General features: G+C 36.1%; 2 protein-coding genes across 4 annotated transcripts; both read right to left on the reverse strand.

Annotated features, from left to right (window-relative positions):
- Window positions 1-42482: 42482 nt before the first annotated feature.
- LOC150100003 (fibroblast growth factor 1-like) lies at window positions 42483-87470 on the reverse strand. Of its 3 annotated transcripts, none has more exons than XM_090402855.1 (4): window positions 87316-87470; window positions 66267-66507; window positions 52513-52616; window positions 42483-44213 (listed from the first exon to the last, which is right to left on the reverse strand). In XM_090402855.1, exons 2-4 carry the CDS (start codon window positions 66499-66501, stop codon window positions 44016-44018), a joined length of 537 nt encoding a protein of 178 aa, XP_090258981.1. In that variant the 5' UTR covers window positions 66502-66507; window positions 87316-87470; the 3' UTR covers window positions 42483-44015. The 3 variants fall into 3 exon arrangements, with proteins under 3 accessions (XP_090258981.1, XP_090258982.1, XP_090258980.1); XM_090402856.1 differs by lacking the exon at window positions 87316-87470 and adding an exon at window positions 83541-83656; XM_090402854.1 differs by lacking the exon at window positions 87316-87470 and adding an exon at window positions 76664-76814.
- Window positions 87471-92708: 5238 nt separating this feature from the next.
- Window positions 92709-116134, reverse strand: LOC150100004 (fibroblast growth factor 9-like). The gene is made up of 3 exons (XM_090403189.1): window positions 115987-116134; window positions 101919-102022; window positions 92709-93319 (listed from the first exon to the last, which is right to left on the reverse strand). The coding sequence occupies exons 1-3, from the start codon at window positions 116132-116134 to the stop codon at window positions 93059-93061; spliced, it is 513 nt and encodes a 170-aa protein (XP_090259315.1). The 3' UTR covers window positions 92709-93058.
- Window positions 116135-123184: the final 7050 nt, after the last annotated feature.

Consider the following 123184-nt stretch of genomic DNA (forward strand, 5'->3'; position numbering starts at 1 on the left):
ATGGATTTATTAATGAGAGATCCTGTTTGAATAATCTGATTGCATCTTATAACAGGGTGTCAAGTGTATTGAACAGAAGAAGATGCTTATAGAGTAATTTTTCTAGAATTTTCAAGTGCATTTGGTAAATACCACATTAAAAATTACTGTTGAAGTTCAGTAATAGAAATGTAAAGTCAGTCAGTAGCCTGGTTACGTTATGTTTGGTGTTGATAGGAACCAGCAAGTTGGGATTGTGATGTCACAAAGGAAAAAGTGATAAATGGGGTGCTACAGAGTTCTGTTTGGACAGCTGTTGTTTACTGAGTATGTCAATATATATGTGGAGGCCAAAAGTTACCCAACAGTGAAATTTATTATTATTATTATCATAAGACCCATGGAGTCAAAAACTCATTTGGGAGGTCTCTTTGTCATACACACAACTCATCATACCATGCCTTAAACACATTCAAATTCTCTGCAGACACAATGCTCTCAGGTAATGCATTCCAATCATTCACAGCTCTCCATGCAAAAATATCTTCTCATTCCCTTGCTCAAACCCTCCTTATATAGCTTCTAGGGATGACTTCTTGTTCTCCCCAATCTCCCACCATTTTATGAAAAATCTCTTCAACATTAATCCTATAACAACCTCTTATAGTTCGCCCACTGTTTGTAGGTCTCTGCTTCGCGTCTTTCCAAGAATAGTCGATTCATGATGAAGGGGAGAAAGAAATGAAGGACGTCCGAATTGGTCGCCAACACGTGAAATCACATGCTTTATAGGTAAAATTTTCCAAATGTTATACAAGCAACATAGTTAACTACAATAATCATAAAAGAGAAGTTAATTTTCCAACTGGTAATAATAAACAACTCATCCCACAATACGGACTGATTACCCTATTATCGGAATGGATTCTCCTTTTTCTGAGATGCACAGAAATGTCGAAGGATCTCTAATCAGTGGGCGAACTATACCAACTTGCACATCTCTATCATATCAGCCCTCCACCTCCTATCCACTAGACTGTAAAATGCATCTTCTTAACCTTTCTTCATATTCAACATTTCAGAGATCAGAAACTACCTTGTCAATCACTTTTGGACCCTTTCCAGCATCACTTCATCATTTTGAAAACCAGGTGACCAAATCTGTGCACAGTAGTCCATATGTGGCCTAATCATTGGGCTTATTTAGTGGATTTATTCATTAAATCTTGAAAATTACATCAAATCATCAAATTTATTATTATTATTATTATATGTGTCTTTATCAAACAAAAAATGTATTAATCATTTACTTCAAATTTATTGATAATTTATTGAACTGAAGCTTTAAATTAAAATTGAACTTAAAATTTGTTGATCATTTTATTGAATAAAAAAAAAATTTGAAATGGACTAGCTTATGGATGATGTAAACTTTCTACTTTAACATATTTTTTCCCATTTTCTTTATTGCATTCGAATGGTTTCTGTAACACAGCTCTTTGTTTGGATTGATACTGTCAAATTCAATCTGGGTTGCTCTTCTTAATTCTAAAAGTATATTTTCTCTTGTAAATTTCATTTTTTGATATTTTCCAGGCACAGAAATCCATGGATGTCAAGTCACAAAAATATCCAATTAACTCTCCAGTGGATCTCACAATCCAGGCAGTTACTCCTTGCTGATTAGGTATCGTTCTTGTGTGATATCAGGGTTGTCTAAGGATCTCATGTTGGAGACTTAATGGATTGTATACAGCACTCAGAAAGGATTAAAACAAAATTTAATACTTCCTATATTTTGTCTGTCACTGAGACATCTTCAGGGATTACAAAAAACTAATATAACATATACACAAATACCACGTAATACAAAGCCCAACCACGTGGGTGACTCTAAAGTCCTATCCAGGTGGAGTGCCCTCTAAGGGTGGTTGTAGGTGGCCTGGAATGTAAGGTGGGATCTCTGATGATAAGTGTTTCCCAAATCTCAGGAAGCTTAATGCAACCATATTTATTAAGATTTGGTTGATTTCTGAGAGCTGCTGCTGATTCTAAAAATAGGCTATTTTTTTGAATTTTCTGTGGTGGAGCATGGTGGTTTTTTTCCATGAGATCCTGTGGGTTGAATCCAAGACATGGTCAGCCAGACCTGACTGATCATAGTTGTGGTTGCAGATGTATGATTCGTGTTCCTCCAGGCAGATGGTTGCTGATCTGCCTGTCTGTCCAAAGTACCCCAGCTTACAGGAACAGGGCACTGAGAGAGGAGGGAGCTGATCTTTTGTAGAATGGATAAGTGTAGCAAGTTTGCGGTGGGGCTTAAATGCTGTGTGTAGGTTGTACTTTTTTAAAATCTTGGCTATTTTTTCTGATGTGCCACTGATGTAGGGTATGGTGATGGCATTTCCAAACTCTTTCTGAAGAGAAGACCGGACAATGGGGAAGGAACTGATTTTTTTTTAATACTGTGATTTCTGTAGCCATTGGAGAGGAAAGTGTTGTGTATATGGTCAAGCTCAGTTGTAAGGGCAGTTCCACTGGAACACTGTATCTGCCTGTGTGCATAGGTTTTCTACACTTTCCTTCACTGTATATAGAAAACCTATGCACACAGGCAGATACATTCGCAAACTCTCCCACCACCACCCTGCTCAACAATATAGCATTATTAAAACTCTGACCAAGAGAGCCCACAATCTTTGTTCCAGTGGAACCACCCTTACAACTGAGCTTGGCCATATACACAACACTTTACTCTCCAATGGCTACAGCGATCACAGTATTAAAAAAATAATCAGTTCCTCCCCCATTCTCTGGTCTTCTCTTCAGAAAGAGTTTGGAAATGCCATCGCCATACCCTACATCTGTGGCACATCAGAAAAGATAGCCAAGATTTTAAAAAAGTACAACCTACACACAGCATTTAAGCATTCAAACTTGCTACTCTTATCCGTTCTACAAAAGATCAGCTCTCTCCTCTCTCAGTGCCCTGTTCCTGTAAGCTGGTGTATTTTGGACAGACAGGCAGATCAGCAACCATCCACCTGGCTGACCATGTCTTTGATTCAGCCTACAGGATCTCATGGAAAAAAACCACCATGCTCCACCACAGCAAATTCAAAAAAAGAGAGACTATTTTTAGAATCAACAGCAGCTCTCAGAAATCAACCAAATCTTAATAAATACAGTTGCATTAAACTTTCCAAGATTTGGGAAACACTTATCATCAGAGATTCCACCTTACATTCCAGGCCACCTACAACCACCCTCAGAGGGCGCTCCACCTAGATAGGACTAGAGTCACCCATGTGGTTGGGCTTAGTATTGCGTGGTATTTGTGTATATGTTACATTAGTTTTTTTGTGATCCCTGAAGATGTCTCAGTGACTGAGATGAAATATAGGAAGTATTAAATTCTGTTTTAATCCTTTCTGAGCGCTGTATACAATCCATTAAGGCTCCAACATGATGTCCTCACAGCACTTAAGCCTCTACACATGGTTATCTGAGGAGTTATATGCATTTGCACTGGTTGACTTTGTCATTTAATTTAAAGGAGGTTTCATCATACTATATGATCCTGTTCATTAACTGTATCTTCTTCCTGCTGATTAATAACAAGCTCTCATATTTGGAGTCTTTGGTCTGCATCATCTTGAATCCAGATGACCATGGATAATGTGGAGCCAATAACATTTAATCTTATTGGCTCCTACAGTCATCTATTATTCTTCTTAAACAGCTCCTAGAGATGCCTACTGCTAGACTGAATTATTTTGGTGGTTGTTCCACTGTGTGACATGAGGACAATACGAGTATACACCAATACAAATCTTGCATATCTCGTAATTATGGAAGGGTGACAACAGTGGTAGTTATCATAGTAGAGTGACCGTTGCAGAGAATGTAGTGAAATTATTTAATTAACACTTTATAACAATATATCATGCATACTGGTGTAAATCATACTGTGCCATGCCTGAAAGGGAGGCAAGTGACAGAAGAATTAGCAGGTGAAACAGAGTTGTTTGGCATTTTGACTGGAGTAGAGGTGAATAAGATTGTGTGGATGAATTCACTATGTGGATGAATTTCACTATGTATTTTAAAAGAATGTGCAAATTAGTTAGCTGTGTCTTTACTCTGGTTGTTTAATGAGAGTCTTACAATGGGAAAGTACTATTTTGCTTTCTTTCCATTTCTTAGGGAGGCCTCCCTAAGGAATAAAACAAAAAGCAAAATAGTGCTGCTGCACAGAAGTGTTGCCAGGACTGATTTCCAGTTATAGGCCAGTCTTGCATATCTATAGTTGTAGTTAAGGATTTGGAGAGATTATTTAGCAATAGAATACAAAATTGGGTTTGATACAAATATTCTCTATGATGGTCAACATAGGTTTGCAAAGCTGTGTACTGTATTGGCAAAACAGTACTTCAGGCAGTGGATAAGATTTAAGATCTGAAAGTGGCCTTGCAGATGCCACATTTCAAATGTTGCAGAGACTGTGTGGCACATTGCTGCTATAATATGGAGTACATACACACACTGACAAATAGGGATAAGAAGGTGGTTTTGCCAAGCATAAATCATTGGTCAGACCACATATTCACTTTTTAACCACATATCAACCACAGTTCACTTTTAATTCCCAGATTATACTCTTCATGATTCATTTTGCCACAAAGGTGGCACCTTTGCCTTTATACCTTTATAATATAGCCTGCCAGAGAATGCCAAATTTAGAATTCCCCTACTTTTGAACTACTCTGGCTGAAGGTTTCCTTGCCCCACTTAGTAAATGGTCTCCAAACTCTGTAAACCACAAAGACCTCTTCACCTTTCTCTTCATGAAACTCAACTATCTATAATCCAGCTAGACAAACGGTGAGGTCATTGTCCTAGGTGACCTGAATGTCCACAACTCCAACTGGCTCTTCTCCAACACTACAGATCAAGCCGAACATGACATGAAAGTTTTGGCTATAAGCAACAATCTAATGCAAATCATGCAGCTACCTACCCAAATTCCATATAATCCTCTCCACTCTCCCAATACCTTTGATCTTTTTTTTTAAATAGCTCTCCTTCCAGACACACTGTAAAAGTTACTTCTCCTCTCAGCAACTCAGTCCACAATCTAGTGCAATTTTCCTGTCTCACAAAACACCCCTCCTCTGACCACACCCAACCTCATGTCCTCTGGCACTACAACAGTGCAAAGTGGGATGATCTCCAGAACTACTACTACCACTCTTCTTTCCCATAGCATGACTCAGACACCTACACTGAGCGAGTCACAGAAATCATCCTCAGTGGCATGAAGTCATTCATCCCCAGTTCCATCCAATTTCCAGGCACTGGTTCAACAGAAGATATATGAAAGAAAAGAAAAAAAAATCAGCTTACTTCAAGTGGCTTGCATCAAGAATCCAATCTTCATTCTCAGCCTATGCAGAACCATGCAATAAATGTAAATCAGCTATCAGCAAATTCAGATCCAACTTCATAAAAGTCACTAGCAGAAAACTTATCTCTTGTCCAAATGGCAGTTTTGCTTTCTGATCCCTTGCAAACGCCATAGGATGCAACTTCTGCTTACCTGCATTCCCACCTCTCTTCCATCCAGATGGCACCACTGTTATTACAGCATCAACAGAAAAAGCTGGTCTCCGAACTTACTCTAGTATTAAACTTTTCCTTTAATTCTTGCATAGATGACAGCAGCAAATCACCTCCTTCCATACTAGCAACTGAGCATTGTATGCCTCCTGTGGCCTTTCAGCAGAAAGACATAAGAAGAGTATTAAACATCCTGAACACTACAAAGTCATCCAGTCCCGATGGCATCTCTCCTATTATACTCAAACATTGCACTCCAGAACTAACACACCTGTCCTCTGTCATCTCTTCAGTCTTCTATACTCAGCTGGCACCTATCCTATCTCATGGAAACTAACATATATCCAACCCATTCCAAAAAAAGGGGAGACAAATGCCTACCACCCAATTACTAATCCATCACCTCAATCCTCTCCAAATAATGGAGAAAGTTATCAGTGGTCAACTTCTTCACTACCTAGATCACCAGTTAATCAGTGACCACCATATGGATTCTGCCAATCCAGATCCATGGCTGATATGCTTAGCCTACACCACTCACCACTGGACATGTGCCATGAAAAGGTTCAGAGAAATATGTGCTGTTGCCCTTTTATTTCCATAGCTTTTTATTGTGTTTGGCATCAAGGCCTGCTTTGCAAACTTCCTTCCTTCAGTCTGCTTGCCACCCTCTGTAACTGGATAGCCTGCTTTCTCTCTGGTTATTCACTGCGTGTCATGGTGGATAGCGCCCTCTCTTCTAGCTTTGCCATCTAATACAGGAGTACCTAGGGGCTAAGTTCTCTCAGCTATCCTCTTTCTCTTATACATAAATGATCTACTCTTAATCACTACAAATCCTATCCATAGCTTTGCCGACTATAGCACTCTCCACTCATCCTACTCCTTTAACAAACCATGTAGTTCCCATCCATCCTTTACATCAAGATCATCTGCAAGTGCCTTAAACACTGATCTCCATACCATCCTTCTGTGGGGCAAGGATAAGCTAGTTCACCTTCAATGCCACCAAAATGCAGTCCTGCCTTCTCTCGCAAAAGAGATCTCAGCTCATGTTCTCTCATCCTCAGTAATACACACACACACACACACACACACATGACATTTGCCTCCAATCTCTCTCACAAACAAATTATATCAATAGCTTCCTCTGCTTTTAAAAAAAAAACAAAAAAACAAAAACTAGGCATTCTTTTCCACTCAAGAAGCCATTTTACACACCCAGAAATAATAAATAAATAATTATATGTTATTTTAACAAAATAAAATAAGATATACAAAAAAATAGTTCACCACGAACATGTGCCAATAATAAATGTTTCATATCTCACAGAAATAACAAACTCAGGCATAAGATACACTGCCCAAGCGGCAGTGTATCTAATGACGTAACATACAACGACAGCAAACGAATATTGGCGTTAGATCGCAGTGCATTTGTTTCATGTAACGATATTTGAAAAAACATTATTCTTTTCATATTTTCAACAGTGACACTCATCATAATTCAGCCTTGTATCTATAATAAATAAATAATTATATGTTATTTTAACAAAATAAAATAAGATTTACAAAAAATAGTTCACCACGCACATGCACCAATAATAAATGTTTCATATCTCAAAAAAATAAGGCACGTAAGGATACTAAAAATACACTGCCATTTGAGCAGTTACAGTTGGGAATGACGTAACGTGAAATGACAATAGCAAACGAATATCGGTGTTAGATCGCAGTGCATTTGTTTCGTAATCTAAAGCATTAATTGAACAATTCTAATTATTAACTATTCAATCAATGTCAACATAAGCTGTAACCTTTAACATGTTGTACTGCATTTATATAATGTTGTAAGCATTATTATTATTTATAAACACAAACAAAATTTAATTTTTTCATTTTTTCCTTGGGGGTGCTGCAGTGTTGCAGTGGTTATGTACGGGCCACCACCACTGGTTTGCTGTTAGGCCTGTTGAAACAAGAGCACCTGTTGTCGAGCATCCCTTTACAATTCAACTGCAAATTCATCGCACCTGCTTCTCCTCTTCCTCATTTATTCCAGCAGCTTCATCCTACAGCTCTTTAAGAAGAATGTCAATAGGTTTATTCTTTCTCAACCCTCATCTACACCTTATGCATGGCACTGATGTGCTAGGATCTTGTACCTCTTGTGTGTGGGATAAATATATATATACAGGGTGTTCGGGATAAATTTGACATATTTATAATTAATTATATTTTTCCGTAAGTTACATGTATTAACACACACTTCTCTTCATTTAAAAGTTTGGACCCTTCTTCATTCATATACAAGATGTCAGAAAGGATGGATAGCTGGAACCCACCTGAATCATGGAAGAGAATAACTTGTATCATGATGATTCGTGCCCGCCATCAAAATAAGGATATTACGACTGCTGCCCAATGCTCCCTGAATACAGTAAAAACAATCAGGCATGAACTAGAGACTTGCAATGGTGACTACGAGGATGTAGCAAGAAGAAAGATCCCTAGCAGACGATCTGATTGCGTTCGTACAGCAGAATTCCTCGCAAATCTGCAGGAACAGGTGTTGAAGAACCCTGGCATTGGAATTCGGGCTTTGTTCGTGGAGTTGCTAACTGTAGTCAAGCCCTGGATAACAAGGGTAGCCAATGGTAGGCCGTATGTATGGCAGCAGGATTCGGCCCCTTGCCACACCTCTGGGAAAAGTCAAAAATGGTTGTCTGAAAATTTCTACGACTTCACCAGTCCAAATGTTTGGCCTCCAAACTCCCCAGACCTTAACCCCATGGATTATTTTGTATGGGGCGCAGTTGAAAAAGACACCAATCGCACTTCCAGTAATACAAAAGCCCAGTTAATGGATAAAATTAAAACAGTTTTTGCGGCCCTTCCCAGGGAGACTGTAGCATCAGCTTGTTCGAGGTTCCGAAGCAGAATTGAAGCTGTGATCGATGCTAATGGTGGTTATTTTGAGTAAATCTTGTTGATAGTATTGTAATTAACTCTGCCTGTAATGTTTTTTTGTCAATTCATTAAATTTAATAGATACAAAGAAGATTTTCTTTTTCCTTACGAAACTGTCAAATTTATCCCGAACACCCTGTATATATAAATAAATATGACAGTCATGCTCAAATTTGGGCACCTAGTTTCCATTGTGATGTGGAAAATTCTGGAGATGTGTAGAGACAAGTGACTTAAAGCAGTATCAGGACTCTGAAATTTGTTATAGGGAGAGATTGAGGAGATATAAATTATTATTATCGTACAGGCACTTCCATAGAGTCCAAAGATATTGCGGGAAACCCAATTTATCCACACAGTCTATCATACCTCTCCTTGAACCCATTAACAGACAAAGTGCTAGCAATTTGAGAACTCTGCAAGGGGAAAAATTTATTGTCCTCATGCCTCTACTAACCACACTTTTACTCAACTCCCAGGGATGGTCTCTTGTTCTGTCCCCTTTAGGTAAGTGCTGAAACATTTCCACTGCATCAGTCTTATAAAAACCTTTAAGTAACTTAAATTTTTCAATCACATCCCTCTTTTTTTGCTTATCAACCAACTTCTGTAGTCCACACACCCGCAATCTATCCTCATAGAGAATGTTCCACAGACCACTCACCATCTTGGTTGCTCATCTCTGAATTCCCTCCACCACTTCCTCATCCCCAAGAAACCCAGGAGACCAGACCTGAGCTCAGTATTAGTGGATGTATCAGTGGCTTATAAAGAAGAATAACAACTTCATTATCTCTACTTGTTAGTGTGTTCTTCAATAGCCAAATAATCTTATGAGCTACCTTAGCAATATATCCTTTAAACTTTAACTCTCTATCTACCACCAGCCCTAAATCCCTAGCTTCATCTATTTCCTGGAGTACAATTCCATCAATGTGGTATACACAACTTGTAATCTGTTTATCCCAAAATGCATAACGTTACACTTTTCCACTTCAAACTGATACTCGTTATTTTTTGCCCATACTGACAACCTATTTACTTCTAATTTTTTAGGAAATGAAAATGTAAGCTAAATTATTAATTATAAAAAATTTAATAACTACCTATATTTTGGCAATGTTTCATTGCCATCTTCAGGTATCACAAAACAATGATATGTGCATGCAGGCACTCAAACTAAGCAAAATGAGGCTGAAGAAAGGCAACTGATGTCTGTCCAAGAGTCCTAAAAGGTGCCCCCTAGTGGGCTAAATTGGGTTTTCGTAGCCATTGGGCTGACAATGTATGCTTCCCAAATTTGGACCTACCTGGAATACACCAGGTCCCTTGCAGTTGCAAACTGTCCTACTATGGTCAAACAAGCAAGAGAACCAATATCAGTCAGGATATCTAAAAACAAGGACTACATCCAGTTCCACCAATACAACCACTCAGGACTTGCTGAGCATGCACTGGGCACTCACGAAAGAATATGCTAGAAGAAGGCCACTTCATTACACTGCAGCAAGTACAAGTATAAATGATTATTCCTTGAATCAGCTTCAGCTCTGAAAAACTTCCCAAACCTCAACAAATTTGGGTGCATGAAACTGCCCCAAATTCCAGGAGACCATAAATGAGGTCTTATTAAATCCTTTTAAAGAGGCAAAATGACTTCCTTATCTTTACATGTTAAAGTTCATTTCAGCATTGCAATTATTCTCTGAGTTGTGTTTGCAATCTTTGCTATACGAGTATGCCCCCTTGAACTTCAACTTCCTATCTATTGATAACTCCGAAGAACCCTAGCCTGATCAGTTTTTACTAGCATAATTGTACAAGTATAATATGACATTGGATATCTAATCACACCAAACTGCATGAATTGATAGCCATTTACACAGGCCCACAATTCCAGCCTATTCAAATCATTCTGCAAATACCACATATCAGCTGCATTCCTGATTACTCTATCTATCTTAGCATCATCAGCAAATAATTGTATCACCTGTCAAATCCTTCCTAATGTCATTAATGCATAGATTGAATAACAGTGGATACGGGGATTGATCAACATTGTTTATCTTAAACCTTGCAGGCTCGCATCCTTCATATGTATTGATGATATAATAGCAAAGTTCCAAAGACTAAAACAACAAGAAAGCAATAGACGATCCAGATGCCATGTCCATAGGAGCAGCGAATCACAAACTGACCACAGCCAAGTTATCAATATGTCCAGCTACACCTTTAATGAAGGAGAATTCTCACTTCTGCAACAAGGCTTAAACCACACTATTGCACCAAGGTCAGTAAACAAACTAGACTTCATATACAACATTGAAAGAGATCTAAAATCCCTCCCCTCCAATATAGCTGATAAAATACAGAACATCCAACATACTAAATTCTAATAAACACATAAGTTGCAATTTAACCAAAGTAGAAAAAATAGCCCTTAAATCTCTAAGAAATAACCAAGACATCATTATTACCAAGGCAGATAAAGGCAGTGTGCTACCATCGTTCTTGATTAGAGAGCATACCTTGAAAAAATTAACCAATTGGTATCGACCCCAACATGTACCAATTGATTAACTACTATCCTACAAACCACATAAAAAATAATGTAATTAATTATATCAATGATCATGTCTAGGGAAACAATTAAAAAGCTATTACCACATTATGCCTGTACTCCCAGAATTTATGGCTTGCCTAAAATACACAAAACAATCACCACTATGACCAATAACTGAAAGAATTGACAGTCATAATTGTCACTTAGCCAAGAAACTTGCAGCTACACTCAAGGAGTTGGTAGGTCATTCCCTCTCCTACATAAACAAAATTACAAAAATATACACTACATAAACAAAATTACATCACACTCAATAATGAAGATTTGTTAGTCAGCTTTGACATAACTGCCTTTTCACTAATATCCTGATCAATGATACTGTTCTTCAAATAAAGAACATATTTTCATTTAATATCAACATATTTTCATTTAATATCACTGTCTTCTTCTTTGCCCAAGTACTTTGCTCCAGCTATTTTGTATGGCTAAATAATTTCTACCTGCAAAAAAAGAATGTATGACCATGGGCCCCACCATTCTCCCCTCCCCAACACACACACACACACACACACACACACATAGCCAACCTTTACACGGAAATCAAGCAATGAGTTCTAGATTCAGCACACCTAAAGCCGAAAGTCTGGTTCAGATATGTTGATGATATTTTCGCTATTTGGACCCACTGTTGCAAAACATTAAATACATTCCTAAGCCACCTGAACAAACAACAGAAATGTATCCAATTTACCATAGATAGAAAACAATAACTTTCTTCCTTTTTTAGACACACTTGTCATATGTCTTCCTTCAGGATGCCTTTCATTCATAGTCTCCCACAAACCTACACACACACACACACACACACACGCGCATACATACACACAGGCCAAATACATACATAAAAATTCACACCACCATCCAACACAAATGCTAGGGAGTCTTCAGCACCTTCAAATGTAGAGCCCTAACAATTTTCTCTAATGAGCAAATTGTTAGGACTTCCAAACTTCCAAAGATCCCCTTCCTTACCTTGCCCACCCAGGGGGTTTACAAAATTCAGTGTGCCTGCAACTTACCCTACATAGGGAAAACATGGCACACCAGCCCAATGAGAAAAGATGAACATAAATGCTACACTAACCGCCTCCACTATGGTAAAATAGGCCTGTGAGACCATGCACTTCAAAAATGTCACAGAATCAACTGGAAAGTCATCGAGTCACTACACCGCACCAAAACCTGGTTTGAAAGAAAGTTCAAGGAAGCTTATGAGATGCTGAAACATCATCTGAATCTAAACGATGGATTTAGATTCAGGAATCTAAAGAATGATGATTTAGTAATTCCAGAAATCTGGAGGCCATCTGCAACCTACATAGCATCCAGAATATGATGGCAGAATCCCAATAGATGAAAACTTTAATATAAGAGGACTATAGAGATGTATTTAATGTAGTTCTACTATAAAACTTTATATATTAGAGATTTTTTTTCTATCATCTGTATATTATTATATTGATATGAGCTTCCATAGCTCTGTCAGTATAGATGAAACCCTTTGGTCAGGAGGATCTGGGTTCAATTCCCGTCCATGACATGAGGAACCTTTATCTGGTCTCTTTCGACCGAAAGCGAGTTAGTCAGTCTCATATGGAGGTAGAGAGTTTTTTCACCTGGGTTTTTCATCCCTCAGAACAGACAAACGGCCCCCTGAACACACACGGATTTACAGCCATGAAATATAAATACCTAATTCCTTGTGAGGAGGGCTCAACCTGATCTCCAAAGGGACTGGGGAGAAAGGGAGGGGGGGGGGAATCCCATATGAATAAATAAATATACTGATATGTATAAAAATGTATTTTATTTTTGTATATATATTTTTTTTTATTTATTATTATTATTTTATTATTTATTAGTATTTTATATTTTATTTATTTTTATTTTTTTATGTGGGTGTTATTTTCTTAATTATAAGTAAAGTAATTGAAAGTTGAAATTTTATTTTTCACTTGGTTAGACTATAATAAATTTAGTTTAATCCTTTATCCAAGTATGAGCAAACAAAGTTTGCACCTGAATATATCTTCAGGACTGAATATGGTGTTGTACTATCTTACCCCATTAAGGTAGTACAACACCATATTCAGTCCTGAAGATATTTTCAGGCACAAACTTTGTTTGCTCACACTTGAATAAAGGATTAAACTAAATTTATTATAGTCTAACCAAGTGAAAAATAGACTTTCAACGTCTTTCTATAAATCCAGAGTAATTTAATAAAAAAGGTGGCACACCTTTTGGCAACTCCTATAGGTAAAGATGACCTCGCTATTGCTTCTGTCTGGTATCTCCACCTCTGGGCTTGGCTCCCACTGAAGAAACCTCTATAAAGGTCGAAACTAGTCTAGTGGCCAATTCCTTAATGCATAATATTATACATATCCTCAAGGAGATGTGTTTTGCATTATGGGAGATACTGGGATAGGAGTAATGTTAGCTTGGTCCACCTTTGCTACGAGTTGACCGGTGTTGTACTACCTTACCCCAGTCCTGAAGATTTTACATGGTCCCCTGCTCTAGAAACCAAACATGGAACTTTTTCAGTCACTTCAGCCTCTAATAAGTGGAGCAGTGGTCTCACACTGGGCAATGAAATTCATCTCCCACCTAAAGACAATCGCATGCATCCATGCCTATGGCAGGATTTGAACCCACGACCTGTTGGTTGGAGAGCAGGTACACTTACCACTCATCCTACCAGGCCAATTAATCTCTGCATCCTTTCTAATATCTCTTCGTTCTTTTGAAATCCAAGTGACTAAATTTGCTTGTAGTAGTAGTACATTTTGTGGACTAATCAAGGCCCTCTACAAGGGAACCATTATCTTCTTACTTCTACCAGTCTAGTCAGTGTCCTCTGCATCATTGCTAGAGTTCATTGTGCTATCTTCACAATTTTTTTTTTTTAAAGAAAAGCATTATAAACTTAAGGAGCTACACAAGCTGTCCAGAGCAGGCCTTTTATAAACACCTATGCCTGCAGTGGAACTGAAACCCACGACCTGTTCTTTGGAGAGATGATATGCTATTTACTCAGCCAACCAGTTAGCAATGTATACTCTAAGTTTTTAGTCCCTATCCACTATCACCCCCCTCCCCAGATCTCTTATTTTCTCTGCCTTCTCCAGTATATCCCCACTGAGTGTATACTCTACATCCTATCTGTGTTTTCTGAATTTTAAAACCTTATACTTTGCGACATTGAACTGGTAACTCCACTCCTATGTCCATTCACTCGGTCTGTTCAAGTCCTCTGGTAAGGCTACAATATCTGCTCTACTCCTTATAGCTCTTCCTAACTTTGGGAGCTTTATCCTGACACTTGGATAAATGGACCTTTATCCAAGTGTAAGCAAACAAAGTTTGCACCTGAAGTATCTTCAGGAGTGAGGCAACTCGTGGTAAAGGTGGACCAAGTTCTCATCACTCCTTGTCTCATCTGCAAACAACTGAATATCTATTCCCATTCAAACCTTCCCTGATATCATTAACATACAAGCTAACATAAACAGCAGTTTATGTTATGCCCAAATACAAACTCTTGAGGTACATCACTAGTGGCTTTCCTTGTCTAAGATATTGCTCCACCATATGAAAAACATTATACTTTTCGATCTCTATTCTATTTTCTATTTATTTTTACATGGTCCCCTGCTCCAGAAACCAAACATGGAATTTTTTCAGCTACCAATAAGTGGAGCAGTGGTCTCACACTCAGCATTGAAATTCATCTCCCATCTAAAGACAATCACATGCATTCATGTCTATGTCAGGATTTGAACCCATGACCTGTTGGTTGGAGAGTGGGTACACTAACCACTCGTAATACCAGGCCAGCTAATCTCTGCATCCTTTCTAATATTGCTTCATTCTTTTGAAAACATCCTCATCCAACCACATCTCACTTATTCCAACAATTTTGTTGTAATAAGTGAGATGTGGGTGAACAAACTCAATCAATCAATGAAAGAATTTAGTTTCCTTTATTTCCGATAACTTCTGCTATTTGTATACAACCATGTGATTGAGACCTAAGTTGGTGAGAGATTCCTGTCAGATCCAATGTGTGGGAAAGCTGTATAATAGCTTTATGATGAAAGCCTAGATGTTTTGCATGCAGTGTGCTTGGGACAGTGAGGAAGATGTGTTTGCCATAGTGGATAGTTAGTTTACTAATGCTGAATGTGTTAATGCAAGGTATGATTGGCATTACGGTCTGTAGAGAGTAAGGACCATCCACTGAGAGTCTATAACTTCAAGTAGGCCTGGAATGATACTAAACAGCAATGCCCAAAATTTCGTAGCAGAGGTTTATTTCTCATGAATCTACTCTATAATATAAAATGATAAGCCTTTTTTTTTTGTAACGTTTTTGTGTCACGTTTTTTGTCAAGTTATTTGAAACTTTTTGAAACTCAGGGGCTACTCAGAGTGTTGAGTCTTCAAAATTTGAGTCATCAGAATTCAAGGAGAACTGGGCCTACCAGTCCGGAACTTGGGGGGTCGGGTGCTGTAGGAGCGGGGGGGAACCCCTTTTGAAATTTCAAAATTCGAGTCACCAGAATTCAAGGAGAACCGGCTTACCAGTCCAGAACTCGTGGGATTGGGAGTATTGGCACCAGGGTGGTGGATCTCCCCTAGTTTATACATAACTTTAAGGTAAGTGACTTAATTTAAAAATTATGTAATCTCCACAATATTACAAAAGAAACAAAAATTTGGGTGTAATGTATTTTTTTATCATGCTTTATAATGATTTCAAAATTTCATTGGAACATTTGTCAGAAGTTATTTAGATTCTATATATCCTTTCACTATTTTAAAGTGATTTGCTATACATTTTTTTTTACTGTGTTGTATGTTTTCAGACTTTCACGATTTTTTGATGCTGGACTACCAGTGTACTGGGAGGAGGTGATAAAGAGAAAATATTCGGGTTGTGTTCCACCTGTAAAACAAAGACAGAATTCTTTCACTCTTAAAAATCTAGCAAGCATTTTCCTCATCTGGTTTGTGGGGATTATTATTTCTGTATGTGTTTTTATTTTGGAAATTATACTGATGAAAACTAATAAATAAATTTTAAATGTAACAGATACATTTATGTGCAAAGAATTACACATATGACCTGGATGTGAAATATGTCCCTTTTCCCATTGTTGCTACTGGCAAGGAATGCTGTGGTTTATGATACACCTGATTTTTAATTGTCTAGCTTCATACTCACCAAACCAACTTCTCTTCTTCTTTAATTCCATCTACCTCTTTTCTTTGGAGCAGCCTCCCTCACTTGGTTAGACTATAATAAATTTAGTTTAATCCTTTATTCAAGTGTAAGCAAACAAAGTTTGCGCCTGAAGTATCTTCAGGACTGAGGCAACTCATGGTAAAGGTGGATCAGAGTCTCCCTCAAAGACTACAACCTTTAGCACTTCAAGAAACACATCAACAAACTTCTTCTTACCATCTTGTTCATGCACAGTACTAATGTAATATAGATTTTACAATCTTTCAGTCTTTCATAGTAAATGGAATACTCATCACTTAAAATATCATTCTTAACAATTTGTTTAATATCATGTTTTCTATAAAACTTTGGGAATAGCAGTTTGCAGGTTTTTGCAGTATCTCTTTCAATATTAATGTATATACTAATCCTTAAATAATTCTGATTCAGTGAATATTGATTTACTAAATGAATGCTTTGCACCTGACATAGTAACAGTCAGTGTTAAAAATAACTTTATTGTATAAGGGAATATTTGTGAATAAGAGAATAAAATTTTTATATAATGTATAATGTAATAAATTTGCTGCTGAATATATCATCTTTTATTGTTTTAAGATATTCTTTTATCAAGTGCAAATTTTGTCAAGCAGATCAATATTAGTTCACTTGCAAACATTAATAAAATCCATTACTTGTTTTAAAGCATCTGTTTTTTGCATACTTTGCAACTCTGTACTGTATTTGAAAATTGGGAACATTTAAAATTTATCATATGAACAAACAGTATTGTATCTATCATTGTATTAAAAAATATTATATTTTAAATCATTTTCAGGATTATTGTTAAGATCAGTTTTTAAATGCTTGATAAAGTTTACTTTATATTTATATATATTTATACATGCTTTTCATTAAATTTTTCTGAAATCATTATTACTTTGCCTTTCCATAGAGCATTGAGTTTCAAGATTCATTAAAAGAAGCCATGACACACTAACCTATCAAATGTATTTTTAATAACTTTCACAGCTTACATATTAAAAACTCCAATATACTTCATCCAATATTACATGGAAATCATCAGCGAGACAGACCAGTAACTACATTTAATTCAAAACATGAACATAAGATTGAGTCATAAAGCATGCATATACTAGCTCGTGTCAGTCACAGCTGAAACATGATTACACTATTAAAGTTCAAAGGAACAATTACAAAAGTTGCGCAGATAAAAAATAATTTAAAATAATATTTAAAAAAAAGAAAAGAAAAACATGATGAACAATTAATAGTAATAAATTTCTAAAACTTAGAGATTGGTATATTATTATTATTATTATCATCACCGCAAGACCTGATGGAATCAAAGACTCATCTGGTCCTTTTATCACATACACACAGCTCATCATACCATGCCTTGAACACATTCAAACTTCTTGCAGACACCACACTCTCAGGCAAGGCATTCCAATCATTCACAACTCTGCATGAAAAAACCTACCCCCTTACTCACACCCTCTTTGTACAGTTTTCAGGGATGACCTCTGCTTCTCCCCCGATCTCCCACTATTTTCTGTAGAACTTCTCCAGCATTGATCCTATAACAACCCCCTTACCAACTTGTAGGTCTCTCCTGTCCACCTGACTCTGCAAATTACATCTTCTCAATCTTTCCTCATACTCGACATTCCAGAGGTCAGAAACTACCTTAGTCAATCGCCTTTGGACCCTTTCAAACATGTCTTCATCCTTCTGAAAACCAGGTAATCAAATCTGGGCACAGTAGTTCATGTGTGGCCTAATCAAAGCCTTATACAATGGAACAAGAATCTCCTTACTTCTACATGTCAGCGTCCTCCTTATCATTCCCAGAAGCCTGTGTTGTCTTCACAATTTTGGCTATGTGTCCCCTAAATTTCAGATCCTTATCCACTATCACCTCCAGATCTCTTATTTCTTCCACATCCAACAATATATCTTCACCAAGCATAACTTTTGCATCCCATCTTTGTTTTCCAAATTTTAAAACCTTACATTTTGCAACATTGAACTCACATCTCCATTTCTGTGCCCAATCACTCAATTTATTCAAGTCTTCTTGTAGGGCCACAACATCTTCATTACTCTTCATGGTTCATCCAAACTTTGCCTCATCTGCAAACAACTGAATATCTCCATCCAAATCTTTGCCAATATCGTTAATATACAAGTAAAACAATAATGGCCCCAAAACAAACTCCTTAGGCACTCCACTAGTGACTTTCCTTTTCCTGGATATCGCTCCCCCATACACAACTTGTTGATACCTAGCCAGTCTCCAATCCAATGCACTAATCTAATATCCAACCCCATTTGCTCTAGTTTGACTATCAATTTATCATGAGGTACTCTATCAAAAGCCTTTGCAAAATCTAAGTATATTACTGTGTATCCTTCTTCTCTCCCCAAGGAAGCAGTCACTTTATTGTAATAAGTAAGTAGATTACTAAAACATAACCTCCCTTTAGCAAATCCATGCTGTCCATCAAAGATAATACTGTTGTTGCCAACCCAACTCTGGATCCTAGTTCTCACAAGCTTCTCCAACAACTTAACCACAACACCTGACACACAGATAGACATATAGTTTGATGCTTGAGTTCAATCACCTCCTTTATGAAGTGGCACAATCTTGCCTTCCTTCCACTCCTTAGGGACTTGACCGAGTGCAAGACTCGTATTAAAAAAAAAAAAAAATAATATATATATATATATATATAGTCTGAGCAATTAAGCTTCAGATGTATTCGTAACATTTTTAAAAGAAAAGATTATCAAAATTGAACTTGCTGGAATGAAGAATCTCTGCCTGGTTTATAAGAACTCTGTGCCTAGTGTCAAGAGCATAAGAAGCAAGGCCAGACTTCTCAGATTCCAAAAATGTGATATGTTATATCAGGGATCTTGATAGATGTCTAGTTAGGAAAGATATGGTAATATATCCTTTGTAGATGGTAAGAAGGAAGACAGTTTGTGCGAGTTAGTGAAGGAAGTGCGTAGGAATTTGTGAAAAGTCTAAACTATTTGTTTGGAGATATCTTGAAGGTAGGGTATTGAAATTCTTTTCACATCAAATTGTAGTCTGGTTGAAGTATGATAATTATCAATAATTTTTGGATGGTAGTTTTGCTGTATCCATTGCATATCAGATTGCTTTTAATTTTATTCAGTTTATCTAACAAAAGGAGAATCAGATGAGCAAATTGTATGGCTTCTATGTACAACACTCTTGAAAATACCCATCTTCTGTGATGAATGATGATATGAGGATGAGTGAATGTATCTGCGAGTAAAGTACTATTATTATTATTATTATTATTATTATTATTACGGGCAACTCCAGGGAGTCATTAGACTCATCGAGGGAGGCCCCAAATCATTTTCATCACAACTATTCGACATTCATACAGTATCTATCATACCTCGCCTTAAACTCATTCACTGTCACAGCATCCACCACAGACTCAGAGAGCGCATTCCACTCATTCACTACTCTAAAAGTAAAGAACCCAGCTCTAACACCTTTACTAACCACACTTTTGCCCAGTTTCCATGGATGTCCCCTAGTCCTCCCACAACCAGCCCTGTTCTCAAAAATATCTTCTGAATTAATTTTATAGAAACCCTTCAGTAATTTGAATGTCTCAATCATATCTCCCCTCCTCCGCCTATCAACCAATTTTTGCAACTCACAAATCCTCAACCTGTTCTCATACGGTTCATTCCACAGACCTGCTATCATCTTGGTCACTCGCCTCTGGATCCTCTCCACCTCCTCCCCATCAAGAAGAAACCTAGGTGACCAAATCTGAGCACAGTAGTCGAGATGAGGTCTTATCAAGGCTCGATACAGAGGAACAATAACCTGCTTGTCTCTGCTTGTCAACGTATTCTTCAGCAACCAAGTGATTTGATGAGCTGATTTGGCCACTTTTGCAATGTGTCCCCTAAATTTCAATTCCTTATCCACCAACACTCCTAAATCTCGTGCCTCATCAATTTCCTGGAGCACGGTTCCACCAATGCAGTAAACTGCCTCCCATCTTTTCACCCCAAAATGCATAACCTTACATTTTGCCACATTAAATTGACATCCATTCTCCCTAGCCCAGACCTCCAATCTATCCAAATCATCCTGCAAAATTTTGACGTCATCTGCATTCACTATTGCCCTACCCAACTTCGCATCATCCGCAAACAAATGAACTGTTCCTCTCAGATCCTTTCCTATATCATTTATGAACAAATTAAACAGCAGTGGTCCAAGAACAGATCCTTGTGGTACACCACTAGTCACAGGCCGTCTAGTGGACTCTACTCCTGAGTAAACCACTCTCTGATATCTCTCCGTCAACCACCCTCCTATCCATCTCACCAACCCTATGTCCATTCCCATATGCTGCAATTTACTGATTAGAATTCCATGTGGTATCCTGTCAAAGGCCTTAGCAAGGTCCAGCAGAATCACTGTAAACCCATTACCCTTATCCAGTTCAGCCGTCACTGTGTTATAATACGTGAGCAAGTTACTGAGGCATGACCTACCCTTCACAAAACCATGCTGTCCCCGATACAGTATCCCATTTTCTTCTATCCAATCTTGTATTTTCCTCTTGACTATTTTCTCTAAGACCTTGATAATGATTCCTGTTATGCTGATTGGCCGGTAATTTTCAACAGCAGCCTTGGAACCACCTTTGTGCAGTGGAACTATTTTCCCCTCTTTCCACCCCCTTGGGACTGACCCAGTCCTGAGGCTCAAATTAAACATAATGGTCAAGGGCACTGACAATTCTTTGGCCGCTTCACGTACGACACGAGCTGGTATACCATCCAATCCCACAGATGTATTGACATTGAGGTTCTGTAATAGACTAGTTACCTCTACCTCATTCATCACAATTCCAGTATAAGCTGTTGGTTCCTCCATTTCCACAAAGCCACCACCTGGATGATATACTCTTGCAAAGTGCTCGCTCAGTAATTCCACAACATCGACTGATTCAGTTACCTCCCTACCCTCAGCATTTTTTAAGATCATTCTACCATGAGCATTTTTCCTTTTACTTGCAACATATTGAAAAAACTGTTTGGGATTCTCTTTAGCCTGCATGGCCAATTTCCTTTCGTAATCTGCTTTTGCTTTTCTTACCACCCTTGTTACCATCCTGGCCTGAGCTTTATACTGTTCATGCACCTGATGGTCACCCTTCTCCTTAAATTCCCTCCACAATTGTTTCTTTTTTTGCAGCTCAAGCTTAATAGTGTTATTCATCCATTTAACCCCTACCTGATTTATTATTCGGACTCTTGGTATACAGTCAACCATTGCCTCCTGCAAACAGTTCTTAACCACCTCCCATGCACCATCAACATCCAGCCCTTGCAGTTTTACATGACATGGCATTGAGCCAAGCACACACCTAAGCTTATCATACTTACCAGCCCGGTAATTCCACATATACCCTGTCTTAATTGTAAATTCGACTCCTTTAGCCACCTCCCAAGTCATGACCTTATGGTCACTCTCACCAATTGGTGGCAACATGGTCATGTTCGTTACAGCTACATTCTCAGTTGCAATTACTAGGTCCAGCACTCTCTGCCCCCTGGTATTTTCCAATACATGTTGCCGTAGATAGTTGTCCCTTAATAACTGCATAAAATCCAATTCCTTCCTCCCATGTGCCATCTCCTCTTTCCAGTCAATGTTACCATAATTGAAATCACCCATAATAATTACCCTCCTTCCATTCATTTCTTCTATTTGCTTATGCATACTATTCCCACCATCCACTCCATCACCCGGTCTATAGCAGCACCCAATTGTATATTTTGTTCTGCTAGATTGTATCTCACACCAAACAGCCTCAAATGTGCTTTTTTCCCCATCCTGCAGTTCAACTTCTATACTCCTTGGCTGAAGCTCATCAGCTATCATCAATAACACTCCTCCCCCCTTTTTATTCACCCTGTCACTCCTGAACACGCTATACCCATCGCATTCAATCCCACTAGCTTTATCATCTTCTGTCAGCCATGTTTCACTAATACCGACAACCTGTGGCCTGGAAGTGCCAACCATGGCCAAAAACTCTTCCTTCTTGTTCCTAATACTCCTGGCATTAGTGTACATGAATTGCAGAAGCCCATTTGTCCCATCCCTACTTTGATTCCTTATACTAATTATCCCATTCTGATTTGTTGTCCGTCGTACTCGCCCGGGCGTAATATACTCATTCATACACTTAACTGCCCCCCCTAAAGTCTGCATATCTACTCCCCCCCCTCTTAATAAATCTAGTTTCCCTGAGTCTGTACATCCACTTCCACATCATTCATCAACACTCTTTCAAGTCTCCGTACACCAACTCCATTCAAATGTAACCCATCCATCTTATATAAGTCCTTTCGCCCATCGAACTCATTCCACACATCCACAAATTCCACACCACTCTCCATGCATAACCCACGCATAAAGTCATTGGCAATTATGGCCCTCCTTCTAAACACTTCGCTGTCATACCGCGGTAAGATACTCACCATCCTAACTCTCTCACTCTTCTCTTTTGCTACCTCAAACAACTCCCTCACATCCTCTATCATTTCCATTTTGTCCTCTTTCAAATCATTCGTTCCTGCCACTATTATCATCTCTTTCACCCTCTGTTTTTGCAGTCGAATAGATTCGCTGACGTCCTTTATGTTCGCACCCGGCTGGTACGACTTCGTTAAACTCTCAATTATTACGCCTCTTAATAGCGAATCCCCATACAGCACTCGCTCCTTCATTTTATTGACGTTTACGTACATTCTATTTTTTGCCGTCACAGACTTCCGCCGGTTATTTGTCGGTACGTTCAACACACATTTTTGCATACGCTCCAGTTGTCGTTTGGCTCTGTGTATCGCGCCATGTAAACGGGCAATTTCGCTACTCGCATTTATCTCACCATTTTCATTATCGATCAAATCATCCATTCCTTCGGTGTTTCTACCTTCATTTACACTTTCAGCGACGCTCTCACACATATCTGGCACTACCACGCAATTCTCTAGTACACCGCCATTTTCTACATTCTGACTACCGTTAACGATATCAGTCTCGATACACGAAACACGCTTGAAGTCCTCATTCTCTTTACACTTTCTACACATATTAACTCCACTATCACTTTCTAACCAGACTCCTACCGCTCTTCGCAAGGCATACATCTCACAGACAGCACATTGCATAAATTCTTTTACATCAAAACTCTTAAGCAAGCATGGCGACCTGGCCGCCATTTTTTTCTTTATCGGTGCCATGTGTACGCTATCTTTTCTTAAAAATAATAATTAAAATAACAGAAAACACGCAAAAATTGCACAGACACACCAAGAATCAAAAAGCAAACAATACTACTTAAAATTCTGGTAAAATATCTAATGTTAACACAAAATAATACTGATCTTTCCAGGAGCTCTCGACAAGCCGACGATCTAATCCGTGCGACACCAAGCGACCTCCCTATGATTTCCAATAAACTGAAAATTCAACATGACTTATAGGATTTCATATTATTAAGGTTACATAAAGTGTAGATGGTTATTGGATTTATGTTCAGTAATGAACTTGGTATGGGAGTACAAAGAGATTATTTTCTCCAGGAACTGAAATATTCTGACTCAGACTGCAAGTATATCATCAACAAAATGTAACCATATAGGAAGTTGAAGGAATATATTGTCAAAGAATTGTTTTTCTGGATATTCCATAGAGTGGTGAGAGCGAGAACGGTCAATGTGTTTAAGGAGAGGTATGATAGAATTTGTGTTTCCTAGGAGGGACCTCCATTGATGAGTCTTGATAGACTTGTGTTTCTTAGAAAGGACCTCCCACGATGAGTCTTTTGACTCCATGGAGGCCTTAATAATAATAATAATAATAATAATAATAATCATCATCTAAGGCTGGTAAGATAGGACTGCCCATTGCTGTTCCTTTGGTCTGCCTGAACAATTTATTATGCCATGTAAATAGCCTATAATTGATGGTGAATTTAAATAGGCTAACAATGTCTTCTGGGAAATCAAATTGTAAAAACTTAAGATTCCTTTGCTCTGGTATGTTAGTGAAGAGGAAGACTACATCAAATGAAACCATAGTTTCATTATTAGATACACATATTTTTACTTTTTTTTTAAATTCAAGACTGTTTTTAAATGTATTCTGTTTGTTAATTGCATGTGAAAACCATTGCATGCTTTGCAGAATGAAACCACATACCACCTCTGTATGAAACCAGCTAGTTCTTCTTCAGTTGAAAAAACTCTTTTTAAATGTTTCTCACATCATAATGAAATTCGAATGAAGGAGTGTTCCTCCTAAATTAACATTTATGAGTGTGTGTGTGTGTGTATATGTGTGTGTGCGTATGTGTGTGTGTGCATGTTATCCTTTCAAGTGCACAATGAAAGTACTCGTGATAATGTAATCCTTCAAACTTTGAAGAAATTTTACAATTTTTTGATCATCTCAGTTCACTAATTTCTCGAAATTGCAGCAGAATAAATATAATCATTCTTTAGTTTCTGTAATGGGCATCTATTATGATGATGATGATGATGATGATGAAGATGATTATGCGGGTATCTCCACGGAGGCAGAAGACTCATCACAGGAGACTCACACTGACAATTATTCATGGATTACCTATCATACCTCTCCTTAAACTGTTTCACTGTCAGGGCACTCACAATCACCTCTGATAATCCATTCCAACCATTCATGACTGTCCAAGTAAAAAATCTTATCCACAGACAATTTTTAATTTTTTAGGCACACTTTTACTCAACTTCCTGAACTGAATCCAGTTCTCTTTTTTACTCATTATGTACTGAAAAATTTCTTTTGTGTCAGTCTTATAGAACCCATAGTAATTTATAAATTTCTATCCTTCTTGTTCCTTCTTTTCCAGTTGTTAACTAAACTTTACAACCCATACTACTTCAGTCTGTCCTCATAGCATTTCAGAAATGTCACCTGCTTAGTCACTCATCCCTGAGTCCTGTCCACCACCTCCTTCATTCCCAAGAAACCCAGAAGACCAAATCTATGCTGCACAATAGTCAAGATGCAGTCTTATATAGGGAGATATTAACTTACCTACTCTACTTGTCTGATTATTTGAATGTTCTTCAATCATCATCCAATAATTCTTTGAGCTATTTTGCCAACTTTTACAATATGCTCTCTGAATTTCAACTCTCTGTCCATGATCATCCCCAAATTTCTAATCTCCTGAATTTCCTGTAGTTTAGTACCATCAACATAATACTCATATTATGAGTATTACGTATATATATGCTAAATGTAGTGCAAGGAATTAAAATTCCTTACACTAAATGTAGAATAGTTAGATGCTAGTGTTACGTCTGCACCTCGTCATTTTTACTTTTATTCTTATGTTATATTATTCTGTATGTATTATTTATCTCTTATGCATATCAGTTAATTTATTGCCAACAAATTTATATTTTGTTTAGAACGACTGCACCAGCCGGCAACTAAATTCTGATACTCAAATATATAACGCTAAATAACAAAGGGATCACATGATGTGCAGTCATGGCTCCCCCCTTTTCTTTCTTACGTAAATTGCTTCCCCTTCACTCATACAGGTCCAAAAGTTTTATAAATGGTAATTCAATCTCAGAAACAACAGACTCATGAACTTTGATATAAAGAAATACATTTATTATAAACACTTGCATAGATACACTTTAAGTAATAATTTCAATGCTAGAGAGTCTGAACTTCCCCCCCCCCCCTTTATGTTAAGATATAACTAGAGTTAAGATATAACCTCCTCACTAGAGGCTTCTCTTTTTCGTCTCGGGAATTACATATGTGGCTTGTTAAAGAGAGTGGAGAGCGTATGTGCGCAAAATGCAGGCAGTTGGAGGAAATAAGTACATTAGATATATCGATATCCGACTTTGTTGCTCCAGGAACGGAGAATGAATGTAGGAAGACAAGCAGTATGATAGGAGAGAATGAGAAAATAATAGTTGATAGTGTGGAAGGTGTGAGTGACTGTGGAAGTTTAGGAGATGCTTTTGTTTGGGAGAGTGAATTTAGATTAAGAGTGACTGACCTGCAGAGGGAGATAGATGAGTTGAAAGAGGAGGTGGAATGTCTAGTGAATGAGAGCAGAAGTATGAAAGATAAGATTAGGAGAATGGAAGAGATAAATGCAAGGCAAATCAGAGTAGGAGAGAGAGAGAATTTAAGGAGTATGAGTGAGAGGTATGGGAGTGCTAGAAGAGGAGAGAATGGAAACAGTAGAAGAGAGGGAATGAGAGAGGGGTATGGGAATGCTAGCAGACGAGAGGATGGAAACAGTAGGAGAGACGGAATGAGAGAGAGATATGGAAGTGCTAGAAGAGGAGAGAATGGAAACGGTAGGAGAGATGGAATGAGAGAGAGGTATGGGAATGCTAAAAGACGAGCGGATGGAAACAGTAGTAGGAGAGACAGAATGAGAGAGGGATATGGAAGTGCTAGAAGTGGAGAAAATGGAAACAGTAGGAGAGAGGGAATGAGAGAGATGTATGGGAGTGCTAGAAGAGGAGAGAATGGAAACAGTAGAAGAGAGAGGTATGGGAATGAAAGAAGAGGAGAGAATGGAAACAATAGGAGCGAGGGAATGGTAAGAGGTATAATGTATGGCAACTCAATGATCCGTGGTGTTCAAGATAGGATGCGTGAGGAGTGTTTGCCAGGAGGAACAATAGAAAGGGTGGCTATGGCAATTAAGAGAGGTGAAAGGGTGGATGAGATGATTGTGATGGTAGGAATGAATGACTTGAGTGGTAATGTAAGTCGGGCAGCGAGAGATATGAGATTTTTGCTTGAGACTGTATGGAAGAAGACAGAGAGAGGAAAAATAGTGTGCGTGTTGCCTAGGTATGATAATGATGAGCTGAGCAGAAGAGCGGTGATATTGAATGGCATAATAGCGAGAATGTGTGACAAGAGAGGACTGGTATATGTGCATGCTTGGAGTGCGTGTGAGGAAAGAGAGGAGTTGTATGCAAGAGACCGTTTACATTTGAATGAGGAAGGACGTAGGCATCTGGAGAGATTGCTGTTCTGAACGAGTCAGTGTGTCCCAGGGAGGATGATAGCAGGGGTGGCCTCTTGTGGGAATGGATACTTGGGAGAAGGGAGACAATGTCAGGTAACACTGAGCCCAGCGGAGTCTAGAAGGGATAATGCTGGGTATAGAAACAATGGCATTTATATGCTGTATACTAATGCCAGGAGTATCCGGAATAAGGGAGAGGAATTGGTGGTGCAGGTTGCATCAGCCTGGCCAAAAATTATTGCGATCACTGAGACGTGGTTGACAGAAGGGGATATAACAACAGGAATAGAAGTCGCAGGGTATAGCATTTTTCGTCAGGATAGGAGGGGAAAGCGTGGTGGTGGAGTGCTGCTTATGATAAGTGATGACCTATGTCCTCTAAGAGTGGAGAATTTGGAAGGAAGTGAGACAAATGATTTTGAGAGCATATGGTGTGAGGTAGAGGTAGGCAAGACAGGATATTTAGTGGGGTGTTGCTACAGACCCAGGAGCACAGAGGATGGGGACCAGGAGATGTTTAGATAGCAAAGTTTGGCAAGTGCAAGAAGAATGATTGTTATGGGAGATTTTAACTTCAGTAGTATAAATTGGAGAGAGGAAGATGCATGTAACAATAGGGGAATGGAATTTCTAGAATTCTTGAGGGACAAATGTCTTAGGCAACATGTAACAGAGGGAACAAGAGGTTCAAAAATTTTGGATTTGGTTATAGCATCAGAAGAGTTGATAATAACTGAGTTGACGTCTCTCCCACCAGTTGGAGAGAGTGACCATATGGTGTTGACTTGGAAAATGAATAGACATGCAGGAATATCAAAGAGACGGGAACTTATGTGGAATTATAAGGCAGGTGATTATAATAGTCTTAGACGTCAACTTCGGGAAGTTTCATGGAGGGAGGAATTGGAAGGCCAGGATATCACCAGTGCGTGGGAAATTGTGGAAGAATATTTGTTATCAGCAATGGTAAGTTGTATACCACGAGTGAAGAAGAGGGCGCAATTTGGAGTAAAGTGGATGACAAAAAATATTAAACAGGAATTGCATGCGAAAAAGAGGCTATGGAAGAGATATAAGGAGCCAGGTGAAGAGATGCATGAGGAATATAAGACACAGGCCAGAAGAGTGACTCGTGTGGTAAGGAAAGCGAAACTGGAAGATGAGAGGAGATTGGCCCTAAGATCCAAAGAAAATCCTAGGGAATTTTTTAGCTATGTGGCCAGTAGGAGGAGAAAGGACTGTGGAAGAATGATATTTTGGGATAAAAATGGGAATAGAGTGACTGATGCAGAGGACATAGTGGAATTGTTCAATGAACACTTTATTGGAGTATTTCATCCTAGAGGAGTCAGTTTTAATGCTAGAGGGATAGGACTGGTACGAGGTCTGGAGGTACAGGAGGAGAGTGTGTTTCAGATACTGAGTACTCTGGATGTCAGTAAAGCTGTGGGACTGGATGGTATTTCGCCACGAGTTTTGAGAGAATGTGCTAGGGAATTGACAGTACCTTTAACGTGGCTTTTCAATGAAAGTCTGGCTTTGGCAAAGGTGCCCAGGGAATGGAAGGAAGGTAAGATAGTGCCATTGCATAAGGGTGGTAACAGACTGGAAGTGTCTAATTATAGGCCAGTCTGTGTGTCATCAGTAGTTGTTAAGATCTTGGAGAAAGTAGTGAGGGACCGTGTACAGCATTGGGCAGATGAGGGTAATGTTATCTGTGAGAATCAACATGGATTTGTGAAAGGACGCTCTTGTTTTAGCAATATGCTAGCCTTTTATAATAAAGTTACAAGAGCATTAGATGAGGGAAAGGCATATACTGCAATTTTCTTAGACTTGGCGAAGGCATTTGACAGGGTGCCACATGATAAGCTGATATTTAAGTTGCAGCACATGGGTCTGGATGTCAGATTGGTCAACTGGATTCAGGATTGGCTGTCTGATAGGTATCAGAGAGTTGTGTATGGTGGAGCAGTTTCCAGGAGGCAGAGGGTTACAAGTGGGGTCCCACAGGGCTCAGTACTAGGACCTATATTGTTTAACCTTTATATCAATGATATAGCCAGTGGATTGCAGGGGGATATTCAGTTGTTTGCGGATGATGCGAAGCTGGGAAGGATTATTAGTAATAGTGCAGATGTGGTAGCCCTGAAAGAGGATTTAAATAAGCTAGATAGATGGGCAAATGAATGGGGGTGTCAGTTTAATGCAGCAAAATGTAAGGTCTTGAGGTTTGGGAAACATCGATGGGATGCTGCATACTCTATGGGAGGAGTTATACTGGAGGAAGTAGGGGAGACAAGAGATCTGGGGTTGATGATTGATAGAAACCTGAAGTTTAGGGGACATATTGCAAAGGTGGTGAAGGTAACACAGAGGATTGCTGCTATTATGAGAAGGACACTGACCTGCAGAGATAAGAGGGTTATCATTCCATTGTATAAGTCTCTGATCAGACAACACTTGGACTATTGTTCTCAGATTTGGTCCCCAGGATTTGAAGGGGATAAATTAACTGTGGAAAGGATACAAAGACGGATGACAAAGATGGTTTCAGAACTGTACAAGGATAGTTATGAGGATCGGCTGAGAGAATGCGGACTGCAGAGTTTGGTGGATAGAAGAAGGAGAGGTGATATGATTGAGACTTTTAAACTGTTGAGAGGTGGTTACAGGGTTGACACTGGGGAGTTCTTTCGCTTGGTTGATCAGCGGGAAGGAGTGATGACAAGAGGCCATCCCTGGAAGTTATGAAAGGAAACTGTGAGCAAGAGGGTAAGGAGTGGTTTCTTTGTGTGGAGGGTGGTTGAGCCGTGGAATGCATCCTGATGGAGTGGTGGGAGCGAGAACGGTCAGTGAGTTTAAAGAGTGGTATGATAAACTTTGTGTTTCTCAGGGGGGGGACCTCCCCTCGATGAGTCTTGACAGACTTTATGTCTTAGGAAGGACCTCCCTCGATGAGTCTTTTGACTCCTTGGAGGCCTGAATAATAATAATAATAATATCCAAAATTTCAATTCTTATGTCTAAATGAAACAATCCTATATCTCTGTTATTTTATTATGTTCAGACTCGATTATTCCATACAGGGTTACTCAGTGCTCATTTTCTAAGGACAATTATGTACAAGCTTTTTATGTACATAATTATGTACAGTTGGAGAAAAAGACATGCTAAAAAATCTATCTTATCTTGAGATGTTACCATTATACCATCAGGGGAGAGAGAGAGGGGGGGGGGGTTGGAAACACGTTATGCAGAAGTTTTGTCCAGTAGTCTTTGTGCTATACCAGAAGGCTCAGCATCTTTTTTTACAAGGAGGCAGGCTTAGTGAATTTGACCCTTACAAAGTCTGCTTTGGATTTGTTGGTGATTTTTTATAGTTGTTTCTGGCTGTACTGTAGCCAGAAATGAGAAGTTGGAAATTTTTAACTCAAGCCATTGAAAGCATGATGAATTTCAGTCTTGAATTGCTTTGGCACATTTGTTGGAGTACCAAGGCTGGAACAAGAGTTTTGAGAGAAAACGCAGTCATTCCAGCAGGAATAATTTTACTTATTTGATCTGAGCAAGTGCCCGGATCAGAAGCAGGAGAGCAGAAATAATCAGATTATTTTAAAAAGGCAGAGAAATCTTGAAGTCATCTCAATTAACTGGCAATGAGTAGCACACCTGGGGGAGGGACACCCCTAAAGAAAAAGGGGAAAAAAAAAACTAGAAAATTTTCCAAAAATCTTTTCCTAATTAAAATTCCTTTTTTATTTATGTTGTGTCATGTCTTCTATTTCTATACTATTATGAATTAGCATCATTGTAGATGCTAAGTCATAGGTTGTATTCGATTCATTGTCTGTATTCTCAAATCGTCTACTCAACTCGCTCCCCCCCCCCTTACCCAAGATTAAATCCTGATTGCACCACTCCTGGCAATGTTGTAGTCTCATGGTATATATGAGGCCAAAATGGGATGGGAGAGGGGTGAACTGTAGAAAAACAGTGTATACAAAAATTGTAAATTAGGCTTTTTGAAATCTCCAAGGGAGATTATCACATATGCGATCAACTTTTGGAGATAAATAATCAGAATGGTCAGTATAGTCATCACAATTAGCAGAACAGTAAAGGCATGAAATGAAGGCAAAAAAATTTTGAACTAGTGCAATCATATAAAGAGAATTCCAGGTCTGATAATCTTGGGCACAGGATATCAGACTTGACAAAAGCATCTATTCTGCCTTTCTTACAGAAGACAGCATACATGGTGTAATGTGGCAAGTTGAAGTGGTCAGTTAATACCATATCAGTTTTTTGATGAGATGCCTGTTAAGGTGGCAGTACACTTGTGAATGTAGTATTTAGACCTCACATGATAAGCTGATATTTAAGTTGCAGCACATGGGTCTGGATGTCAGATTGGTCAACTGGATTCAGGATTGGCTGTCCGATATCAGAGAGTTGTGTATGGTGGGGCAGTTTCAAGGAAGCAGAGGGTTACAAGTGAGGTCCCACAGGGCTCAGTATTGGGACCTATATTGTTTAACCTTTATATCAATGACATTGTCACTGGATTGCAAGTGGATGTTCAGTTGTTTGCAGATGATGCGAAGCTGGGAAGGATTATTAGTAATAGTGCAGATGCGGCAGCCCCGCAAGAGGATTTGAATAAGCTAGATAGATGGGTAAATGAATGGGGGTCGGTTTAATGCAGCAAAATGTAAGGTCTTGAGGTTTTGGAAACCGATGGGACAGTGCATACTCTATGGGAGGAGTTATACCGGACAAAGTAGGAGAGACAAGAGATCTGGGGTTGATGATTGATAGAAACCTGAAATTTAGGGGATATATTGCAAAGGTGGTGAAGGTAACACAGAGGATTGCTGCAATAATGAGAAGGACACTGACCTACAGAGATAAAACAGTTATCATTCCGTTGTATAAGACCCTGATCAGACCACACTTTTAGTATTGTTCTCAGATTTGGTCCCCAGGATTTGAAGGGGATAAATTAACAGTGGAAAGGGTACAAAAGCAGATAACAAAGATGGTTTCAGGACTATACAATGATAGTTATGAGGATCGGCTGAGGGAATGTGGACTGCAGAGTTTGGTGGATAGAAGAAGGAGGGGTGATATGATTAATACTTTTAAACTGTTGAGAGGTGGTTACAGGGTTGACACTGGGGAGTTCTTTCGCTTGGTTGAACAGCAGAAAGGAGTGATGACAAGAGGCCATCCCTGGAAATTACGAAAGGAATCTGTGAGCAAGAGGGTGAGGAGTGGTTTCTTTACATGGAGGGTGGTTGAACCATGGAAACACAAAGTCTATGAAGACTCATCGAGGGGGGACCTCCCCCTCGATGAGTCTTCATAGAGTTTGTGTTTCTTGGGGGGCACCTCCCCCTCGATAAGTGTTGATAGACTTTGTGTTTCTTAGGAAGGACCTCCCACGATGAGTCTTTTCACTCCATGGAGGCCTGAATAATAATAATGATATGTTGATAAAGTCCATGTGGAAAGGGAGTATTTTATCTACTGGTTGTTTTTTTGGATTTGTGATATTTTATTTTTTGAAAATTTAAACCATTGTGATACCATAAGTTGTTATGCTAACTTCAGTGCTAATGGAATATTAGAAAAATGTATAGAGCACAGACATGCAGCATAGGTGAAGGACTTGTGGACATGACCTTAATGAAGTACCCATGCTCTAAGTGTGGGTTCGACAGCACCCCCTGCAAGCTTTATATTAATCGTGAATATATTAATCATGAATAATCAAGCTGTGACAGCTTGATTATTCACCAGCTGATCAGAAAGCTTCAAAAAGCATTGCCAGCAAGTTCAGTGGTATGTACTATCTCTCAGTCAGCTAACATCTTTTATTCCCTTATAGGGAGTAGGTGAGGCAGTTTTATCTCTAACTTTTGGAGACTGAGTAGGCAGTTCAAGCTCTACTTGTAGCCAATGAGAAATAGCCAACCCAAGACTATCACTAATTTTAAGTGGCATCCAGCGAAGAGATGGTTAACAAGTGCCACCGTCTCGTGGTCACTAATGCTGGCATAATACAGTATTTTTAATGTCTGAAATAGTATGTATTCTATAGTCCTTCTTGAGTTTATGGAACAAAAAAAAACGAGTTTTTAGGAGAAAAAACCACTTTCCTTAGGCCAGAGATTGACTAACTCGAGAACTAGTCGAAGAAAGGCTTAGCAAAAGTTCCTCTGGTCGGCAACTAGAATTGAACTTACAACGCTTTTCTTCGCGCATCCTAGCGATGAGTAGTGCAAACTTCATGCCCACTGTGATCTTGCAGTCACTGTACTGATACAATTTCATTGCTGTATCTTTGGAGGGGGATGTTATCTGCCATAGTTAGTTAATTACAGAGTGGAAAGCATGTGCTGCATGTGTGAAGAAAAAAAGGTGGGGATATAAACTGTGGACTTCTGGAAATGTAAGTTGGAAATAGCCATTTCATTCCTCTAGTGGTGTTTTATCTGGCAATAAAAATCATCTACCACCACCAAGAGATCTAGCTGACATTTCTCCAACCACAGAAATTATAAAGTACTTACATTGCAGCGATACTCTCATTCTGAAAATGTTTTGGTGAATGCAGCTAAAACCCAGAATTATTTATTTTTCATGTGGATTTTTGGACGTGTTTATATTTAAAAAATCTCAAGAAAAAAAAAAACAGGCAAGGTGACCTATCGACGCTGCTCTTTGGGCGGAAAAATTTGCTTCGATTCCTGTCTAGGACACGAACCTTTATCGACATTTAGCCTGTTCCCAGGGGCAGCACCTGCAAAATCACTGCAGAACTGCAGCACCCCCAATTTTTCTCGATATATAAATATATTTATTAATTTATTTACATTTGCTTGTAATATTTAATTTTATCATCAACAATCCTATACAATTCTCTTATTTTGTATAAAAAATAATAAAAATCCATCTTGTAGTACTTAAGAGGGCAAAGGATGCTAGCAGCACTGTTTTTACCACAGTGTCATATTGCTATGCATGCAAACATATGCACATCATAGTACGAATGTGAGCTATTAGCGTAATGCGGCACTGTACGTCGCACAGCTCCACTGTTGTTTATATGCAGTTTGTGCAAGTAGTAGAGTGTTCGTAGTGCTTATCGTGTTTACTCCGTCTCTTTAAATATTTGAACATTACAGACATAAGACATAACATTTGTTATAGTTTTTATTTTAGAACATTATTGGGGTTATGATAATGTATTTTATTTTTAAGTAATTTTGAATTATACTAAACTGTATAATTTTATCGATAAACAATATTTTTTCATGAAACAAAACAAGAAGAATATACAGGGTGTTCGGGATAAATTTGACATATTTATAATTAATTATATTTTTCCGTAAGTTACATGTATTAACACACACTTCTCTTCATTTAAAAGTTTGGACCCTTCTTCATTCATATACAAGATGTCAGAAAGGATGGATAGCTGGAACCCACCTGAATCATGGAAGAGAATAACTTGTATCATGATGATTCGTGCCCGCCATCAAAATAAGGATATTACGACTGCTGCCCAATGCTCCCTGAATACAGTAAAAACAATCAGGCATGAACTAGAGACTTGCAATGGTGACTACGAGGATGTAGCAAGAAGAAAGATCCCTAGCAGACGATCTGATTGCGTTCGTACAGCAGAATTCCTCGCAAATCTGCAGGAACAGGTGTTGAAGAAACCTGGCATTGGAATTCGGGCTTTGTTCGTGGAGTTGCTAACTGTAGTCAAGCCCTGGATAACAAGGGTAGCCAATGGTAGGCCGTATGTATGGCAGCAGGATTCGGCCCCTTGCCACACCTCTGGGAAAAGTCAAAAATGGTTGTCTGAAAATTTCTACGACTTCACCAGTCCAAATGTTTGGCCTCCAAACTCCCCAGACCTTAACCCCATGGATTATTTTGTATGGGGCGCAGTTGAAAAAGACACCAATCGCACTTCCAGTAATACAAAAGCCCAGTTAATGGATAAAATTAAAACAGTTTTTGCGGCCCTTCCCAGGGAGACTGTAGCATCAGCTTGTTCGAGGTTCCGAAGCAGAATTGAAGCTGTGATCGATGCTAATGGTGGTTATTTTGAGTAAATCTTGTTGATAGTATTGTAATTAACTCTGCCTGTAATGTTTTTTTGTCAATTCATTAAATTTAATAGATACAAAGAAGATTTTCTTTTTCCTTACGAAACTGTCAAATTTATCCCGAACACCCTGTATTTTATTTTTAAGCAATTTTGAATTATAAGAAGAAAAAAAAATCAGCTAACGCCTTTTATTCCCTTATAGGGAGTAGGCGAGGCCATTATACCCTATCTAACTTTTGGAAACTGAGTGAGCAGTTTAATATCCACCGGTAGCCAATTACAGATAGCTGGCCCATGTCTATCACTAATTATAGCAGCCACCGATGAAGAGGCTGGCAAACAAGTGCTGCCATCTCTTGGTACTTAACCCTAATAAGATATGTTTCTGTCTGAAATAATGTGTGTACTACGGTCGATTTTATTGAGTTTACGGGAGAAAAAACCCGCATGCCCGCGCCAGAGATCGACTAACTCGGGAATCGGTCGACTGTATAATTTTATCGATAATAAACAATATTTTTTCATGTTTAATTTTTTTTTAAATTTTTATCGTAATTTTGATATTTTATCCAAACACGTATACACTGTATTTACAGTGTATATGTATATTTCGAAAGTTGCAACCCCCCCCCCACACACACATTTCAAGCCACAAGCCACTACTTCCTGTTACATAGTTAGCCTGTCTCATACAGATGTGAAAGAGTTGTTATCTCTCAGAAACTCTGATAACCAGCCAGAAGAACAGACACAACTGACAGACAATACAGATTATTAACTGCTCTATCATAAGCATTGTCGCACCCAGGGGGGGACAGAGAGGTCCGATCCCCCCCTCCCCCGAAAAAAAAGAAAAAGGGAAAAAAACATTAGAAAATTTTCCAAAAATCTTTTCATAATTAAAATTAATTTTTTTTTTATTAATGTTGAGCTATAAGGTGGGAATACCCTATAGCTCTTGGGAATCACGGCCGCTGTGAACGCAAGGCGAACGAGATAGTGCTCAGGCGGACCCGGCTCTACTTCGTTTGCCAGAGCCGGTCCAGAGGAGATCACGGGTGTCATGTATGGGTGATCACTGCAGATGCTCAGTCATAGGTCATATGCAATATACAAGTGTCTATTCCTAAATCGTCTACTCAACTCGCTACCCCCCCCCCCGAAGATTAAATCTTGAGTGTCGTCGTCCACCCCCCTCCCAAGATTAAATCTTAAGTGTGCCACTGATCATAAGCCATAACAAGGTTTTGAAGGTGCCAACTTCTTGGCCATGACAGACCATTGAGCCGAACACAAAAGGAAAATTGGATGAAAAAAAAAACAAAAAAACATAGCACTCCTGATGGCCGCCAAGACATTCAAGCCTTTTATTGCCAGGAAATGATTTCCATATGTGTTCTGAAAGTTGGAATTCTGAAATTTATGAATATCAGTGAAGAAAAATCTTCAAAAGCTAATCACCGGGATTAGAATTTGTTTTTCATTTACAAATTTTTGGGGGACAAGGTTGTTATTTTATCGTTGAATCTCGTTTCATCGTATTGTTGTATCGTGCATGAGATTTTTTATTCTCGTCCGTCCCTCAACGTTATAAAAATGATCTCACAAAAATATTCCCCAAGGCGAACTATGTGAGTAACTCATGTCAACAGTGAACACGCAATACTTGAAGATTGTCGTGGTTGCTTGAGCCTGCTGAACTATTATATCCTAGTCGCGTAGATCCAAATAGATTGTATGTATTTTCGTACTTACTGAGAAAGCACCGTCACCAAATGGGGTGCATTGATCTGAGCACAAATTGTGGTGCTTTTTTTTTGTAAATCTTTCGAAAGTTTGTAAACATTATTCGTTAGTATGATTTTGATTATGTTAGGGATTATGATTTTTTTGATTATGTTGAAATCCTGCTCGACACACAAATATAGTACTTTTTCAAGCCATTCAGGCCTTCTAAGCAGGATATTGATCTCATCTAGGGACGATAAGTCATCTACTATCACCTAAGAAAAGGTGTTCTTGATTAATGTATACAAATAACAACCAATAGAAATTATAATTCTGTTTCATGCCATTGATATCAAATTTTAGTCCTCTGATGAGGGTTTTTTTTTTTTTTACATTCAACAGAAGCGAAGAAATTCTTTTTCTCAACTAAGCAATATCTTTTTTAAAAATATTGTCAAAAATATCAAGAGGAAATTCTCATTTCATACTTTTTGAATAGGAAATCCATATCTCCTGGTGCAGTATAACGCAATATTAATATATTAACTGCACGAATCCTCCTGGAAAAAAATTATTATTTTATTAACCTCCATGGAGTCAACAGACTCATCGTGGGTGGCTCACTCAACCAGCAACATGTCTATCATAACGAGCTTTCAAGTTATTTACACTACCTGTATTCACAATGCACTCCAGCAATGCATCCCACTCACCAACAACTCCACGCAAATCTTTATATAACTTTATCTTTATCAAGTTATCAACAGTATTTCCTGTAATATAATAATATAGAAGGAACGAGGAAAATGCAAACACGTATCTTGCGTAATAGCTTAGTTCCTGGGTTTTGACCTTTATAATAAGTGTTATGCTTCTAAGGTGATAAGTCGTCACATATTTATATTTACTTAATGAAACAATGACTATTCTTACAATTGTGAAAATGTTGAGTAATTGGTACGATAACATTTTTATCATTACTCTGAAGTAGTTTTATCAGGAAATCATCTCAGAGCACTGCTCTGAAAAAAAACTGGTATGTTATGCTTTTCATACGTGCTAACCTATTATTGAGTCTTTGTTATTTATAGAGAACAAAGAGTTTAAGGATTGATGGCCAGTCAGTCTTGAACCAAACTGCACCTCATAAATTGTAATTTAATTTATTTTATTTTTCTTATTTATTGTAAGTCAGTAAGAGATATGTTATATCAAACAATTTTATAAGCTAGGTTTTTAATCCTTTTTCCCAAGTAAGCAAACAGACGAGTAAGTCAAGTTTGCGGCTGCACGTAGTGCAACACTAGGCAACTCGTTGTAAAGGGGGAGTAAGCTCTGACCACTTTCCTTAGAATTTTCCCCTAATGGAAAGCACATTTCCTTGCGGAGATGTATGATGCTATGCATTAAGGTAATGGTCACTATCCCTACCGGTTTCGAGATTTATTGAGGTGTCTCGTCAGTGGGAGCCACACCTAAAATATGCCAAGGGTTAAGTAATGAAGAGCTTATAAATATTTTACCTAAACAAGTTGCCATAAGGTGCTTTGACCTCATTTAATAATACTCTCAGGATGAGAGTAAGATGTAAAAAGTTTTTTTACCTTGGGTATATATTATGTTAAAGATACCAAGCAATTTTATAAGCTAGGATTTTTAATCCTTTTTCCCAAGTAAGCAAACAGACAAGTAAGTCAAGTTTGCGGCTGCACGTAGTGCAACACTAGGCAACTCGTTGTAAAGGTGGAGTAGGCTCTGACGTGCAGCCGCAAACTTTACTTACTTGTCTGTTTGCTTACTTGGGAAAAAGGATTGAAAACCTGGCTTATAAAATTCCGTGGTATCTTTAACATAATATAACATAATATATACCCAAGGTAAAAAATCTTTCTACATCTTACACTCATCCTGAGATTTTTATTTAATGAAGTCAACGTACCTTATGGAAACTTGTTTAGGTAAAATATTTATAAGCTCTGTATTACTTCACCTTTAGCATTTTTTAGGTGTGGCTCCCACTGACGAGAGACCTCAATAAAGGTCGAAACCGGTATGGGTAGTGACCATAACCTTAATGCATAGCATCATACATCTCCGCAAGGAAATGTGCTTTGCATTAGGGGAAAATTCTAAGGAAAGTGATAAGAGCTTACTCCACCTTTACAACGAGTTATCTAGTGTTTCACTACGTGCAGCCGCAAACTTGACTTACTTGTCTGTTTGCTTACTTGGGAAAAAGGATTAAAAGCCTAGCTTATAAAATTGCTTTGTATCTTGAACATAATATATACTCAGGGTAAAAAAAAAACTTTCTACATCAGTAGGAGATAGTTTTAAGTTGCGGTGTTTCTCGGCGGAGTATTTCGATGTTATTTGAACTTTAATTTCTTTAATCAAGTTGCAAAGACCCTTGATCAAGTCATTTGGTTTATTACGAGTGCTCCAAGTAGGGCCATCTTCTAAACGGCTGTAGGTGTCATGTTGTTTCTATAATCATTAGAATCTAGAATTGCGGTTGCGTTACCTTTGTAAAAGAACTTTAACTTCTGCTTTACACATATTTTTGAAATTAATTAAAATTGCTGCTGCCGTTTTTATACGTATTGTGTCGGCTGCATTTCTTGGAGTTCTTTGCAGACGTATTTCTATATTTGCTCTGACGTCTATCTTAGCTTGTGTTATTTGATGCTGTAGAAGAACTGGAGCCTTTAGATGTGAGAAGTCATGCGAAGATTAAATTGACAACCTACTTTGTCGATGGGTAGGTTTTGTGTGACATCTCAATACAAAATGCACTACTAGTTTAGCAACAATTCCATTAACATCTTGTGTATTAATAATCATTCTACTACTATATGTTTTCAAACCGAAATGTAACTTTATTTACGAGAAGCACGCCACAGTGCATGGGAAACTAGTTGTGTGTGTGCGTACTGGTGCTTCATTGAAGCTAGTACACTATTAGAAACTTTGGAGTTAAGGATTTAAAAAAAACTTGATTATTATGTATTTGGGACTTTGTGGTTTTTTATCATTATTAAATTTATTAATAATTTTAATAATAATAAAATGAATACAATATTAAAAATTATTTAATACTGGGTGCATTAGCTTGGAGTAGACCCCAAAGGAACTTGTGACTAGTTAACTACATGCTATGAAAGTTGAGACTTATGTGGTTTTTAAGCCTAATATATTTTTGATCTTTAGAAACCTGAAAGACCATTATGACTGATCGAGGTACGAATACTGCACTTCATAAATATCAAGGAAAGATAACTTGAAACATTTATCAAGACAAGTTAAGTAATTTGTAAATTTTATCTTTAAAATGATCGTGAAAACGTTTTTCGATTTACTTCCAAATACCGAATATGAATGTGTGCAAATTTATTTATGATTTTGAATTTGAGTTGGAATAATACTTAGGTTCCAACACTAGCTGGAATAACTGGTATTACAGATGAAGTGACTACATCTCTGAGGCGAGACGCTGGCATAAGAATAATATGATTCTCAGCACGCAGCCATAATCGACTGCTTTTCAGTTCTCATATTTTTTTTTTAATCTCATATACTAATGATGACTATAAGAATGTTATGATGAGATATCTCTATTGCCCAGTTAGTAATTGCTGAGGCAATATTTTTGACCGTTATAATAATAATAATAATAATAATGCGCATTACTTAAAGCCCTTAAGGCCCACCGACCAGAACAGATCGGTTTGAGTAAGCATAACTTTACGATAAGGTAGAGGTAGTTAGTCTTATGTGTAAATATATATTTTACAGTGTGAATTGCGCGTGTTCGCCAGGCAGGTTTGTCTAGTGGCGGAATGAAAAACCTGATTTTCCGGGAAGGAAGGAACCCTCGACCTCCGCACTAGTCCTATTAACTCCCCTTCAAGTGAATAGCCCTGATAAATAATATAATAATAAATTTAGTTTAATCCTTTATCCAAGTGTGAGCAAACAAAGTTTGCGCCTGAAAGTATCTTCAGGACTGGGTTAAGGTAAGTGGAAAATAAACTTTCAACATCTTTCTCTAAATCCAGAGTAATTTATTAAAAAAGGGTGGCACACCAATTGGCAATTCCTATAGGTGGAGAATACCTGCTAATGCTTCTGCCTGATATCTCGACTTGGGCCTGGCTCCCACTGAAGAGACCTCAATAAAGGTCGAAACCGGTCTGGGTAGTGGCCCTTCCCTTAATGCATAACATTAGACATATCCGCAAGGAGATGTGTTTTGCATTATAGGAGATACTAAGATAGGAGTGTTGGTATCTTGCTCCACCTTTGCAACGAGTTGCCCTGGTGTTGTATCACCTTAACCCAGTCCTGAAGATACTTTCAGGCGCAAACTTTGTTTGCTCACACTTGGATAAAGGATTAAACTAAATTTATTATACTCTAACCAAGTGGAAAATAAACTTTCTTCATCAGCCCTGATAAATGTTCTTCGTGTCCAAGGTGGAATTCGAACTCGAGTCTTTTTAACCAAATGGTTTTGTAGAAACCGACTGACGAGGGTACTGTTTGTCCGTTACTTTATATAAATACATAGAAAATATTCCCTTTAAAATTTACGGATAAATTTTATTTCTATTCCATTATATATATTCAACATATTTTAAAATTTTAAGTAAATTTGAAAATTTATATGATTAAATTCTTCTGTTTGGGATTCATTTTTTTTTTTTAATTTATTTAACCAACTGTTTGGACTTTGTGAAGTGACATCATTATACTGTAGATATATCCCTTCCTCTTCCTTCGATCACATTGTCATATTCCCCCCCCCTTCCTCGAAAGTGTGAGTCATTTAAGGATAACCCATAATATGACAGAATAAGTTCTAGATTTCTGTTTCCAAAGATTTAGATGTTATAGAACAGCGCCTTAACAGTGGTTATAGAGTTTGGATATTTACAGAATACAGCCAATGGATATGGAGTTTGGTTTCGCAAAATGGAAGATGAATCACATTTTGATATTTGAAAGCAATACAGTACACTGTAATTAAGTTAATGAGGAAGGAATTTTATTTGTTTCACGCTCAATAAGATACAACATTAAATTAACCTATCAGGACAGTTAAAACCTGATTAAAAATTCCCAAGAAAACGTTTTTTTCGATTTATTCTACACAAATACATGAATGTATACAAGCTCAACAACAAAATTTATGATCCACATTGCTAAAACTGCAGCTGGAATAAATACATAAATATCCGGATTCAAAAATAAATATTTAGGTGGAAACAAATTTCTTATACTAGTAAAACATCAACAAGATGGCGCCATTGTGTTCGTCTGCTAATTGTTTTTACAGTGTGTGACAGTCATTCCATCCTGGTCCCATGCTTTTCTTTATGACAATAACAGTGAATTCTCGAAATTATGTTTTATTCTGCGCTTACTTTGAGGTATGACTTATTGCTGACTAAATAATTATATCAGGTATGGAAATATTCAGTATTTTTTTTTTCCAGTGCTCATCGTTATGACTATCATAAAAAAAAAATAATAATAATAATAAAAATAGTCATCGAAAGGAGTAAAATTTAGATATTTATTATTATTAAGGTAAATATTTACAGGCCCGGTTTTAGGAATCGCACAACGCGGTGGTTGAAATCGGCTTCATGAAAAATGTGAAGCATGCCATTAGTTCTGTATCTTTTTTTACGACGGAATGAGAAGGTCATACGTTAAAACGTTTTCGTATGACCAGTATGATTGATCGAGGATTAAATATCAAGAAATATTTTATTAGCATTTTCTACTGTTCAATCACGATAACACCAATACTTTGTGTATGTGTGTGAACTAAATACTGGTTATTTCAAGTCATACATTAATGTATTTATTTTAAGTGTTATTTAAATTTCCGCCTAACCATCGTCTGCTTTAAAAGCAGACTGGAGATATTTAGTTTATAAACTAATACGTAAAAAATAAGCCTTTTTTTTTCAAGTCATAACATTAACTGATTTTATATTACTGTCAGTTATTAATTTAAAAAAATAAGTAAAAAAATACAAATCGAATTACAATTCACCTTCTAATAATTATAATTCTGTTAATTTATTTTGGTATTATCAGTAGCTTTTAGTTATATGATTTAATTCCTGAAGTCACTGTGAGAAAATAAATGGTTTTAAATAATATCGAAGTATACAAAATGAATTAAAATTCAGCTTATATGCGGGTATAATTTTCCTAATTTATTTGCTATAATAGCTTACTTAAATTTAGCCAAAGATGCATTGTTGAAGTAAAAAAAGTATCGCACTGCATAAGATTAAAATCTTGTCTGAATCAGCAAATATTTAAACGACCACATTTCGATTATCTTGCTTTTCATCTGAACGTACACACGCACCACAGAATGACGTTATAACAGTTTAGTCATGTCCAGTTTCATGTTACCAGTAACACGAATCGTCTTTGGAGAGCGGCGTATGCACAAAAAATGCTTTGAAATTTGCTATTATATAACAAAGAAACATTTAACAACTTTTTCCCAAATCAGTGCATCACTTTTGGAAATTACTCTGCAGGATAGGCAGGTCTTGGGATGAATTGTACTGCTTTTTGCGAGCGTGCTGTGCGATCGCCTCTTTTTGGTTTGCCTGATTTCTTCATTGCTAAATACCACTTCTTTTCTTCATGCTTCTTTGATAGATACCTGTTATAACCTCCATGGTATTTTTCATAGAACACAGTGTCTTCAGAAGACGGATCGGCCTAAAACGAGGAAAAAGGGGAGAAATGTCAAAATGTATCTAAAAGGCACGTGATTTCAAAATACTGAATGAACCTTTGATTTTTGTGTCTTAGTCAGTTTAAAAACTAAAATAAAAATGAAATGCTAATTCGTGATCCTTACATTAATCTAATAAGAATTATTAAAAGCCCAAAAATATCTATCGTGGAAAAGAGAAACGTTCTCTTCCTCGTCTTTTTATTTTTAAGAATTTAGTATCAGTGTTTTATTTTCCAGGCATACAATGTAGTCAGAAGTATATCAGACCTTGCCCAGGATGCATTTAGTGTTAGTGCATCCACCACTCACTTCGCAACATATTCGAGTAATTCGCCTGGCCACCCCCCCACACACACACACAAAAAAAAAAAATCTTCTCACTCCCGTATTCATATGATCATTACACAATTTCCAGGGATGTCTTCACATTCTCCACCCACTGCTTACCCTATGCAACATGTCCTCTATATCAGTGGTTCTCATTTTAGGACACGAATACTTAGCAATTGTATGTATATAAGTCTAACTACCTAATAAACGGAACTATTAGGTATTTCTTTTGACCTAGGGATGCAGTGAAAAAATTATTGAGACAGTAAGGGCGCCATGAACCGAAAAAGTTTGATAACCTCTACTCTATCTAAATAGGCTTCTCTCACCAATTTTTGTCTCAGTCATATCTCCTATTCTCCTCCATTCTGCCAAGCTCTGCAGAGCACATTCATCAGTCTACCCTGGCGCCATTCCAGAGTCACTGACAGTCTTAATCACATGTTTTTACACTTTCTCTAATATTTCCTTGTCAGCCGAATAGTTGGGTAACTAGATTTGCGCACAGAAATTCTAATGTGGCCTAATATAGTGCCTTCTACACGGCATTATCGCCTTCTTATCCCTACTTGTTATTGTTTTTCGGATTATGACAGCAGTTTTCAGAGTGACAAAAGTTGTAAAAACAACTTTTATCTATATGACTATCCACTCTTTTGCAGATCCACTTCCTAGAACGAAGTTCAACCAGTATACTAACACCTCGTCCCATCTCCTCTGGCTAAAGTGCTACATGACTTTTCATTAATATTCATATTCGCCCCAAACTGCCACCTATTCAAATCCTTTGTGACAATGCACACCATCACTCTCTGCAATTGCTTTTTCTAAGCTAGCATTATTTTTCCTCTTCTTCTTCCTCATCCGTCAGATGATGGATTTAGGCTCCTATCAGCGAATCTTTGCCACCTGGTTCTATTTCTGACCATTTCTGTCATCTCTCTGAAGTCGATAATTGCGACCTTTCCTTCAAAAGACTGTAGCCAAGTTCATTTTGATCTGCCTCTTGATCGTTTTGTTTATCATTTTGTTCCTGTCAGTGGAATCAAATGCATGTTTGAAATCAATCAAACTGCAGTATATAAGTAAGATATATGTCCAGTACTTTTCAGCCAGACTGTTAACTGTACAAATATGGTCTATAGTAGACCTTCCAAATCTGAAGCCGCCTTGATCTTCTCCTATTGTCTCATGCATTAAAGTCGGAATTCTATTTTGAATCATGCACGTGAAGATTGCGTAGCTATAACTTAGCAATGTTATGGGACTGTAATTTCACACCTTCGTTTATCTCCTTTTTTGAAGATTGGTATTATGATGTCTGTCTTACAGTCATCTGGAATTTCACCAGTATATAGTATTTGGTTAAAAAGTTCAAGCAGGAAATTGATGGCTGCCATGCCACCATATTTTCACAGTTCAGCAGGTACTGTTCATCTTAACCAGGTGGCTTAGATAAGTTCTTTGCATTCAACATTTTTTCTTCTCATCTCATCTTCCTTTTACCCTCTTTTACCTTGCGGTGTCGAGGGTTCATTAATCATCGGATCTCAAGCCGTTCACAGGATAAGGTGGTCAGCCCTACGCCCTGGTGTATCCTACGTCCTGTAGTGTTGAGTTCTCAAGGCCGGTTTGCCTGCTTTGCGGGATGAAAAACCCCAGGATAAACTGAGGAAAAAACCCTACTGTCCACGCCCAAGACTGGCTAACTTGGCTATGGCTCCTCAAGGAGCTGAAGGATCGAACGGGAATCGAACCTAGGACACTCCTTCTCCAGGCATATGGTTGCGAAGCGCACAGCCACTTGGCTAACCGTGCACTCATTTTTTTCTTTCATTATTATTATTATTATTATTATTTTGCATTCAACATTTTTTCTTTCGTCATCATTATTATTATTATTAAGACAGACCTCCAGGGAGTCAGAGACTCATCGAGGGAGGCCACATACTACACACACACACCAGCTACCATATTCTTGAATTCATTCACACTGCTTGCACTCACAACATCCAATGGCAATCCATTCCAATCACGCACCACCATTTGAGAGAAAAATCTAGTCCTCACATCCTTCTTAGCGGCCTTCATTCTCATCTTCCAAGGATGCCCTCTCGTCCTTTCCCAACCCTCCATAAATTGAAAAATTCCATCAATCATATCTCCCCATTTTATCAGAATGACAACGGAAACCAGGGGACCAGACCTGCACACAATAGTCCAAGTGAGGTCTTATCATGGCCTTGTGAAGAGACAAAATAACATCATTTTCTTTACGTGTGAACGTTCGTTTTAGCATTGCAATTATTTTTTGAGTTGTATTTGCAATCTTTGCCACATGATCCCTGAACTTCAACTTCCTATCTATTAACACTCCAAGATCCCTAGCCTCATTAGTTTCTTCTAGCCTAATCCCACCAATATAATACGACATTGAATATCTAATCACACCGAAGTGAATGACTTTACATTTACTGATATGGAACTGACACCAATTTTCCCATGCCCACAATTCCAGCCTATTCGAATCATTCTCCAGCATATCACCAGCATTCCTGATTACCCTACCTATCTTTGCGTCATCAGCAAATAACTGTATGTCGCTTGTCAAATCCTTCCCAATATCATTAATGTACAGATTGAATAACAGTGGACCAAGCACTGATTCTTGTGGTACACCACTTGTTATTATTTTTATTATTATTATTAATATTTGTACTGGTTATGGGCAGTACTACCCTTACATCGCATCCAGACATCTCGTCCAGACTTGATATAAGCTTAAGCCTTTACAAGTGTTTTATCCCATGCCTGTTCTAGTTATCATTGTAGTCATTCTCTGGTGGCAACGTCATGCCACCAGTGTGCCCTGTAGGGCCCTCAAGGAAGGAACTTTTACTGCATATGCCCAAGCTGTTTTAAGTCCTTATAACTATCTGAGCTCCATATGCCATGTAAAGAGATGGTGGCGCTGGTAAACCTCTGAATTTCCCCATGCTCCTTCCGTATCTTACTAACTAGATCTTGATTATTTTTATAGTAGTTCACTTTATTAGTATGGCTATAGGCTAGTGGGCGCCCTGTTTCCACCACCTGGGCATCAACTACCCAAACGTCGCCATCTCTTTTAATCACTAAGTCAGGCTTACGCAATCCCGCGGAGGTCCTATAATGTGGTTCCACCGCGGTCTCCCAACTTTTGTTCTTAAAGCGGTTGTTCAGAATGGAGACCACGGCGTCATGCCTCCGCACGCGGACCCCATGGGTGTGGAAGCAACACTGGGCTATATGAGACAATGTCTCACTGAGTGGCAGCCAGTCCTACAGTTTGAGTCGTCACTACCCCATCGAGCTGTGCAGGCTCGAGTAGGCGGGGCATTGATCCTCGTCCTGATAAGGTCAATATACTCGAACCCAGGGAGGAGTCTAATGCCATCCCTTACCCAATCATGCTGGGGAGATACCAGATATGACTCTTTTAAAGAAGCACCATCTACAGAACAGTGCAACAGAGATGCCCACCTCTTGTGTTCTGCGGGTGCTGACTCAATTAAGGTACCCTGATAATGGGACCAGCCTTTAGCCCGCCTAAAGTCTTCTTGTATTAATAGGTTATAGAAAGCCTCTCTGCAGATAGGGAAAGAAGATAGTTCTAACTTCGCGATTCTTGACAGCCGCAGGCGTGGGATCAGCCACCTAAGTGATGGAACTCCAAGCCCACCATCCTTCATTCTCGCGTGGGAATATGCAGTAGGGGTGTCAGGCGGCAGTCGGAGCCATGATCTCACGGCTGAACGGATAAACCTGTCCATTCTTGACAGTACCGAAATATATGTCTTACCAGGCACCAACTTGTGGTAAAAGCGAGGTAGGAGTAGTGGGAAAGGAGAAACAGTCTTTGCTGGGGCTTAAGAGGAACTTTCCTCAAAGGAGCGATCCCAGCTTCTAGGATAGAAGGGACAGAAGACCTTTCCTTTGGAGTGAACATGATACCTTAAATCTTGCGGATGTTGCTTTGTAGCAATGCATCAGGAGATCGAATGTTGAAACCCCTCCTAGTAAATCGATTTCTAAGACCACGTGCTTTCTAAAAGGCAAAGATCTAAAACAGATGCCGGTACATTGGATGGCTAAACAAAGGCCTGGGTAACAACTGCTGTATTTACTGATAATTGCTTTGTACCAGAAGTGGAAACATACATGAAGCAAAAAGCTCACGATTTTAAAGTTTTATTAATTGTTGACAATGCACCAAATCATCCGCATTTAGAATATCCAAATGTGCAGGTAGTGTTTTTTCCACCCAATACAACAAGCATTATTCAACCATTAGATCAAGGCATAATTGCTACTTTTAAAAAATATTACGTTAAGCACACTTTTCAATTTATATTGGATAAACTAGAAAATGAATCATTAACAGTAACTGACGTTTGGAAAAAATTTTCTATTTTGGACTGCTTAAATCATGTTGTATCTGTTATCGCTGAAATAAGACCACAAACTTTAAATGCTTGCTGGAAATCAGCTTGGCCTAGATGTATTGCAAACAGTACAACCATGAAAACATCTACATTATCAGCTGAAATCATAACATTATCATATGAAATTGGTGGAGAAGGTTTTGATACATTTAGCCAGAACGATGTAGACGAATTGCTTGTGTATAATGCCTTAAGTGACAATGATATTATTGGATATCGATTAACTTTAGATATCGTCGAAGATCCAGAAAACGATAGTGAAGCGGAAGAAAGACGTGTCCCCCTCACTGCAAATATAATTCGAGAAAGTTTTGAACTGTTCAATAAATTGAAAAATCATTTTCTTGTTAATGACACAAATTCTGAACGAGCCTTTAAATTCCAATGTGATCTGAAGAACTGTAAGTATGGATATCGTAATCACTGATGACATTGTCAGAATTTAAAAATCAGCGCAGAACGAGGATGAAGCTAATTCTGTTTGTGAAGAACCATTGCCTTTACCATACAGATCTGATGCGCTGACTATCTCTTCTGGTGATGAAATTGATTTTGCACCAGTTCGCAAGCGTTGCCGAATATTGTCTAATAGCGATGATAATTCTGATGACAAAATGTTTAAAAAAATGTTACTTTTCAATAAAATTAAAGGAATAGAGCTTTAAAACAAACTTAGGAATTCTTATTTTCCTGAATTTTCATAAACTTTTTTTATGCGATTTTAGGTTTATTTTAATTCATTGCTTCGGTTTTATGCGGTTTTAGAAAATTATGGAATGTATCCCTGATTTTTCAACGTAAGTTAGGCCTTTTTTTTGTGCGATTTTTTATATGCGGTTTTCTGTGGAACGTATCTACTGCATAAAAAGATGTGCCTATATATATATATATATATATATAGGCACTGCGGAACTGCAACACCCCAAATTTTTCTCGATATATAAAAAGAATAACCTATACAATTCTCTTATTTTGTATAAAAAACATTAAAAATCCATCTTGTAGCACTTAGGAGGGCGAAAGACGCTAGCAGCACTGTGTTTACCACAGTGACATATTGCTAGAATTTGCTACGCGCGGAAGCATATGCACGTCATAGTGAGATGCGAGCTATTAGCGTAATGCGGCACTGTCCATCGCACAGTTCCACAGTTGTTTATATGCAGTTTGCGCCAATAGTAGAGTGTTCGTAGTGCTTATCGTGTTTACTCCGTCTCTTTAAATATTTGGACATTACAATTAAAGACACAACAGTTGTTATAGTTTTTATTTTAGAACATTATTGGGGTTATGATATTGGATTTTATTTTTAAGTAATTTTGAATTATACCAAACTCTATACTGTTATCGATAATAAATGATATTTTTTCATGTTTAATTTTTTTTTTAAATTTTTACCATCATTTTGATATTTTATCCAAACACATATACACTGTACTTACAGTGTGTATGCATATTTCGAAAGTTGCAGCACCTCCACGATTTCAAGCCACTAGCCGCTACTTTTGTTCTTGCTTTTGTGTTGATTAATATGATTATTGACGTAATTCCTACAGTGCACAAGGGAGAATAAGGGATCCCATGAAAGTTATGAAATGGCCAGGGGGCGCACCGACCATATGTGCAATGTGTGCGACGCACACAGGCGCCAGGATAGTAAAGGCGCCAAAGAGAAGGAAATACTTTTTAAAAAAAACGTTTTTTTAAAGTGATTTTTTATTGGAGGGGGGGGATAGGGGCTCCAACTAAAGTTTTGCACACAGGCGCCGGACACTACTGGCGCGCCCTTGGAAATGGCTCAGCTCAGTCTACCAAAGAAGTCATCTGAGGGGATTATTTCGCCAGACTAGAAAAAGAATGATTGAGCTGCCAAATTTTGAGAATGTCGATATATATTTAGTGTATATAAATTGTCTATATTTAATCCATCATATTGGACTCGATGTACGATAAAAACAGTTCAAAGAAATGTGCTGTTTTCATCTATACTAAGAAGAAGAAGAAGAAGAATATTGACAAGTAGAGATAATAACGTGGTCACTCCACTACAGTGTCATTCCACTGTACAAAGTTTTGATTAAACCACATATGGACTAATGCACACAAATTTTGTCTCCTGCATTTCTAGGTGAGAAGCAAGCTCCGGAAAAAGGTTCAGCAGCGGATAACAAAAACAGTGTGGAATACTGATGTGGTGACAAGTTGAGAGAATGTAATTTTCAGTCTGATAATTAGGCGGAGGAGGATTGGTATGATTAAGATTTGCCAGATCCAGGATATTTTTAGGTAATTCCACTCGCCAACCATTGGAAAATGGTTGACGAGTGGAATTCTTTTGCCGAATGATGATGTGGTAAGGGTACAGACATTGAATCAATTTAATATAAGGTATGCTAGACATTATCTATGTTAGATTGCATCTTACTATTCTCTCGATGAGTCTTGATTCGAGGAAGTGTTTGTATAATAATAATAATAATAATAATAATAATAATAATAATAATAATAATAATGCATTCTCTGTGAGCAGAGAATACATTAATTTTAAAGCGTACATATCCCAATGTTGAGTAAAAAATTAACTATTTCCTCTGGAATTTCTCATAATTTGAGTAAAACAGTTTGTAGCTTCAGTGGGCGATTTAGAGGAAGTAAACTGTATTGCACTAATCTCGGCAATATATTATCGCGGAACTGCTACGGACGCAAACACGTGTAAGTAGGTGTGCAGTACGATATCCCTTTCGATCTAACTTGGTTAAGAAAACAGTGTTGCTTTTCATAATCAAGGTCATTTGAATGAATAATGAATAATGAAGCCAAGCTTTGTTTTTTTTATTCGAAATCTATGTATAGAGTGTACTGCTGGACATTTCGATTCTTGCTGGCACAATAGTTTGGTTTACTTAAATCAATAATGAGTTATTTAATGTAAATTTCATTAAATAACTAAGCTTATTTGAATACTAGGCAAACGTTTTTTTTTTTTTAAAAAAAACTTACTGAATATTGCAAACGTCTAAATGTACCTCATCCGTATGTTACCAGTCATCCTGTTAATAAAAGGTGCAGTACGCCGTATCGTGGCATATCGTTCTTCCCCCCCCCCTCACCCCCCAAAAAAAGCATTGGCTGTGTGTAATATCAGACGATTGAAAATCAGATGGCCATTATTAATGAACGTCAGAAATAAGTACAAAAAAAAAAAAACATGAATGAAGCAGATGTTTAAAAGAAATCATGAAGGAAAGCCTGGGAGTAACTACTTTAAGTTTCGTTTGTAGACTATTTAAGAAATTTTCTAATTTTAATGGTGGTGTTGGGAGGAATATTCATAATTACCCTTTTTTTAATGTCCCAAGAAGAAAGTGATTAATTATAAGCATGCTGAAGTGGACTAAATTACATAAATGTACCAGTTATGGCTACATGATTTGTTACAACTAGCTAGTTTAATAATTCTTACTTGTCCATACAGCCGTCCGTCGTCATTCATTGCGATGTACAGCTGGCTTTCAACTCCTTTTAATTGGACCTCGCCCACATTCGGAGAAGAAAATTCAAGAACAGCTACAAGGACAAGAAACAAAAGATTATTAATATGTGTAACAAATAAGAGAGAACACTTATAAAGTAGAAACTACAGCAGGCCATAAGATGAACCTTGAAATGTCCATCATGAATGATAACCCAACGGTCTAAAGTATCCTAACATTTCCAACTATGATAACCAAATAAATATTGGCAACGTGTTGTTTTGCTGTAATGAAATGGAAACATTTTACATAATTTAACTTCTGTTGAAAAGAAGAACATTTTATTTTATTTATTTTAAAAATTGTGTAAATCAGGAATGACCACCTATTATTGTACTTTTGTGCCATTGTTTGTTACTGCTGTTTTCACAATTCTGATCAACCTGTATTACAATGGCAAGATTCCGATTATTTTAAAGACGAGACAATTTATTGGTGGGAGTGGGGGGGATGTAATAAAGCAACTAAACGAGACTATCGCAGCGATATTATCTCGTAAATAGAGCTATAAAGTGGGAAACGTTATTTCGGGTATTTTATTTATTCAAAATTATTTTTATTGAGATTTATTATTATTATACCCCTCATGGAGTCAGTAGACGCATTATGCGAGATTCGTTCGACAACATATTTACATTGTTGGTGGATTGTGAGTAGTGGAAGCAGAGTTATAGAGTAGATGCCCTCCCTCGATGAGTCTTTGGACTCCCCCCCCCCTGGAGGTGATTAATGATAATAATAACATATTTATCATACCGAACATTAAAATCCTTAACAATCCCTGCATTAATAACATATTCCGGTAATGCGTTCCATTCACTCACAATTTTCCATGTAAAAAATCTACTCCTCACACCCCTATTCACCACATTCTTACATAACTTCCACGAATCGTTTCTGGTTCTTCTCCTCTCACCTTCTACTCTTTTTATAATCCTCCATTGGATTAATCCGATAAAATCGGCCTTGAGAACACACGCAATTCGCAGACAAAAAATACTAGTGGTGGTGGTGGTGGGCAGTAGATGATAATGGTAGTGCCAGTTCGGTGTAGTTGATGGATTAAGTGGTGGAGATGGAGAGCTGTAGAGTAGGTGCATTCCCTCGATCGGACTCCTTGGAGGTGTCACGTAATTATAATAAAATCCCCTCGTTAACTTAAACATTTCTATCACATCACATCTTTTCCTCCTATCTACCCAACTCTGCAATCCACATTTCTTAGTCCACATCTATTAGTCACTCTTCTCTGGACCCTCTCCAATGTTTCCACATCACACTGAAAACCAGGTGACCAAATTTGAGCATAATAGTCTAAATGTGGTCTAATCAGTGCTTTATACAGTGGCACAACAACTTCCTTATCTCTATGTTAGAATACTTCTTATCATAGCACCACTGGGATGTGCAATCTTTGCAACACTTGCAATATGTCCTCTAAACTTCAACGTCTTGTCAACCATCACTCCCAGATCTCACATCTCGTCCACTTCCTGCAGTATATTTCTATCAATATCGTATACAGCCCTATATTTCGCACTCCAAAATACGCCTTGCTCTTAATAATATTAAAACTACAATCCCATTCCTTTGTTTTAAGTCAAAAGGCTATTCCAGTTTTCCTGAAGGGGAAAAAAGTGTTCTTAGATTATTATTTTTTTTATTTCTTCAGTAAAAGTTAAGCTTATAATCTCCGTTTGTTAATTGAATAGCGGAAAATCCACACAATCACCAGACACCATTTTGTATTTATTTTATTTTATTTTATATTGCCCCTTTTAAGTCAATGTTTTGTTGCATCTTTGTGAATGCAAAATTTTGCATTAAATTTTGGAAAATTACTAGAACTTTACGAAATGTTAATAAAGATGTAGTATTCAGAGTGAGTGGGAAGCTTTCCTCCCAAAAAATCAGATAAATTGTGATTTTTTAGTGAACCAGAACAATACACACACATATGCACGCACAGGAGAACAACATTGAAATATGGAGAGGATGATAGAACAACAACAACAAAAAAAGAGCTTACGTAAGTTTCGAATTTTTGGAAGAGAAAAGAATGAAAAAATTGCGCACATAATTTCCTGAAATCCATTTCTCACTAGCGTCAGGCATGTCTAAGAAAGAAAAAAAAAAGTGCCGCAAGCAGTTGTATGTTCCCTTAACAATCTGCAGAAGGAGCTGATATTTTATTAGCATTAAAAAAAAAAAAAACATTCAAGCAAGCAAAATGAAAAAGTTGAAAAGCAAACACAATAAAAATATCGGTATGTTTCAAGGACATTTCTTGAATAATCAGCCGAGTCTTGACTGAAATTAAAGAGAAACATTTGAGAATGGACAGGTCTGTTTATTTATGTCTAGTCTTTTGAGAAAGGCGATATGTTAGTTATCTATATTATTGCTAACAGACGCTGTTTAACCTCCTTACAATGACGTAATGGAGTGAGAGGAAGAACTATTCCTGTTCCTTTAAAGACAAACTTTCTTACCGGTTTATAAACATTTTGGTTATCTGGGTATCGACTAATGTTTTTTCCTCGAGAAACGGAAGTTAATTCTGGGATGGATCGTGAGTTGTGGTCGCTTCAGGTACTTAAAAACACTTGTTTAAATAATGCACAGGTGAAAGTTGTTCGACAATGCTGAATTCGTACCTTGCTCAGTTAGAATTTATAAACCAAGGAGGAAAGAATTCTTTCTAATGGAGATTTCTTATGAGTTGGTATGTTAAACTGCAAAAGAAGGGAGAATGTTAACCTCAATATGCCACTCATCAGTATCAAGAACTACATTGATGTTAAAAGCAAGTCACTTGCCACTTGGAGCACGGCGTAAAACGGATTTGTTTTTGTCTGTTTGTTTTTATATTGCCGTAACAGGTCCTTCCATTTTAGACTGTGAAAGCAAAGATGAGTAAAGCAGATACAAAGTATAGAAACTAGGCCCCTGTCCTGGTTGGCTGAGTGGTTAGCGTGTCCATCCTTCAATCAACAGACTATGGGTTAGAATCTTGCCGTAGGCATGGATGTTTGTGAGGTGGCAGATGAATTTCATCACCAGGTGTGAGACCACGTCCTGCTTATTGGAGGCCTAAAATGGCTTGAAAAAAAGTTCCTTGTTTGGTCTCTAGAGCAGTTTCCGGATTAGATAATCAATAAATAACTCCATAAAACTTATAAAAATGCAAAAAATCCTTAGCCCACCCATTACGGCAAGCATTTAATGAAATATTAATTAAGGTTTATTTCAATATCGCAAACGGATATATATCGAAATATGATACTGATTACAAGAGATTTTTTTATTTAATTTTATTTATTTATTTATTTGTAAGGAGAGGATGGAAGATGTGAGGAAAAGATTTACTTTTTCCTCCATTAAAAAAAAAAACAAAAAAAAACACGATCCATGGGCGTTGTATCGTTTTCATAATAATTTTATATTCTCTAATATAATATTTTCTAGCATAAAAATGTAGTTGTTAATATCTATATCAACAACTGTATGTGCATGTATTATTATTATTATTATTATTATTATTATTATTATTAAACAAACAAAAACAAAACAAACTAACAAAAACGTTAGAAACCTTTATAAATTTGAAAAAAAAAGATAAAGAAAGAAAAAAGTTAGAAGCTTAAGAAGTGCATTTTCTTTCCTTTCCCTTCTTGTAATATAGCACTCTTGCTTCAGGACTGATGACTTTAGGCTTCAAGCTCTGATATTATGCATCCCACAGATTCTGAAAATATTTCTCACCATAGTTTTCAACATATTTCTCAATGTGGGGGCCAACGGGATGTATAAATTCCTCACCAACCCCTGGTCAACATCTGGCACGATGAGTTCATTATCGTGAAAGTAGGCAGGGGAAATGAATTAGTGTTAAGTATTTGAGCCCCAGAAGACTGCTTACTTTAAAAGCTGTCTGCCTTGACTGATGCACGTATTCTAATTATTGCAACTGTTCTATATGCAGAATCCATTGTTAAAAGGAAGGATGGCGGGGGAGGGGGGATAAAGCGCTTCCTTCTTAAATCACTTCATTCCTCCTTTATTCCCTTTGTAAATTTTCGCTTGGATCACTAACTTGGTTACCAAGCTCTCCAAGCAGGCTTTATTCCAATAAATACGTCTACATGGAAATGAATTGTAAAATACAGTATTATAAAGCATATAATAAATGCTAAAGCAATCACCTGTATTATATATTATTTTTAATAGCGTACAATTATTATATTTGCAAATCATAAAAAAGGTGCACTGAAAATATAAATCCGTCCTTGATGTCTTAGCTGTAATAGCAACCAAAGTCATATCAGAGGACTGAATACTGTGAGAATATGTAAGGACAGTGATACATGTATCTTCAGCATTTTAACCAATATGTTTTACTTTTATCAGTCCTGCCACATATTTACTCCAACTTCATTTTACGTGAATCTCTGCAACATCTATTAAGTCCAATGTAAGAAAAAGCTCATGGACATCGACGTTAGAACAAAAACGTATTCCTCAACGGCAAAATTTACTTGGTGATCACATAAACTATTAAATAAAAACAGCAGCCATTAACAATAATAATAAGCAAACAAATAAGTAAATAAAATTATCGCACTAAAATAAATAAAGCAGCCCTTAACAATAAGCATGTTGCACCAGAATACATAAAACGACTATTAATGATAAGCGTACTGTTTAAGAGATGCCGGTTAATGCCTTCCAAATGCTTGACCAGGCCTCCTTGAATTTGTTTAAGCACTCCCGCTAACAGTACGTTCTGCAAGTTTATTTCAATGTCTGACTATTCCTTCACAATAAGAATATTTATCTTTATATAGTCTCCTCGTGCGTAATTTATGAAAAAAAAAAAAAAAAACTCCGATTCAACTTATTTCATTTATTAACTCTCATTAAGTAAGGTTGGGAGGTTACTGCATTGTGTCTTCTAATTGCGTTCGTGTTCTTCTGGGCGGTTCATCTGTTTCGCAAAACTCTACCACTACTTTATGAGACTGGCTAACTTACCTTCATTTTAAAAGCTATGATAATCGTTCTTCTCGTTTTAGATGGAATTCAAATCCTGGTCTTTCCAGCCAAAAGGTGTCGTCGTTACCGACCGAGCTATTCCGGCGCCAGCACTTTATAGCATGTCAATATCCTTTCTTGGATCGGGACTCCAAAATTGAATACATTAGTTTAAATGAGGTTTGACCATTGTTTTGTACAAGGGGATAATTGTACAAGTGATGTTCATATTGGACTGTACTATGCTTCCTAAGTCCTTTTCAAAATTTTCTACTGGTTTGAGTTTATCCTTTACTAAACAATAGTTTACTCTTGGATTTTTTGCTACCTAGATGAAGGACTTTAGATTTTAAGCGCCATTAAATTCTAATTGCTACTCCTCAATGAAATATCCTATTTAGTCTGCTTGAAGCGGTAGTCCTTGCTCTTCATTATTAACTTCCTCTCAACATTGTATTATGTACAGAATTAGATATGAAACTTTTAATTTCATAATCAGTATTATAAAAATGAACAACAACAATAGATTTAATACTGACTCTTGTGGCACCTCACTACTTACAGTCTCGGGTATGGCCATTCGGACTGCACTCCTGTAATTAGTCATGTTCTAGAGAAGCCAGTGTTGTCTTCCTTCTCTCTCCCTTAAGCATCCTTTTAACTGTTGCAGCGCTTAACCCTTATAGCCATATTTTTCAAATTTATAAAGAATAGCACTGTATCGAATGCCTTATTAAAATACCAATACTCGTATATGTGTATCAGAAGTCTTGTCTTGTGTTAAGCTTTTCACGAACCACTGAGGTTCTTTAGCTGGACTCCCAACCCCGACAGTCTCGAGGATAAAGTGGTTGGCCCTATGCCTCCCGGTGTATCCTATGTCTGTAGATGCGTGTGTTCACAGGGCAGGTTTGCCTGTTCTCTAGGGGGACGAAAAATCCGAGTTTCCGGGTGAAAAAAAAAAAAAAAAAAATCTACCTCCGTATGAGACCGGCTAACTCATCTTTTGTCGAAAGAGACCAGATAAATGTTCCTCACGTCTTGGACAGGAATCGAATCCAGGTCTTCCCGACCAAAGGGCTTCGTCTAAACTGACTGAACTACGGAGGCCCGTGTATCAGAAGTATAGTATCATAATTAGTTCTATAAATAGGACTCGCGTTTAAAACCGTGTTGGATTGGCTTATAATTTTATAAACACCTAAATATCCCTGTAGGCTATCCTTAACAACAGAATCTATTATTTTCCCCACAAATGATGTAAAATTGATAACTGTTTAGTTTCCCATGTTAACCAGAGCTTCCACTAATATAATAAGTTCTCTACTGAAAGTGCCCTTTTATAATAAAGGGCACGTTCAGTACGCAGCCGGATAAACCGGTTAATGATACGTATTTACCCTCTGATAGCCAAGAGCTGGGTTCGAATCCTGCCTAGGACATAAGGAACTTTATAAGGGCTTTTCAACTAAAACTGAGTTAGCTGATCTCATAGTGAGTTGACAGCTTGAGTGGCCACACTGGTCTCTCTCTCTCTCTCTCTCAAGTTCATTTTCATTTATTAAAATATCTCTTAAGATTCACAACAACCTATGTAAAATAAATTAGTCTTCATTATCAGCCAGCATATTCTTGCGTGAATGGGAAAAAATGATTTCATTTGCGCTTTCTTCGAATTCCAGCGTGATCTTGCAATGTAAAAGAACCTGAAATGCGAGCAGGACATTATGTGACTCGTTTTGCTATCTTTTACATTCCAGTTTTATTTCGTCACCTTTATTCGACATGTAATTTATTCATTTTTTAAGTTTTATCTTCTTCTGCGAATCAAACAAATAAAAACGGGACTTTACGTGGTTGCAACTTGCCCTACTTGGATCCTATCCTCCATGCGTATATAGCACGGTAGGAGTTAACAATGCGTGTTGCTGAGAAAACTACATAGTTCTTATGCCACTCCTGCCACAATACGATAACTAGTTCAATCACAGAACATAGCCAAGTCTATAAGGTTTAGAATACATGCTCCAAAATATCTCATATGTAGCAAATGGAATTCAGGTGCTGAATTTGAGCACATCAAAGTAAATATTTCGCATTTACTTTGATTTACGTGCAACATGACAACAGTCCCCCTTCCCTAAAATGAACTCAAAAAGTCTTTGTTCCTTCCCTAAAGAGCAATGCCATCAGTGCAAGTAAAGCAATATCGTCAAGAGCAGCGCTTCCCAAACTTGGGCCGCGGCCCCCCTTGGGGGCCGTGAAATAATGAAAACAAATTTAAAATGTTTTAAGACTAAGTGTGCCATGTCAAATGTATATGTAAGGTATGTAAAATGATAAAAATGTAATATTTTATTTGATTTTTACGATATTCTCTGTGTATGTTTTGTATTGAATATAAATACAGATATATATTATTATAATATTTATTGTATTACGATTTTTTTTCGATGGGGGCCGTGAAATATTTTAATTTTTCCAAGGGAGCCTTTACATCCATAAGTTTGGGAAACACTGGTCTAGAGTATGAAAACCTAATTCGGTATACAGTATTTTGTAATTCAAGGTAAAACTAAAAAGACGCCGATTTTTTATAATAGTTCGCATGGAAAATCGTCTAAGTTGATTACTGATAGATGCTAGTTGCTATTATTAATAACTACAGTGTAACAAAGTTGTCAATAAGTTTACCAAAGGAGTGACCCCATTGAGCATCCATGTCTTCTAACGCCTTTTAATTTTTCCATCAATCGATTCCGAATGTCTCTCAGTACATCTAGAAAACAGACATCGAAACGCGACATCCCACTACGTTATCTCTCACAAACGGATTCGGTTCAGTGTGTACTTTCCTTGGTCGAAGTGTTACAGCGATATACATTAAATCTAAGGGAATTGATTGAATAGCAACCGCGTACAGCTATTCGTAACCAGAACAAAATTTCTGTTTTGGACGCCAAGTTTAAACTATTAAAATTATTACATATTATAACATAAATTAAAATTTTACACTATTTAAAAGAAAACATAATATCTGGCATTGAAGCAGTGGTTTACTCATAAACAGAACCCTACCATTACTTTAATACAGCTCCTATATCTTTTTACAAGAGGGGAAGTCTCATTCCGATATCTGGGGACCGTAATCGAGTTAAAGCAGAAGAGCTTGTTTTTGAAAAATTTAATAATTATTTGGGACTACTCAACGGAAAAAAAATTCACATTTTTTGGAGTTCTTGCGTTAGGCGAACAGAGGTGCGCTCCCGCGAAGAGTCCCTGGATACCTTGGGAGTATTAAAATAATAGTAATAATAATTGATAGATGCTTTTATTATGATTAAATTGTTATGAAAATATCTCCTTAATTCATTAAGATAATAATAATAATAATAAGTTCTGACCATATGATGTAAACCTCAGCTGCAACTTTTAGACTGCTGTCCAACTACAATTTAGCGAGTCGAAAACGAGACCACTTGCTGAACAATACCAACCCAGAAGCTTCGAATTAGAACAATTCTTTTTTAGAGTAATCACAGTTACTATATGTCTATTGTTTTCTATGTTTTGCTGAATATTTTCTGCGTATATATTTGTACCAGATGAAGTTCTATAGAATAGGACGAAAACAGTTCTTTTTTTATTAATTAGTTGACTCGATTTTTTGTGTATGTTACGGTTAATTAGGCATACCATTTTTATGAGACAAACAGAGCAAAGCAGCTGGAGAGGACGGGGAAGATGTTTGAGTTAATATAGATAAAACGCAAGAGATCGCTTCGGCAATTAGGACAATGCGATGACATTTAAAAAGAAAAAATGCCTCAGGCGCCATTTCCTGCTTTTCTTGTATCTTTTCATTAGTGTCTCAGTAGCAGATGTTCTTGCTACTGCTGCGTGGCTGTGTTAACATAGGAAATGTAGTTTGGAAATCACCGACCAAGACTAACACCGACAGGGATCTTGTAAACGCCTCCTTAGCGAATTTAGAATAAATAATAACTGACAATGGAATAACTTACTTGAAACTTTTTTTTTTTCATTTAGCACATGAAGTTTTCGATGCCTGCTTATGTTTCTGTTCGTCGTGTTAATTAGTCTCTAGCGAAGCTGGAAGGATGATGAAGCGACATGCGCCTTTAGTAAGAAACGACCTGGGTTTGATTCTCATCGCTGACATGAGAATCATTTCTTTGAAATAAAAGAGGTTTTTCGACTGAAGGTGAGTTAGCTACTTTCATACGGTAGTAGACTGTTTCAAGATGCAAATATTTCAAAGGCGTTGCTGTGGACGATGCAATAACCAACGGAGATATTTTTTTTAAAAAAAAAGGGGGGGGGGGATGAGCTGTTTTGATAAATATCTCGACGATCCTGTAAATTGAGAATCACGGATTATCCAATAGGTATCCATAGAAATACTCTTTCTATTCGGTTATCTTTAGGCTATCATATCTTGGTACTTTTAGTGTTTTAAGTTGTTACGAAATCTTTGTCCTTGGTCTTTCTAAAACTGAAAGGCGTCTTAAAAAGCGCCTCGCAATTTGGAAAATGGATGCCATTGGAACCAAGCCTACAGAATAAAGATAGGTGACCAAGCTTAGTGATACTTTGGGGTGGAGTAGATATGGGTACGTAAAGTCTTATTAGAGTGCATGAGATCCTCATGTTCAATTTCTACACAAATAAGCTTTATTTTCTCTTAACGTTTTGACTGTTAATCGTATTTAGTATCGATCTGCATAATATAAATTTCTTATCCTTTCAACATTTTCATATCCCGTGGGTTGTACTGTGGATAATTTATTATCATTTGCAGCATACGGTTTTGTATCATTTTGCCTAAATTCAATTTCATTACTCATTTAAGCCAAAACTGAGATGATTTGACTTATATATATATATATATTCATGCTTCAAATATATATTTCAGTTGTCCAACAAGAGCGAGGTTGCACAGAGATAGTCGGATAGGTAAACAATGCGAATCTAATGGGTTCTTGCACATTACTAATAGACGTCATAAACAATAAATCCGCTAACGCTTTTTATTTCCCAAAGGGGATAGGCGAGGCCGTTTTAGCCCTAACATGGTTAGCAACCAATCTCCACCCTCAGTCCGTCACAGATAGCTGACCCTAATCGATGAATTAAATAATTTATGAAATGCACTAATTCATAAAAAAAATTTAAAAAAAGAAATAAGTAGATTTTTTTCCCCTTGTACCAAAACGGATAGCACTCTTCTTGACTGTAGAACAGATATTTCTTCTCATTAGGGCTAGTAGATGAATCCAATTAATATGGAACTATTGTTGGCAAAACTGTACGCAGTATCCCTACCCCTGGATATAACTCAATATATCAGTTTCGTCATTTTATTTACAGAGTTCTTTTTTTGTTGTTATTTGAGAATATTATTCCCATTAACCACTAAAAACCATGTCCGCTTTATTAAACCCTGACCCTCGTTAACGCTTACAGAATAAAATTCTCAGGTCAGATTTTATTATTATTATTTATTTATTTATTTCTCAAACGCGAAGATATTTTAATTTATCCAGTTGGCTGTCAGATCAGGCGAATCAAAATTCTCTACCACTTTCTGTGGTCCATCATTCTTCACGAACACTACTAAGTTTTTTTTTTCCCCAAGTCTTCTCTTAATCTGGTCTCTTCACCTCTTGGTTTCGTCCTCTTCAATATTCATTTCATACGTTCTTGTAGATATGATTTCTGAATTCATCTCATCTCACTCCATTATTAATAATATAGTATAGATTTTCACTCGTTTCTTGAGTGGATTACTGCAATGCTTTTTATTCCTAAAGAAAGTAAGAGGAGCTGTTTTAGTCCTAATTAATAACTTTCGGAAATGTGAACTCAACTACAAGACGTATTTGAGTTCAGAAAACTACTGAGGATTTCAATTCATCTGCGACAAGACAAGACATCTTAGACAGCTGTCAGACAAGACAGCTGAAACTCAGCTGTCTTGTCTGAAATAGTGAGAGTTCTAGGTTGATTTTCCTGAGTTAGTGGTAAAACCCAAGTGGGGGGGGGGCTAACAACAGTGTGTCGCAGGTGGACCTAAAATACATAATTACGCAGCTGTTATGTAAACAAATTATTACTTGATGTATTATTCGCAATTAACTTTACAATACAGTACAGTACAGTTTTATTGTTTATTAAAGATAAAATACAAATATGCGTCATTTTTGTTTCTATATATTTCTATTGCGTAACCCACTTATACGAAGCATAAGTACAAGAAACAGCAATGGAAAATGGAGATACGGCTGAGAAACCCTAATTAATTTTTAAAAGATTTCTTGCTTCATTTATAGAATTTTCTTCAATATTTCAATTAATAACACACACACACACACACACACACACACACACACACACACACACACACACACACACACACACACACACACACACACACACACACACACACACACACAAAATCTTTTTCGTTTTCTCAATATAGACACGAAGCTATCACTCCTTCAACATCTCCCCATATTGGAATGGTTTCTGGCTATAACCTTAAGGCAGAAATTCCGGCTCCGTTGTTGTTTTACTACAGGAGCTAAGGTGCTGTTTACTACCCACTTACTACGGACTTCAAGGTCCAGAAGGTCATTAGGTATCGTTGTCAGTGAACTCTCTGAGTTAATTGCAACTAAGTCTGGTAGCAAAATTAGAATATACGCGATTCATAGATAAGCAAGTTCCACAGAAATATGCAGTGATTGTCTATACACATAGAAATTATCTTTTAAGATAAACACCGATAGTTTATTTAGTCATTATTTAAGAACAACAAGAAAATACGGAGTTTATTCTTGTCAAGTTGTAGCAAAAGGATAAACAGCAAGTCTCTTGTGGACCTCTTGATGTAACATTTTGAATTTTTTGATATTTCATTTATATTATTTATTTATTTTAATTTTTTTCTTAATTTGCTTTCCCGACTTCAGAACAAGAGAATAAATACATAATAAAAGACGGCTGTTTTAAATAACGTGCACCTGCAAGTTTTTATGTTTGCATTTTGTTATCTATCAATGAATTATTTATTTATTAGTTATTTATTATTTGTTAATGAATAATAACTAAATAATATTTTTAATTCAATAAATAAATATCGAGCTAAGTGCATTAATTCGTTTCAACGATATTTAAAATCTCTAAATAAGGAGTTATTGAGAGAGAGAGAGAGAGAGAGAGAGAGAGATTTAGCAGATTTGAAGAGATTTAGATTTAGTAAATGGGCAATAAGGTTTTTCATAATGGAAGATCGTATAATGACGTAATATTTGTGCTGAGAGACGATTCGTAGAAAATCTGAAGATAAGAAAATATATAACAATTCATTGACCTGGATAAGCTTTTGATAATATTCCGATATTCTTGGAGAGATATTGTCTGGAAAAATAATTTGGTATACCAGAAAGAATAATTAAATCGGTGAAGAATATATGACACCGACTATTCATACATTTCTTTAACAAAAACTGAAGACAATGAAAAAGAAAAATACAAAATGAGGCGTGGAATAAGACAGCACACGACTCAGTTCTATTGTTGATGATTAGAGTAATAAGATATATCAATGTTAATAAACAGTTCAGGATCAGCCTAAACAAGATAAAAATAAGTAACTGACCGGTTGCCTCTTCTGGCAAATTTGCAGAATGAAAATCCGAGTTTCCGGAAGCTCTGCCCCCCCCCCCGTATAAAACCGGCTGAAACTTTCAGTTTAAAAACCCTTATAATGACTCATCGCATCCCAGACACTAGATTCGAACTAGGTCTTTCCAGTTAGTGGGCATCGTCGACGTCGGACCGAGCTACAGGCAAAAAAAGATAACAAATGGAAAATAAAAGGCAAAACAAGTGGTAGAAAATTTAAAACAAAGAAGGCAATCTCGATAGCCCTTCAGCCAGCATGTTGGTAGCTTTCGAATCTACTGTATGTTTATCTTTTAAGTTGGAGATGGATTTCATCGTCTATTATGACAACATTCGCTGGAAGCCTGAAGTGGCTTGAAAAAGTTCCGTGCTTGGTCATATTCCGTGTTTTCCGGATTATCTAAATATATATATATTGTATATAAAAATATATTATTATTATAAAATAAAAACCTTATTTATTTTATTTTTGTAATCTTAGCCCACCTACGGAAGTAAATTACTGTAGATTTATAGGCTTTGTGTGAGTAGGGGAATTACATTACAAAAAATAAAAAATAAATAAATAAATAAAAATATTAAAACAGAACAAGAAAATTTCATTCAAAATCTAAGACTAGTATCTTTTGAATACATATTAAAATTATATTTTTATGTGATCCATTAATATTGGGAATAAAAATATTCTGCAATCTATTGGATTCATTAAATTTAAATACATATAGCTAGTTTCATTCCACATGACCACCTCTACAGGATTTGGTCACATTGATCACCTAACTAACTAATATAACCTTCCACTTCAGAAGATGATAAAAGTTTCCTGTATTCGAGGAGAAAGGGAAAACGCCCACGCAAGTCCTTAAAAAAGTGTACACACACACACACACACACACACACACACATAGGGATCGAATTTAAGAAGGTGGATATTACTTACCGTAAGGATTGTACCTTTCATTCGTGCCGAACACCCTGCCGTCTGGTGTCACTGCCAGGTTATAGCCCGTGCGACTGAAGAGTTGCTTCACTGGTCCAAGGTGAGCAGGTAAATCGTTGCCGGAACCACCCAAAAAGTCTGGCAAGAAACGCGGCCGATCCATGAATGCCTCCGCTTGTGGCTGGCTGTCGTCTGTAGCATCAGAAGACGAATCGCCATGCCGGTCAGCCGCCATGTCGTCCTACAAAAAAATGACAAACTGTGAGACGAGTAACAGTCTCTGGAACACTTTATAGCCGAGGATTAGCCAAGAGAATGGAATGTTTCCCACGATTACGTGTGCGAGTCTTTCTCTCTAGCGCGCAAATAACGTTTATCAATGATGCGGGCGTATTTCCTTAGCAACCGTATCTCGTTGAAAGACGCGGCGGTGGGTGGCGCAGCTGTGTCGAACGCATTAAAAGTGACATTACAAGTTCCAGATGCATGTCCAAGGGACGCACTGCGGACAAGCTTCAGAGAGCGTTTGAACCCTACTATGTAGTCCAATCTGCCCGTTCTCTAATTTTGCATGCTTCCCTCGCCGTTTTGTCAATTACAGCGCCGATTGAACTGTTGTACTGCTGACCTTGCTGCATGTCGTAGCACTCTCTACGGTTTATAAAGGTTCGTGACAAAGCTTAGTTAATTGTTCGATGAACTTATAATAGGTTGCAAACCGACTCACAGACAGCGTAAACAATTCAGAACTTATATTTATTAGGCTTACTATAGTTCGCAGTAGTGCACAAAGGTTTGTTGTTTATGTTAAAATAATCCTGCAGCGCCATCTCTAAAATTTTAAAAACCGGATTAAACATTACTTTGGATGTACATTACCTCTTTCGAAATAATAATATAAATATACGGAAAATACCAAATAAAATAAAAAAAACCCGAATATTATGATATGTTTCATGTTGGAAATACTTTAAATTCTGAGCCCTGCTTTCATAACTCTGTGTTAACTGCTGCCCTGAAATTCTTTTATTATTCATAAAAGATCACACTCCGTGTATCTTGAAGATTTTAGGAGATGGGGGACCCGGGGCAGATAAAAATTCATTTTTAACTAAAATGAATTTCTTAATATTTTTTCGGTCTTATTTATTTATTTTATTTTATTATTTTTTTATTTTTTTGAGTGAGAGGAGATTGCTCCTATCCTTCCCCATTCGGATACGTTGCTGCGCGCTACTTCATCAGATACAACATGATGTGGGAGAATGTACGGCAAATTCCTAACATTAAAATGTTGGAAGTTCATTTCATCCGTTGTCTAAACATATTTATTTTGTCATATCTTTATTAAAAAGTTTTGTTGGGTAGTTTGTTCGTTTGAGACGAACGTGACGTCATGCATCATACTTTTGCACGTTTATCAATATCTCTTCGAAATAATATAACGTAACTTTAAAATGCAAAACATAGCATATACCTTTAAACATTCCATATCTTATTATTGCAGTTATTACAATTATGTTTTAGTAAAAAGCTGTCAAAAACAGCCTATTAGTACATTATGTGCACTAATATATAATAAAATATAAAAATATAAAATTATAAATGAAAAAAAAAAAAACGTGAATCGTGAATTTTTCATTCTAATGTTAACATTGTTGACGTGGATGTAACGATCCCACCTCGTAATGAGTTATGAAACCCAGAAATGGGAGACCCTATATGGGGCTATAGTGCCAAAGAAGAAGAATGCCAACATTATTTCAATGTATAATGTATTTTCACATTTAAAGCTCCCTTTATATTCAGATCTCTCTAGATTTGCATCTACTTAATGCACGCCATAATTATCCTATGGATTGGAAAGCTGCTAGCTTTACAGTAAGTTCGGTGATATAAGAACACCCCATCTACGATCACCGTTTTTATCATTTGCAGGAATGAATTTATACTTAACTAGAAACACATAACCTGAATATTCAGGTGCCGCTGATGCATAATGGTTTGTAATCCCATTTAATTTTGAGAAATTTTTTTTTCTATCTTTTTTTTTTCTTCTTTTCAGTGCGAAAATTTAATGTTTGAATTTTCTCCTGCAAGAAAATCAAGAAAATGATGATTTAATTTTTTTGAACTTTTATTTTATCTTACTCTTATCTTACCCGCTTCTCCCTTAGAATTCATCTGGGTAAACAAATTAAAGTAATTGTCTTCATTCGTATAGCCGGAATGTCGGAAAAAAGAGAGAAAGAAAACAAAGAAAGAAAAAGAAAAACTTTGAATAGAATAAAATGAGGAAACAGAAGAGGGAAATAAAAGAAAAAGTGAGAGAAAAGGAAAATATGTAAAACTACATAACTGAAAGAAGAGAGGAGGGAAAGAAAGAAAGAATTTGAAAATATAAAGAAAGGGAAGAAAATAGAGAAAAAGCGAGAGAAATAAGTAAAGAATGGCAAAATGAAAAAAAAAAAGCATCTAGAAAAAAAAAGAGATAAAAGATAAAGAACGAACGAAAGAGATTGAGAAGATGGGAGATATAAAGCGCAAGCACTTGCTTACTTTTCATATTTCTGAGCTGTATTGATCATCAGTTGCTGTCTCTAACATCCCTGACTGGCGCCACGAGTCTGGCGCATTTCCAGACATCGTACAGGAAGTTGGAGATAACGAAGAATTGGATCGGAACTATGAACAAACAAACGTGATTTTTAGTGAAGAGCGGAGAATACGGGATTGGTTTCAAGAACAATAGAAAGATGATTAATTGCGGAAAATATTTTCATGTAAAGATCTTCGGTAATCAATAAGCCAAAAGAGAAATAAAATTCTTCTTTTTATGTCTCGAAGCAATCTGTCGTCAGTTACACGACTGCATTGCATCACAATTAAATAGTCCAGAAACGAAGAGATTATTTCAAACACTAAGAAGCTGTTAACATTCCTAGGATTGGAATAGCGTTACTGTAGGCGGACAGGGTTACTCTTTGTGCGATGAAAGAAATTTATGCTAACTTCCAAGATGGTTCGCAAATCTTTTATGGAAGGCAGAAGGCGCCGTGTTCAGATAAGGTATTCAAATACAATAGATAGCTGTTTACGACAGCCTATGAGGCTTTTCGACGGACAGCGAGGTTTAAGAAATGCATATTTCTTAATACAATGCGTATTTCGAATAATACGATATGCAATTGTAAGAAGACTCCAATTTAAGTTATACTTGATAATGAATTATAATCTTGCTTTTTTTTTTCTTTATTCATGCGTGGATAAAGTTCAAAATTTAGTGAAAACTAAATTTTGAACCTGAAGTATCTTCACGACTAGACTACTTGGAGATAAAAGGCATTAACTTTGCACCAAATTCCCCACTATCTCATAACATGCATTTCCTTTCTGGTGTATATAGTGCCATACATTACAGAAAGAGTCACTGTCTAGTCGAGTTCTATCATTATTGAGGAAATACTGTAAGCCTTCTGCTATATCCATAGAAGAAGTCATACAGTATTTCCATATAGGAGTAACAACGAAGTCAACTGCATTACATACAAAGTAGCCTAGCTGTGGAAATACTTCACGTGCAAATTTTTGTTTGCTCACAGAATATAATTTCCTATTAAGGATAATTTACTTTTTTGACGTAGCGAAGAAACTTGCTACAAAAACTCCGATTTGTAATTTATTCATCATGTTAAAATAATGAATATATACTTTGGGGGAAGAGGTTAAAAAAGAGAATCTATTTGATGCTTCCGCCTATTGCCATATATCATCAATATATGTTCGCGTCAATATATGCGCGAACAAAGAGGCTCTTCATATGAGGACCAACTTGAAATTGTCCTTTATATTATCTCTGAACGTTTGGTTCATGTAGCTTCTTTTTGTAATATTCGATATAAAAAGATAAGCAAAGCTTTATTTTTATGGAACACCCTTCAACCAGAACATGCAGTGATACCTATGTATGAAATGATCATACATCGGTATTTAGAAGTTGAAGTCGAAATTGTAAATGTAAAACGAAAAAGAAAGCCTAGTTTTTTGAAAGGCCTCAGGACTAGAAACATAAAAAAAAAAATTGATTAAAGATGAGATCGATTTACTGGGTGGAGTAAATTTGTTTCGGAATAGCCACCATCAGAAGAAAGAAACATTATTGTGATTATTTCTTTGTTCTGATGAAATGCGAGTAGCCTTGAAACGACAACGCTGCAAGGCCACTCACACTTCAGTGGCGACGATCGAAGTTGTATTTCTTGTGTTGTTGAGTAAATTTTTATTTTTCTACTGTTACTTTTAATAATACCCCCCTCCCCCCCCAAAAAAAAGTCTAGACAAAATTTCATTTTGTGAGATAATCTGCAGTCTTTCTTGGCATGTGATACACATATCACTTTTTCAGCATTCCATTCAAGAAAGTAGGTTTTCTCTTTCGCTGCAGGATACTCCGTTGAATCCTTTGAATGCTTTTCTCATATTTGAGATGATGTTTCTAAGAGCACCTAAAACTTCTTCGCATAGTAAAATTAATTTTACCACGAACCATCTCTCACGATTTCTCCCTTCTCTTTCATTCATTTACTCCATCTTACCTCCACCTCAGAATTATTCTATTCTTTTTCACACAGTTCAGTTTCTGTCGCATGTATTTTCTATGAGGTCATTGTTCCATGTTGCTTTTCACAGAATATGACATCAAGTATCCTCCCATCCTCCTAAAATCTGTAAAGATACCTACAAGAGCCCATTATTAACTAGCACTTTTTTTTTTTACTTTTTTTGGAAAATAGTAGGCAGTGATGGGTTTTGTTTTGTTTTGAATTATGGCCGAATTAACTAGGGTTATGAGGCCAGTGTATTATGTCCGTTAATTGCATGTCCTTCTGGCCGAATTGTCTGATTGGCAGGATGAGAAACCCGAGTTTCTCATCCTGCCAATACGTCATCCAGTACGCTGTGCTTTTTACCTATCGCCAGTAGTTGAGTGCATTTCTGCCAACCTGCTCGAGAAAAGGTCATGATACTGCAGGAAGCTTCCTACATCTTATGTTCGCAATCCTATTTAGCTTTATGATATTAATATTGAATATTCAACGGTCGATTTTTTTCTGAGTTTACGTTAAAAAGAAGAAGAAGAAGAAAGACAAGCCTAACTGGCTCGGAACGGGGCTTAAAAAATTAAAAGGTTCCTCTAGCTAGTGACTTAAATCAAATCTGTCATTTGACTTCTCTTGGCGATAAAATAATTAAAAGAAAACAATTTATAAAAATGTAGCTAAAAGTTGCAATTTGCAAAATTTTAATTCAAAAAGATTAAAGTATGTTTTGTACCGACGTCAGACAAGTCATGTTTGTTTATGTGCAAAATAAATACAACCTCTGAAATATTTTCATTCTTGAAAGGGAGTAGGAGGAATTATTTTGGCGAAAAGAGTTACTCTTAACGTTTAGAAATCTGTCGGTAGCCAATCTCTCTATCTTTAGTCGTAATCGGTGATCGATTTATGACTACTATAATTTGTAAACTTGCTGGTGACAATCATGACAAGAGTACCGAGTACTAGTGTTATTGTCCGAAATGGTATAATTTTCACAGTTCGATTTTTCTAAGCTGAGCTTTTAAAATCCGGAGGCAAATAGAAAATCTCCTACTTGTGTACGTCAATGATCCAAGGAGGCACCTTGTTTGTGTATATTATCATTAAAAGCGCAATTTGTGTGCATTATCATTAAAAGTGTATACTGCTTTTAGAATAAATCAGTGATTTACATTAACATCATCCCTTGTCAAGCGATTTGTTTACATTTGCAATTGAAATTTTATTAACACTGACGAAGATATGGTACAAATGAAAATATAGTACAATAGATTCAAGTTATTTTCCGCAAGAATGTTGCGATTTTACGATTTTTTTTCTTCTTAGTATGACGATGATTATTAAGCCAGTTTTGTTGACGTGTTCAATATATAATACAGGTGGGCCGTAGAAATGTTCTTGTGGTTTGAGTGGGTAGTGCCATTGAAAAAATACGAGAAACTGTTGTGTAAAGCGTACTGAAAGGCGTTCTGGTATGCCTCCAGATAAATGATTAAAATTAGAGTGCCAAAAAGCAACAGACGATCCTTAAAAGGAAAGGGTACAGCTTTCAGTGTATTTGAGTAATTGTGCCTAGTTTACTTGGAGTTACCTTACTTACTGACTACTAAATAAAAAATAATGTCATTTTATACATAATGTCACTGTGACACGTCTTTTGTTTATTGCACCAAAATTGATTTTGAATTTTGGTTTCACATATAAATACAACCGAATATAGACGCTAGACAATCTTGTGCCTATTTCCTTTCAGCCGAGAAAAGTTGCCAACGGCGTGTATCGGCTATTTCGTTTGCGTTTGCACAAATTTATCATTATTTTTCCAATAATGATGAATTTAATCCAGCAAATCACCCTCGCCCAAAACTCGCCCAAAAAATTGGCAGAAAAACGACCGCTTTCTGATTTTTAATTGGTACGTTAAGGGGTTTAAAACTCTTGCATGTTTATTTTTGTGAATTATCGATGTTGTATATTTAGAAATACATTCCACCTCTAGTTTAACATTTAAAACGGTCAGCCATCACTGGAAAAGGTTTTTTTATAAAGGAGATGATCCATCATTCCCTTCACTTCATTTATTAAATGCCATGATTCCTCTCTATATTTTGATATCAATCCCACACACGAGAGACTTATTATCTATAATACGACAGTGTTGTGAGTAAACAAGTGATTAGAGAGAAGAACAGAATTTGTTAGTGTGTGTTTCTTGAAGAGTTGTGAGTTGTATTCGTTGGGGAAAACGGCATAGTGAAGACTGTTCCAAAGACCAGAGATATACAGAATGAAGGAAGAGGATGGGAAGTTGGTTCAGTGAATCCATATTCATATATGAATATTGACTAGTAACTATTAGGCATTTTTGTGATGTTCTTCTGAACGAAGGATCAGAGGAAGTATACTGTGGATAGTTTGTGGAACAATAAGAGGAGATTTGGCTTTATCGTCTAAACAAGAGTTGGAGGAGGCGACTGATGCCAAGATGTTGTTATCTTTAGGGGATGTTATGACTGTTCCACTAGGATGAGAGAGAGAGAGAGCGAGAGAGAGAGAGAGAGAGGTGGAAACACAGTAGGGCAAAAGTTTTCTCGGCAGCCTTAGCAAAGGACCAGAAGGCTCGACTACCACTTGAGCAGAAAGCAAGCTAAAAATTCAGCGTAAGTTGAGTTTTAGCTTGGATCGCTTTGGCACATTTGTTGGAAAAGCTGGGCCTGGATAAGGGTAAAGGATTTTAAGTGGAGGGAGGAATCAAGAACTGATCCCAGCAAAAATAATTTCGGTTATTAGATTAGTTCAATTGCTTGGATCAGTAGAGTGGAAACAATAGTCGTACCATGGAAAAGAGATGGAAATCCCAAACGGTAGCTCATTTAGCACAATTGTATTGCCATACTATACGAGGCCAAGACTGAATGGAAAAAAGGACGATCTGTGAAAAAAAAAAATTGATAAAATTATGGTCAGAGATGCCAAGAAGAGAGCTAACTTCAACTGTGTTTATATATATATATATATATATATATATATATATATATATATATATATATATATATATATATATATATATATATATATATATATATATATATATATATATATATATATATAGAGAGAGAGAGAGAGAGAGAGAGAGAGAGAGAGAGAGAGAGAGAGCAAGAGTTGAGAATAGTTCGAGGATGTTGGAAGAATTATGAAGATCGTGTGGTATTATGGTTGGTAGATTGTTTTTGTGTTAGATAATGATTGGTAGTAAATGATTCGGCTTCCCTTCTTTGAAGTTAGAAGCGGTGTCTCAGTCAGAATTATGAACGTTGAAATCTCCACGGAAGATTCTTTCACTGTTGAGGTTATTGGACTGTATGTGATCAACTTTCAGAAGTAGATAATCAGAAAGGTCGGTAAGAGTGTTAATAGTTCAAGGACGTATGGAAGTCGATGTCAGTAAGCACCAAGTTTTCGTTTCGTTGGCTTTGGTTTGAGAAAGGTCGTAGTCGTCTCCAAGGACTTCTTGGTATTTTTCAGTATGTTTAAACCACTTTTTAGCAGTTGTACGAGCTGAAATAATATCCCCATGTTCCTTCGTTTTTTATCATAATTTTGAAATTCTTAGCATTTTCCAAATATACTACCAATTTTATATTCCTATGTAGTTAGTTGGCATTAAACTACACAAGAACACTATCTACAAAATGAAAAATGACGTCCTCTGATCACTTTTAGTAGTTAACAAATATTCAGCGAACAAAAAAGTGGAATCTTCTTACTATAGTGAACTGGCTCTTTTTCATTTAAATTTCTTTCTGACATTTTTAAAAACTTGTATAAAACGGATATCATTTTATTTTATGAAAGAAATGTGTTATAGACTAACACACTTCTGAGGTACAGTTCATGGGATGTATAACCTTTGGTGGTGGGAAAAAGCTGTGTTTGATTCCTGTTAGAGCTATGAACACCTATTATGAGCGATAGCGCTGTGTGTTCTAAAGATGGTTTGTTTATATGCGGGAGGAATTTCTTTGAGGCAAGTTGAACTGATTAAAAGACGCATAAAGGGAACCGAGTCCATGAGTTGAAATGTTTGTTTACTTTAAAAAAAAAAAAAAAAAAAAGAAACATTTTTTCTGACTTACCATCTTCGTCAGGGACCGACTGACTCGATTTTGGTTAGTTGGTCCCTGACGAAGATGGTAAGTCAAAAAAAAAGTTTCTTTCAAAAACAGAAAAAACTATCAGTGAACTCACACAAGTAAACAGACATTTCTACTCATGGACTCAGTTCCCTTTATGCTTTTTTAATCAGTTCAACTTGCCTCAAAGAAATTCTTCCCGCAAATAACCAAACCATCTTTAGAACACACAACGTTATTACTCATAATATACGATTGTTTTATGTCCCAGCTGCTTCAGCATTGGTCCAAGTAACTTGTCCATCCTTTCCTCCGCCCTTGAAAAACTGTACTTAAGTGAAGCAAAGGTTAGACAAAGCAAATACCTAGAGATGAAACATGTTTTGTGTGTCATATCTAATGCATTGGAGGGGGGGGGGATTTAGTTTACGTATAATACAAGAATACGTTCTAATGGCATGATTCGAATTAACACTTATTACCGATTCATTAGTTGTACTTGCGTCATGGTGAGTAAAAGATATCTCAACAAGCATTGCCATAAATGAGAAATTCAATCAGAAATATAAGTAGGTGGACAGGTAAGCTAAGATAAGCTTCACCTCTACCTCCGCGCAATTCTTGGCACCAACACACGGAAATATAGGCAATATCACAAATTCCGGCGAACTTGCGTTATGTTTGTAGATCTGTCTACCTTTGGACCGAAAAGCACACTTTGGCCGAACGCTGATAGACTCATGATGCTCTTGAGGTCCACATTATAAAAAAAAGAAAAAAAAGCGAAAGTAATACGAAAACTTTTTTTTTTCTGTAAATGAAATATAAAAAGATAAAATAATGTTCGAGGAAGTAATTTTTGAAGTTCTCTGGGATTCCTGCCCCTTTTTTCACATACAGTTTTAGGCACATAATCACAAACATGTTGTTGCAAATTAAAAAAAAAAATCTTATGTAAATACTTGAAGTTTTTGTGTATAAATACTAAGCTCTGCTATTTTTAAATTTCTTTTTTTTTTTTTTTTTTTTTTTTTTGCAAGCATTGACAATTATTACAACTGCTAACCTCCGCATGATATATGAATATTTGCAATATTCTTCTCAACAATTTTTCGAATAGTTTTACATGTTTAATAATTTAATTTACATTTTAAAATAAAACACGACTTTTACATTTTTAATAATATCTACTCAGAAAAATTGGAATTTTTTTCTTAAAAAAAAAAAAAAAATTCCAACATTCCAGCATTCTTAGAGAGAGATCTCTGTTGCAAAACTGCACACCTTTCCAGATTCCGTTGCTCACGTTACATCATTTACGGTTGGATCCCCCCCCCCCACACACACACACTCCTCCTCTCTAATCTCATTCTGAGGCGGTAGGATTCCGAAACTCGTGTTTTTTATCCGCAAAAACAGACAAACCGGCCGGTGAGCATACGCGATTAATAGACATGGAAACCTCATGAAAAACTCATGAGGTTTCATTATCCTCGTGACTCTCACCTCCCACCTCTCTAAATGCCGACTTTCAGGTCAGTATACTATTAATAAAATTACAGAAATGCTTCTATGAATTCACTACGATTTCGGAGCACTTTTAAGGCTTAAAATGGAAGAAACTTACGATATAGTTAGCCAACAGGAAACATACGCTTCTTACCTCCCATTGTTCATCTTCATCCTGGGACTGCTGTTCGCAATTGTACTCATTCATGTTGGAAAGTCTTCAGTGCATTCTTGTTCATGATGAAATGCCCTAAATATCCTTGTCACACCCTACTCCTTATGACTCGACCGTTTGTTTAATTAAGAGAATTTAAATTCACTTTCTCCTTGTCGCACACAGTTTAATTTTGGTAGATATCACTATAGATACACACACACGCACGTGTTCATTGCTTAAAGCGTAATAAAATTTCCCACACAACTGTCTATTCGTAGATAACGACCTCTTGCGCAACATATTAGCAAAGCTGGCGTCACATCTCAGATAGAGGCGCGAACCGAAAAACTAGTGCCGAAAGGCGTTTCCGTGCTCATCCTACGTAGTTCTTTCTGCTTTAAGAGAGAGAGAGAGAGAGAGAGAGAGAGAGAGAGAGAGACCCGGAAAACACGTGTACAGAAAATTATTGTAATATAAAGGGAAAAACAAACATGAATAAATTAAAAGGCAGTATACGAAACTTTGACACTTATCAAACACTGTAGTTAAACAATGGAACTTCATGAAAACAAATAAACGTACATTTTTAGACTGGAAATGTGTAGTCGTCCGTTTTATATGCAAACGCAAAATACAAACGATATTAAAGTGATTATTTATAACATTATTTTAAGACAAAAATTGTTCTAGTATTCAAATAGTATTACTGGAGTTGGTAGACCTCCCGTATATATATGCGATTATCTCATTGAGTTGTTCCGGTTTCATAACTTGTGACAAATGGTATTGGATAATCGGTTAGGGAATTGGATAAGAGACCGATTGTCTGAGAGATACTAAAGAGTTATGCGTAGAGGAGGACACCAAGTTAACATTCGGCCTTGAGTTATTCCTGCTTAACCTATATAGTAATGATATTCAGTTTGAAAGAAGATAATCGAAAGTTATTAGCAATGATGCCAATCTGATAGGTAATATTCAGAGTTGGCGTAGAGGAATATCAGGTTACGAAGCAAGTATACTGCGTCTGTCAGTTACGAAGCAAGTATACTGCGTCTGTCAGTCACGAATGATCATCGATTGATTTGTCTCTTTGTGTGTGTGGTGGGGGGGACGAAGCTCCGGGAGCAGCTCTCAACTTTGTTTAAGATCGATGGGCTACAGTATTGGGTGGGAGGGGGATTTTTAGCAAGATTTGAGTCTCTGCTATTGTAGATTAAAACAATGGGAATAATATATCACTGTAGCTAAATGTAAGGTTTTGAATTTTTGAATTCATAGATGAAAGGATGCTTATTATATTGGTGAAGTTGTACTGAGTGAGGAAGAAAATTAGGCGGTGATAGCAGACAACTAAACTTCAGGAGAACAACATTAGGAAAGATTCCTTAGAGAGATTAAATGGTCCCTGGATTTCATTGAGCCATATATGTAAAAATGAATAAAACCGACCAATTGACAGATAGATGCAAAATCTGTACTATGTCCACTGCATTTCTTTTTTGACTGGCCTATCAGGTTATACTTTCTCTGATCTTAGAAATTGTCTATGATTGGTGATAAAGATCATCCATATCCACTAGCTTGGAGCGATTTCTTTAGATGCATACATGTCCCTTATTTCAGTGTCTTGATGTGAAATGACTGACTGAACTTTAAATTACTGCAGTGAAATCTATCATAACTCAAAGAAACAATAATGGATTACAATCTTTATCTAAAAGAGAAAGATTCTAATTGAGAGATACAAAAATCAAGTTTTTAGTAATGAGTAGGGATTTCTCACAGTGACCAACACACAAGGTGAGTCCATACATTTACTTTATTAAGTTTTCTGAAAAGTTTTTTATTAAGTTTTCAGAAAACCTAATTAAGATATTAATAACCTCGTTCACTGGAACTTGAATACCTTCGAAAAACATTCCTTGCATCTCGTAAATTTTGTCAACTTCAATAGAGAATCTTGAAACAATTTTAGAGATCATTTTTTTGTTTGCCCATCTACGATGATACACGTGACCTGTGTGTTCGATCACTGTTGGACTGCAGTAAGATCTCTCTCTCTCTCTCTCTCTGATAGAGTGTAGCCATCATGTCGTGATTCTCAGAAATAATGTATGCTGCAATTGTAAAGTCTACTTATTGGAATTATCATAAGGAAACCAGTAGTATAAATACATTAGCAGTAGTAGAAACATGAAAAAATAAAATAAAAACGGTCATCTAACATACGTAAAGATTCGCGATAAATTTTAAGCGGTTTAATAAATTTAGTTAAATTTAGTATAATAATAATTTTGTTACTATTAATCAAAATGATTTTAATAGTTATTTAGAACAAATTGAGCATTGAGCTAATTTCTCAATTAGCTTGAAACGTGATATATTCATGTTTGTTAAAGACCAAATCATTTCCATTTTATTTGTTCATCCATTGATCCCATTCCTGCGCCACTTTGTTATTGATTGTTCTTTTTCAATATGGATATTTTGATGGTCGTTGAGTTATGATCATTCGAACAGTCTAATGTAATAAGATGTACGCATAATACCAGCACAGATTTTTAAACATGAATGGTATTGAATGAACAGAAATAGAGAAGGATGAGATCTTTATCAGCGAGACTCCTAATTCTAGAAAAATTTATCCAAAAAAAAAAAAAGAAAGAAAGAAACGCTGCAACATTAAATTATGTTGCATCTTTTAATTATTTTGGACAATAATTGAAGTTTATATAAATCAGGGAACGGCTGTTGCCAAATTGAAGACTGTAGTCCTCTTTTTCAAGGTCGCAGGCTCCTCTCGTCACTCGTGTATATTATGTGAAAAGACTTGTTTTTATTGATTTTACAACTCAGTTCTTTGCGTCTAGATGCACAAACATCCAGACGCAAAGACTGGCTTTCACTCGGAAGCCAGTTTTTTTTTTTTTTAATCCATGTTATTGACGAAGGTTGTTTTTATAACTCGCATTAAAGATTAGAAATGGAAAATATTCACAGCCAAGAGTTCAAATTAAAAAAAAAAAAATTGCAGTATAAATTAATACGTAGATTGGAATATAAAGTATTACTTATATACAGATTATACTTCGTTTAACCAGCGTTGGAGAGAATACTTTTCAAAAGATCCACCTTGACACCAGTGATGCACATGTGCACCCATCTGTCACTATTTCCTCACCCGAAAAAAAATTGCTATTTCATATACATTGTCAGTCATGGCTATAGCGTGCTGCCATCTATCGTGTCCTTTGTAATATAAAAAATTATCTGTATTTCATTAACATTTGAGAAACACAAAATTAGTTGCCTGATTTGGGTTTTTTTAAGCGTTTTTTTTTAATATTTTATAATAATTATTTCAATTAATGTTATTCAGATTCAAATAATTGGAATTATTGATGGAATTCTAATCAGTAAATTGCAGCATATGGGGATGGATATAGGGTTGGTGAGATGGATAGGAGGGTGGTTGACGGAGAGATATCAGAGAGTGGTTTATACAGGAGTAGAGTCCACAAGACGGCCTGTGACTAGTGGTGTGCCACAAGGATCTGTTCTTGGACCACTGCTGTTTAATTATTATTATTATTATTATTATTATTATTATTATTATTATTATTATTATTATTATTATTATTATTATTATTCCTGATACCTCCAAGGAGTCCGAAGACTCATCGCGGGAGGATAATTTGTTCATTAACAATTAGGAAATGATCTGAGAGGAACAGTTCATTTGTTTGCGGATGATGCAAAGTTAGGTAGGGGAATAGTGAATGCAGATGATGTCAAAATTTTGCAAGATGATTTGGATAGATTGGAGGTCTGGGCTAAGGAGAATGGATGTCAATTTAATATGGCAAAATGTAAGGTTATACATTTTGTGGTGAAAAGATTAGCAGCAGTTTATTACATTGGTGGAACTGTACTCCAGGAAATTGATGAGGCACGAGATTTAGGAGTGTTGGTGGATAAGGAGTTGAAGTTTAGGGGGAACATTGCAAAAGTGGCCAAATCAGCTCATCGAATCACTTGATTGTTGAAGAATACGTTGACAAGCAGAGACAAGCAGGTTATTGTTCTTCTGTATCGAGCCTTGATAAGACCCCATCTCGACTACTGTGCCCAGATTTGGTCACCTAGGTTTCTTCTTGATGGGGAGGAGGTTGAGAAGATCCAGAGGCGAGTGACCAAGATGATAGCAGGTCTGTGGAATGAACCTTATCAGAACAGGTTGAGGATTTGTGGGTTGCAAAAATTGGTTGAGAGGAGGGGAGATATGATCGAGACATTCAAATTACTGAAGGGGTTTCTATAAAATTATTTCAGAAGATATTTTTGAGAACAGGGCTGGTTGTGGGAGACTAGGGGACATCCATGGAAACTGGGCAAAAGTGTGGTTAGTAAGGGTGTTAGAGCTGGGTTCTTTACTTTTAGAGTGGTGAATGAGTGGAACGGGCTGCCAGAGTCTGTGGTGGGTGCCATGACAGTGAATGGGTTTAAGGCGAGGTATGATAGATACTGTACGAATGTCGAATAGTTGTGATGAATATGATTTGGGGCCTCCCTCGATGAGTCTAAGGACTCCCTGGAGTTGCCCGTAATAATAATAATAATAATAATAATAATAATAATAATAATAACAAAAGTAAATGACATTTCCAATTTTCTTCGTATCCCGATATATCTTGGCTACTATACCTCCTCATCGTACTAAATACACTGCTTGAAAATAAGTCAATGGACATCATAGTGTGAGGAATAAACAGCCATGGCACTCACCTTAATAAGATGTAGGACGTCCTTTTGCTGTGATGACTGCAGCAATCCTACGGGGCATACTTTTCACAAGCGTACGATAGTTATAATTGGGAATTTTAGATCATTCTTCCTGTAGGCATATAATGAAGTCTTCGACTCTTGGGAGGGGGAGCGTCAATTGATCTACCAGACACTCCAGTTCATCCTACAAATGATGGTCAATGGGGGTTGAGATCAGGGCTCTGCAGAGGCTAGCCGAGTGTGGTGTCCGCAAACCGCGCAGTTACAGCAGCAGCAGCTTTGTGACACGGTGCATTGTCTTGCTGAGACAACGGTCAGTTCCGTAGAAATGTCACAAAGTAGGAAGCATTGGATTGTCCAGATGTTCAGATATCTCTCGGAGGAGTTCAATGTTCGTGGCACCACAGACGTCCGAGGTGAAACGAAGAAAAACAGGACCATACCATCACACCGCGAACGCCGAATTTCATAGTTGGGTTGCGCACCCTGGTAAGAGACGTTCACTGGGCATCCGCCACACCCGTCCATCTGCTCGGTAGAGGGTGTAGCGTGATTCGACGCTGCATGCTAATTCGGGTAATGTGGGGCTTGCATATTGCGGTCCTACCATGGAAACTTGCCATACGATAAATAAATAAATAAAATACCTTGGAAACTCATTTTGTGTGGTTCCAAGGGTTTTTGTGCAGTTTCGTGTTCCAGTTGATGTCCGGAACTCTGCGTTCAACATGTCGGCGGACGAATGGCGGTTTTTACCAGGGGCGAATTCTCCATGCTTGCTGGGAAAGCTCATTACTTGGGAAAGAAGTAATATTTATTTGTTAATAAATGCATGCATTCACAAGCATTCCATTTAGACTTTTATTTTTGCAGACAGAAGACGTCTTAAGCTTGCGCGGCAATAATTGAGCTTTGCGTTGTGTATCGAAGGCCGATGCTTGCTCATCTAGTCAATGCTACCTTGGCTTGCTCGGTTGTAAGAGCTTCCAGGTCCTCGCTGCATCACTGTGATTTCATGCGCGCGCATAGCCATTTCCGCTCCCTTCACGCCGTCTTAAACACAGGCCATACGCAGTCAAAGTAGCTCTAGCCAGTGAGCTTCAGCCAGCCTTTACAAGTGTGCGTATTGCTTGGGAAAATTAAGTTACGACCAACTTTATGACGATGTTATTGACCAGTTCATAAAGAAGAACCGTAGGGTAGAATTTATATTCAAGTAGCTAAATTGAAAAAGATAGAATATCATTTGTAAAATAAATGTTGTATTTGTATGATTAAATGCACATAAATTTCTAAATATATAGTTTTAAATGGTCAGTAATTCATTATTCCGCTAATCAGACTTCAATCACACCTCTCACTCCCTGAATGATAACAAGAGCAAGCGTGAATTTCAAGAGCAGCATTCGCTCCTGGTTTTTACATATTATCCTTCGTAGCTCCCTACGGTCGCGTTCGACGAGTATGATGGTTCGTCCACTGAGGGTAACACTTGCAGTTGATTTCTCTTTCCGTTTGCTGGGTCCAGATATTTCTGATCTTATTACAAAAATGTTCATGTTGGTGTGAGGGACTTCATTCTTCGCTGTGTTAAAAATCCGCACTCAATTTCCAAGCCATGGTTTCCTCAAAAAGTATGCTAGAACAAAAAAAAAAAAATAATAATAATAATAAAGCTTGTTAGTTCGTTGCCTATAGCAATCGCTATCGTGCCTTCGGGTTTAGCAAAAGCAGTTGGGCACAACTATTCATCTCTACTCCCATCGGTCTCTCTCTCTCAACGACTTGGACACTAAAAAGGTTTTTGATCCTAATGATATCCCACCAGTTGTGCTCCTAAACTAACACGTGTTCTTTATCATCTCTGCTCAATATTGTATTCATCTGGCATTCACTTATATCATGAAAGCAAACTCATTTACATCCAGTTTAAAAAAAAAAAAATCATAAGTGCCTACTGTTAATCAATCTACTTGCGCTAAAGTAATACAGCAGGTCATCAACTAGCGGGTTCTTCGATAATACCTGGAGAACTGTCAATTAATCTCAATAATCAATAATAATAATAATAATCCGTGGTACTTACTGGTCCTTAAGGCCGACGACATGCCCAGACTGGCTTTTGTAATCATCACTTTTTAGGTTAAGGCGATTAGTCATACTTATATATATATATATATATATATATATATATTCTTATGTGAATATTACACGTGTTCTCAGGGAGATAACTGCCATTATCTCATGGCCTAAACACACCATTCTCTGTAATAGTGTGAATTCTGCTTCCAATTTTTTTATATGAAAAGTTTAAAACCAGAGTTTCCAGTAAAAAAATGTTGTTGTGCCAGATATTGCTATTGTTGTGTTGGAATGTTATTTTAAATGCATATTTTTTTCAAACGTTTAAACTCTCTTGTTTTTATTTGAAAATGTTTTTATAAATATTGTTTCTGTACTTGCTTTAGAATATTGGGAATATGGAAAGAATGAAAAACAGCCTTTTCAGAAAAAGTGTGTGTGCATGTGCGCGTGCGTGCGTGCGTGCGTGCATGTGTGTGTGTGTGTGTGTGTGTGTGTGTGTGTGTGTGTGTGTGTGTGTGTGTGTGTGTGTGTGTGTGTGTGTGTGTGTGTGTGTGTGTGTGTGTGTGTGTGTGTGTGTGTGTGTGTGTGTGTGTGTGTGTGTGTGTGTGTGTGTGTGTGTGTGTGTGTGTGTGTGTGTGTGATTTTTTTTAGACGATTGGAGAGAACCCTTGCATATTTTAAACATATAAACATTAAAAACATCCCGGTAATAAAATAAGTCCATTTGACAACCTAATTCATATTCCTAAAACTGGAAAGTATTGAAGCAATTTTGTGATTATGTGTGATCCATTCTTACGACTCTTGTAAGAGATAAATACATTCATTAAACTCTTATACGATTAAAATAATTCTCTCACTGATATACTTATCAATTGTTTTTTTCCCCAGTTTCTTCTGAGATGCGTATTTCATTCATTTGCACTACGTATTCTAATCCTTGTTTTTTTTTTTTTTTTTTTAAGATCATCATCATCATCATCATCATCATCATCATGCGTATCAAGGATTTAGGCCTGCCGTGGCCTGTTTCGGCCTTAGAAGTCATCGTTGAATCGTTTAAGAGGACGTCCTGGTTTTCTTTTTCCTAATGGCTTGTACTTTAAGGTTTGTTTTGGTAATCTTTCTGTTTTCATTCTTTGAACGTGTTCCATCCATCTATGTTTATATTTTTTAATTTTTTTCTATTACTGGTTCTTGGTTTAATTCTTTCATAATTTCTTCGTTTCTTTTGTGATCAAATAGGGTATACTTTGCAGTTTTTCTCATAAACTTCATTTCTGCTGCTGTTAATCTTTGTTTGTCTTTTTGTTTTATTGTCCAGATTTCGCTTCCATACAAATAGGACTGGTAGGACTAATGTATTGTATACATTTAGTCTGGTTTGTGTTTGAACTAGGTTTGGTTTAAATATAGAGTTAATTACTCCTGTTATTTTTAAATATTTTGCAATTTTTACGTTTATATCTTTTTCATTTTCATATGTGATCATACATCATAGGTAGTTAAATGAATTCACCTGTTCTAAGATCTTGTTATCTATTACTATTTTAGTTCTTGCTGGATCTTGTCCTTTAAAGGCCATAATTTTTTATTTTTCTGTTGATATTATCATACCATAATCTTTGGCTATCTCATTTAGATCTAAAATAGCTTTCTGTAAGTTATCTTCAGAATTTGTAATTATTATTTGGTCGTCGGCAAAAAGGAGAGTGTTTAAGTTTACGGTAGGAGAAACTTTAATACCTTGATGTAAATTTTTATTCCATTTTATTATTATTTCATTTAGGTAAATATTAAAAAGAGTTGCTGAGAGGGGATATCCCTGAACCCCTAGGTTTATCTCTTTCGTATATGATAACTCATGATTTAATCTTATTTGTAATTGATTATTTTCATATATATACTTGTGATAGCTTTTAGGATATTATTTGGTATTTGTGTTTCTTTTAATGTGTTAAATAAAATGCTTCTTTTAACTTTGTCAAATTCTTTTTCAAAGTCAATAAATGCAATATGTGTTTCTAAATTGTATTCTCTTCTTTTCTCTATTATTAATTTTAGGCAAAAGACCGGGTCTGTACATGACCGTCCTTTCCTAAATCCATCTGCACTTCTAAAATAAAGTTTTCGGAATATTTCATTAGTTTGCTATTTAAAATTCTGCTATATATTTTGTAACAGGAATTTAGTATACTGATACCGCTATAGTTTTTAGGGTCATCTCTATTACCTTTTTTAAAGATAGGAATCACATTTGCGTTGTTCCATTCTATTGGGGGTGTTACCAGTTGAATAAATTTTACGTAAAAATAATATAATAGGAGTCTTTCTTTGAATCTTGTTCCTGCATATTTATATAGTTCTGAACCTAGCTTATCTTCTCCAGGTGATTTTCTGTTTCTTGTTTCTTTCAGGCTGATTTCTAATTCTTCTTTAGTTATTTCCTTTTCATTTTCATTAAGTGTTTGCCAATTGTCTTTTTTACAATATTTATCTATCTGTCCACAATTCTGTATAGAAATTTAGAAATTCTTCTAACTTCAATTCGGTGTTTAATTTTATGTTTCCTTTAGTATCTGCGTTTAAGTGTTTCAAAATCTTATATGCATTGGGACTGTTACTAATTTTACTGCTTAACCATTTATGATAGGATTCTTTTTTTCGTTTTGATTATTTCTTTGATTGTATCATCCCTGATCTTCAGTTTTTTCCTTTTATTGAATTTTTTGGTCTTTCCTAAGCTTTCGTTTGCTGCTGCATTTAGTATCGTTTTTATATTAAGCCATTCTATTTCTATTTCTTCAGTTTTTTTATTTTATCTAGATGTTGGTTAATTCTTTTCATATAGCCATTGTATATTTGTGTCATTCAAAAGTCTAGTTTTATATACAAATGTTTTAAATTTTCTTTCTGTTCTTGTTACTTGTAGGCATTTAGGTGGTAATCTTAATTTTATTTTAACAAGGAAGTGGTCACTGCTTATTTCATATCCTCTGTGAACTCTAACATCTAAAGATAACTTTGATGTCTTTTCATTTAATATGAAGTAATCTAATATTGATTTCCATCCTCTTGCTGTCCAAGTATATTTATGTATGTCTTTATGTTTATAGAAGGAATTCATTATTTTTAGGTTATTATAAACTACAAAGTCAATCATTTTTTTTACCATTCCTATTTCGAATATGTTCTCCATGTATTCCTATATTATTATTAATTTTCGTGTTTCCAATTCTTGCATTTAAGTCTCCTGCTAAAATTACGTAATCATTTTTATTTATTTTATTATATATGTTTTGTAGCTGATTATACAAATCAATATTATCCTGTTCTCTTCCTTCTTCTGGGACATATAAACCAGTTATTGTTAAATAACCTCTACCTATTTTTATTCTAGCTTCTATTATTCTTTCATTCCATAATTTATAATGTTTTAACTGTTTTGAAAAGGTGTTATGATAAAATTTTATCATAATACCCTCATTAGGGTGTTATGATAAGATTAAAAGGGTGTTATGATAAAAAAAAATTAAGATAAAATCTACATTCTTAAAATCACATAGTCTTTATTGCTCCCAAATACGTTTGACATGGGTTGCTTTCTTCATGTGTTTTTTAATGTGAAATCCTTCTTTCGGTCTTTTGTGTAATATTGGACATTTGTAATTTTAGAAAAAAAAAAATTTTCCTCATGATATGAAAACGCCACATGCTTGTAATGCATTGTAAAAGAAGAACAACAATAAAGAAAAAAAAATGTCGATAAACCTTACCTCTTTTGCTTCAAACCGACTACTCAGCTTCGTATGTGGAACTTAATCTAGTTCTTCGTCATTCCCAGTATTCAAACAACAGCCATTCGTTACTTAACCAGCATATTCCATCCTATACGAATAGTATGAATTGATTATTCACACATCCAGTTGCTTTAAATCTTTACACGTGGGCCGTTTCTTCTCGATACGTTCACATGCAGAGTGGAGAACGTTTTTGTTTTCGTTAGAAGGCCAAAAATTACCATTGAGATGCAAAAAAATTACTATTGGGTTGCAAATTATTGCAGAAGAAATTATATGTGCAGTGTACAAAAGTAATTACAATTTCCCATTCATCCCCTTTACTACAGTTAGGAGAAAAAGAAAAAAAAACTGAAAAGATATTCAAGATAAAACCTGAATAATGATTTATTAAATGCTTTAATAAAAAGATAATTTTTTGTTTATTTTTATATGAACTGTGACATTACTTAATAATTTTGGTATTTTATGATTTTCAAATAATAAAATTAAAAAATAATAATAATAAAATTATAACATTATTTTATGATAAATAAAAAATAAAAATATAGTGAAAATCGTAAAATACAATGAACCATATGTGTCCCCCCGCCTTAAGTTGCTTATAGTGCTCGAAGCGGTAAAAAATAAATAAATAAATGAAATGCAAAGAAGGAGAGGTTCATCTTGAGTTGGTTGATAGTTTTACCTCAAATTAGCGGTAAACCGCCAGACCTTGTAAACCGCTAGCTTTGCTTTTTGTAAACAAAGACGATCTCCTTCGTCAGCGCAACATAAAAGGCAGATTTTTAAACTACCGTTCAGTTTTATATTTAATTTGTTGAAAAACTGTAACGACAATTATTAGTTAAGTAGAAGAGCGATAATAATGAATGATATGATTGCAAGAATGTGTAGAAAAAGAGGTCTCGATATGTTGATTTTTGGATGTGTTTGAAGGCAAAAGAGAGCTGTATGAAAGAGATGGGTGCATCCGAACATAGAAGATCACCAGCGTTTGAAGAGGTTGCTGTTTTCTGAGCAAGCTGAAGTATTTGGGCAGGGAAACTAGAATTGATAAGATTGAGAGTAAGAAGGAGAATCTTATGTAGGGAGGGAATGTGTGTTTGGTGATCCTTTATCGCGGAATAGTTTGGGGAATAGCGCGGAAAAAAATCGGTATTGGGCTATTGTGAATATTGAAACTAGTAGAATGTATGTATCAGTTCTAAAGGTGGTATAAGGACTAAAGGGAATCTGCAGTTTCTGTATACTGATGTAAGACGCATTCAAAATAAGAGAGGAGCGTTTTTGCCATTAGTCAGTTCAATCTCGCCAAAAGTGGGCATTAGTGAATTTGGTTATTGGAACTGAATGATGGGTACAGTATTTTCAGGGAGGATAGAGAAGTTAGAAAGGGGGGGGGGGGGAGCACTGCTGATGATAGCTGAAGAGTTGCAGCCAAAAATAGTACGGTATCAAAAGATAGTCGTGAAAGGGAGTGCATTTGAGGCGATCATTCATCAGCAAATGCCTTCTACCATCATAATTGACCTGCAATGAGTGCAGGTCGAGTAATTATTATGGGAGATTTTAACTACGATGATATGGACTTGAAAGAAGAAAGATCACCTGGCAAAAATGAAATGGAATTCATACAAAGAGATAATTATTTGAAACAGCATATAACTAAGGTGGTATGACTCGTGGTATGAGTGTTGGATCTGGTCATAGGTTCAGAAGACCTAAGCATAAGTAAAGGGTTCACGCTACCTCTGACTGGAGAGTGATCAATGCGGTATTGACTTGGGAGGTTGCAAAATTTGTGTATTTCTCTCTTAAGAAGTGGTATATATATACGGAACTACAGGGTAAGTAATTATTACAAGCTTCGGAGGCAGTTTAGAGCAGTCCCATGACATAAGAAATTGCAGGAGGAAAATGTTAGCAATGCATGGGATATAATCAACGGGTATCTGAAGGAAGCAATATCGGAATGTATTTCAATGGTCAGGAAGATAAATAAGGTAGGCGTTCGATGGATGAGTAGTAATATTAGGCGTGATCTTCAAAAAAAAGGGAAAAAAAAGAAAATGTTATGGAGGATTTACAAGGAGAAAGGTGACCAGCACACTCACGAGCAGTATAAGGTTTAGGTTAGAAAGATTACCAGCATGGTAAGGAAGGCTAATTCCGATTATGAGATGACCTTAGCAAAGAGGGTCAAAGAAAATTCCAAAGAATTCTTTCACTAAGCGGCAAGTAAAAGGAAGAATGATTTTGAAAGGATAACTTTAGTTGTCGATGGAAGCGAGGTGACTTGAGTCGGATGTAACAGTAGAGTTACTGAGTGACCACTTTTCAAAACGTCTGTCACCTGAGTGAGGATATTTCTGTATTTTATGTAGCAATAACTGATATGAAAATTGAAGTTAATGAATTAGAAGTATTTAGGATATCGCAGAATTTAAATGCTAATACTGCTGTTGGTTTGGATGGGATATCAGCTCGGGTATTACGTGAATGTGCAAAGGAATCGCCAATGACTCTTACTTGGCTGTTAGTCTTAACTCTGGTAAGGTCCCTAGGGAGTGAAAGGAAGGTAAAATAGATCCTTTGCATAAAGGAGGCTCTAAAACAGAGGTAGAAAATTGCAGACCAATCTCCATCTCGGGAGCGGTGGTAAAAGTATTGGAAAAGTTTGTTAAATGCAGAATGCAGGAATGATTGAATATGTGGGAGGCAACACAGTTTTGTTAAAGGTCGGTCTTGCCTTAGTAATTTATTAATTACTAAGGCAAGAATAGTTATATTATAGAACAAACGGGGAAGGATATTAAACTAGTGATGTGGATACGAAAATGTCTCATGGACAGATACCAAAAAGTAGTGTATGGAGGAGCAGAGTCCAGGATGAAGCAGGTGAGCAGTGGTGTGCCACAAGGCTCTGTTGTGCTTAGACATTAATTTGTACATAAATGATATTGGAAATGACTTGAAGGGAGATATTCAGTTGTTTGCTGATTATGCAAATTTGGGTAGTGTAATAATTAATCAAGCTGATTAGAGAGCTTGCAGGATGTTTTAAATAAGCTGGCAATATGGGCAAAAGATCTCGATTCAATGTGGAAATGTGTAAAGTTATGCATTTTGCGATTAAAAGATTACAAGCTGTGCACCACACTGATGAAACTACTCCAGGAAATAGATGAAGCTGGAGATTTACGGGTGGTGGTAGACAGAGAGGTAAAGTTTAAACATACTGACTTCTGGGTGAGTAGAGTTCGGTGCTTTTTTTTTTTTAACTTGCAACACCATGGCAAATCGTTCTAAAGAGTTTTTCCCTTTAGAAAAAGGAAAAACCAGTTATTATAAGACATTATATAATTATCATCGTTTCTTTTAATTGATTCTTAAATATGAAGCTCTGTAATCTAATTTCTTCATTTTATTATAATGTCTAATATGTTGAGGATCCTAGAGAACTTTCTTCCTCCAGATTTAAGTAAGTTGTAATATTTCCTCCTCATCTGTTCCATTTCTTAATGAATGATATATGAGATAAATAAAATAAAGTTATAATTTAAAAAAAAATAAATACAGTAGAGAAATGCATGTTTACCTGAAAAAAGAATTAGAAATGGAAAATATTCGGAAACGCATCTCAAACACTGCTTTGTTGAACTGTATCTAAGTGCTTAGAGCACGTGCGAACCGAACACGAAAAAATGTTCAACAGTAACATTACATACATGCGCAATTCGTGTTAACGTTACGATTTTCTCGTGCAAGTGTATAGGCTATGTAAAATATAAATTGTAAAAAGACCTAGGTTTTCAGCGTTCTAGTGCATGTTTCACAACATAATAAACCTGAATACAATTAATATATTTATTTTGATTTTTCACAAGTTTTCATTATTCTGAAATCATTAAAAATTAAAAGAATAATTATTATGTGTTTAAGAGAATTATTCGTGCATTTGTTAAGTGTGTGTGTGTGTGTGTGTGTGTGTACGTGTTTGTATCCTTATGAAAGTTAATTGTTTGGGAATTATTTGGTGTACATAAAGTGTATTGAAAAATTCCAAACATTTCTCAGCATTTTCGTGGTTCACATGCTGCTAGATAAAAATAAATAACACCAACCTGAAGCCATTATACAAGTTATTTATTACAGCAAAGAGACAAGCTTACAAACATATAATTGCATTATTTGCCTGCAATGTACAATTACATCACATACTGGATTTCTTTTAATTTCAAACTGTACAAAATTCAATAAATACCAATAACTTATTAAGCCAGACCTAACTTACTCCTGGAAAGATTAGAGTAACTAAGGTCATTCTTTGATAGGAACTTTAGTGTTGCTTGACCGCGGTTTAAAAAAAAAAAAAAAAAAAAAAAAAAAAAAAAAAAAAAAAAATTAATTTAAGAAACTTGAAGACATTCTACTGTAAAGATAAAATTACAACGTTTATTTGAAACGCACAAAATACTCTGATAATCAGAAGTCTATACATCATCATGTCCATGTACAGTACTCCCTGAAGAAAGAGAAAAACAGAGAGATAATAGGATTTTATTCATCCTTCGCAAATATACCGCTTGCCAAAATCATTAGTATAATACACTCCATATGAATCCTATTAAGAAAAAAAAAATCTATGCAAAATAAAAAAAAATAAATAAAATAAAACTTTACATTTTATGAACAGGAAAGTTCTCAATAATAATCTCTTATTAATTAAAGGCATTCTAGTGCAAGGATGGTAATTATATAGCAGCAATTTTTAATGACAACCTAAACGTTTATCCAAAGCTCACGCACTACAATTATCATCTTATATCAGAATATAATAAATTGATATATTTAGTTTCTTCCTTGTTATAAACTTTAACTCCTTAAAATAACAGACTATAATTCATATCATAATTATATCCAGGTCACCAACGCCAGACCACATGATAGCGTTCCTCAAGTAAGAAACACAATAGTTACTTTCGGATATTATATCACTTCATTTAAAAGATTTTTGAATATAAGAATACACCGCTAACATGCATGGGAACAAATTTGTAATGAAAAAAAAAAAAAACTTGTGATTGGCTTTAGTTTAGTATATATGTAAGTCAAAAATAGCCAAAATACTTTAGAGCTTCAGTAAAAACATTTTCCCATCCCTACTCTAGTTGTATAAATGCACTTTGCTGTATTTTACAATAAGAATGTAAAATATACAATAAGAAGCATTCGCGATGTTAAATTTAATATTAAGCATCATCATCTGGTATGTAGAATTCAAATGCTAATTCAGATCATCATTTTGTGATATGTACCCTGAAGGGTGTACAGGATACCATGACATTACTACGTAATTCAGTTTACATTAATCTGTGCTACTTATTTATTAGTTTCCACATTCATATTCCCAATAAAGCTCCTTTAAACATCATTTCAAAGATCATAGAATAACTTGAAATCTGACAGGGACGCGCGAAAGATGAAAAACTGGACATTTATTTTGCATGCGATTCGCTAAAATGTTTTTAAGAGTTGCACAACTCAACATAAACCTGGCTTTTCATCTGTAACTTCCGCACAGCGATGACAGCAGGTGACGCTGTAGTAACTCACTCATCACGCATCCAAATTTATTGTTGCGTGAAATCTATTTGAATTATTGCTACCGTCGCAGGATAGCTACCTGTTAGATAGAAAATAGGACCCACCACCATTAGCTCCATCGAGAAGTTTCAGATTTATTACACACCGTGTTAAGGGTGCCGGAGAGAAATGGGACTTTGGATAGGTCAACTGGTCTGCAAAGGAAATGGGTGAACTTTTGTCGCTTTCTTCGGCCAAGTCTCGTCCTTCCTCGCTTGTTGATGGCGATATACCACTTACGTCTTCTGAGAGAATATTTGTTGGAAGAATAGGTGTAGTAAAAGTCTTTCAGTTCATTCTGTCGGAAAACACATTGGCTCTGTCGCTTTTTCTGGAAAAAACAAAATGAACACGTTTTCAGTGACTATGGGAGAATGTACGTCGTTTCACACACACACACACACACACACACACACACACACACACACACACACACACACACACACACACACACACACACACACACACACACACACACACACACACACACACACATCGTGTGTGTGTGTGTATATATATATATATATATTAACACAAAATACACTGTATTATTATTATCTAAAATTACACAGGCCTGCGATGGAAAAGTTATAGAAGTAATAGTTGATTCTTATAGATTTTTAGGTGCTGAGTTCAGAAAAAAATAGTAAAAAAAATTCCATCACCCACCAATTTTACCCAATTTCTAATTTTATCGTTTTTATTAGTAGTATTTGGATATAAATTCAGCGCACTGGTATTTATTTTCATTCTTTATTTACAGCTAACTAGTTGTATAAGTGCTTTTTGAAGTGCCTTTTTTATGGTAAATAAAGAAATTTCCACGAAACTTCTCATTCTTAAGATAGGAGAGAGAGGGAGAAATGCAGATAAAAGTGCAGGTGACTACTCCGAATCTGATTCTCCGAGATAACGGATGACTTTCCTGTTGTCACAGACGCTTACATTTTCTTGTGGGATTCTTTAGTTGAATTTTAGTCGTTGACTACTAAGGTCATCATATTTCTGAAAGGTAGCATATTTCCTAAGTTAGTGTGAAGATTTAATTTAATGTGTTTGCGGTTTTTTTTTTTTTTTGTTTTTACGTAGTGTCGAGTAATAGTGTTGATGTTATTCGTTAAAATTCGTTTAACTGTGTTTTAAGTGGTGTTTATAATGGTTTCAAGAGGTTGCAAAAATTCACCTAACAAAGAGGATACACTAAATATCCATGCTTTTTTGTGCCAGTGGGACAGCCGAGATCGAGAGCAACATTGGATCAAGAACGAATGGCCAAAAAGAGTCACATGAGAATCTGGAAATAAAAATGTGTTACACGAAACTTTGGTTGCTCGGGAAAAAATCCTTTTACCCCCGCTTCACATAAAGCTGGGATGATGAAGCAATTTGTCAAGGCTTTGTCAAAAGGAGAGTGTTTTAAATACATCTGTGCAAAATTTCCTGGATTATCTACAGCAAAATTGAAAGAAGGTATTTTTATCGATCCGGACATCAGGAAACTCATGAAGGATAAACTGTTTGAAGAAAAAAATGGCAACTGTTGAAAAAGAAGCGTGGAAAGCTTTGAAAGAGGTGCTGACCAAATTTTTGGGAAATCATAAGGACCCCAACTATAAAATTATTGTGGAAGACATGCTACAGAAATTCAAGGATTTGGGATGCTCCATGAGCTTAAAAGTGACTTTCTCAACTCTCATTTAGCCTACTTTTCTGAGAATCTTGGAACTGTCGGCGAAGAGCAAGGAGAGCGATTCCCCCAAGACATCAAGGAGATGGAAAGAGGGTATCAGGGCAGAAAAAAGTTCAAAAAAGAAGCTTTGAAGGGAAAAGAAAAAGACACCACAACGAAATATAAACTATGCACTAAAGATTAATCTTTAATTACTTTAATTAAAATTTTTTTTCCAATACTTTTTTTCCAAAAATGTTTACGGAAAATTTTAAATATGTTATTTTACTTAATATAAGACGTTTTAAAGATATCTTACTGTAATATTGAGATCCATTTTTATGAAAAATTCTTACGTGATAGAGAAAAACGGAAGAGATATTTGAAATCAGCGGTCAAAAATAAATCAGAAACAGTTAATAGTTTCCAGACAACTTTTCATGACTCGAATTTTGCAGGCCTGTGTTATTATTAGAATATAAACATGGCTTCTTTCACTTTATTACAAGGAACTTCTTCAGGTGTTTAAACCATATAAAAATATATAATCAGGCAGACTTACAAACAGCAAAAGAACCCGATCTCCAGCAAAGAGGTTGTGGGTTGGAATCCCACTTTGGTCATGGATGTTGTAAAAGCCTGCTGTAGATGAGTATGATTGACCCTTTGAGTATATAAGGCTTATCTTGATTATAAATCAAGAAAGAAAAGAAAAAAAAACCATTGCCGGCCAGATTGGCCGAATGGTTAGCGTATATACTCCAACCAACAGGCTGTGGATTCGAATCCTGCCGTGGACAGGGATGTTGACCGCATTTAGGTGGGAATGAATTTCATCGCCCTGTGTGAGACCACACCTTGCATATAGGAAATCCGAAGAGGCTTCAATGAGTTCCATGTTTAGTCTCTAGAGCAGGGTGTCTGTATTATGAAAAAAAATATATAAATACAAATAAATAAAAGTAGAAAAAATCTATTGACCTATCCCCAGTACTAATGTACTATGGGTTTACAACCTTTCGTAGGCGGACCCCCCCCCCCACCAAAACAAAAACGATCTCAGTGAACACGGTAGTGTGTAGGATTCTAGTTTCTGATGATTCAAACAGTAGCGTGCATTATTTCTGTTGTTGCCCGCACTTCTTCTTCTGTTTGAGTAATAGATGGATCATAGATTGCAAGTATTTAGATAAATTCATGCTAGGATTGTCGTAGCAACGGCGGTGTAAGATTTCTAATTCATTCCAAAGAAGTTGGCATACTTTCTTCTAGGGTATTACGTGAAATGCAGAAAGAAAACACATCGAAGAAGATGTCAGAGGCAGAGAGTATCAGAAATGTGAAGCCACAGTACATATATATACGTTTTTTTTTTTTCAATTCATTACTCAACTTGTAAAACCTCTGTAGCTTAGATGGAAGAATAATGGCCTTCGACTAGAAAATACTTGGATTCGATTGTCGTCATGTGGGTGGATCTTACACAGAGATAGTAGATTTTTTTACTTCCTGGAAACTCGAGTTTTTCAATCCGCATGCAGACAAATAGATCAGAAACATACCAGATAAAATGCTATTCGTGGCTGTAAAATGTGGGATACTGACGTAATGTGTACGTGAAGAATCAAAAAGTAAATGGTGAGTTGGGTGGGGTGACCTCCCTTGAAGGTGTCACAAATAATAATAATAATAATAATAATATAACATTCAAGATGCTATCGTATTTGTTGTGCGATTCGGATAATATTAAATGATATAACTTTGCTTGAAAAAAGTGTGACGTATTTGTAACACGGGAAAGATCCCACTTAAAAAGGGGGGGGGAAATGAATTTTTTTATATATGGTTTCTACCTTTAAAATTTTCATAGACATGTATTTCTGCTTATATAATATCAACAAGATCATTGGCATCACTGACGGTTTTTCATCCGAGTATCCCACAATTGAGTGCGAGGTAATGTTGAAAAAAAAAATAAAATAAAATGACTATTATAAATAAATTTATATTTCTTAAATAAATACTTTTCGATATATATTATTATTTTATTTTATAATAACATCTCTAGGTGTGACAGTTCGACGCATTTGAAATTAAGGCGAAATCCAGATAGTTTTCATTTGCTGCCGTCTCCAGTACGTGAAATATTCATGTTACGTCTTCTGGGAGATAACAGGTAAGGCAAAACAAAGTTAATATGTACGAAATACAACTTATTATTATTATTATTATTATTATTATTATTATTATTATTATTATTATTATTAATGAAGATATACATGTTTTGTACATTTTAATTTATGACATACTGTTAATTGGAATGTGGGAGTATTTGACACTGCCTTAGATTCCTCATTTGTAATTCAGCGTATGTAGAAGGGAACGTAATAGTGGAGTAGGCGCATCGGTTGGTGGTAATTAGAGAGAAGTGATAGTTCCTTTTGTGTGGGTTCTTCAGCGCAATGTGATGAAGGACGTCTTGTCATCGTGAGAATTACCACTAACGAGGTTATACACCAGCCCAAATCATTGCAATACAGAGAGGAAAGAGGGAGAAAAATCCATCTGAAGACAGTTCGTATTCTTTAAATTTATTTATCGCAGTGAAAATAACAGAACAAATTACTATCATAACAGGTCGAAGCCGAATTTCATAACATGTCAGCTGATTATAGTGGAATAGCGTAAAATTCACATTTGTAAATAATTAAATATCAGATTAATACTGTTTTAATTTGTATATTTTAATCGTTTCAAGATGAAGATTAATTTAAACAATTAATATTTCAAATTAAAATATAAAAAGAAAAAATGTTGCAAGACACAATTAAGAAAATAACTGGATCTTGTAGCTTTTTTACTCCCTTTATTTCTTTTGAAGCTAAATCTACTAATGTAAAACGTGTCACATTCAGCCGTAGTTGGAACTCGGTATGTGCATAACTCCTTTATTTAAAAATATTTTATTTGGAATAGAAATAATATTTATTATTCAGAGAGAATGAAGAATTTTACTATATATGAATCCCGCTCACCAAAGCTTCTAAATTTATCGAACATCAATATGTTGTTGGACTGGTATCAACGGAAGTCCTGCTCTACATAGAATTTATAACATACGTAGAACGTTTTTCAAACCACTTCAGATCCCCATCTCCAGTAGGCAGGGTGGTGGTCTCACTTAGTCGGCAATATTGGTTTAATTCATTGAATTAATTGAATTAATGTAATATGATGGATTATATATAATGGATTATTATAATCCATCATAGTACATTGATTATAATAATAATTCTGTCATTGATACAAGAGTATCAATCACAGAATCATTATTACAAATGAAGATATTAAGAAGAAATTTTGCATTGTTAGCTTTCAGGAATGTGGGAGTAGATCTAATCTCAGCTGGTATGGTCACTTAAACAGAATGGGAGAGAAAAGATTAGAAAAACAGGTGTTTAATGCTAGGAATAAGATTCAGAGGAAGACTAAAGTTTAGGTGGGTTGATGCAGTTGTAGTACTATCGTAGTATAGTACTCCGTATGCTCTTGAGGGTGCATATCAAGAATTTGATCATGATGATGATGATTTTAATTTGGGTGCTGCCATGTGGTATTTTTATTCATATAATCGAAAGATATAGCCAAAAATTTAAGAGCCGAATTTCGTGTTTTGAAGGAATGAAACTTATCAAAAATAAATAAATAAAAAGTGGCACTGTAAGGGATAATGCTGCTAGAAGTGGCTCCGAATGGATGGAAGCATTTATCGTGCTTGCTCACAAGTTAAATTGAACAGTTCCAGGTAGTATTAAGATAAATTAAATATGGTCAAAATAAAGAAAATCAATAGCGGAGTCGATTTTAACAAATTTAAATCTTAGCAATTTAAGCTTATGAGTAATGAAAGAAGTAAAATTAAAGAAAAGATGTTGTTACTAGACTTAAATGCACTTATGTAATTCTGGCTAGATTTAATGAGTTGAAAGAGGCACTCATTTTGGCACTAGTTCGTACTTAACTTGAAATCATGACGACACCCGATAGTCCGTGCTCAGGAAGGCGCCTTATTACAACTACCTGGTGAAGTAAATGTTGAAATTAGCTCAGAGCAAACTGCATATGCGTATAAAAATAATTCTGTTGGTAGAAAGATTAATGAAGATTCGTGTCAATGCTGAATATGACAACAATTCTTCTTGCTGCAAGGACGAATATATACTGACGTCAGTTATAAATTTCATACAGTATCCTAATTGGTTCTTGAAATAAAGATTTACTGATTCCTCTTTTCTCTCTCTATATTCAAGATACCAAGTAATTTTATATAAACTTGGTTTTTTTTAATGCTATTTCCCAAATGAGCAAACAGACAAGTAAGTCAAGTTTGCGCCTGCACGTAATGCAACTCTGGGGCAACTCATGGTAGCGCCACTCTAGGCAACTCGTGGAAAAGGTGGATTAAGCTCTGATCACTTTCCTTAGTATTTTTCCCTTAATGTAAAGCACATCCCCTTGCGGAGATGTATGATGCTATGCATTAAAGGCAATGGTCACTATCTATACCGGTTTCGACCTTTATTGAGGTGTCTCGTCAGTGAGAGCCAGACCTGACAATGCTAAGGTTGAAGTAATGCAGAGCTTATATGAATTTTACCTAAACAAGTTGCCACAAGGTGCTTTGACCTTATTAAATAAAATCTCAGGATGAGAGATAGATGTAGAAAGTTTTTTAAGGTATCTTGAATACATAATATACCCAAGTTAAAAAACTTTCTACATCTATCTCTCATCCTGAGATTTTATTTAATAAGGATTTTATTTAATTCAAAGCACCTTGTGGCAACTTGTTTAGGTAAAATTCATATGAGCTCTGCATTACTTCAACCTTAGCATTGTCAGGTCTGGCTCTCACTTGACGAGACACCTCAATAAAGGTCGAAACCAGTATGGATAGTGACCATTGCCTTTAATGCATAGCATCATACATCTCCGTAAGGGGATGTGCTTTACATTAAGGGAAAAATACTAAGGAAAATGATCAGAGCTTAATCCGCCTTTACCACTAGTTGCCTCAGAGTTTCATTACGTGCAGGCGCAAACTTGACTTACTTGTCTGTTTGCTCACTTGGGAAATAGGATTAAAAAAATCAAGTTTATATAAAATTAACTTGTACATATATATATGGAGAGAGAGAGAGAGAGAGAGAGAGAAGAAAGTTGAGACGTTAGACGAGCAGCACTGAATTATGTACCGTAAATCCTTGTTAACAGTGTCCGAGCTCAAGATCCAAAAACATTTAATATTGTTAATATCCACAAGATGGCAGCACATGGTACAGGGAAAATAACCAAATGTATGTATCTCTTTTGAAATACATTATAAGCAAGCATTGCAATGATTTATAGATATATAGAAGTAAGAACTCAAAGAAAACGGATGAAATTGAAATGAATTCAACTTTGGAAAACTCATTATAGAAAGAATTTATTTCTTATTTTATTAAATCAGAGACACTGTCATTATCTTAACCTATTACAAAAGCATCAAAATAATTTCGTTATTAACCCTGTCTACATGAAGATTTATCAATCAGAACAGTGGTAATTCTGACTGATAAACCTAGGGAAATTCGAGTACTGATTAACGCCTACAGATAATGACATTCTTATAAATTGATGGACGATTTTAATTGGATAGATTGGGGGGGGGGGGACGTAATTAAAAAATTCCTGTTTTCAGGGGAGAAATTGCCTGGAATTTGCGTAGGCAGGAGTTATGCTATTCACGGGTAAAACAACAATTTGGAATCAGAGCTGTAAATATTAATTAGAAGTAATATTATAGCAAATAGAATACTTCACTTTAATCATGTTCGCTGCATTTTAAAGACCATGGTCAGTGATCTAATTTGTCTGGAAATTTATTTGGTATGTATTTTCTATTTTCTGCAACGTAAAACATATGTGCTTGTTACATGTTTTTTTTTTTTTTTTTTTACTTACTCTTAATAGACTACACCTCCATAATTTCGTAGGTAGTCCAATTAATTTAAGACACCTACAAAGTTTTTGGTTCCAAATTTGGGTCAGACAAGATCAAAAGGTACCACTAATTCTATATTTATTGCATGAACACTAACAGAAAACAGTACAAAGTCCGAATTAAGTTAATGTCAAATATATATATAATTTTTTTTTTCTCTCGGAAAACAGATGAACTGGGCAGAGAACAGATTCAATTTAGCGTCATCTAAACACCAAACCAATTATAACTGGTAATGACGGCGCAATTCAGGACTAATATTTTTCGGCAATTTTTTTTTTTTCCCCTTCTACATACCAGAAATTTACCCATTGGATTTTAAAAAATTTGATTTTTTTTTCTTCATTAGTGTTATTATGCGATAGATAATGAAACATTTCGTAAACATCCGTTATAGTTATGAATATTGAGTGCTGTGAGAAACTTGCCTAAATATCTGATATGTTGAACAAACTAGGAAAGAATTTTCAGACCATTTGAAGGTTTTGAAAACATTCCTGTTTCTCCATACGCGCTTGTTCTACTCATGCGACTTTCATATCTTGTCCATATGTTGAAATGGAGAAGGCGTTGTGAAATCCTTCTTACAATCTAAAGAATACTTCCAGCCAAATATTTACTGTCTTGTGCTATTTGGATGAGAACCAGACCCCCAACTATACGAGGTCATATTCATTGTAACATTATGCGACTTGACCAAATATCCCTGTATTCGCTTTCGAGATATTTCTATCGAACTACACTCGCACCTCCACGTTGAAAATGGCAATCAAATTAGAACTATTTTAGGATTGTATAGTTCTAATTAATTCTTATACTCAGTACCCAACTGTGAGAAGTGAAAAGAGAATGCCCTTGGATACAGGTGTCTAGCTGTGGGAAAAGAGAGAAGGATTAAATTAACAGGGAAAAAATACCCCTTCGCTTGGGAAATGCACTCCATCTTCTTGGAGCATGCATTTTCCAAGATAATTAAGCGTGCATTTCCCAAGAACGATCCTGAATATAGAATATTCAGGATCGTTCTTTCCAAAGATGCTAAAAACGTAAGTAGCTTCAAAGCATTTTGAAGATAACAAAGCGTTTATTTTAAAGCTTCTGTTTATTTTCTACAGCTTTTTAATAGATCCTATATCTATAAAAACATTTACGTTTTCTTTTGTGTATTCGATGTGCACAGTCAAAGAATTCATTTGAAAAAGAAATTATACTTACCGATCCATATGTTTTTCCCTTGTGGTTCATGCACAAGTAGTTACCGCTGGCCACGCCTTGTATAATTATTTTCCTCTTCATGGTTGTGGTGAATTTAAGTATTGCTGAAAGAAAATAAAGAGGATATTAAAACTTATTATCAAATTAATATTTACACTTAATATTTATATTATTTCCCGAATTATCCGATTAAAACCAAAATTCACTGATTTGACAAATTTTAGTAAAATTACATATACTTAATTTTAGTAATCTGTCCAACCAGAGATAAGCAATGATGCTTATGAACGGACAGGGGGAAAAATCTAATAAGTGCTCATGCATTTTGCAAAGTACGCCTAATAAAACATGGCTCGGACGTACGACTTCCTAAGAAATAGCTCCTTGGCTTATTACTCCTACAACCGCACAACCTAGAAACATCGAACGTGGAAAAAGCACTCCAGAGCTAAAGCCACTTGCCGATAAACGTACACAACTCCACGAACCGCAATTCGCTTCTCCGCCATAATAAATAGCTCCCGCCGTTGGTGTTCTATACATCACTCAAAGACAATAATCTCCTGGAAATCGAAGAGAAGTTATAACAAGAATATCCTTTGTATATTTACTCATTAAGATCCTGCATTCTTCACTGTTATTCATTTTGCAGTAAGATCTGAAACAGAATTAACTTTAAAAATGCGGTTTTCTAAAGCCCATGCATCAATGCATATATGGCATAGATCTACTCCAAAACACCATAATTACTAATATTCTTAATCAGAGGTTACGGGAATACGGTAGAAGAATGTGAATATGTTTTTAGACTTTATTTTTAATTCATATTTTAGTAAAATTATAAGACATTATATGAAAAATAATCGACTTCATTCAATAGTTATTTTTGTATATCATTCTCCTCATGAGAGGCCGCAAAACCTATTGAAATCAATGTAATGTGTGGACAGGGGTGAAGAGAAAAGTAATCTGTTGATATTATTTTTGAATAGTTGGAGGTTATACTCCTTGGGAAATATTTCATTAGGAAGGTTGTTCCACGGAATAGAGGCAAGTTGAATGAAATATGAGTGGGAGCAGCAGGTTTCGTGATCCAACAGAAAAAGGATGTTGGCATCTGTTGCTTGTGTTATTGTTGTTTTAACGGAAATGGCGAATTCCAGTTTTGCTGAATAATTTGTTATTAATGATTCCTTTAAAATGAACAGGAATATATAATATAGTTAACATAATGTAAACATTTATATTAATAAATTAATAAATAGGAATAAAAGTAAAGAAAGTGGAATTCGTTTTTGACGATATACCACTGTCACGTGGATAAAAGCATATGCAATTTACTATTGCTATGGAAACGGGAACTCACACATTTCTCTTTGCTAAGTAAACAAACAAAACATTCCTTATAGAGGCATGAAAATTTTAATATGATGATGTGCGTTCATAATAACCGTGTCTGTCTTCATTTGTGTCGCATGAAATTCTTTGAAATTATGCTTTATCAGAAGAGAGGGAATATACGGGTCCCCTGTCGTGCATACTGTAAATTTATTTAAGGGTTGAAACTATTTTTCATTCAATTTTATATAAACGTCAACGAACAATTAGCATCTTCAAAATTTTAGAAGACCCAGATTCCTTCCTTGGTTTCATCCCATCTCTTTTAGTCAGCCCTATTCTCCATATTTACTAATCAGTATAAAATGTCAGGAAAAAAATGTCCTCCGTACTTTCTTGTAAAAGTGTCATGCTATTTCATATGTGGTTCTGATTTCTGCTGCATGATGTTATTTTAATTTAAATTATTCCAACTTGTTCCTGTTGGACGGGGAGGGACAATATAATAATAAGATGAAAGAAATGTATTAAATCAGATTCCAGAATGTCTAATGTAATTTAGCTTTAAAAAAAAAAGTAGGTAGAATTGTTGATTTTCTTCTAGTAAACGCATTCGTAGTTCAGTCGGTTTGGACGATGCCCTTTGGTAGGAGAGAGAGAGACCTAGGTTCGAACCCCATCTCTAGGACGCGAAAATGTTATCAGAGCTTTTTTTAGTTGAAGGTGAATTAGCAGGGTCTCATACGGAAGCTTGATACGACAATGTTCAAGTAGAAGTAACACGATCCTTAAAAATCATTTTAAACTAAAATTATATCTCCCCTTAGACAGTGTCTTGTCCTCACGTGAATGATATTAAGTGGCGCGTAAAGTTATGTGTTAAACTGGAAGATCATCAACAGACGCTTATGAAACGATGGAAGACATACGATGGTGATACTCCAACAGCTGCAACAGTTTTCATTGATTTAAACGGGAAAAAAGGGTGACTGGAAAAGCTTTCTTAGGCGAGATCGTTAAAACTGGCATTAACGGTATTTTTAGATTCAGAAGACGCTGCTTATCACCAATTTCTTCAAGAAGGGACTAGTGACTGGCACGTGGTTCAGTGGCCTGTGTTGGAATATCAAATTCCATATAATCAAGGAGACCAGCGCTGTGAGAATAAAGGAACTGATTGCCTGTAGCACAAAACGTCATGTATATCCCTGCCACAACACAATTGATTCGAACCCACGGCTTATAGAAAGTGGATATCATCTAGACCACGGCTGGTCTAGATGATATCCACTAGACCAGCCGGATGTTTTTTGTTGGTTGCAAAAAAGAGACTTTCAAGAAGTATATTTTTAGCATCTTCTAGCTGCGTTTTTTTTAAATGAAATTAATTATGTTATATATAGCCAGCCACTTATCTGCAAAATATCAACACGCAACATAGTATCGATGGGGTGCATCGCAAATAAAAGACAACTCTTTCTAGGCGTTCTCCAAACACAGTTCGACTGCCATACTCAAACACTGTATAGTGCGATCGCCACATAGCGCCTATTTTTATTGTTCCAGAATTCAACATAGATGAGCAACATTTTATGAGTTGGGCATTCTTTTATGTGTATGTGGAGCCGCAGCTCTAAAATACGAGGGAGTCTGGAAAGTTCTGATGAACACCTAGAATAAAATGATATTAAAGCAACTAATGACTAATGTAACCACAAGAAAGAACATACTAGTAGCAGAGTTATGAGGGTAACTTATGTTCTTATAGTTATATCAGTTGCTTTAACATCGTTTTGTTGTAGATGTTTATCAGAACTTTCCATACCCATCCCCGCGTAAAAGCCAAGACCATGCAATCCCCTATGATGTCTTCTTCTTCATCCTCATCTCCCTTAAGACAGGTAAAGTCCTCTGATTAGAGGTTAGAGTGAATTAGTACAGATGGAACCGCACTCTGCTGCATCCCCCTGAGAGCAATTATTTATGCCTGTAGGTCTGTGCGTGTTCACGGGCTACTTTGCCTGTTTTGAGAGGTGAAAACCCTCCGCCGCCGTATGAGACCGGCTAACTTACTGTTTGATCGAAAAGACGTGATAAAGGTTCTTCACCTCATACACGGGATTCGAACCCGTGTCTTTCCAACCAAAGGACTCGTCTATACTAACTGAGCAACGGAGACTCTCCTATGATGCTACCTTGTGTTTAATGTATCACTCTTGGTCTTCCATCCTTTCAATAGAAATTTACTGATATGATATCCGATGTAAACTTCATCATGTAGTGTTATCAAGCATCCTGCACAGCCCTTGAAAATACATAGCAGGAATTTGATAATGATGATGTACGATAGTCACACCTCTTTGATGCTCCCTGTCATCCGGTCATGTATCCGGTGTTGTTTACTACATACTTCTATATCTGTTCCTTTTTCAGAACAGTGCCAAGTTAATAATTTGCTTATGAATTTTTAATCGATTAATATCAATAATGCCACTGTTTACCTCTTCATCCTTCTAGGATTTGAAATTGACCAAAAAACTCTGCAGTTCTCTGGATTTTCAACGTCCCATAAACGAGGGGGAGAAAATAACCTTTCTGAAATACATGTAATTACAGATGTAAACTATCTTAGTTGCACACACACACACACACACACACACACACACACACACACACACACACACACACACACACACACACACACACACACACACACACACACACACACACACACACACACGCACACACACACACTGCCCTTAATTTGCATCATTCATGAATCAAACCATCCTAAGTTGCACAACCACCTTAACTTTTATTATTATTATTATTATTATTATTATTATTATTATTATTATTATTATTCGTCTCTTTGGCAATGGTAAGAACTTATTACGAGGCTGTATTTTTTCAGATTATATCTTCGTCTGTTATATGGAAATGACAAACAACTTCTCGTCTGTTCGGCAGCCACGTACATATAGAGCTTAGGATGGAAAGCATTTATTTTGCTCTAGCTGTTATCTACCTGTATTATCTTCATTTCTGATTCTGCAATTTATTGCAGAATCAGAAATGAAGCAAAAAAAAAATCGTGTTGCTATACTCATGATTAACTTTGTTTAATATTAACTACAAATCAAAACAATCGAAATCTCAAGGTACTGAAGTGTGTCTGTTGGTCGACAGGGGGAAGCACATGTTCGAAAATTCTCTCTCTCTCTCTCTCTCTCTCACACACACACACACACACACACACACACACACACACACACACACACACACACACACACACACACACACACACAGGATTAAAATCCACAGCCGACAGTGATGATGAGAATGCCTATTTCAAATCCTTCCTTTTGTTTAAATAACACCCCGCCGGCTCGTAAAATCCAAAGGGTACGCATTAAGTATTATGATGTCCAATTGAAAGTGTAATCTGTTCTTGCGGGGTATTTTGTTGTGCCGCATAATCTACTCCTGGCGCGAAAATCTTTTCCGAGTTGCGGATTGTTCTTGACCTTAAGTCGGGAGTAATAGGTCACAAGCATTGATACTATCTAACCTGTGAGTTTCCGGGAATTACATGCACTATTTGTCTCCCTTTCTGAATACAAACCGTGAGGGATGAGCGAACGGTAAGTTCCCAAGCAGAGCACCTCGGGTCGAACAAATCCTACGATAGGGCTTCTATTGACTTCCCTACCATGAGCACGTGCTCTCTAAACTACGTGTAGCGGTTGTTGCCTTGAGGGACATTAAAACGCTCTATACACTACGGGCATTGTTAATACCCGTGTCACTGTTCAGCCTTGGAGGAGGTCACGCCAGTGTCGTTTTAACGCGGTAGGTCACAGAGGAAATTTCGTTCTTTTTTGTTAAAGGCACGACCGTTGACGGCACTTCACACAACTTAATCAGCCCATCATCAACTGACGATTTAAAATTCTACCACGCCGAAAAGCGTGAGTGCTAAACACGAGGGATGGAAAATGATCATTTTGTATAGTATGCAACGTTAGCAGAATATGAAAAAAAAAGCATATTTTCGTATGCGTTTGCTTTACCTAAATTAAAATTCTACTCAAATTCCTCAAAGTAAAATTGTAATGACTTAAAATTATTTTAAGTTCGTTTACTTCCAAATAGCGATTTTTAATTTCATACCTCTTGAGAGCAGCAATAAATTTCATAGTGAATAATAAAAATATGGCATAAAAATCAGACTAAAACTTTACTCATAGCTACTAACAAAACCTTTAGTTTTTGTTATGCTATGTTGCGTGTTCTGATAATGACGATGCCCTTCGGTGGAAAAGACTGGTTCGAATTCCATATAGGACGCGATGAATCGTTATAAAGGGCTCTTCAGCTAAAGGTAGATTAGTGATCTCATACGCAGATGGAAGGGTTTCCCCCCCCCCCTCCCATAAACTCTGGTTTTTCATCCCATAAAACAGGTAAATCAAACCAGAAGAATACACAATTAACAGACATTATACACTAATTTCATAACCTTAGTTACTTCGGCTATCACTCCAACCCAACAAATCATAGCAACGATGCCGTTTTGGTTGAAAATATCTCGTGTCGATTCTCATCGTAGTAAAAGAAGAATATTTATAAGGGTCATCATCATCATCATCATGCGTATCAAGGATTTAGGCCTAGCATAGAAGTCATCGTTGAATCGTTTAAGAGGACGTCCTGGTTTTCTTTTTCCTAATGGCTTGTACTTTAAGGTTTGTTTTGGTAATCTTTCTGTTTTCATTCTTTGAACGTGTTCCATCCATTTATGTTTATATTTTTTAATTTTTTTCTATTACTGGTTCTTGGTTTAATTCTTTCATAATTTCTTCGTTTCTTTTGTGATCAAATAGGGTATACTTTGCAGTTTTTCTCATAAACTTCATTTCTGCTGCTGTTAATCTTTGTTTGTCTTTTTGTTTTATTGTCCAGATTTCGCTTCCATACTGGTAGGACTAATGTATTGTATACATTTAGTCTGGTTTGTTTTTGAACTAGGTTTGGTTTAAATATAGAGTTAATTACACCTGTTATTTTTAAATATTTTGCAATTTTTACGTTTATATCTTTTTCATTGTCATATGTGATCATACATCCTAGGTAGTTAAATGAATTCACCTGTTCTAAGATCTTGTTATCTATTACTATTTTAGTTCTTACTGGATCTTGTCCTTTAAAGGCCATAGTTTTTGATTTTTCCGTTAATATTATCATACCATAATCTTTGGATATTTCATTTAGATCTAAAATAGCTTTCTGTAAGTTATCTTCAGAATTTGTAATTATTATTTGGTCGTCGGCAAAGAGGAGAGTGTGTAAGTTTACAGTAGGAGAAAGTTTAGTTCCTTGATGTAAATTTTTATTCCATTTTATTATTATTTCATTTAAGTAGATATTAAAAAGAGTTGCTGAGAGGGGACATCCCTGTCGTACCCCTTGTTTATCTCTCTCGTATATGATAGCTCGTGATTTAATCTTATTTGTATTTGATTATTTTCATATATACTTCTGATAACTTTTAGGATATTATTTGGTATTTATCTTTCTTTTAATATGTTAAATAATATGTTTCTTTTAACTTTGTCAAATGCTTTTTCAAAGTCAATAAATGCAATATGTGTTTCTAAATTATATTCTCTTCTTTTCTCTATTATTAATTTTAGGCAAAAGGTCGGATCTATACATGATCGTCCTTTTCTAAATCCATTCTGTACTTCTAGAATAAAGTTTTCGGAATATTTCATTAGTTTGTTATTTAAGATTCTGCTGTATATTTTGTAACATGAATTTAATATACTGATACCTCTATAGTTTTTAGGGTCATCTCTATTACCTTTCTTAAAGATAGGAATCACAATTGCTTTTTTCCATTCTATTGAGGGGAATACCAGTTGAGTAAATTTTATTTAAAAATAATAAGAGTCTTTCTTTGAATATTTATAAGGGTTTTTCAACTAAAGATGCGTTATCCTGATTCCGACAGGACGGGCAAGCTTTTCTTACTGGAATATCAGAGTTTTAATCCACAAAACATGTGAAAATGTCTAAGAACACTCGTAGTTGACAAACAGTACATTCGCTCTCCTCACAGCCTTATTTATTTCGACATAATCTAGATAACTACTCAATCAACTGCGGGTTGCAGGTTTTATTCGCTTTTAAGATTTCATTTCTGTCCCCCTTTCTTATCAGTGCCGGGGCATTACATCAACTCTTTGCATTTTTTCCCATCCATCCACATTAATCCTCTTTTATTCTGTCCTTCCATCGTCTACATCTTCTGTAGCGTCAGCATACCTTTCATTTCTAATTCCAGAAATGAAATTCAAATACTATAAGACCACTAAAGAGTTGACAGATCTGTTTGATTATGACGAGTATACACACGTCGTCTAATTTCTTTTTTCTAACTCCTTTTTTTTTTAATATTTAAATATTTTAAAATCATTTGACATATTTTAAAATAATGTTAATATATTCTAAATTTAGAATATTCTAAATAATAGCATTATAGTATAATAACTACTAGTATAACAATTAATAATATATCATTATTTAGAATATTATATTATTAGTTGTTATATTAGTAATTATGCTATTATTTAAATTATATAAAATAATTAAATATGAATATTATACCCTTTTTAATTGATTTTTCTGTGTAGAAACCGTTTCATAAACTCTTTTTACGCTTTTTTTTTCTGAGCCCATTTCTACTTCTTTTCCTTTTTTAAAAAATTCTTTTTGTTTTCCACAAGCTACTACTGATTTTTTTCAATTAATAGTTTCTTAAATTTCTTCTCCTCTTTGTTTCCATCGTATTTCTTTCACGTTCAAGTTCAGCATTTGAAGTTCAATTTCTGTCATGAGTTTAATACCATTCTATTCTTTTTGGATTCTGCAATTGACATATTTTTATTGAAAGTTATCTGAAAATTATTTATATATATAAATCTGCTATTGTTTCTTTTGATTCGTTCCAACTATATAATTTGGAGGCATTATATTTTTTAAAAACTTTCCAATGAACAGTTGAAAGATTTTCGTTTCAAAGAACGTCTAGGACGTGAAGAACCTTTCGAAGGGCTTTGCAGCTAAAATTGTGTTAGCCAATCTCATACGGCATTGCAGGATTTTTTCCTCTATTAAACACAGGCTTTTCTTCCCGAAAAAACAAGCAAACTGGTTAGAAGAACATATGCATTTAATAGAACATAATGCATTGGTGTCATTAACCGTGTTTATTTCGACCGTAATTTAAAAAAAAAAAAAGAAGAATAAGAAGACAAAAAAAAAAAAGCTAACTGAATCCTGTGAACAAAGAGGAGTGCGTGACGTTTACAGAGATCGAGCAATTTCAGTTGATGTGCATGCGCTACAGTATTGTTAAAAAGTCACTCACTATAATAAAAAAAAAAGTAATATAGAATGAATATTTATTCCTGCATCTTGCTCACTGATTAAAATAACGCCTTTCACTCTTATTTCCGAAATGCAATTAAATAAACGGCGATGTCACTGAGCAAAATATAAAAAATCATATGAAAATGTTTACTTATAATTGATAATTAAAACATTTAATACGAGCCGAGCACCCTATCATTATAACATATTTTTGCTTTTAACATGTTAGAAACGATACAAACACAAATGGAAATGATCCTAGATAACTGTGCACTTCATGATAATTTTTCCATACAATGACGTCATTCATTATTAGCATAGAAATCAAGATTCGACTCAAATGACTATACTTAGTCAAGATACCAAATTTTAATAAAACGCAAGCTTAGGTGCCATTAAAAAAAAAAAAAAAAGAGTACGGACGAAACGCTTAACCGTGGTGTCAAATTGAGGGCGTTTCATCTAACCTAAATTTATATAAAAGTTAGATTGAATAGTCTATTCTGAACTAAGAATCGAATTTGGTGGAAAATAATCAGAACACTCCAATTGAAAGCTCACACGTCGAGCTTTCTTCATGACGCTTTCAGCTTCAAATCAGCAGGTTGGTGGTCTCACACCGGCTGACGAAAATCATCGATCATCTAAAGACTCACAAACATCCACGGATTCGAACCCACGATCTGTTGATTGAATTGCGGAAGTATTATCCATTCGGCTGACTAGGCCGTCAACTGAAATGGATATTTCCCTTATTACGAAACCGTAATCCGGTTATTCGAAACAAAAACTGATGCTTCGTGTTTACATTAAATATGATTACAAGTCCTTTCTCCAACCATCTAGCTGCGGGATCGAATCTCGCCATGGGCATGAATGTTTGCGATTTTCCTTAGGTGGGAGGTGAATATCACCGCTAGGTGTAAGACTACCATACCTCTTACTGGAGGCGTGAAGTGGCTTGGAAAAATTCCATATTTGGTGGCTAGAGTAGGGTTTCCGGATTATGTAAAAAATGAGTAAAAACACAAAAAAAATATAAAAATTAATAAAAACCTGGAGGTGGGGGGAAGAATCCCTAGCTCACCTATGGTACTAATGTATTATAGGTTTACAACTTTCGTAGATGAGCGTCACATAAAAAAAGAAATAATCATTAAATTAATAATAATTATTAGTGGCATTCAATGTTGCTATAACATGACGATTTTATTCGTGAAAATTGATTTTTTTTAAAACAAAGAGTCCCATTTTGATAATTTTTTTTTCTTTCCAAGCCTAGTGAAGTTTCGATTAAAAGAAAAAAAAAACTTAGAGGGATGCTATGAAAAATAGACTTGTGACGTGGATTGGAGAATGATTATCTGAAAGGATGACATTGACTAGTGGGGTAATATAGGGTTCTGTGTTTGGACCATCTCTGTTTAATTTATAAATTAATGACGTTTGAGATAGTCTGGAGTGAAACATTCAGTTATATGTGAATAATACAAAGTTAGATCGGGTGATTAAGGACATATCTGACAGAGAATCCATGCTGGCCGACCTGAGGAAACTGATGCTGGATAAATATTAATAACCGTCACTGTAATGTTGCCAAGTTCAATATGCATTTTAGAATGAAGACATTGCAGACTGAATATTATATTGATGGGAATTTGCAGCAAGTGGTTGAAGCCGGAGACCTAGGAGTGATGATGGACATCGAGTTAAACTTCAGAGGCCACATTGATAAGACGGTTAAGACATCACGTTGGATAATTGCACTGTTGAAAACTACACTAACTTGTAGGAATAAGGAAGTTATTCTTCCGCTTTACAAAGCCTTGAGAAGACTGCATCTGGACTATTACCGTGCTCAGATGTGGTCATCCAAATTCCATGGAGATGAAGAAACAGAAAAATCCAGCGCTAGCTATCTGGCCTGTGGAACTTTGCTTATAGAAAGACTGAATTATTCTTACATACTTCAATCAAGTAGGGGAAATCTTACAGTATAGATACAGGGAAAATTTTGCAGCTCAATCATCTCTGGAAGCTACTTAGGGATGTGGGCAGTAACCATGTGAGGTCCATGTTCTTTTTCATGGCGTGTGGTGAGTGAATGCAATAAGCTGCCAATAGCCAATGGTTTGTTTGTTTGAATGTGTTTTCAGTGTTTTCAAAAAGAGGTATGATAAGTACCAAGGCATATTATATGGGCTCCTACGGGTGTCCATATAATAATAATAATGCTGATGATGAAAATGGTGATTTTTATATATAAAATAATGGAGTACTAATTTTAATACTACTTTCATTATTATTATACAGAGATTCATACCAGTTGAAGAATATAATTTTACAAAAAAAAAAAAAAAAAAAAATTCTATAAACACGTCAATATTTTATGACTCGTGAATCCCGAAAGTTTTACTTGGACTTGTTTGTCATATGTACAACCTGGTAGTTATGAAACTGTAAATTTGATCTCCAGATTTTATTTGTTTTTGTTTAATTCCTGTTTGTTTGTTGAAGGGACATTTTTCTATAAGTTGCTAGAAGCAACCAGAAAAGACTTTTGATAACAACAATTAGCGAATCATGTTTAAAAAAAAAAAAAAAAAATATGCGTTTAGTGTTAGCTTCGAAATGTAGTTATCAGCTTATAGGTTGTCGGTTGCTACAGATTACTACGTCCCCCCCCCCTAAAAAGGTATTAGAATATGTGCTATTATATTCTGTATTAGTCAGGAAACGATTAAATTTTCTTAAAACCAGAACTTTGAAGAAAAAAAAAAAAAAAAAACTTCACAAAGTAATTAGTTTATTATTTTATTTTTTTGTTAAGTCAAACTTCGTAATGCACATTAAAACATGGTATTCTCTGAAACGTTAGTTCGATGTTGCTCAATGCAGTGACTTCGTCATATCCCACTCCGATCATGCCTCTTCTAAGATGGATGGCATATTGATACTAAGCGTATTACTGAAAGTCATTTGTTCAATGTTGAAAATTATCAGTCATCACTATTAGAATTCGTAGTTTTTTATTCAGCGATGCTTGAATTTTGCAGTAGTACTATAAGCTACTATTATAAACATCTCTACAGATTTTGGTCTCTTGAGACTTGCATATAGAGACATTGTTTAGTGAACTTTGAGACCCGATTCCAGATTCCCGATTTACTCAAGAACAATGAACAAGTAAAGGCCCATGATTATTTAACTTGTCTGAAAATAAACTACAATGCTTTTGTGCACTAAAATACTTCAGGTTTAAAACGAAACAGCCATCAGCTGTATCCATTAGATCCTTTGTAGTGAATGGCGTCAAGTCGAAAGTCAAAAAGCCTTGAAACCATCTCTGTAATGCAGATAACATTTTAATAATTTGTTCTCACTGTACATCTGATCTGGCAACACTCACGAGCTACATAAATTCTATTCACCCTCACATAAAACTGTCAAGTAAAATTGATAAACACAGTCTCCCGTTCTAAGATTTAAAAATAGACGAAGACCACACAACGGCCTAAAGAAAAACGAAGCCAGGACGTCACATTCCTTTCAATCTGAATCTCAGTCATTGCTTCTTTTCGACACTTTGATAGTAGTGTCGTCAACAGTCGCATCGACAAGCGGCTGGCGATCAAAAGAAACTTCTTCTCCCAAGTTTCTTCATACTATTTGAATTTATTCCGTTGCAGTTATGTTACCAAGAAATTTGCATATGCAGTGACTGATTATTGTTATAAATGTCACCATTTCAACTTTGACTTTTGTATATTAATAATATTATAATGAAGTATTGTTAGGGGAAACAGTATCGCATTTATTGTGCGTTTTTTTTTTTTTTTTTTTTTGGCGAATCTCTGTTATCGTAACTTAGCAATCCCTGTTATCGTACCCCCCCCCCATAAATATACAGAGACGTTTAAAATTTTGTTAAAATCTATAAACACTTCTGTTTCAAGTATACGGGGATGAAAATGAGGTTTAGACTAGCAGAAAACGAAACAGTTTAATCTATTAACATACAAAGACGTCTGTGATTGCATCAAAATTGATTTTGACGTATCGCAGACGTTGCGAAGTTCGCGTCAATTTCAAACAAATTTAGAGCCAACTTTAAAAATAATTTATATGTCAAAGGGTTAAACAACACAATTGTTTGAAAACGTCTTTTCAAGCCCCGTCTATTAATGAAAATATGACAACTTTATTGCTGTGAACAGAATCTTGAGCCTACAACATACAAAAATAAATGCAAGAATGGCTAACATGGAAGCGCAGCTATTCATATGGAAGAATGTGAATCATTGATCATTCGTAACCTTTAAAATAGTTAAAGATTAATGTGTTTGTGTATGTAGATTTGTTAATATAGATGATAGATTAGATAATATAAACCATAATGAGATCATCTACTATGTATCATCATCATGGTAAAAGTCATAAAACATGGAATACTTGATTATATTACATGACATTTTTTTCTGTTTTACTACCTTGGTTTCATTGGGTTCTAAATTGATTGTTTGGTGTATTTATATTCCTCTTAGTTCGTAAGATTTCAAAATCCTTCCTCCGAATGCGATCGATACAGCCGCAGTATTTCTAGTATCTGAACTGTATATTGGTTTCCCAGAATGTCCTGCTCAAAGCATTCACACTTCGTCATTAATATCAAACAACCTGAAAAGTCATTTGCCGCTAAATGTATATTAGACCATGATTGTTTATTATTAGTTGTGAAAATATTTATAAGGAATGCTAATAGAAATTAAAAGCATGGCTCACTTATGAGATCAGAATGATAAAAATAAAACGTGTCAGAACATAAGAACATTCTATTGAACTTTTATAAAAGGAAAGATGTGGCATGGTGCATATTGAGAGCATTCTATTAAATAATTATAAAAAATATATATAAAGTATAACTTATATAATATACAAATATATAATTGAATAATATATATCACAACCACCGAATACATAATATCATATACAATTGCATAAAGAATATCACATGAATATTTATCGAACATCATAAATTTAGATTGGGAGAAAGTAACATAACTCTTATTTTATTATTATCCAGTCAAACAAACGCAACGCAAAGGCATATTCACGACAGGTCAGATAGTTCAAAATAATATGCTTAAATATGCAATTTGAAAGGCAATAAAAATGATCTTGACATAGTTTCCCACTTGCTATAAATTTGTCTTATCTTCCAATACCTAACAAACAAACTGCGTGCAGTTTAATGTAAAATCGCTTTTTGTGCCATGCCAAGAATAGTACTTACCGTATTTGTTGTGATCTTCCCTCGTGCCATTCACAACGCCGTCCGCGTGGATTTGCAAATTGTATCCCGTTCGACAGTATAATTGTCCTAGTTGCCCTAGCTGAGATGTGTACGCATGATCTTGTGCCGGAGTCACTTGTTTTATCATCCCTAGAGTCCATGCTGTGTATTTCATCGCCAAACTGTCATTGAGCAAATGAAGTTTCGAATGGCGACCGTAGTTTTTGATCGGTAATCCTCTTAGCGAATTTGGGAGAGCGTTTAACACGTCGAGTAGTACTACGAACCCTAGTAATGTTTGCCCAGCTGGGAACAGAAGTAGTGACATGCTGCCGCTGTCTCTCCTTACAAGTCCCGCTCTTTACGAAACGCGCAGTGACCACTTGCTAACTGCGTGCTTCCGAACGCAAGATACCAAAGTTTTCATGACTAGGCGAGTCAACTCCGTGCCGAGCTGTTCACCCTGAGAGCTGCTGTGGATGTGTAGATGCAAAAACACACGCTACTATTCCGCACATAGGGAACGTAACCGTCGGAGACATACACAGCTAGCCTACGGGGAAGGTTACCTAGTGTTACCCCAGCGGGAGGAGACCTCACAAGACTTCGGACTTGAACAGCTCAAATAAACCGCTTTCTGAAAAGAAGTGAAGCCTTCGTAAGCAGTCATCAATCTATTCTCCGGTCACGTGACCGGGCTGTAAGCATTTGTTATTGTACGAGATGACGTTGTTTTACAAACACACACACAGTTCATACCTGTTACATGAGATATCGGCTTTCACTTTGTCTCACTTTAGGAAATCGAAAGAATAAAATTTGATCCGCTTAATTGTCGAACAGTTTAAAACCACCGGTCAGGTGTTTTCCAGCCTAAAATGCTTTCTCCACGTTTCTTAAAACTTTTGCTTATGTAAGCTTAACTGTTTTCCCAATAAAAACAAAACAAAACAATAATAATAAAATAAAATAAAAGTGAAATATGTTTATATTCTACATTTTAATCCTTTTTAATGATATTTTAAAAACGAATAAAGATTCATGTGATAACATTTTCTGTTATCGCATGAATACTGCAAAACTGAAATTTGTTCTTTGTTTGCATATTAATGTTATCATACAAAATCAAAAGGCAAGAAATATAACCGAAATAAAAATTATATATATATATATATATATATATATATATATATATATATATATATATATATATAAAATATTTAGAAAGATATTTAATGACTAAAAAACCGAGAATTAATTAATTAATTAAAAGCTTTAATGATAAAAAAACACAACTAGTTTCGACTTTTTACAGCCTTCATCAGGTATCTTTTTAGGAAAAGGAAACAATAACAAAAACTGAAGATTCTAAAAAACTGAGAAGAGCACAGATAAATTGCAGTACATAATTGAAATAAAAAAACGTTGTATTAACATTCAAGTTGTTCTATTTTACGTACCGTTGTTTGTTGTATGCGTGGTAGCAGACTCGAGAACGCCAGTACTGACTAACAGCAGTATGGCTATCAGGGATGTTATAGCTTAAATTGTTGTTTAAATGTTCGGGATTAAGGACGATCTCCCTGGATTCCATTATCTTTCTTTCAAATTCATCATGGCAGCGGAAAATGTTTGCAGATCTATCCCAGGAAATTGAGTGACCTTGAAAATCATCATGAGGATTGTTAGAGAAGAGAATATGTACTAAGAAGTATGTTGTACTTCTTAAGGACTTTAGCCAATTTTTGGGAGACCGAACTGATGTATGGGATTGAGATGCTACCTTTAAAATTGGTAGTTTTTGTATTGCGGTGCCTAGGAGGATCTATAAGAAATTTCTTAATGGTTTTTTAATAATATCCATTTTGTTCAAAGACATGTGAGAGGTGATTAATTTCTTTTTGAAGTTCATCTGGATCATTTAAAAGAGAGCGTGCTCTGTGTCCCAAGGTGGAAATAGTTCCGAGTTTTTGTGGTGGAAAATGATGAGAAAGATTGTGAAGATATCTATTAGTATGAGATAAGTATTAGTAAGATATCTATTAATAAGATATCTATTATTATCCATTATATATATATATATATATATCATATGATTTATATGATTCTATTCCATTCTAATTACTACTAGAGAAATTATTATGAAGCAAGGTGGTTTTCCCTTTGCTTTCCTTGCAATAAGTATTTATGACTATAGCCGTGTGTATTCACGGGACCGGTTTGCCTGTTTTGAGAGATGAAAAACCCGAGTTACCGAGAGAAAAATCCTCCACCTCCGTATGAGACCGGTTAACTCACTTTTAGTGGAAAGAGACCAGATAAAGGTTCCTCACGTCATGGACGGGAATCGAACTCAGGCCTTTCCAACCAAAAGGCAAAGTCAGTCTATACTGACTGAGAGCTACGGAGGCTCGATTTATATGATATACAGTATTATATATTGCACTGAAAATGTCATAAACATGATCAGTTGGTCGATTAGTTAGTTGGAATGACGACAGAAGCATAAGGCTATAAGACCAGTGTACTTTCTTCCTTGGATGTGTTTTCCGGTTTGACTGCTTTGTGTTGTGAGATAGAAAAAAAAATCTAATTTATGGACTTAAAACTCTGCCCTCTCCGTATATGAGACTGGCTAACTTGCCTTCAATTTAAAAATCCTTATAAAGGTTCCTTGCATCTTAGACAAAATTCGAACCTAGGTCTTTCAAAGGGCAAATGTCTCGACGTCCTTACCACTGTAGGGAGATGTGCCGCGAGGAGTTCAAACGGATAAGAGGGTAGACTGCAGGTTTAAGTCCTCAACGGTTTACCAAAATTCAAACTACCAAAGATGAACTTCACGTGTAGACCATCCAATTCAAGTTAAAAGCGAATCGATCTCTGTTGAATAGAACTGATCGTGTACTTTTACAGAAAGGAATTAAGACGATTAAGAGCAGTCGTAGGATGCTTCCCAACAAAATCCAACACAAGATGCACCACAGTGACTTAAGAAGTCAGGATGTTTAGTAGAAGTGGCCTTTTGTCCTACATTTCATGCCTTCTTCAACATAAGTTGAGTCTGGAAGAATCGAAAGGCATTATAAATGTATTGAATTGCAGTTGCTCACTATTTTCATCTGATGAAGTCTGTCTGGCGACATTCGTTGAACTTTTCAAACAGGATTGAATTGTCCCAAACTGTGAAGTATGGTGATGAAAGTGTTAGTGTTAGTTAGGGATGATTTTATGGTATGATAGTGAATTACTTTTCTGAAAAAAAAAAGATACAGTCATGAGACCATGTATTATGTTTGGAGTTATGTATGTTCAGCGATCTAGGAGTCATATAATGGCACTCTCAAAAATGTGGGCACTACCTACGACTGATATAACATGTATATCAGTCGAATGATACAACTCATGCTGAAGAACCTCACTTCTTTCAACAAGACGATCCCCCCCCCCCCCCACTCAGATATTCAGTTATGTGATGACTTGGTTTGGAGACAATAGTGTGACACCGGGCAATTCGTGGGTGGCTTCATCTCCATACTATTTCAGATATTGTTTTGGTTATCAGTACATTAAGAATGAAATATCATGCAGAATCTTAAAAGTAACATATCATTTTTATACGATGAAAAGAAATTTCTGTTTGTCGTTTACTACGTCAACTGTGCTGTCATTCTACCATGTTTCTATGGCAACAATAAGTTCTGTATTCGCACAATAATCATTGCATTTCTTCCTCTCTCATCTGAAAGATATCGTTAAAATAAATTACGTAATCAAGGGTGATTGATATTTTAGCGTGTGATATGCCCGCCATAAGGTAATAAGCGATATTATCATTAGTGTAAGTGATATCGTTCGGAGGCATCACATTTTTGGAGGACTAGACGAATGGTTCGTAAAGGTGAATAGTGCACTCGCTATTGCCAACGATTGTTGGGTGGATGCATTCAAAAACGTATAGGCCAATCATGAATTCAGCTGTAAAGAAAATTCCGTGACCTCGGCCGAGTGCAGTGATACGATGTCCTTTGGTTGTAAAATCATGGGTTCGAATTCTGTCTCGGGTGCAAAGAACCTATATAAGGGCTTTTAAAGTAAAAGCGAGTTAGCCGATCTCATACGGATCTGGAAGTTTTCCCTCCCAGAAACTGTCCGGAAGAACACACAGTGATGAGATTCACATAAAAAATAAACAAATAAAATAAGAAAGTATCCATTCTTGTACTCCGATGGAGTTTTTTTTTTTTTTTTTCAGAAACTGGGCCTTTGCTCTCAAAAAATAAATAAAAATAAAAATCTTGTCAGCAAACTTTGTTGTTGTGTTTGATGCCTGATCAGTCAACAGCAGTCTTTTCACTTCAACAGAAACCTCGTCAGTAGTAGTGAAGCGTTTTCCACAAAGTAGTTTTTTTAAACATAGTGGAACAGATCGGAGAGTGTATGTTAGGACTGTACGTTGGGGGGGGGATAAGAAAGAGTTGCCATTTATATGATCAGATAATTAAGGTGATATCCGACTATATACGACTTTATTCAGCTTCTTCCTCCATTTTGAAGCCTTATTTCACGGAACAATTCTTGAGTTTAAATCAGTCTACTTCATCTCGGGGGCTGCATTCGCTATTGAAAAGACTTTGAAGCGTCACAGGTTTTTTTTTTTTTTTGATAGAGTGAGTTCGTCAAATTTCGCTCGCAGCATCGGAGATTGAGGCAGGATAAAATACTTGAAAATGTACTGGTAAAATTTATGGAAAATGATATACCACATCCATTGATATCTGTCCTAGTCAAACGATAAAATTAAACTTATGAAATTAATACATTTATTTGTCAGAAAATACACATTTATGATCAGTTATTCGCATAGGATTACTAAAAGTCGACGCTGGCAAACGTATATAAAAATTTGAAAGAGGTAGACTTTCTGGGAAACCAAGGGCCGCGGATTGGGAATCCCTGATTTTAATTGCTTTAATCATCTTGGCACTTACTTAAAAGAAAGTGACATCAGTAATAAAATTCTAAATTACAACGGAGCGTTTCAAATAATTAGTCAAGTTTATAATCGACCAAAAGTAGAGGCTTACCAGAATGAACAATGAACAATGGAAAATTAAAAATGAACAATGGGCATTAGTTGAAATGAAATTCATATGTAGAAGTACATTATTATATATATATATATATATATATATATATATATATATATATATATACACACACTAGGGGGGGCTCTCCCCCCCCCCGGAGCCTACGGCGCCCAATCCCCCCGAATTCCGGGCCGGTAAGCCGAAGATAAAAAACATGACATAAAAACGTTTCAAATTTCGGCTTATCTTTATATATATAATTTCCACTAATCATCAAGAATTGGGGGGAAGGAGAATAAGTGGCTTAAAATTAAAATCATTGAGATTGTGGAGGATAGAAAAATGATCCTACACTAAGGATATGCCTTAGTTTGCCCTACATCTGATAGTTTTCGAATTAACCACGTGCATTAAAGATTAGAAGCGAATTTTAATTTTAAATACCTGAAAGCACTAAAATTATAATAAAAGCTATTTTTCTAAAAATTATTAAATATTTCTCATTAAAATCATCAATGAGAAATATTTACTAAGCAATAATGAGAACTATATTTAAGGAATTTAATTCACAACAGTACTTAAGAGCATGCGTCTGCCACTTCTCTCAGCGTGAGCTACTTGCTGCTTAAACTGCCTTGAGATCTACCATGCACAGAATGGCGAGTACCTCTCAGTTTCAAGGGTTTGTTATTATTATTTTTTTATCAATCCCATCCACAAGAGGCCTCGAAAGAGAGACAACATGACAGTTTTGCGTGTGAAGGCAAGTAATCAGAAAGAAGAAAGGAATCTGTTAATGTGTTTCTTGAAAAGTTGGAGGTTAACATTGAGGAAAAGAGTAAGGGGAAGGCTGGTCCAAAGGACCGAGGCATACGGAAGACAGCAGAAGATAAGTTGGTTTGGCGAGTCTGAAGCCGAACGGTATATATATGTTGACTAGCAGCTGCCCATAGATCGTACCGGAACTGGCCACTATTCCCCCGGAAGTGGGTGAATAGCAGCGCCAGTTCAGTGGAGTACAGGCAATGAAAATACCTATAGAAAAGTCCTAATGCAGAAACAGATCATCTACGGGGACTGGAGAGAGTTTGTAAGAAAAGAGTGAATAGCTCTACTGGATACAACTAGCATTTTGAGGAAGGTTTTTGGTGCGCCACCTCAGATGTGAGAACAATATTCTAAAGTTGGGCGGATCTGGTTTTATAAAGTGTTAGAAGTTGAAGTGCCATGAAAACAGAAAGAGATTTATGCAAAATGGTAAGTATTCACACAAGTGCAATAGATAGATCTATGATGTTGCGATATAAAATTATATCTGAGATTTATTTTTTTATTTTTCATAATGATACAGGGAAAGTGTACTCCATTATTATATTTTTCTGCCGTGACTTCTGCCGAATGCGACTTGTCGTTTGTCGATTTTTGAATTTCAAGAATAATAAACATGCTAAATATATATTACTTTGTAATGTCATCAACCCAATGAATGGTGAAGGCGTCACTAAGGTTTTGGGACTTTAGTCATAAATTCAAACAAAACGATAAATATTTTATGTCACATAAACTTTCTGCTACAAAATCTTACAAAACATTCAACTATAAAATTTTTGAAATTTTGTGATGTTACAATGTGAATGTGGCGGCGGTCCAAGAAGGGGAGGGGGGGAACGTCATTTTGCATCTTTCAGATATGCTGAAAGATGCAACATGACGTTTAATGTGACGTAATGTTTTTTTTTTTTTTTTAATACTATTGTCAGGCCTTCAGACTTTATCAACTCAGCCAAACCAGGCCAGCCTGTCTGACCAACAACAGACCAGGGAATTAGAAAAATAACACTATGACATAGATGTTTATGAATATTTTGGACCTCATATGATCTTCATCTCCAAGTGCGAGATCATCACTTAGCTTTTTGGAGACTTGAAGGGGCTTGAATTTTTTTTTTTTTTTTTTTTGATTCCCCTTGGTTTGATTTGTATAGCAGGATTCCCAGTTTATTAAACTTTTAGTCTGCCCAACCTAACAGGTTATCAACATTTCCTGGACGGAGTGACATAAAAAATTTCACTGATTTTTTAGGGGCTTGAATTTTTTTTTTTTTTAA

This window comes from Typopeltis vanoorti, chromosome 13 (genome assembly GCF_054136105.1).
Source record: "Typopeltis vanoorti isolate ZY-2024b chromosome 13, IOZ_Tvanoo_1.0, whole genome shotgun sequence".
In the NCBI taxonomy this organism is placed as follows: Eukaryota; Metazoa; Arthropoda; class Arachnida; order Uropygi; family Thelyphonidae; genus Typopeltis; species Typopeltis vanoorti.

Coding starts and splice junctions, on each gene's coding strand:
- LOC150100003 (XM_090402854.1), bottom strand. CDS start 76,717: ATGAATGAGTACAATTGCGAACAGCAGTCCCAGGATGAAGATGAACAA. Junction 66,508..76,663: donor ATGAAGATGAACAATGGGAG/GTAAGAAGCGTA, acceptor ATTTTTTTGTAG/GACGACATGGCGGCTGACCG. Junction 44,214..52,512: donor ACGGACGGCTGTATGGACAA/GTAAGAATTATT, acceptor TCCTCGTTTTAG/GCCGATCCGTCTTCTGAAGA.
- LOC150100004 (XM_090403189.1), bottom strand. CDS start 116,134: ATGATAAAACAAGTGACTCCGGCACAAGATCATGCGTACACATCTCAG. Junction 102,023..115,986: donor GGAAGATCACAACAAATACG/GTAAGTACTATT, acceptor ATTTTCTTTCAG/CAATACTTAAATTCACCACA. Junction 93,320..101,918: donor AGGGAAAAACATATGGATCG/GTAAGTATAATT, acceptor TGTTTTTTCCAG/AAAAAGCGACAGAGCCAATG.